Genomic DNA, 116,693 nt, shown 5'->3' with positions numbered 1-116,693 from the left:
TTCACTGGAACAACTGGAAAAGCTCTGGAGAGCCATGTAAACTTAAAATCTTTATTTCCTAGTAAATATCTATCATTAAACAGTGAGAGATAATACTAAAAGACAGATTCACTCATAGCATCATAGCTTCATTCCACTTGATTCGTCAACCATGTGTGTTCACAGCCAAACTCCAGATTTACTGCTTTAAGCACTGGTCGTCTCTTTGTATGTGAGGTCTTCAATGAGCTTTATGTGTTAGGCTCTCAATGTATAGTTAAAATGGAGTTGATTTTTCTTTTGTAATTGTTCAGTGGGTGTTTTAAGATCACTCTGGCAGCTTCTTAGTGCTTGCAAAGAGCTGGAATGTTCTGGTTCTGACGCTATACATTTCTTTTTCATGTCTTTGACGATTTTTGAAAAATCATATTTAATTTCCAGACATCATAATGGAAAATGTGCTTATGATGAAGAAAAATAGATATGAGCCTCAAGTACAGAGATGGATTCATAAATAGTGCTAGCAAAAGTCAACATTTTTAATCCAATACTCGAGCTTTATGCAGTACCTCCTCCCTTTACCACACAATCTTCCTTTTTCTTGGACCTGCATTTACCCTGAAAAGAAACCCACCTCTTTGTTTAGAGAGTCGTTTTTAACAGGATGTATGCTGTACTCGTTTGCTCCAAGGCACATGGGACACGGGGCTGGGGGAGGAGGAGGGGGTTCAGTGTAGATCTCAGAAGGTCACCCACAGCCAAGCACACCTGCCCTTACCACTGTGATCTCACTCCAAATGTTGTTTTTATATTTTATCTTTTTGTTTGTATAGATGTACATTTGATGGTATGCCTGTGAATTATAATTATTTGTTATACTGTGACTGGTTTATTTTATAAAAAAAAAAGAAAAAGGGAAAAAAAAAGAACAAATTAATTAAAATGCGAGAAAATTAGTAATAAAGAAAGACAACGAAACAGTGTTTTAAAATGCGTCTTCAATTTGTTGGTTGTGATGTGTGTGTAGAGGGCACCAAGTGGCATTCTATATGTGGCATATATATATATGCATATGCCACAATTATGGCATGCCATTCAGGAAATTAACGAGTCTGAATATATTGAATGAAAGTCTGAATATATTGAATGAAAAGTCTGAATATATATATAAAGAAAGACTCATTATTTATGCAGACTTTTTCTATATACTTCCTTTATATATATTCAGACTTCCTTTATATATATTCAGACTTTAATTTTATATATTCAGACTTTCATTATATATATTCAGACTTACTTTATATATATTTAGACTTTAATTTTATATATTCAGACTTTCATTATATATATTCAGACTTCCTTTATATATATTTAGACTTCCTTTATATATATTCAGACTTTCATTATATATATTCAGACTTCCTTTATATATATTCAGACTTTAATTTTATATATTCAGACTTTCATTATATATATTCAGACTTCCTTTATATATATTTAGACTTCCTTTATATATATTCAGACTTTCGTTATATATATTCAGACTTTCATGATATATATTATTCAGACTTTCATGACAAATATTCAGACTTTATATATTCAGACTTTCATTTTATTATGTTCAGACTTTCATTATATATATTCAGACTTCCTTTATATTATGTTCAGACTTTCATTATATATATATATTCAGATTTTTTTAAATATATATTCAGACTTTCTCTATATATTCAGACTTTCTCTATATATTCAGACATTCATTATATATTTAGACTTCCTTTATATTATGTTCAGACTGTCATTATATATGCATTCCAAATTTCTTTATATATATTTAGACTTTCTCTATATATATGTTCAGACTTTCTCTATATATATTCAGACTTTCATTCAGACTTCCTTTATATTATGTTCAGACTTTCATTATATATGCATTCCAAATTTCTTTATATATATTAAGACTTTCTGGATATATATTCAGACTTTCATAATATATTCAGACTTTCATTATATATATTCAGACTTCCTTTATATTATGTTCAGACTTTCATTATATATATTCAGACTTCCTTTACATATATTTAGACTTCCTTTATATATATATTCAAACTTTCATTATTCAGACTTTCATTCAGAATTACACTGAAATTATTCCAATGTGGCTTTTTCTTACCGCATTTTTTATTAAATGTTCACATAGAGACACAAATAGTTATATTAATAAATAGAACATCAAGTTCAGTGGAGTTGCATTCGATGGAATGATGACTAGGTCAAATCCAAACCCTTCATTTGAAAGGTATATGGACAGTTGCTCTCACATGCTAAATGTACTGTAACTGTCTGTTTACTGCTAAATTCTTAAAACATGTTGGTGGATGAACGTGAACTTAGACCATGACAGCTAATAGTCCACTGGCAACATCATCACGTGAGCCAGAAAGGGTGACGACTAGTTGTTCTCATGTACACATGCCTGTGTGTGCTGCTTTTATGTTCCGATGCACATTTTAGAGAATTTCACTCAGTGGTTCTGACCACACTGTTGACAGCCGGGACAGTTGCTTCACCTCGGTAGCTGACTAATGAAGCATGGAGGGATGTCGCCGCTAATCTGCACAGAAAACCAACATTCACACAAAAACGTCTTATGGCATCCCTCTGGTTCGTTGGCTGTATATTTACATCTGTGTGTTAATCCTCTTCCCTTTCACATCCCCCCTCTTCCCTCCTCGTCACTCTCTTGCTTACTCTCCTTTGCTCCTCCCCTCTCTTCCCTCAAAGCCAGCAGGATGCTATTTGATCCAGACTGCTCGTTACGTGATCTCCTGGAAAACAACACTTTATCGATGTTCATTGGCTTTAAAGGTTCTTCTTTGCTCGCATGCAGGGATCATGAGAGGATGCCAATGCCACGCTGAACCAACATGGTTTGACCATTCCTTTCCTTTTCCCTCCTGTGAGCGTATCGGTGCGTCTCCCTGACCTCCCCTCTTACCACCTGACAGAACCCCTCACCCTCCCCTCTGTCCCAATTAATGCTGTCACCCTCACAACAATGTCACCATGCATTAACTGGCTGCAGCCTTTCCTCGCTTTGATCTCCTCCACTTTGCTCGCACGAGGCCACAACTGTCCGTCCCACTGCTCATGTCCAGACCACCACACTGTGGACTGCACTGGCAAAGGTCTAACACGAGTCCCAGACTCCATTCCTCTGAATGTCCGTCGTATCCTGCTCTCCAACAACTGGATTCCTTGGATCCCATCAGACTTCCTGGTCCTCTACAGTGATCTAGTCTATCTGGATCTGAGAAATAACTCCCTCACCAAAATGGACCCAGGAACCCTGAGTACATCCTCCAGATTAGTCTTCTTGGACCTAGGGAACAACAACCTGACAGAAATTCCTTCAGGAACATTTGGGGAATCCAGAAGTTTGATCAAACTGCGACTGGGGAACAACCCCTATCTCACTGTGGTGGGTAAGGATGCTTTTATGGGCTTGACTTCCTTGAGGGAGCTGGATCTGGAGAGAAATGGCTTCACAGAGCTGGATGTCAGAGTCCTCGAACCCCTACCTTCTCTTCAGAGGCTTCGACTCGAGGGAAACCCCTGGCTCTGCAACTGCCACTTTGCCAAGCTTTTTGTGTGGCTAACAGAGAACAGCCACAAGCTGCCGACAGGTAACATACAATGCTTTAAGTGTGAACTTGCAGTTGTTTGAGCCATGCCAGAACAGAAGAAAGCCAGTCATTTACCATAAGTACATTCAACATTTGATTGATCAGTGGATTTTCCAGAGAGTAAATGCAATGAGTTGTCAAAGTAAAGTAAATGAATGAAGATAACTTGTCTTGTTGGTAACAGTGGTGTGATCTGACGGACAGCAGGGTTCTTGTATTCAGATTTCATCAAAACTATCTTTGTTGACAAATGTTAGCTAAGTGCTTTTAAACATCTTGAATGATCTTAGGAAACTAAACCCCTACTTTGACCGAGGGCTCTTCTATGTGGAGTTTGCATGTTCTTCCCTATGTGCATGGGTTATTTCAGGTACTATTGGTTCCTCCCACACTCCAAAAACATGCCGTTTGGTGATTAGGCTAATTGGACAGGTGTGAATATGACCTGTCCTGTGTATACCCTATATCAGCTGGGATTGGCTTATTGGCTCGCCCCGTGACCCACATGTGGACAATGGAGTGGTAGAAAATAATAACGTCAGTAAATTAACATTTTTCATACCACCAATTTTTTTTAGCAAGAATGCTAACATTATGTAACCACATTAACCTTTTTTATGGTATGTTGTTATATTATGTATCACAGTCTACAAGCCACCACACTCACTTAAATAATACAGATACATAGAGTTCAGTGCATTTGACTTTAAAAACAGTGTGTTTGTTCACTATGTTGTCTATTAACATTATTCCTCCATTTTGATGTCTGCATTTCGACTCCTCACAACAAAATCTTTCTACACAGTGTGTGAGTCTATAATGCGCCTGTTTAGAGTATGTAAACATATCATATCAGATAGAATGTGTCTGTCTCTGTGTTGTTATGTTATCTTCCTGTAGATGTGTGTGTGTAACCCTCTGTGGTTGTATCGTGTGCAGAAAAGGCATCTATGCATTTGTGTGCACCGGAATAAAAACAGTTGCACATAATATACACCTATTTCTGCATGTACACACAATAACATGTGTTTATGTGTGTTTTAATAAACATGGAAATGTACGTGTGTGTATGTGTGTCTGTCTGTCTGTCTCCTACATGTCTGTGTGAGCATGAGTCTGGTACCACGTGACTGCAATCTCACCAAGCAATGAGGTCACTGAGTCCCTTTTTGTGTGGAAAACCCCTTCTGGTCTTACAGTGACTCAAACACACAATTGCACATGGACACATTTGACAGTGATGTCTAGTGACTCCTGGGTACAGCAGTCCTGCAGAGGAGTCAGGATAAAATGGAGGTGACTCTCTCTACACAGTGGACTCAGTGTCACTCAGTGGGGAATATCACGGTCCACAATTGTAAACTGTCTTCTCAGTTTTGTTTCAAACAAAACATATTCTCTGAACCACAATTACATTACTTATTTACATGTCTGAAGACATTTGCATATCAACCTGATAGTGTTTTACCATAAATGTGGAAATAAGGGATATCAGTGGCTTGAGTAGCTTTATTCTCAAAGTCCAAAATATCAAGTATTCTCAAAGTATTCATTCTAGAATGACTGACGGCACTGTGAAACAGAGTGTATCATCTGCAAAGGAAAGAATGAAAATGATAATGACTGCAAAAAAAGAAAGAAAATTGAATAGCTGTTAAATAAGGATTAAAGGTGGAGTAGGCACAATTATGCCTCACATGACGTAACCTTGTTATCTGTCGCATAACAGAAATCCCTGCTATGACCTTTCACAATTGTGCATAATTGTGTAATTACTGTAAATAAGCAAACAATGGCAGAGTTAAAGGGTGAATTCCAATTCCTTGCTTAACCCTCAATCTCAAAAATGTGCATTCCCGCTAGTTCAAGTGCTGTCCCGATTCTCAGAAAAATTAAGTTGAGGGGCAAGTTTAAGGGCTGTATCACCCTCAATATTGAGATTTTCCGAGACCACCCTTGGGAGCAAGGGCTACCCAGAATGCATTGCATGTTTTCACATAACAAAGATGGCGCTGAATGCAGACTAAGCCATGGATGTATAATATGAACTGGATAGAGCTCCGCCCCCTCTGCCTTGAAGACAATTTTTGCATGGTGGCCACTGTGGGTACTGCAACAAAAAATCCCATGGAGCCCAAAAAGCAATTTTCCTATTGACTGCAATAGTAAAAGAGACGCGTGTAAAAGTGTCCACAGGACACCTCGAGACATGGACACAGGCTTTTATAAATCTTTATATTATGTATTTTTAGTTCATGGAGTTTCATGTTTGAAAAACATTCCTAAAGGCCATAAAAAGCCCAGACAAATCTTATTTCTCAGAGTGACGTCACAGCTGTGTACGAGCACAGCCAAGCGCGGTCATGTGGCGTCTCGGGAACAGCGCTGCTGTCAGTGAACCGTACGACAAAAAAATGAAAACTTTATGAAAAATGTGAATAAATGAAGACAATGAGGGGGTTTCGTTTACATTTTTAAAATATTATGACAAAGCAGGTTTTAGTTGTTTATTCGGCGCTCATTAACATTTATTTTCAAACGTATTATCGATGTATTAACGAGCTGCTTTGTGGGTTCATTGAGGAGAGGAGACTGACATGCTGCACTTTATCACTGTGTTCAGTCCTGGACATCGTGACACTGATGACGGTGTGGACTACGGAACTGTGACCGTGTGATGCACTGAGATCTGCTGTCACTTCACCACTGATTCCCGGGGAGGCTGATTGTCTTATCGTCACCATCGGTTCATAAAGTTACTGTTAAATGTGATGAACACGCAAATTATAGTTGAATATAAACGTGTTGATTGAAAGAATCGGGAGTTATAAAACTACTTTAACACGTTGTTATTGTTCGTAATAATAATTATACAATTATATAAGGGAAATCAGACAAAAACAACATGATTCCTGTAACACATATAAAGTAATAGTCACGGTCCTAACCCAAATAAACCATTTTTATTGATCGTTTTAATCTTTAACTACGTCATTGTACTTTTCAGCTTCACTATATTCACTTTGATATCGTTGGTTTTGCATTTATTTACAAATCCATGGTTAAAAGCCGAATTTAATGTGACGGCGGTATTCATGAAATCCACTAGCACACGTCAGTAGCATACTCCCATCATGCCTTTCGCTGTTCATGTACGCGCCGAGCAAGTCGATAACGTGGACAGCTCGTTCACATAGCCGAGATCGTTTGGACACACGATCGTTTGCTATCGTTTACTTTTCAATAAGCCGTGGTGTGCGGTAACTGTCAGCTGAATATGTCCGTGGTTGTGGTATTTGTATGAGTATCATCTTATAACTAACTGACAACCTAATAACTTAATATATATGTGTTTTTCTTTTTTGGAGTTGACAGACTGGACGCAGCTTTCGCGTTATTCTGCCCCCCATAGTTTGAAGACGTATCTGCACCCTCAACACTTGGTTTTGAGGGCCAGTTAAGATTAAGGGTTGAGCTTGAGGGTTAAGGTTGAGGGTTAAGGTTGAGGGTTAAGATAGGAATTGGAATTGGCCAAAAATCTGCATCCTGTTTATAGTTTGTACAAGCCCAGAGTAAGTGAATGGTCATGGGATTCATTTAGGTTAAGGGCCCTGGTATAGTTCCGCACATGGACCCTATGCGCATCGTGCACATGACGCGAAGTGCATCATTAACACGCAACACACAGCCCAGATTTTGGAACCGCGCGCAGAGAGTGAAAAACATTTTTGACCACAGAAAAAGTAGTCACCAAGGATAACCATTCAAGCCTCGACCGGGCAAACCTCGAACTGACTGACACCCCGAATTCCCTGCCCGACAGACCTTTCAGCCGTGAGCCGGGTCTGTGCAATACAATGTGCAATGTGAAGCTCGGCATGTGTGCGGAAGTATTCCACGGGCTTAAGCAGTTTTCCTCTGATACAGAGCCAAAATACTTGCATGGCTGCTGATCATATGGATACAGAAACAAGTGTTTACAGGATCAATTCTGCGCCAGACACTCACAGGTCAACAATAGACCTCCTTGGCTGAACAGCCAATTGTTACTGGTCCCCCACCCTGCATTGTTGTATTTGCTCTGATCTCCAACTTAGCGTAATAAATGCCGTGTTTCATTCATTGTTTTCATGCTTCCCAGGTATGGAAGGGATCGAGTGCTCTCTGCCTCTGCATGGACGCCACATTCCCCTGAGTTTACTCTCTGAAGACAGTTTCAGGCAGTGCCATGGTAACCTCACCCTCATGGACTACCTCATTGTCATTTTCTCTGGCATATGCGTGTCAGTGGCAGCCATCGTAGCCAGTTTCTTCCTCGCTTCCACAGTCCACTGTTTCCAGCGACTCAGTAAAGGCAGCAATGGAGACGAGGAGGACGGGAACCAATGACGGGGAAAGGGAACATGGGAGTTTTCGCACTGAGCTTCTATTCCAAATCCAGGTAAAGTGTGAGCGGAAGGGAGGATTAGTGGTAGGGACAAAGCTGTTTCTAGGGTCTCTGGGGGCCCAAGGCAAAGAGGGACATTGGGGGTCCTCTTTGAACCCCTCTTTGAACTGTCACAAACTATTGACCTAAGAGATATGCCATCTGACACGGACTCTCACAGGTCAACAATACCTGTGAGAGTCACGTTGTTCTCTGTAAGTCCACACACCACCTAGTGACATTGTTGTGGGGCTGTTATCAGTTATCTGTAGGAGGGGCTCCCTCTCAACTCTGGGAATGAGGCAATTGCCTAGTTAGCTTAACCTGCTAAGATAAAAAAGACTGAACCAAAGGAAAAATGGTGAACAAAGAAAGCTTGTAAATTGTCGTCTGTGATCATTCACAAGGAATTATGACTGTTTTGGGAAACATGAGCATTGGTTTGTCCATCTTTGAATGTATCAATTTTGCTTATCAGTACCAATCAACCAATCAATCATGTCAGTCTTAGGCCAATTCCAATTCCTATCTTAACCCTCAAGCTCAACCCTTAATCTTATCTGGTCCTCAAAACCAAGTGTTTAGGGTTATTTTGTCTTAGAAATGGGACACCCCTTAAATGCAGCTATGTCTTCAGACTGTGGGGGGCAGAATAACACAAAAGCTGCGTCCAGTCTGTCAACTCCAAAAAAGAAGAAGAAAAACGCATTTACGTCACGATTATTTATTACAATCCATTTGTCAGTCAAGTTATTAGGTTGTCAGTTAGTTATAAGATGATACTCATACAAATACCACAACCACGAACATATTCAGCTGACAGTTACCGCACACCACGGCTTATTGAAAAGTAAATGATAGCAAACGATCGCTTGTCCGCACCGGCCGGCTATTGACAAAAGATCGTAAAATAAAAATAAATGTTACGCAACAATGACATAAGTAGTCCATAAAATGGGCCTAAACTAAGATAATACAATGGTTTTCATAATTTTTATATCTCTATTAACAAAAAAAAAATCTAATTTGTAGCGTACTCGTTTCACCACTTTCGGCGCCATCTTTGTTATGTCAAAACACGCAATGCATTCTGGGTAGCCCTTGCTCCAAGGGTGGTCTCGGAAAATCTCAATATTGAGGGCAATACAGCCCTTAAACTTGCCCCTCAACTTAATTTTTCTGAGAATCGGGACAGCACTTGCACTAGCGGGAGCACACATTTTTGAGATTGAGGGTTAAGCAAGGAGTTGGAATTCACCCTTAGTATTGTGGCTAACCATGCTCATCTCAATACATCCTCTAGTCAGTGCGTCATATCTAAAACGTGCTTTTACGTCAGTGAGTTCAGTGAACTTCAGTGGCCATATTTGAATCCAGTAGAACAGGATGTAGAACAGGAACTTGGCAGCATAAATGTGAAGCTGACAGTGACAATGACATGAACATCTGAGGTTCTTTGACAGCAAGGTACAAGGAATTCCTAATAAAGTCCTTTGTGAGTGTATTTTTTCATAGCACATTTGTATGGTATTCATGGAAAAAAAAAGTTTTTTATTCTTCATTAAACTTATTTATTTGTACGGACTTCTGGTGGTTTTCTGAATGTATATTGGATTTTAATATGATGACATGCAGTGTTTTTTTTTAATTCTGCACATTTCCTTTCAAAATTACATTATGTACATTTGCCTGATGATTGGCATTAAAGAGAACTGATTTGTGTCATAATTAACTTAAACTGCCTTACCTCCTGAAGGCTATGGGAACAAAAACCTAATGAAAACAGACTGAAGAGCCAAGGTCCTCTCTGTAAAGCCCCAGACACTCCCTATCTGATGATGTTGTTACCTGAGTGCCAACTGGATTTTGTAATCTCTAATTTGAAAGGGCTTCATGTGTCATGATTATTGAGGATGAATGCCATCTACCAGGACATTTCATTAGATGAAGTAAAAGGCATAGTTGACAGTGGATTGCAATAAACATGTAATAAAGAGATTTTGCTGAAATGTGAAATGCTTAATCCTTTTTGTTGTCTGATAAAACTGATGATTGTCTCTATTTGCAGCTGGCTCTCTCTGTCGAGGCAGTCTACTTTGTCAAGGTTTTGGTTTACAGCATTCTTTTTTTTTTCATGTGCAAGTATTAGCATTAGCACATAGAAATCTACAATAACATAAGAATATATCCATCACTTGTTTGAATCGTTTTGTAAAACCACTCCCCACACCAAAGCACAAAGAGAAAACCAGTGACTTTACATCATGGCACACACAAGTTGTTTATCAACCAATGTCGCCATCATAAAGTTCAATGTGTTATTTTGTGAGTTAAGCTATTAAAAAAAAAAAAAAAAAAAAATACAGTTTGAATTAAACTAACTCCCAAATTCCAGCAAGCTAAAATCACTGGTTTTCTTTATGGACTTTGGTTAGGTAGAGAGAGCAGATTAACAAAGTCCATTAATTCAGTGTAACATTCTCATCAGTGGAATTTGTTGATATTGCTGTATGGTTATACGCAGGGTGTGGTTTGTCAAAAAAACAGAGAAGGGGGGGGGGTGTTATAACAAAAAACAATTTTGGTCTTATGTTATGTTGTCAATGCGTCTTCCCGTCGCACTCACTAAAGTCAATGCATTGCAATTATAGTATATTACATTATAGAGATAGGGATAGGAAAACCAGAGGGGGGAAATTCCCCCCATCCTCCCTACAAATCACACCCTGTTGTATGTTCATTCCAATAGAATCCCTTTAGGTGCTGGTGGCTATGTGTGTAAAGGGATGATGCGATGATGACGGTTCAAAACGTAGAAGCCCGACAGTGGATCTGTGAGGTGGAACAGATGGCCCCATGCCACTGTGGACCCGGTCTGGATTATGCAGGGAGAAAGCACAAGAGCCAGCCAATGGGCTTGGGTGTTTATTAGTCAGCAGTAGTGTAATGAAGGATTTACATCTGCCAGGACTGATGTTGATGTGTGTGGGGGGCTGGAGTGAGATTGTCATGTTTGTGTGCTCTGTGTTTGCAGCATGGGACAACAGACAAAACACAGCAAAAGCAGAAAGGTAGATGAAACGTTTCTGAAGAGAAATCAGATTTAGGATTGCAAAAGTGAATGTGAAGTCTATTTGCAGAGAGAAATTATGTTGACCCCCACCTCTGCCACCCTCTGGTCATCACATGACGAACAGAGAACTTGAAAAAATAACGCACTTAAACTTGGTGGAGGCATGCAAAAATCCGGATTTTCTCTATGGCCTTATATACAGTATATATATACACACACTGTATGTACATATATATGTGTATACATGTCAAAAACAGAACAGAATAAACAGCACTGGTATTATAAAGTAATATGTCCACATTTCGAGCACAGAATAAAATGTGCTGTACACAAGATCATAGGCAGATCAAAGGCAGTGTAATACTGACTCTGAATGCTTTGTAATAATAAATATTTTTGATTTGTTTGATTGTAAAATTATTATTATTATTAGAAGAAGAAGAAGAATGCAAAAGACAACTGCCACAATATCAAAGGAAATGTTCCTAAGCAGTAAGACAGAAGGAAGAGGCAAAATATAAAGAAGGCAGTGATGCAACGTCACTGATGCTATCTGCCATAAAACACCAATAACTGCTAAAAACAAAAGCGGGTGAAAAAGATATAACAAAGAGAGTAGTAGTTTTTAACTGCTACTAACACCATGGATTTCTCGGAGTTACCTAGTGATGCGGAAAGAATAATTCAGTGTGTGGATGACCTGAAGAAAAAGCTCCTCCCTGTGGAGGCTCAGCGAATCTCACGCATATGGGAAAACTGCATCAGTCAAATTGAGATTGTGGCAACTCTGCCTGCCAACCTGCACAGTGCTTCAAGTGAAATGGACGAAGAGCTGATGAAAAAACTTAAAAAGCATCAGCTATCATGTCAGCGACTGGAGAGAGACACACAAGAAGGTCTCGAGCAGGAGTCAGAGGGAGCAGCAACAAAGGGAGCAAGGTCCCGTCTTGAGAAAGACATCCAGAGTTCTGTCCGGGATGTGCTCAGGTTTCTCCGCTCACATCCAGATACCATTTTTGATTTGAGGGAAGTACAAAGTACGGAAGTAGGAGAGAGTGAGAACAAACTAATTCGAGAGCTTAAGGGGTTTCACAGCCATATGCTCAACAAATTACTCACCAGTCCATTTGAGGAGTCACAGTCCACCCTCCAAAATCTGGTAACTACACCTTTGCAGCAAGTCCTCCATGATGTGGAGCACATGTCATCACTGGAAGCAGATACAGCCAAAGCCATCAATCACATAGATATAAAGATTTCTCAGAAAAACGCTGAGATTGAAAATCTGCGGCAACAATTTTCAATGTTATCAGTCACAGATGAGATGTATCAGCATAATCATCATACATCAGAGAAAAAGGCAAATATGCAAAAGCAAATTGATCATCTCAAGATTCAGCTCAACATTTCAAAGCAGGAGAACACAGAGGCATTGGTGATACTCCACAAGGAAAATGAGAATGTGGAGAAAATACTTGACTTGCGCCAAACATTTGACAATGATGTAGAAGAAAAAGAGGCTACCATTCAGCTGGAGAAAAATCATCATAAAAGGGAGACGCTTGAGTTGGGGATGCAAGACACTTTGCAGCAGCAATTGGTGTCACAGCTGAAAGACAAGAAGGATCGGCTACAAAGCAATTCATTGGAGAAACAGGCAAGTATACAGCAGAGAATTGATCAACTGGATATTCAGCTCGACAAGTTAAAACAGGAGAACGCAGAGGGAGAGATGCAACTGAAAAAGAAAAATGAAGAAGTGGAGAAAATAAAAAGAGGCCTGCGCCAAACTTTTGACAAAGACCATGAAGAAAAACAGGGTACCTTGGAGATGGAAGAACTTGATAATGAAAAAGAGCTGACCAAGTTGAAGAAGCTAGAAAATGCCTTTTCTGTCATAGAAGGGGAGTACAACCAGATCCAGGAGAGGCTGGCAGAGGAGCAAAGGCAGAGGGATTTGCTGAAGATAAGGATCAGAGCTGTTGTGATTGCCCAAGCTTGGTGGAGAGGCTACAAGGCTCGCAAGGCATTAAAGAACAAGGAAGAAACTGATGTGGGCGACGCAAAGGGCAAAAAGAAAGGTGGGAAGAAGGGGGGCAAAAAAGGCAAATCCAAAAAGAAAAAATAAACCAGTGTTTCTTTCATCATCCTGGTTCTACACCCACACACACACATACATACACACGCATCAACGATGTGAGCGGAAATATGTCAGTGGCTCTGAGCACAAAGGGACTGTTTTTGTTGTTGTTGGGGGCGGAGCCATGATCGGATAGCGATCGGATTTGATATGGACACCGGAGACACATGAGTAAATGCATGTGGTGAAGTTCTATTCGATTGCTTTCTGATCACAGAAAACACGTTCTTATACCAGGTGTAAAGGGGGCCATAGAGTCTACATGAACAGTATGACATTTTGAATGCTTTGATTTTGAAAAGCCTGTGGAGCAAATACCTTTGTACCTCATAATAAGTGTTCCTGTTGTTAATTTATGTATTTTTATCGTTTATTGAAATAAAGATGTATTCGTGATATACATTTTCTTGGGGTCTAAGCATATGATCACCCCACAAAATGTTTTTAATTTACCTGGTACATCAATTCTCCTGACCTTATTTTCTAAGAAATGCTGCACCTGCAGGGGTAATAAAAATCCTCCACTTTGATTGACAGTCTGTCTCTCTTATAAATGTTTTGTCATCTTACGACTGTCCTCTTACCACATCAAGAGTTAAATATACATTGAGTAAAATGAGGTTGAATTATTTTCATTTGACAGAAATGGAAGCTAGAATATCTCTCGATTAATTGCATAACTATCCAATGTTTCGCTTGACAGGCTTGAAACTTGGCAGGTAACTTATTAAGGGCACTGGTGTGTGCAGTGACGACTTTGGTGAAGTTTGGACAAGACACATGAGAGATATTGGTAGAAATGTAACAGATATATTGCCAAATTAGTCAAGTGAATAATTACTTCTCATTTGTTTGCCTGACAATAGATAATCTACTGTATGTTTTTTCTCTTGCTTTTCTATTGGCTGAAATATTATGGCCGAAGAGGAGACCTGTGTACCTGTGCTCAATCGCTCTTCCTTTACTAGTACCCGAATGTCTGTCACAGTAAATTGAAATTGAATTTTGAGAACTGTATTTGAATTGTGAGAATAAAATATATAGATTTTTTCCAATGCAATGATTCAACTTAAACAATACACATTTGAATTATGGTGGCACATAGTTCAGCCCATACTTTTCATTCAAACTGTGAAGAGTGCTCTGTAAAGTTTATTATTATTAAATCCCTGCCAAATCAAATATGCAGATAAATATGCATTATAGCAACACCTACAGAGGGAGATATTATTATCATTATCATCAATCAATCATTATTCATTGAAGCACTTTTCATGCATAAAAAAATGCAACACAAAGTGCTGTTTCTTTTTACAAGTATCTTCTTGATCGATGAGCCATGTATTGTTTGTACATTTTGTTCATTGAATTTGATACATGATCTGCAGCTCGTGTTGCGTTTACTGTCTCTTCCTTTTATCGGATGCAGATTTAGATTGACATGCTAAACTTGAAAGTGCTCATGATATAACAGCTGTTACCTAATAATAAATACACCTGTGGAACGAATTCTGCAATTATACTTTGTAAAACATCCACATTCGTGGGCTGTTTCAAATCACTGACCTAAGTCAAGTAACTAACTTTAGTTTGGTTGTTCGAGGTCATTTGGAGTTGGAACGCAAAGTCGCCGTCTTCTCCGGTTCTACTCAAACGCAACATAAGAGGAATGGTTTGTTTTGGTCACATGACAGGAAGTATGTGTTGGAAGTTCACAGCTACAAGGAAGTGTGGTCATTTGCAATGCAGCGTACACATAACTCTGTAGTTTGGAGATACAACGATCGCTCTTTCATTCTTGGAGGAATAAACTGAGCTCGCTGTACAAACAGACCGTCAGTGTTGCGTTTGAGCGCGATGCCGTCGGCTTCGTGTTGACATGCTCCCTTGTTATGCTAGTTGTAGCTAAGTGTCAAGCTAACTGGGACCACAACCTTGTCCTGTCCACAGTCACCACGACCATGTGAGTGTGTTACGTTGTTTACTGATGGTGACGCTTTCCAATGGCCTCGTCGTCGTTTTAACTTTTTCCTCGCTCAACTAACGATTGTTGTTTAATGTGTTGACAACCCATGACACGCGGATCATGTAAGGCTGTCTGTCCCTGGAGCGTGTGTCCTGTGTTGCTGAGTGACTGTGGACTGTGACGGAACACGAGGATTTTGTAAAAGTGCCATTAGCCTGGCCGAGAATGGACTTAGCAGACCTGGGTCCATAAGTAGACGACGTGCTACATCTGTCGTTTGAGTCGGTGAGTATGTTTCACTAATGTGAACGCGGGGTTTATGGCAGCCTCCCAACTGTCGTAAAGTTACTGTCACAAAGTTACTGTCACTCTGCCAGTGACGGGGATAAGTGTCACGGCAGCCTCTGGTAAGCCGTGGACTGCGATAAGACTTGTTATTTCTAATTCTGCAGCTAACTTTAATGTAGGCTGTCAGTGAAGTTGCAGTGTGCTGCAGGCTGTGAATTTATCCACATTAAACGGACTGATTGGGAAAGTAAGGGAACCTGTTGGACGCGTTTTAGTTTCGTTTCTCAAGTGTTCGCGATAGCATTGTTGTGTATGAGTTTGTTCCCCCGTCGGAATGTGTTACCATTGAGGCGAAAACAACACAACCGAGGAGGGCTCACGGTAACCAACGGGAACCAATGCGGGACACGTACTGTATGTTGACTGGGAAACAGAAATACCCTGACACACCTGTGCTCGGTAATGTTGTCTCTTGTCCTGTGTGCCGCATATATCGACATATTGTCACTTCGGAAAGAGTCTGTAAAGCCAAAGTTCAGTTGAAATGTTGTCAGTCATATTATGTACTGACACATATTATTAGACAGTGCTTTCTGTGCTGTGCGCCCCCCCCCCCATTAGGTCCGTAGTGCTGGAAACCATACTGAGACCGGGGAGCTCACTCTCAGTGGAAATACAAAAAAAAATGGAGTCTAGTGGAATATGCCATCTTAAGTCTACAATGTCGTTTGAATAAGACATTAGGTATTTTAGTAGACATTTCTAAAAACCTTTCGTGTAGCCTCCTGTGCTGTATTTCTGTCAGGTTTAACACATTTATTGTGGAAATCCAGGTAAGATACTGCTGTGTTACACAACAGGATGTGTGTTGTTTGTATTAATTTCACTTACTGACGTGGTGATTGACACTACATTAATTGACATATTTGCAACACACACACAGCATACGATAACTTACTAATGTACCATAAATCAGAAGACACCACAGGACTTTTCTCTTCTCTCTTATGCAGTCATGTGACAGATATATTGCCAAATGTGAAAGAGAAAGTAATGGCAACAGATCCTGCCCTCACCTTCCTTTGATCTGTAATAAAGACAGAACAGTGTTTGGCAAATGGTGTCTCTCTTCTATAAGAGGGCAGGATGAATTTGGCCTGAAGAAGACACACTTCTGATTCACTTATAACTGCTTTGTACAACACAGGTTGATAAAATGCCTTTCTTTTGTTTCTCAGACATTGAGCACCTGAGGGCAGTTTCTCATCATCATAGTCTCTTGTCCTCACCCTGAGCTGTCAGGATGTTGGAGGGCCTCGTTGCCTGGGTGCTGAACACGTACCTGGGCAAATATGTCAGCAACCTGAACACAGATCAGCTCTCCATCGCCCTTCTGAAAGGTATACAGCAAGCAATGCTTCTATATTTCTGCCAATGTTAAACTAGCGACATTTAAGATCCAGTGTATAAAATAGATTTTTGCAGCATTACAATACGCCTTTTAAATGTACTTCATATACTCCATGCCTTGCTTGACAGAGGTTGCCATGAGTCTATGGTAGCCCAAAATGGACAAATCGGCCAGAGAATTTCCAGAATAAATTGGCAAACAAATGCACCTTTTTGTATTATAAACTTGAGGTCAAGTTTAAGAACACCAATTCAGACTCAAACACGCATTTAATAAACTGTTTTAATAACGTGTAATCAATCATGAGAGTGAAGCTCTTTGCTGTGATTTCTCAGGTGCAGTGGAGCTGGAGAACCTCCCTCTGAGGAAAGATGCCCTCAGGGAGTTTGATCTGCCATTTGAGGTCAAAGCAGGTGAGACAAGCTGACTATGTTATCATGGAGGACAATAGTCCAATATTAAACCAGCAATATGAGTATGTAAACTCCATGTAAAATATTTTTAATTCACAGACTACACAATAATATAATTAACATGTGATATAATCTAATTTCGATCAAATTTTGTGGATATTATATTATATGTCGCATTATAATATAGTTGTTGTTTTTTTACTGAAAATGAATGCACAGGCATATTCCCTTTGATAGGTTTGGTTCTTTTTCTCTATTCCTGTTGCATTTTGAGTATTATGTTGTTTTATATTGTCTTGTTGTATTTTCATTATGTATTTTAATGTCTTTTATGTTGTTGTTATAATGTTTGTATGGTGACCTTGAGTGTCTTCAAAGGTTCCTATTAATAACATTCATATCATTCCTATATATAAGTGAGTATTTTTTTATTCATTCAGCTTCTTGTAGCACTGACTGGATGATTAATGATTATTATTATTATTGTTATTATTATTTATAAGATATATTTTTTTAAATGAACACTACGTTTTCCATTTGTAGAAACTTCACTGAACTCTAATACAGAATTAACACATAAAGTCCGCATTATATCCAAAGGTTTGTTCTTAAGCCGTCAGCTTTAGGCTGTCTTTGTTACTTTCACCCACGCATCATCTCATCTCTCACCAGGCTTCATTGGAAAGATTACTCTCCAGATCCCCTTCTACCGTCCTCACAGTGACCCATGGGTCATCTCCATGTCCCAGCTCAGCCTCATCATTGGTCCTGCCCAGCTGCAGGAGTATGATGCAGAGAAGGAGAGAGAGGAGGAGAATACACGCAAAAAATATCTCCTCAAGGCTCTCGAAGATAAATTCAAAGTAGGTGGATCAGCACAAAAGATGGGACAGAAAATGTGACTTTGAATTGGTATGTATGTTTAGGCTTTGAGTTATACTGAACCTTGCATGCTCACAGGGACAGTAGACAGTAGAGAGGGGAGAGAAACGCTATAGATATGTTCTTGATGTTATTTCCCTGAGCTTTTATTCTCTGGTATTTTTAATGATTTGAAAACTCGGATGAAGAGCATTGGTATTTGATAGTATTAGATAATTGGATTTGGGACAACCGATGATTTTATCTGAATCAAATAATTGACCTGAATATTTCTGGCTTGGCCTCTGTGTCCTGATCTGTGTTTGTTTCGTCTCCTTCACTGTTCTCTTCCTAGCCTCTTTATCTTGAACATATTTTTTTTTGACAGTTTCATTGTCAACAGTGTACATGACATATACATATGTTTGTCTTCTCCAGAGTGAGTGTGAACAAAGAGGGGAGTCTTACTGGTACTCTGTCACTGCCTCGGTGGTCACCAGGATTGTGGAAAACATCGAGGTAACATATGACATCAGAAATAATTAAAACAAAAAAATGGAGACACCTTATTTAGAAAAATAATTAGAAAAATGGCTATTAAGCATTTACAACTTAAAAGTGTGTGAGATGTAGCAAGCAGCGCATTGCAGCTGAATATCTCGTACACCTCATTCTACCCTTCCAAACATATAGGATAAGGGTTGCCTTCAGTTGAGCGAGGAGTGTGAGTGAATGGAGAGAGAGAGAGAGAGAGAGAGTGAGAGTGAGAGCAAAGAAAACAGTGGAAACACCTATTGACTGTAAGAGGATCGAGGGAGGTGTTAAATCCAGTGTCGTTTCCCCTTATAACAGTGATTTAGTAGGTTTTACTTACTGTAAGTATGTACAGTATATACACGGCACTTTGTCACATCATAGGCATAATTGTAACCTCCAACAGCACACCAGGTAGATATTTTAGTACTAAACCTTTTTTTCTGGTGTACGTGTAGCTGAAGATCCAAGATGTGCATCTTAGATTTGAAGACGACTTCTCCAACCCAGAGAAACCCTTTTCCTTTGGGGTTTGCATCAAAAATGTTTCCGCTCAGAACCCCTCCAAGGAGTCGGTGAGTGTTCACTCGTGATGTGCAATTTCCTTAAGACCTCTGAGGGCCACAGCTCTGAGCAACACACAACACTATACGAGACAATAATTCACATATATATTATTGTTTTCATGTGAACGTGGTGATACAAAAAATCATTGCAGATTAATAATCAGTCCACTTCATGTTATTTCTGAATCTTTCATCACATGCATGTGGTTAATACAGTTGGTATGTATTTATACATAATGACTTGAAATATTCAGCTTATATTGCAAAAATATTCATTTGTGGTCTTTGCACTGAAGGTTAAATGGAACGTTTTTGTATTTGCAGACCCAGAAACTCCTCCGACAAAAGCAGCTAGAGATTGAAGACTTTAGTGTGTACTGGGACACAGAGAGTGAAATGCTGGGAAAACTGCCTGCAAACCAGATCCAGGTTAGTCATGTGATCACCCTCAACATTTAGGAGCCACGTCTTGCCAACCATGACATGGTTCTTCCTGAAAAGAGGAGGTGTCTTGTGGCTATATTGTTTGTGGTTTAGAGTTGCCAGTAGTGCTACTGAAGCTTCAACAGAGCATGGTGACATAGATAAGCAAGGATAACTGGCAACTCCTCTAATGTGGAGGACTTCTCACCATCACCATCGCTTGTATAATGTTTAACCTAACCATAATTTAAATATTAGCCCTGAACTCAACCAGCTCCTCCAGAAATGAGGTTCTGCCTCATTAGGACAAGGTTTGAGACCACCAGGAGAGTGGGATAATAAACTAACACAATGTTACAATGGGAAAAGCATTTTAGAGATGGAAATATTGTCTGGAGAGGTCATCTGTCAGGTCATACGTGACAGATGACATATTATGTCTTTGTTTTCATCTGGTGGGAGGGGCTTAGGACAGAGAGCTTCAATCTAAAAACGCTACAGCCATAATTGACTTTATGCACGGAGTGAGTGTCACTTACAAGCCTCTTTTGCTTCCAGGAATCTTTTACTTTTTAAGATGATTAAAATTTTTCAATATAGGTCAAAAACTTTCACATTGTCTTTTAGTTGTCATTTTAGAAGAGAGATTCAACATGGCCGAAAAGGAAGTTTTTTAACTCCTGCAGACACCGACTGTACAACATCTGTCCGTCGTTGGCTGACCGTTTACCAGAAATAATCAAGCTAGCTTATTGTAAACCAGGAAGAGACATGCGCACATGCTCTTCTTCTTTTTCTTGTTCTTCGGTGATGTACCCACGGTAGCAGAGGTCAATTTAGAGACTACTTATAACATGTCTGTAACACATGATGATAGGATAGAGAATAGAGAGAATAGATCCCATGATTGGATGAGAGGGTTCTGATTCGTTTTTTGTCACAGGATGCGATGACCCAGTGTATGCAGAGTCGGGAGCATCAATACATCTTTGAGCCTGTTCGCTCTTCAGTGCTGCTTAGAAGAAACACCACGAAGGAGCCGCTGAGGTCCCGACACACTCCTCGAGTTGAAGGCCAGATTCAGCTGGAGCCCATGTTGCTGCGCCTGTCGCAGGTTTGTGTAAACACCTGATTCACTTATCCAAGAATGTATACTTAAAAAATTGGAGAAAATACAAACGACAACAGAGTGTGGAAACCAAATGGGATCTCGATTACTATTGACTTTAATTTCATTTCCTTGAAGTGCTTGATCTGGCTAATGCCTACTTGTTAGCTCCTGTAATGTAATATTCAGACAAAGCTGTGACCTTTTGCATGGCTGTTTTCCATTAGGTGCAGTACCAGCAGATCATGGCCTTCCTTAAAGAGCTAGACCGTAGAGAGAGAGAGCTGCGTTATCGACAGTGGAGACCCAAAGTCCCCATTTCAGGAAAGTAAGTTTACACCTTCTTTTTTCTTACTGCCTTAGTTTTGATACATGTCTGCAGCTGTAAAAGCATTAAACATTGCATTTCACGTCACATGCTGTTTGTAAATGAACCTTTGAATTAGAGCCCTTAACACTGATTGTCATTGCAGCTGCCGACAGTGGTGGACGTTTGCCATCCAGGCAAACCTGAGTGAGATCAAGGAACAGCGAAGGCGGGGCAGCTGGGAATTTGTCCTGCAGCGGGCACGAGACGCTCAGACCTACACCAGCCTCTACTTCAGACGACTCAAAGCAGTACCACTGAGTCCTCAGGAGGAGGTAAGACACTGGAACACACACAAGATATAGCCACAAACTCTTAATGTATTGTTCATATCTTTACATAATATTGTGTCATCCAAATATTTAGCATTAACAACAAAAACTAAACTAAAGATACCGATTCTATATTGCTGTCCTGTTCACCTAATTTTTCTAATATAACTCTATTTCTGAGATAGGATGAGTTTTTATAGCAAACAGTCCAAACACATCTTAATGTTCATTAAAGTAGTGATGCTCAAATGAAGCAATGAAGCAGTATTGAACCACTTTGCCAATTGTATTGAAAACATAGCATGACATCTTGTGGTGAAATGGTAGACAACAAACACTGTTCAGCTGATTCAGTAGACATATCTGGGATTGGGGGAGGGTGTGCTTTAGGAAACAAAAAGTCGTTTTAAAAAGTTAAAAACCTTGCAGCCCTACTGGTTACCTAAATGTTTCACGAATCATACATGATAACAAAGAAATTATTAAAACATGATTTATAATAGTGTTGCTGGGCACTATACGGCGTTAACGCATGACGCGTTTCCATGGCAACTGAAAAAGACACACGTGACGTCATGTTTACGTAACTCCCGATTGTTTTAATGAGTCTCTAAAGTAACGCTAAACTTTAAAAACAGAGACGCACATACGCAGTACACAGGTACGCTGGTTACTTGTAGCGCTGCTCTTATCCTTTAAGAAACAGACCGCTCCAGTTCGACTGTAGGTGCGCTAAACGACACTCTGGTGCCGCGGCACGAAAAACTAATATTAACAATCTTTTAATCCCGATGTATGATTCACGTTAGGCTCATTTTCAGGCCGAAAAAACGGAATTCCGTTTATAAACGGAAAAATCACACCCCTGATAAACGCTATCCAAGCTCCAAACTGACCACAACTCTCCTTCAAAAACCCACATTTTGAATGGAGCCTGAGGGGTCTATATAGCTGTAAAACCTCACGGCAAAATCTGAACCACTTCCCGAAGCAATCACGTGGTACAGCCGGGCAGCGAAGCTTCGGACGTCATCATTTTTGGCTCCTCCCCTAAATGAAGCAAGCCTCGATACGCGATACGCGGAAACGCCCCCTTCATTACTCGACACACGTTTCGAAGCCTCGACGCATCTGTGACATCAAGACATTAAAGGTTAAAATTCGGTGCCATTAACTTTCCCTACACAAAAAGATAACAAGGTCTGAGAAATTCATACTCTGGCTCCTTTCTCATCTCTGAGCAAATGACGAGAAAATGACTTGTCAGCATACCAAGGTGCAATATATATATATAATGAAAATTAAAAGCAAGAATCACCATTTTTCTGACTCATCTAGAGTGAGCTGGATCGAGTGGAGGAGGAGCAGACGATAGAGGAGCTGCAAAGTCTCCGAGAAATTGTCCACGACTGGTTTCGAAAGCAAGAAGATATTGCAGAGGTAAGCTTGTAACACACACATCAGTGGTCTTTGAGGACTCTCTGTTACATTAGGAGAAAATCTTGTTAACTGCAATACTCTGTATTTTGTCTGTTCTTACAATCAAACATTGGTTATGTAATGAATATGTCTTTGTCATATCCTCATCATTCATTTTCCGTTCTTTGTCTCCTCTTGCAGAGTGTGCGAGAGCCCAGCAGTGAGCCACCGCCCTGTTCACCCAGCACATCTATCCCTAAGAGTGGGAGCTCGGGGATGATTCAGTACCTGCAGTCCTGGTTCCCAGGCTGGGGAGGCTGGTATGGAGATTCTCAGGACCCAGACAGACCTGAAGAGCTCCTACCAAGTCCGTCTTCCTGGGACATTTTAGGTGAGATGCTCAGAGCTGTCTTTGGGTTTGGCAGAACCAAAAGAGCTACTGCATAAATCAAATTTCATATGCTGGTAGACCAGGTCATTTCATGAAGTCCCAATATATAATATTTTGTAATCTCTACCAAGGAGGTTATGTTTTCATCGGCATGGATTTATCTGTAAGTTTGTCCTATTGTTAGCAGTTTTTTTATGGCTCAATCTGATGGATTTTTTTATGGGTAAGTGTTCACCCAAGTATGTTCCCATGTTCTCATATCTCTGATAAAGGGCAACACAAATATGAGTATATATATGTGTGTACGAAGGATCATACTCAACCATCAGACTAAATTTCATCTGGATCTGATCCAGATTACAGATTTGGCAGCATTTACCAGTGACATCTTAACAGATCAGGATGAGTTTTGTCATGCTTATGTAAGGTGTTAATAGCTATAAGCAGGTCAGATATATTTACAGAGAGGTGCCGGTGTGTAAAATGCAGGTGACAAAGTGTTTAATCCTTGGTTTTTTTTCTAGGATCTTGTGTACAGTCATGTTAGTAGCATTATTATTTTTCAACTGGCTGCTAACTTCGTCATAATTCATTTCTGCAGCAGAGACTGAAGACTTGTTCGATCCACTGGAGGACTCTCACACACTTAACACATTCACCAGGCGAGATCACCTGTTTGCACGGCTAGAGTTTTTACTGGAGAAGGGCAGTGTCACGCTGTTCCACCAGGACAAGAGGAAGGACATGCTGCACGAATCTGGAGTCATCCAGTTGGAATTCTCAGGTACACAGGCAATATTTGGAGAGATGGAAATATGATACAGGATTATTTACATGTACCGGTAATTTTTGTTTTTTAATTTTAATTTTAATTTTTTTTTTTAAATGTGTTTTTTTTTTCTAGGTTTCAGCTAATTACTGTACTTGCAGCTGATTTCGCTGTGCATGTTTCCACAGGTGTGAAGGTGATTGTAGAGTCTCTCCCTCGCTCTGAGTCGTCCCTGCTCTCTGTTAAGCTGGGTGGTTTGTTTCTGAGAGATTTGACGACGCAGGACACCATCTTCCCTGTTCTTGTGTCTCCAAAACCGGTAAGTGATGGACAGATGAGGGCATTGAGTTGATTGTGTGATAAAAGTTTTTAAAAAGTGAATCGTAGCTCATCAAGTACATTATAGTTGTGTTTTATGCTATGTTGTAACATTTTAATACCCTTCACTTTTAGGACAAAGTTGTTGTTAACATGAATCAGCCATCTGGGCAGTCTAGCAATACCTCTGGTAAGATTTATATTTTTCTGTTAAGAGTTGCCTTTATAGTGTCTTCTCAGTTTAAACTACTAAATTGAAGAAATTGTTTACAATCGATAAGTGTCTTCCATTTGTTTTATGTCATAATTTTTCCATAAGCCTAATCAAAGCATAATAATAATATTACTGCCCTAATGATGAAAAAAAGCAATTTATTAGCATTAAGCATAGAGTAATAATTCCTGTTTGCTTGGATGGACCTGGCAACTTGGGTGTTTTTTTGAGTACATTCTCCAAGTTATTGGTTATTTTGTCTTAAAAACAACGTTACAACAGAAGTGACATGGCTTCACAACTCACTGCTCCTATAGAAAGGTCATGCACTTTGAGATGTATCTTATATTTAACAACTGTTGGTGCTAAAACTCATGTGCTCTGAAACCATAGCAGTAGAAGAAAAGCCAGATGATGTCATTGAAAGAGCGGCAGTCCAACACACAATGGTGGAAAACTAAGTTACTAGATTATATCATATCTGCTTCATATGAAGAGCAATTACAAAATAGTTGCAGCTACAGCTAATAGTTGTGATCAGATGATTGTTGTTGTAATAATAATGATAATAATAATAATGATGATGTCTCTTAATAAATATGTGTGTTTGTGGTGCAGAGTGCTTGTCATCTCCAGTGTTTGAGATGATTTATGAACAAAACCCTGCAAGGTGCAAGTTTGAGAGAAGACTGGAAGTAAGCACAAGTCCTTTGAACATCATCTACAACCCACAAGCCATCAAAAAAGTTGCTGAGTTTTTCTATAAAGGAAAAGTACACACCTCGGGTAAGTGCTGAAACGTTCTATGTACATATATACAGTGGGGCAAACAAGTATTTAGTCAGCCACCGATTGTGCAAGTTCTCCCACTTAAAATGATGACAGAGGTCTGTAATTTTCATCATAGGTACTCTTCAAGTGAGAGACAGAATGTGAAAAAAAAATCCTGAAAATCACATTATAGGATTTTTAAAGAATTTATTTGTAAATTATGGTGGAAAATAAGTATTTGATCAATAACAAAAGTTCAACTCAATACTACGCAATATCTCATCCCGTGGGGTCAAAATGATCATGAGAATGGTGAGCAAAAATCCCAGAACTACACGGGGGACCTGGTGAATGACCTGCAGAGAGCTGGGACCAAAGTAACAAAGGTTACCATCAGTAACACACTATGCCGACAGGGAATCAAATCCTGCAGTGCCAGACGTGTCCTCCTGCTTAAGCCAGTACATGTCCAGGCCAGTCTGAAGTTTGCCAGATAGCATATGGATGATCCACAAGAGGATTGGGAGAATGTCATGTGGTCAGATGAAACCAACACTTCAAGTTTTTGGTACAAACTCAACTCGTCGTGTTTGAAAGAAGGACAATGATGAGTTGCATCCCAAGAACACCATACCTACTGTGAAGCATGGGGGTGGAAACATCATGCTTTGGGGCTATTTTTCTGTAAAGGGGACGGGACGACTGATCCATGTTAAGGAAAGAATGAATGGGGCCATGTATCGTAAGATTTTGAGCCTAAATCTTACAATGTGATTTCCAGGATTTTTTTCACACTCTGTCTCACACAGTTGAAGCGTACTTATGATGAAAATTACAGACCTCTGTCATCATTTTAAGTTGGAGAACTTGCAAAATTTGTGGTTGACTAAATACTTTTTTGCCCCACTGTACATATATGGTTGCACATCATAGTGTGATGGTAAAATAACACAATCCACATTTATATTGGTCTCCTTTTAAGCCTTGCTTGCATTCATTTAATTTTCTTATCACTGAGGTGGAAAAATTGCGATTTATAGGACAAAAAGTATTTTTCCATATCCAAGGGACAAGCGTTCTTAGTGGTTGCTTGCTACTGCAGTGACAGTTACTCAATAACAATACACCTTGAACTACAGGAGACACAAAATGTGTCGGTTTCCTCTTCAAATAAGTGACAATATGAAATAACACAATAGTGAAAAGTTCAAACTATTAAGAAAAGTAAAAGACCTCAAAGCAACATCGCAAATGAAGAAAATGCATCAAGCAAGCTACAAAACAAATTAAATACAGTCCATGATTCGCAGGTTTTGGCTATCAGTCAGAGCTCGAGCTCAGAGTGGCAGAGGCTGCACGGAGACAATACAACAAGCTGAAGATGCAGACAAAGGCAGAGATTCGCCAGACCATTGACCAGCTACTTGTGGGAGAGTTTATTGTAAGTCGCTTAATGGTAATGTGAAATATTTTCATCATTCAAGTTTACTCATTTCTTAATACAATTGCTTTATTTGTGTTGTAGGAAAACAGCAAACGTTGGACAGTGAAAATGGACATCTGTGCACCCCAGGTGATTTTCCCTGATGACTTCTTATCAGGGGATCCAATGTTAGTCGTTGTGGATTTGGGCAGGATTCTCCTCACAAACTCTCTAGGTAAAACAATCATAAAACAGTAATTTTCTCCTAAACATAAAACAACATTTCTAAATACTAAATAGATTATTTTTTCAGTGAAGTTTCTATCTAAGATTAATCAAGTTTCTATCTAAGATCAAATATACTTCTGCTAATTTTCTTTGTAGATGATCACAAGGCCAGTTCTAAAGCTGCTCAATTTGAACTGGAAGACATGAGTGATGATGAGTACCAGACGCCTCTTGCCACACCACCAGAGTCTCCTCCACCTGAACTTGATATACCTTTGACAGCACTTAAAAGTCCTGAACTCCCCAGCTTCAGATCTCCTGAAAGTGTGCAGGCTTACAGCAGAAAGCTTTATGAAAAATTCAGTTTGTCATTTAAGGACCTCCAGATTATGGTCGGCCGCTATAAGGACAGCTGGAAGCACCTTCAAGAGAGTGAGGTAGGCCCCACTCATGTGGTCGAGAAGTTCAATGTCCTGTTGCAGCTTGAGCAGAGACTGCGATATACATCAGACCCCCAGCTCCCTGGGGCTGTCCTGTCAGGAACACTACCAGACCTCAAAGTTCATATCAACCTTGAGAAGATGACTGCCCTCAGGAGTTGTTTGGCCAGGCTAAGCAGCCCAGCTGTGAGTGAAGAGAGCAAAGGTCAAGATGGAGGCCCAAGTTTAAGGTCTCCTGAGTCCCTCTCTACTCTCCGTCATGACAAGATCTTCCAGCGGGAGGACAGTTCCTGGAAGCTGCAGGGTTCAGCAAAGAACCTGACCCAGAGTGTGACAACGTTAGAGCAGCACACACGGGAAGTCCTGGTAGAATCCCGTCTCCTGTTGGCTGAATTCAACATTAACTACATGCAGCTTGGTGTAGAGAGTGATGGCCGTTACATATCTGTTCTGAAGGTATTTGGCACAAATGCCCATTTTGTCAAGCGGCCTTATGATGCGGAAGTCTCCCTGACTGTCCATGGGCTTCTGCTTGTGGACACATTGCAAACTTATGGTTCAGACTTTGACCTCCTTGTGGCGTCTCATAAGCATCTCAGTTTTGACATACCCACAGGCAGCCTCCGAGAAAGCCAACCTTCAACCCCTGTTTCATCCCCTGATGGCAGATCCCCTGAACATCAGGGCCACCACGCTGAGTCTTCTTCTGCCATGCCCTCAGACGGAACCTCCCCTTTCAGTTCCTTTTTCAAGGACCAGGAGGCCCTAATCAAACTTGAGTACCAGTTTGTGAGCTCAGATTGTCCCTCCATGAATCTGGACAGCTCCCTTCAGGTGACAAGCATTCAGGTCAATAATCTGGACATAATTCTCAACCCAGAGACGATGGTGGAGCTGCTCAAGTTTCTCCAGAAGTCTTTTCCCAAAGAGGAAAGCTCCTGGACATCATCAACCCTACAAAATTCAATGCAGTCCTACAATGCGGAAGAGGAGGTGACCTTTCAGGCCACATATGACCAGAACAAAGAGTTGACTGTAGAGATCCAACGTCTTAATCTGCTCCTTCTTCGGACTGTTTCCACTGGCAGTGTCCTTGTTGCTGAGAAGAAAGGGCTTAAGATTGCTACTGCAAGCATTGCTGGTACCAAGGTCAATGTGTCTATGGGCAGTAGGTTGGACATTAATGGTTCTCTTGGGTCCCTGCAGTTGGTGGACTTGTCTCAGGAAGGTGGCCGAAGCCAGTTTGTGGTCAGCATTGGCAATGTTGAGGACAGTTCCTCTAGTCGTGGCGGACTAACATTCCCTGGTGATACAGGAGATTCACCTCCAGGTGCTTTATATTTTCACTTCATGGAGAAAACCCAAGGGGAATGTTCCTTACAGCTTCAAATGGCATCCTTGCACTATAACCACAGTGCAAAGTTCTTGAAGGAGCTAAGCCTTTCTGCTAATGAAGTCGAAGACAATTTCCGCTCAATGTTGAAGAGTGCTGCCACCAAAGTGTCAACAGTTCTTGCCACCAAGACAGCTGAGTACAGTGGTATGGTTTCACTTTTTGAGACTCCCTCACGGAGAAGTCGAACTCAGAGTCAAAGTTGGGCTTATCCATTTGAGGATGAGGAAGATTTTCCCACAGAGGAACCTGGATCCGCCTTGGACAACTTCCTGGTGAAGCTCAACCTTGATATCAGCATTGACTCACCAGTTGTGTCCATTCCTCGTAAGCCTGGACACCCTGAGCTGTTAGTTGGTCATCTGGGACGCATAACAATCCAGAATTTCATTACTGGGCAAGACTCTGATGGTGAGAAGTTACAGGTTTTTGTCAACGATATTCGCCTGTATTCACTCAATATGAGTCATTTGGTTTTGAAACGGCCAAACAGAGGGGATAATGCTGGCACCATGTCACCATCCCACAATGGAAGCATCAGTCAAGATGAACCACAGTTTACACGTCATGACTTCTTTGAATCTCTCAGCCGGGGGAAAGGTGAGAATACAGTTTCATTTTGAATGTCAGAGTTTATGTACATTTTATATGAAGCTTGTAACACAAGTGACTATCATTTATTTTCTTTATCAGCCTTCCATATATTGAAGGACACCAGTATACAGTTCACAGTGGAGAAAGTTCCTGTTGATGAAGATGCCTACTTTACCTTCCCCACCACAGAGGAACCATGCAGGAGCACAGGGTTGCTAATAATTGAGGGCAAATTTGTCAATCCTGTTCAGGTATGTACTTAGGTATGTAAATGCTGTATATTATTATGTCATTCATTTTATTAATGTTTTACCCTTTTGTCATAGGTGTTCCTGTGCAAGTCTGTGTATGAACAAGTTCTTCAGACCCTGGACAATTTGTCCCTGATTGAGGAGCAACGTGTCACACCCAGCCAACCACCCACACCCCCACCCCCAACTCCTTCCTCCACCAGACCTCACCGTTTTCCTGACCCACAGGGAGGGCTATTTGCAAGGGACCCTCCCCATGTCAGTTTCTCTCACTCGTCACTTTCCTCTCCTTTGCCTCTACAGTCTTGCAAACCTGGTCTTCACTTGCCCACGTTCACTCAGCTAAAAGTAACCTTACATGTGTCAGAATTGCAGGTTCAGCTCAGTGCTGATCTGAGCCAGGGTTCGCAGGACTTGGTCAGTCTGCGCTTCCAAGATTTGGAAGGAGACTTTACCAAAGATCACCCTCAGTTACTGTCAGTACAGTTGGTACTGCGCTCACTGCTAATGGAAGACCTCCTGGAACAGAACCCAGAGTCAAAGTACAAACATTTGATGGTGTCTCGTGGTGCACCAAAGCCCTCCACCTTCAGTCCAAAGGAATACCTTTCCCAGAGTTGTCCATCATCGTCGAATGCCCTCTTCCCAGACATGCCTCGTTCGCTGCCTGCCCACATGGAAGAGGCGCAGAATGTCTTTCAGCTTTACCAGAGGCATCCCTGCACCCCGTCAGCCACCAGTCACAAATCCAAAAGAGACCCAGACTGTCCAAGCACTCCACCTCCGTCCCCTACACACCACACCCCCCACTCTCAGCCACCCCCTAATTTTGATGACTCATTGGTTCATATCAATGTGCTGCTGGTGGACCAGAACCACCCTGAGTTCAAAACGCGCTATGGCAGTGTAGGACGCAGTGTGGATGTTGACTTCAACTGCCTGGATGTTTTGATCACACTACAGACCTGGGTGGTGATCCTGGACTTCTTTGGTATTGGCTCCACAGCCAATAACCATGCAGTGAAGGTCTACCCCATGTCTCCTCATCCTCTGTATGAGCCAGACATCAGTGAAGAGGAGACAACAGAGGCCGTCAATACTAAAGTGGACCTAAAGGTAGGTCACTTTACAATTTGGAATGGTTGAATCTGAATCACTTTGTAATGTGAGTGCTGGACCTAAACCTGGATAAATGGGAGGTGTCAGAAAGGGCATCCTGTTTAAAATCCATGCCAAATGGTGACCTGTAGGGAGGAAGGGGAAAAAAAAGTAATAAAACAATTAATTATTAAAAATAAGGCTGGTGCTGTTGTTAGCCAGGCTGCAGAGGAACCCTTACATAGACTACACAAACAGTAGTGTCAGGTTAAGATTATGGTTAATGTGACTGCATTAAGCTCTGTGGGATAACCTTACCCATCTCTGCATGGATAACATTGACCCATGCTCGGAACCTTCCAAGAACAAGTAGCAGTGGGCAGCCACTGGGCAGCCACTGAGCAGTGCCCCAGGACCAAATTCAGATTGTCCAGATCAGCACTGACGGAAGCATTACCGCGATGCTTGTTTTCATGAATTCTCTCTACCTGCTGTCAGTCCAGTGTCTTCATGACTAATTCTTCATGTGTTCTTTTTTTAGGTGCATTCTTTGTCTCTTGTATTGAACAAGAAACTCAATGAGCTTGCTAGAGCGAGTGTGTCCAAGTTATCTGCTCATCTGGACTTGTTGGGTGTGTATGGGGAAAAAATCATCTCCACAACACATTGTTTTCTTCTAGGGTAATTTGTGAAAGTAAGTTTGTGTTAATTTTTGCAACTACTCTATGTTCTTTATTGTAGATGGTGACCTGGCATTACAAGGAAGTTTAGGAAGTTTGTCTCTGAGTGACTTGACCCCACATGGTGATCTTTATCGAGAGCGTTTCACTACACAAGGAGGAGAGGCCCTCAACTTCAACATTCACAAGTACATTTTACTACACCATATTAAAGGACTTGAAGGAACAGTTTTTTCATTTTCTTTTTGTTGTCACATAGCTGTCGGCTTAGTCTCCCTTGTGTTCTGATTCATTCAGGTATGGCCAACCTGATCCCTACCTGGAGCGGGAATGTGATATCAAGGTGTCTTTGCAGATGGCCTCAGTGCAGTATGTCCACACCCAGCGCTTCCAGGCTGAAGTGGTGGCTTTCATTCAACATTTCACACAGCTACAGGATGTCCTGGGCAGGCAGAGAGCTGCAATGGAGGGCCAGGCTGTGAGTAGTCACTGCTGGATCTTTTTATCGTCACATAAGAGTAACTTGACTCCAGTTTCCCCCCAAGGTAATTTCATCAGCTTGTCTGTCTAAACAGGTCCGTGATCATCCTCAGCGGGCATCCAGGGTTTTGCTGGATATTGAGGCTGGTGCCCCAGTTCTTGTCATCCCAGAGAGCTCGCGGTCAACAAGGGTCATTGTAGCCAACCTTGGCCAGCTAAGGGTGCAGAACTGCTTCCTGCCTGCAGGAGCTCATGGAACCTTTTCCCTCAAAGACAAGGTAGAGAAACTCACCATGGCACATGCCTTTTTCCCTTCACTGGTGAGTCACGCTCCCGGTTTATGTGTGCATGCAGCGCTTGGTTTTGTGTAAATGTACTGACATCAAAGGAACAACCAAATATATACTGAATTGTGTTAGCTATATTGTGCTTCGTGAGATGAAAACGTTTAAAGCTGAAAAACTACTTGGAAAAGACAGCACGAACCAGTCTTGGTAGTGGATTGCAACAGGAAACTGGTCAAGAGAGGAAGGAAATTATATGCATTAAAGTTTCTTTTAGCATCATGCAAGATATACATTTTACACATTTTTGCATTTAAAAAAAAAAAAAAAAAAAAAAAATGTATATGAATTTATTTTGCTTATAGCATTTTTGTCTACACACTTGAGGAACAAAACATTCTCATCAAAGACATTCCCAAGGGAAAAGTGTATTATAAAAAAATTAAAAAATCCTGTGCGTGTAGCCGAAAAAAAAAAGTTGGTCATAACCCAACTAACAGTGACATAACTTCCCATAACTGGAGTTTTCCTTCCTTCAGATGATTAATGCATCTCAGAAGGACAACCTGAGTTAAATGTTTTATTCATCATCATTCATCAGTCATTAATATGCATCTTGTATTTTTTGTGAAGAATTTTATACTGCATGCACATTCATACAAGGATCCATCCATTTATAAGGTACACTAGCATGGTTTTACGTGATGTGGAAAAGGTTGTTGGTTTGACCTCTAATTTCATTCTACACCATGTTTTAAAGAATATATCCAATACGTCAATATACAGCTGATGTATGACGGTGTACTCTATGTCAACGATTACCATGACACTTAAGATGTGTTGCAGATATCACCTGCACTTTAAAATACTTTTTCTAGCACTTTGGATCTCTGATTCTCACAGATTGATAAACTGCGATACGTGACTTTAGTTGTCATGACATTTTATCAATCCCTGGTTTGCAGTTGGTGAATTTATCATCAGAGCATTTTGTGTTGCATGTGTTGTTTGAAGGAATACACCAACTTCCCTAGCTCCTGATCGTATATATTTTCTTATGTGTACTGATGCTTTAATTGTTTTGGATTTAAATCAATTTAGGACATAAACTAATATTAAGCAGATGGCCAAAAAATCTAATGATGCTAAGGCACATAACTTAAGGCACACTGACATAGTGTGGCGAAGCTTTAAGGGACATTTACAATTTTATGCTACATTTTAACAACCCGTCCTAAATATTTAAAAGGGAATATGATGAAAATGTGTGTACGCTGATGCAATTACCTTAAAATGTATACCAGGGGATCATCTACATAAAATGAAAGTTTGTGAATGTGTAAGAATTTCTCAATTATTAATGATTAATATTGGTTGTAAATAACATTTGAGTTATGGAGCAGCCTTGCTTCATTCCCCTTAATAAAGGGGGAAAGATCAGAATCACATTACAACTTTTTTTTAAATTCCTGAAGCTTGACGTTAGTCCTTACCAACTGAGAAACTTCACGCACTGTGACGTTGACACCACATGGCCTTCAACAATCCACCTTCTGTCATGTACTGTATACAGATCAGTGAACTCACTGGAAAATGTTGGTGTATTGCTGTGTATTCTTTTGATACACTTAAATCTTGAAACTGACGCATTTTGTTGAATTGTATTTGCCTTTGTTGACAATTTCCCTGAATAATCAAAAGTGCAACATACTGTCAGTTCATTACATTTAGTTTTTTTTTCTTATACGATAATGTCAGGGAAATTCAGGGAGCTTTATCAAAGAGTAGAACATTCAAAAGAAAAGCCTGTTCTCAACCTATCATTGCCCCAGTCCCCACTTTGAATTAATTAATTCATTCTGGTAATAGGGATTGGAAAATTTAAACTGAATTGTTAAGATTTGGTAAACCATCTCAAAACCTATTGGTATATTTAATAAAAAAAAAAAAAAAAAGGTAATCTGCTTGATTGCATATGTCTTGGATTGTAACACTACATGGACGCAGTATGTGTAACTGAATGTTTCTTTCTGCTTAAAGGAGCGTGTGCGGAGTGCAGCAGCAAACAGTAGTTCGCAGGAGAAAAGTAGAAGCTTCTCCTCCTCCTCCACAGGTTTCTCACTTGGCAGGCCCCAGGCCCCAGCCAAAGTGAGGCTCCCTGAAGAGAATGGCTTTGAGAACATAGGTTTGTGCTGCTACAAACACTCGAACAAAGACATACAGCACACTTTATAAGCATTATAAGACATCAGTAATGACATTTACTTTAAAAACCTTAACGATGTTTCCAGCCACAACTGTTGTCTACTAAAATCACTCCAGATATTTTCAGGAATTTCTCCTGCCAGCACCCTAGTCAATCTTCTGCATTCAGCACAGTAAGAGTGTACACACAATTGATTCACAGCAAGACCATGAACGTTTGAAATGATTAAATAAACTCAATAAAAATTGCTGTACAAATTCTCTTCCATCAATAGCCAGAACCTTGTTTCGATCTTTTTTTCTCCACTGTGTGCTCCATTTATAAAAAAAAACAAAAAAAAAAAAACAACCTGCTGTTTTCTTCTCTCATTAGAGGACCACGTGTGCCTTTTGGACTGCATTGCACTAGACTTACAGGAGATGGATGTCTTCGCAGCCGAGCGTCTGCCCTGTCAGCCTCAGGACTGCGCTAGTAAACCTCCTGACATCTCTGACCTCATCTTTCCTTCGTACTCTGTCCGTCGCACCGGAGAGAACCTGCTGAAAGACCGCTGCCGCCTCAAGCTGAAATTGGAACGTAACCTGGACAAGTATGTCCTCCTTTTTTAAATGATTCTATTGAAAGTAAACGTTATTATCATAATCAGGCAGATTTATTCCCAATAAGACAAATTGCTCTCTCATCATCCTCCTCTTCCTCACATTTGCTTCAGACACTGGTATTGTGAAATTAGATTAAGATGGAGCAAGAGATACGGTGGTCCTAATTATTATTTTTAATTTTTACATTTTTTTTTTTTTTTGTAATTTGCACTCAGATCAGAACTCCTTAGCTCCACTCTCATTCTCCAAAATCATTCTATTTAACTTAATTCCTAGAAACAAAGCTTTACCAGAATGTAGTTTCCCTTCACACATTACTGTTGGGAAAAGTGGGTTCCATTCTACTAAAAACAACAGAGAAGAAGACTCGCTAGAATTATAGAATATAGAATATAGTATGTGCTACTGCAGCACCAGACTCAGCCCTCATGCTTGTGTGCAGGGAGATGAGCCACGCAGTACCGGACATGTCCATCCACGGCAGCCTGTCATCAGTCCACTGCTGTCTGGACCTGGAGCACTACCAGCTGATCAGAGGACTGCTGGAGAACAATTTGGGTGAACCAGTGGAAGAATTCCTCCGACCCTACAATCTGCTGGACCCCAGCATCTATGTAAGAACTCTGTAAACATATTGCCTTTGTGCTGACATCCTCATGACACACACCACTACTAAATATGAGTATCTGTGAGACCTCTAGTGGAGAATACCTGCATACGGTTTTTACCTTTTTGTTTTCAAAATCCAAAACTGTGACAGAATATATCAGCTGTTATGTATTTTTTTTGCTAAAAACCAAATTGCAGAAATGGCTAAATTTTCACATTATTTTTTATATTGTGTCCATATTTTTCTTTTCTTTTATTTTAGAAAAATTATAATAATAATTAAAAAAAAAGAATTACATATACATCTCTATTCATATCTCTATTCAGACTGTGTTAGGTGGTGATGTCTACACTACCTTGTCCTTCCTTGTGGACATGATGGATGTCAGCTTGGAGCTCTTTGACAGGCCAAAACCTACAGAACACAAATGCTCATTGGCAAGGTGAGCCTCCATGTACTGCACCTCTGCATTTCTTTAAACAATCCTTCAACCTATACTCCATATGCATATGTGGGTTAGCCGTTAGGCAGAGTAGCATTCCTCACAGCTCACTGTTAGTTAATCTTAAACCTTTTATCGTCTATTTATTTCTTTAACCACTATTTTGCGTCATAGAGTGTGAAGTGACAGAAAAGTGTCAAAAGTCTTTTAGTATTGGTTTTGTATTTCTCCTTTAATTCTTTGTTCTCCTTGCAAAGGTTTGACTTCATGAAATCCAAGTTACTCTTTGAGAGTTTCTCCAATGGATCCAAGTCTGTCAACTTGGTATCTCACTCCCTGCTGGCATATGACACTCGCTACACCGGACTGAATAAAAGAACTGCTAGAGCTGATGGGGCAAAGCACAACGTCTACGACTGCATCCTTCAGCCTTCAAAAACAGGCACTAACCGGGCGTCACTGCAGCTGGAACTCCATTACAGGTATCATTGGAATCTTATCATGTGAAGATGCAGTGAAATGATGTGTTAAAATGTCACATAGTTAAAGAGCTAGTTCACCTCCTTTCAGGTCCACACGTGACGCGTCCTGCTTCACTGTGGTCCTAAACAACCTGAGGGTCTTTCTCATCTTCGACTGGCTCCAGCTGGTGCGAGACTTCCTGCGGATGCCAGTCGAGAAAGCAACGGGTGGTGCTGAAGGTCGTCAGCGGTGGCCCAGTAACACCAGTACTGACTCAGGCCCATCTGCCACCTGCACCACTGGGGCTGTCATGCCAAAGACTGTCAAGAGTGGTGTTGTCACCAAGAGGTCCACAGTGCAGGTCACCCAGGACCACTGTCTGGAGGTCAAGATCAACGTCACAGGTAAGGAAAGATAATTGGTCTCTGAAGAGATAACTGTAACCCCTGAATAACTGTTCCTTACCACAATAAATGATGCATTTTGGATCAATAAGAACGTCGAAATCCCACTCCGGTAATTATTAACCTATTGAATTCTAGTTTGACATTTGTGTGGAGGTACAGCACAGATGGAGGCCCAGATATCTGTTGCTACTGCTAATTCTGCTTGTTGTTTACGTTATTATGTCCTTAAATGTACAATTGAGTTATATCATGACTTTAGCAAACGCAGGGCAGGGAAGTTATGGCAGGGGTGTCAAACTCTTACTAAAAAGTGCACAGTATATTACAGTGCAGTATATATTATATACAGTATATATTAATTAATGTTATGCCTCAGTAGAGCAAGGTTTCATGTTCAGATCTTTTTCTGCTGCTGACAAACTCTTTCCAATTGTACTTTGAGAATTACTGAATTAATTACTTAATAACTACTGATGACATTTCTCTGGGCTGTTGGCAAACCACACTCAACTTTGTGTGAACCTCTAAATCAGAATTTGAAATGTAAATAACCTTCCCTGTGTATATAAAATGTTGCATTGTCCTTTCGGTCTCCAGGCACAGAGTTCGTGGTTGTGGAAGACTCGTCCTGTCCAGACACAAATGCCATCATTCTGAAAGGCACCACTGTCCTCACCTACAAGCCTCGTCTGTTGGACAGACCCTTCTCTGGCAGCCTCGCAGGAATAGAGGTGATGTCTCCCGCTGCCATAGAAACAGACCACAGTTGAACATTACTGATGAATCCACAAAGTCACTGTTCATATTTACCAGATTCTACAGATTCCAAAAACTCCAGTCTCAGTCAATCTACTACTTGTTTACATAAAGAATTACAATATATACTAAAACTACTCCTTTTATAGCTATTATTCTCGCTACTTACAGACATGCACTGACTCTAAATATCCATGAGATTGTCCAGAGGGGTTGTAAGTGAAAGAGCTTATCTGGATAATTCACAGCAAGATTGTCATACCTCCGGTGTGTCCAAGGTTCCAGGCTCAAACCTTTCACCTGGATGTTCTGGACATCCTCCTGCTGTTGTGAACATGTCTGACCTAATGTCTCACTGTGTTTTTCATGCAAGAATGGAAATCTCTGGACCCAAGACTCCAGACATGTTCTGCAGTTCATGTCTGAAAACAGTGTATTATTGCTCGACGGGAAACTCTTAAGTGGTCCGCATCGTTAATTGATGCCTTTTCAATCCCAGGTGTTCTCCTGTCGGCTTGGCAGTGAACAGGAGACGGCGCTGTCCATCATTGACCCGGTCAACATCCAGGTGGAGCTGTGTGGGAGTCCCACATACCAGAGTAGCTCAGGTCTACTGGATGCTTTCAATGTGGAGGACATCCCGCCACTGCTGGAGGTAAGGAGTTAGCAATCAGCCAAAATATTCAGGGCAGTAAGGGCAGCTGTGGCTCAGGATACAAAAATGACTTTATTGTATGAATGTACATGTAAATGCAGTGTCAAGTACTTTTAGGTGTTCAACCAGACTGAGTGAGTGAATAAATTCAAACACTTGACCATTTGTCACTGATGATGACGATGTAATATTTTTACATGATGCCTGATGATGTGACATGTGCTTATTCTCTGTCAGATTCAGTTTCCTGCTCTTGACATCCGCCTGTCCTACAATGACATTCAGCTCTTCTTGGCCATCGCCAAATCCATCCCAACTGCCAGCACACCTGTCCCACCGAATTCTGACGAGACATCAAATACAGCCCTCAGCAGTGACTCTGCTGCCACAGCAAAAGACAGCTTCAAGCTAAAGACTGAGGCTCTCATAGGTTTGTCAACTGGATGAGTATTATTTTTTCATTTTAATGAAAACATTTTGTTGGTTTGTCCAGTTTTTGTTCCTCATGTTCGGCCTCACAGTAGCCTTGTATTTCCCATTAAATATCAGCTTTGGTGAACAGTTTCTACCAAAGATTGAATTAATTCTTGAGGACAGATGCAGGTATCCAAATGAAAGTACTTATCAGAACGAGAATAAAGTAGCAAATCCACAGGTTAGTAGTTAGTAGTACGTTTAGTAATGAATTATTATTTCAAGATAAGCTCATTTTTAATACCAGCAGGGATTTTATTTACTTCTTTTCACTTCAGTCAACAGAAATTGAATTTGTCCATGGTTCTCCAGTCTATAGCGTACACTGTATTTGTATGTATGGTAATGCACTCTGTCTTTGACAGTCACGGTACGCCTTGAATTGTTCTCATATGTGTAATTTATTGAGCTGCTCAGCCACAGTGATGATTTCTAAAGTTGCTCATTTTGTTTCTCCACAGAGGGCCAACTCACACGCTTACAAGACCTGGGCTTCAGGAAAGAGGACTGCAAAAGAGCTTTGATCCTCTGTAAAGGTGAGTGAGGCCTTTAACACCCTACAGAGTCTAAATTACGATGAAATAATGGAAAGTTATTTAAAAACTGCATAATGCACTCCTCAGGCCAGCTAGATCAGGCAGCCACTTGGCTCCTGGAGAACGCTGAGAACATGGCGGGTCGTCCCAGAGCCCGGTCAGACTCTGGCTCCAGCAGCCACTCTGCTCCTCTGTCTGGGGTGGAGGTGAAGGCTGAGAGTGTCTGCATCTGTTTCATCGATGACTGTCTGGACTGTGACATACCACTGGCTGAGTTCACCTTTTCTAGTACGTCTTTCTTATCTAACATTCGTTATGACCGTATGATGAAAGCCGTTTTTATTGCGATGACAGACCAGCATTTCAATGTTAGTGTTTGTAGTCGTCATTTGTCTCTGTAAACATGGAGTAGTCTACTGGCTATAATAATTTAAATAAGCAAAATTTACTATGTATTGCCTCTCCTGTCACTAGTTCCCCTCCTCTGAATGTAAATATACAAATGTAATTTCCGTAGGAGAAACCAGATTATTTGACTTCAGAAATCAGACATGCATAATAAATAACTAATTGGATGTTTGTACACTCGGGTACATTAGTGCAGTAGTTTTTGAGCCTGTGATTCGTCAGCTTTCTTCTTCTTCTTCTTCTTCTTATTATTATTATAGGGCTTTATGTGCTGCAGCGCATCGGGTCCACACAGGAAGGCAAAGCCAGCTTCATTTTATCTGGAGACTACTACAACAGGGAGTTGTCAGGTAATACAATTTACCTTTGTGAAGATATTTTGTGTATTTCTGTTTTTTACAGTAGTATGCCCTTGTACAGATAATCATTCACAACAAGTGGGAGGTAAACATTCAGTACATACAACACCACTTGTACGTATTTAAGTAGTTATTACTTGAATAAAATGCCATCACCTCATTTTCATTCATTAAAAACATCTACAGGAGAAGGGTAGAAGCAGTTACACACCTGATTGTTTTTTTGTTTTTTTACATTGTGTTGTTGGGAGAAATTATTTACAAAATTACAGGTACCTATAACGAATCTTCATAAAATGAATATTGTTTGATGTTGCAGAGCAGCACAATATGTTGCTTTATTCATAGATAAAATTCACGATAAGGGAATATTTAAAGGTCACATAAATGAAGTCATACAAAAATAAATGTATTTTTTGTGCTTTGCCTCATGTTGTAAACATTATCTCTCAAACTGTGATGCAACAGTATCGGCATAAATGACGATTTGCGGGATTAAGGATTGCAGATTAATTGTGCCTCCTGGTGCCTTTGTATGGCTGTGTGGATTTAATGACGATAGGGAGAAGCTTTACATGATGTGGAATGAGATTTCTGTATTGTCAGAATTTAATTAGCCCATGTTGTAAATAATTGCAGAATGATCTCATCAAACACCCTGTAAAGCAAATGTGATTCAAATGAACTTCACCTCTCCACGTGATGTTGAACAGGAAGTTTGATACTGTTGTGTTTGGGTTTGTATTCTATATAAACAATGATGAACAGTGCCTTTCGTTCAACCCCAACATCTTAAAGCAGGAATTTTACATGATTTGAAGCCTAATTTTAAAACACGTAGCAACTTTTTTAACCATTCAAAGATGACATGGTGGTTAGTAACACATTTCCTGTGGGGTGACACATTATAGGGTCTGTAATGAAGCTTATTCTACCTTAAGTTCCAGCTCGTTCTTCTTGAAAATAATTTAATATGGTTAAATGAATAATGGACTCTGTGTATGTGTCAGGCTGGGAGCCCTTCATCGAGCCCTGGCCCTGCTCACTGGCCTGGCAGCAGCAGGCCGCCGGCCGCCTCCACCCTCCACGACTCAAGATGGCGATTCGAGCCAAGCAGAGACTGGACATCAATATCACATCCGTTCTGTTGGGTGAGTCGTGGCTGGAACAAGCTCTTGTGTGATATTGATATCTTAGCTCTTAAGACAGTTTGCTAAGATCATGTCTAAGTCATTAGCGCCTCAACTGTCAAATCTAGAAATCTCTCTTTATTGATCTCAGACATCCTGACCTTTTCAGTCACTTCTTTTGGGAATATTTGAACATATTTTGATTAGACTACATTTGACTTTGTTGATCCCAAACCTTGAAAATTCTTATGTGTTTTCATGAATTTTAATCCATTGCTTTTTCAGTTATAAACAGTTCAACTGATGATTATTTTCAAAATATAATATCATTGTTATATACAATCAATCTGACGATTATATTCTTGATTGTTTGATTCATAATTCAGAAACTTCAGTTGTCCACAAACCAAAATTATTACATTTTGATTTCTTTGTTACATCGAGCAAAGAAAAAAACATTTGGAAATTTATTCAGTGAGTGATTAATTATCGATTCATCGTTGCAGCCTTTGTGTTTTTAATGGAAGTTTGCAAACACTTTTTTTGGTGCAGTGCTTCCTCATTTGTGTACTAATACGTATCAGTAAAAATGTAGTTTGTAAAACAAAACAAAAATATAATTGAACGGCTATTCAAAACTAAACTAAAACAATGACCAATTCCTGCTTATGATCAAAATCACTCTGTATGACTTAAATGTACAGCTGTATTAAATAGGTCCAACAATAAATAAATAAATAAATAAATTAACATGTCTTTATCATCCATCCAGAACAATACAACACCACCAAGAGCTCCTGGATCGCTGACTACTGTCGTGAAGAGGAACAGAGCCCTCAGTCTTCACCCATGATGCCCTGGATGGGATCCTCGGTCGACCCACCCAGCCTCGGACAGAGTGAGTTTAAGCTACCCACTGAACCACAAGTATACGTGTGTGAGTGTGCGTTAATGTGTAGGAGATCTTATTATGCTGCGCTGCAATATTTATTTCATATATTATCCGCTAGTGTTTCAATTGTTTAAAATGCCAGCACTGTTGTTATTGTTATTCGAGAGTTGCATTTTCACCAGGAATCAATGAGACCAGAGAGAGAATTAAAAAAAACAACAAGATTAATTTGTTGTTAGATTTTCATGGGATTCGTTGATCAGTTGATCTATAAGAAGTTATTTTAGGACTACAGCAGTAAGGTTATCCTGTCTGTTTGCATTAATCCTGGGTGAAACTTGTTTGATGGGCTACTCTGTCCTGAGTTGTAGAAGTTTTGTAATGCTTTGGTTGATTTTAATAAAATCGTGTTTGCTAATGATGACAACCAAATCAACTAAATCAACAAACCGCAAAACCCACAAAACTCATCAACCAAGATCTTCTGCTCCTCTTACTCAGTAGGAAGTAACTGGACTTGTTATGCTGAGCAAAAATCAATAGTGAGATCATTTGGAGTGAAGCATGATTTGCACTGTTCCGAAAGCTAGTGTGATGATTTGTCAACATGGGGAAGTGAATGAGGATGATGAACGTCTAACCCTGTTGTGTGTGTTCCCTCTGCATGTGTCTCTATTGTGTTCCCTCTGTCTCTCTGACATCAGGTGCTCCTCTTGCTCACCTTAGAACTAGGAGCACAGCCAGCTTGACGTGCCTCGAGCAGCACGGTCACTCCAGAGGTACAGTTCGGAGTTTAGTCGCTCAGTAACGCAGCTCTGATTCAGTCATCATTAAGTGACAATGCAATGAGAGGCAAGATAGACTTTTAGTGAATTAGTATATCTGTGATTATGTAACTGATGCCACTCAGCCTCAGGAACACACATGGCTGAAGTGGAAAGTTACACTGAAGAAGCTCGAACATTATAGATCTTTAAAAAAAAAAGACTAGATTTCTCTCATCTCTTTATCTGGAACATAATGTCACACCAGACAGTTCTATGTATTATAAAGTGAAGAAGCGTCCTGTAGTTAGAATATGAAAATGCTCAGCAATATTCCTTTTGAGCCTCTGACTACAATTAAATCTGCTACACAACTTAATGAAGACTGACCATATCCTGATAAATATTGCCGGTTTCAGTAGCAACAACCATAATAATGTCACCACACTAAAGTGTGTCTCGTCTTTCCTTTGTCTTCCTTTGAATTTTTTTGCCTGCGCAGCATGGACTTTGTTATTTATTTGTTCTCACTGCATGTAGCTCTTGTGAATGCTGATGGACAAAAACGCTTGACATGATACCACAGAACTCCATGGTTTCAGTGCTGTTGCACAGCGTTTGTTTTTGTCTCGATAAATGGTTGACCTAGAGCAGTGGTTACCAAGGACGGGGACCCCAGACCCACAGATTGGTCATGGGAGATTTCGTTTGGGTCCCCTGTGCAAATTTGCAGCATTTTCCCCGACCTTTAACTTACCAATTATGTGTATATGTTTTAAATAACATGCATGACATGAATCTCTGGATGGAAATTGTAAGAGAAGAACTTGTTATTCGACCTTCTTGAAATTAACAACTTGCATTCCTAAGCACAAACCTAACTCAGCTTTGACCAGCTGAAACTTGCAATCACAAGGGCCTCTGTGTAAACCTGGTACCCATAATTTGTCGACAGAGTGTTCCTCATTATATTTTTGTTGAACCCAACTTCACTGGGGCAAAGGACCGATAACTACGCAGTCCTCCCCAGGGTCGACTCTAGTGGTCCTTTTCCACTATGGTCCCAGCTCGCCTCGGCACAGTTTAGGTTGAGTTTAGTTTGGTCCACTACAAAAATGTACGTAACACAGTCACTGGACTGTGTTGTGGAAATTTCTCTGCTGCTGGTGAAGAATAAAATAGAGAACTTCTGCTGGCCGAACAAGGTTTTATTTTTCGTTGCAAGGAAAAGGTCAATCTTCACAGGAGTGATCCTTGTTGGAGAAAGACCCCGAACAGTGAGGACTCTACATTTATACCTGAGCAACTTGCCTTTTGCATTCCTCCAATAGACAAGAAGTGTGCCTTTCCTGGCCATAGCTAGGCAGCACCCTTTTCACATTCCTCCAATAGACAAAGACAAAGACTCTACCTTTTCAGACGGTGCTTTCAAAGCTCTTTGTCCACTGTAGACATTCGGGAGCTGACTCCCTGCGGGTGTTGCAGGAAGCTGCAAGTTCAGGCTAGACACAATACACAATATACAATACACTATACACAAAGGACCTGGTATTTTGTGTTGGGCAGGTATGGGTGATGGGCAAATGTAGCTCTGAGACAGAGAAATTGAATTTACCATTGCAATTAAGCTGCAGGGTTTGTGATGCTGTTGGAATTGTTGGAGATTAACCCACCTTTTTTAAGATTGTTGAGTCTTTTTAACTGATCTACAGTCCGGCATTGTACCAAGCCTTGGAACCAGAGCAGGTACTAAAAAGTACCTGGTACCAGGTACTATGCTCGTGGAAACGCAATTTTGCCGTGCCGGTAAAGCCAGTAGAAACACGCCATAGGTATCAGCAGAAGAAGGCGCCACGTTTCTTGACCTGGAGCTTCGCCTCCTCTTCTCCAAACCAAAGATATACCTTAACTCTGAGATTCACTGGCAGAATGATGAGGATGCCAAACTGTTAACATCTCGTTGTTGTTCATGTTTGGTATTGTCTCAGTTCTCCTCAGATCTGAGCTGTCTTCAATATAGCTTTCCAACTTAACTCATCACTGACTCCAGAAACTCCATCCTTGGTCGTCTCACCTCATAATGAAAATCTCAGCAACAGAAATTATATTTTGATTTTGGCCGTCGTTGTTGGCCATTTTTAAAAAGTGGGTCCCAACATTTTGGAAACACTGGCCTAGAGTAAGAAATGGTGGACACTATGGTAAACTGTGTCCAGTCTGTAAAAAGCTGACATGTTTGTTTATTTATACCATTTTGCACATTTGTTTATAATTTGAGTTTTGCTGATTCATTTTTGCTGATATGAAAAAAATAATTTTATTTGTGTGATATTTTGTGGAAACAGTTGCAGCATAGAGTTCTACAATAGTCTGTATAAAAGAAAACATTGTAGAACGCAACGGTGTGTGCTCATTGTGTTCATTAACGTTTTTGTGAACAAAGTTTGGGTGCTTTTAATTCATAGCTCATGCCACAATATATGTGTATGTATGTCTGTTTACTATGCACTGCCTGAGTGATCACTTTATTAGGAACACCTAATTATTCATACATTATCTGTTCAGCCAGTCATATGGCAGCTATGAGGAGTTTTTTTCTGGAGTGTGGGTCAGGCTGCACCCTAAACAGTATTTAAACAGTCTTTAAAAATATATATTTTTATATTCTGAGTTTATTGCGTCGCCTTTTTTCGTTGACTTATGTTTCCAATCTCAGAGCCCTTGCTGAGATAAATAACTCTGAATCATGTTTCTGATCTGGTTTTCATTTCTGTCTGCAGCAGATATGAAGCTGTCCAAGCGGAGGCAGCCGTTCGTTCCGTATGCTCTGCGCAACCACACAGGATGTACCATGTGGTTTGCTACTCTGACTACAACCCCCACAAGGTAACTGTAACCACTGTAATAAGTAATTACAGTAGATATTACGGACAGACACCTAGGCTCTCAAGTAAACTATTCAGCTGTATTCACTCTGGTATTAACATAGCAGTTATAAATAAGTAAAAGAAAGAGATTAAGAGAGGTATACTACATCACATTATTAATGAGGTATAATACAGATACAGGCTATCCCTCCAGTGTTTTTGTAATCTGAATAGGGAAACAAAAGAAGCTCTTCCTTGGGCCAGTTGAAGCTTCTATGATTTTCAGATTCATCCAGATGAGGCATAAAACTGTACATCACATTTCTCACAATTATACAGCTCCAAGGTGTGAATGCACTCAAGTCCATCCTGAACTTATATTCAGATCCGATAACAAAAATCACATTGGGAGATCAACTGGGACGTGTGGGACCTCACACTTACATATGTCAACACAAATGAGTCCTCACAAGGCAATAAAAACTCCTCAGCTGACGTCCTCTGACTTTCTACAGTTTCACAATGATCTGAAGTACTGTCAAATTCTCAGGACCAATACGTTTATTAATTTGTAACTGTTAAACTCATAATTTCCTTTTCTTAATTCTACTACTTAATTTGTGCTGCAGCTGCATCCATAGTGCATTTATTCAGGCTCATCTGTCTCACCCCTCTCGCTCACACTCACTCTCTTTAATTTCAGTGTAAAATCAGATCTTACATTAATGTCTTCAGTTTGAGGCAGTGGTCAGCAACTGGTAGCCTGTGGGCATAAACTGGCCTGCCAGCATTAATATCTCGCCCAGTAGATTAATTCAAAAATCAGATTTCAGATTCTAATAATATGTGGCAAAGTCAAGTTGGTTTAAACCAACACATTCCTCAAATTTGAATATTGAATAGTTTAGATTAGAAGAAATACATTCTGATGAAGATATGAGGATTTGTCCTAGGCCAAATTTACTGACTCCTGGGTTAAGATGTTCACTTGTTCTCTACAGGGTGGCGTTGTCTCACAGCAGTAGTGCAGACTCCATCTCAGAAGTCCACGGTCCAGGAACTGATGACACTCACAATGTGAGTCAGTGGAGGGAGGTGCAGCCTGGAGAGGAGATTCCCTTTGAGTTTGAAGCCAGAGAGAAACTCCGCCACCGGTACAGCTCCTGATTTTTACCCTTAAACTTTTGAATTTATTTTACTTTAAAATGTAATAAGTAATTTTCTGTAAAGGGTACCAGCTCATGTGGTCTAATGGTGGTGATCTATTATGACCCAGGCGACTTTGTGCCATTTTAATTTAAGTGGTATATTGTCTTTGGTGAAAAATTAAGATAAAATAAATCATATTAGATCGTGCAATAACAGTTCATCAAAGCATTCAACTAATTATCGTAAATGCTGTTTAAATATCAACTAAATTGAATTTCCTGCATAGATGATTTCTTGTTCAGTGATAACCAGATATCAACGCAGTGACAAAGAACCTTACCAGTGAAGCAAATGTGCACTGGAATTATCATTGTCCAAGTTTCTGAGTCATGTGGTTCAGAGCAAATGTTAACTACAACACAGTGTTTGGGCTGTTGAAGTTTACAATTAAATTATAGTATTGTGTAAGAGGTGGGTGATATTTTAATTAACAGTCTTGTTTCATGTTTTACTAATTCATGACTGATCTCTAACTGTCGCTGCTCTTCAGACACACCCATGAGCTGAAGCTTCACCAGCTGCTGGTTCGGGTGTGTGGATGGGAACAAGTCAAGCCAGTGTCTGTGGACAAAGTGGGTGTTTTTTTCCGCTATGCAGCTCCAGATAGAAACAACTCTTCCAATACCGTAAGTTTATAAACTCCAAACCAGAAATCATGGTGATTTAAAATTAATTGTTCATTATTATTATATTTTGTATATTTTATATTAAATTATTTTTTTGAGCAATGTGTTTATTCAGTTTTTCATTTTTTGACAGAAAAATAAAATAATAATCATGAAATACCCTGGCCATAATAATAGAAACCAAATAAATAAAAAGTTAAAACGTATATATGTACATACATATAATTATATAAATATATACCTTATCTATATACATATACATGCATACCGACACAAAGAAAATACACATTCTGTTTTAAATTCAAATAAGAGGGGTTGGTATATTACAATGCATTTCATATTCCTAATCATCAGTGTTTACTACATGAACTCTAATGCAGATGAATTGTTTATTTGAAGTAGCACAGAGTTTGATGCCAAGCATGTGTTCTTTTCCTTCACTTTTCAACAGGTTGGCAGTCCTCTTAGCAGAACCAACATCATCCACCCGCATGTTTATGTAAGTATGGCGAGTCTTGTTTTTGAATCAATTAGAAGTTATTAAAAGTAAGCATGCAAAACAGTCTTATAAGTATATACATGTAAACGTTCTGGTAACTCGCTCTTGTGTTAATGTGTGAATCACTTTGGTCTCAATCTCAGTTTTCAGCTCTGCCTCCAGTCAGAGTCGTCTTCTCCATCACAATGGAGGGCAGTGCCAGGAAGGTCATCACTGTACGTTCTGCCCTCATGGTGAAGAACCGTCTGGATGTTCCAATGGAGGTCCGACTGGACAGTCCCTCTGCTCCTGACAGTAAGATACTGCTCAAAGTTTGTTTTCATGTGATTTATCTGGGATGCTTTCCCAATGTCAGAACACTGCATCAACAAAAAATTTAGGTTCAAGTTGCTTTATATTGTTAACTTGGACTTAAAACCTGTTGTAAGTTACAAAAAATAGAATTTAATCATGTAATAAAAATGTGATTAATTGTGATTCACTATTGAACCTTTGAGGAATAAATAAATCACCTTTTTTATGCAATATAGTTATTTTACATGTATAATATTTTAATAAATGTTGTTTGATTATATTATTGTATTAGTAATAATAACAATAATATCCTGTAAATGATTGAATGAACCGCTCCAGTGTGAGAAAATATCTTATCCAGCTTATTGCATATTGTTTCATTTTAATGAAGCCTTTGTCCCTGTGTATGTAGAACCAGTGGTGTTGCCTCCCATCCTGCCTGCTCAGGCCCTGGCAGTCCCCCTCCACCTGACATCCTGGCGGCTACAGGCTCGGCCCAAAGGTTTGGGCCTCTTCTTCTGCAAAGTTCCCATCCACTGGACCAGTGTGGAACGGCATGGAGAAATCACCAGCAGTAAGAGGGAGTGTCAATCGGCAGACTTCAGTGACAACCTCAAGCATAACTTCAGGTAAAACAAGCTCAGAGAAATGTTTGTGGTTGTTGTCTTGCTGTCAGGTGATTCAACTCCTTTCATTCTTCTGTATCTTACAGGTTTTGTGTGGTCATCAAAAAGGAGAACTACCCCGAGCAGCAGCCTGCAAAGACAGTCTCTGGCAGTACAAGGCAGATCTATCGACAACCAGGACACACCATCTACCTGCTGCCCACCATGGTGCTCGCCAACCTGCTGCCGTGTGACCTCAACTTCTACATTAAGGGAACACCCATTAAAGGATCACTGAAACCAGGAAAAGAGGCTATACTTCATGCAGCCGACACCTCACAGAACATGGAGCTAGGTCAGGAGACTAGGTTACTCTTTGGAGCTCATCTTCTAAACATCTTGTATTATTCTCACCCTTATTGTTAATGATGTGTTCCTCAGGAGTCCTGCTGGAGAACTTCCCTGTGTGCAAAGAGCTGCTGATTCCTCCCGGGACTCAGAACTATGTTGTCCGCATGCGGCTGTACGACACAAACAGACGCCTGCTGTGCCTAACCATTCGCATCATTCTGCGGGCACAGGGGGCGCTGAAGATCCTTATCTCTGCCCCCTATTGGCTCATCAACAAGACTGGTAATATTGTCTTTATCTTTAGAGCTAATGGCCCTGTTTGAACCTGGTATTAACATCGGTCCTGAGAGATCTGATGGCATGTGGACAGCTCTAAGTACAGCTGCTCATTACTGTAAAAAATACTATGAGGCAGGTTCTAATGCACCCTAAGGATAGATTATATTCATGGATGTTCAAAAATCCGTCAGCATGCGTCCTTCAGCGACCTTTGATGTGTTTTTTTGTAATCAGATCTGACAAATTCAGGACAGTTTGGGGCCTGTATACACTGTCCACATTTGATCAGATAATTTATGTTTATGCTAAATCTGAATGGAGTCTTTAAAGTGCTTCATGTACTCTGTTATCATTCCTAAAGCTGTTTGTCTCCTATAGGTCTGCCATTAATATTCCGGCAGGACAATGGCAAAGCTGACGCTGCAGGTCAGTTTGAGGAGCATGAATTGGCCCGAAGCCTCAGCCCATTACTCTTCTGCTACACAGACAAGGAGCAGCCTGCTATGTAAGTGTGAGATCAGATCACATCAGATCAGGCTACACAATTTGTGAGTTAGTAATCTGTCTACACAGGACGTCCCTCTCAGATCATTTTACTAATGTTTCCTTTGATCCAGGTGTACTATGAGGATCGGGAAAGGAATCCATTCAGAAGGAGTTCCGGGCTGGTGCCAGGGCTTCTCCCTGGATGGAGGGAGTGGAGTCAGGGCAGTGAAGGTTATACAGCATGGGAACAGGCCTGGACTCATCTACAACATAGGCAAGTTTGTCCAATCAGTACAAAGGACACAGCATGAACTCGAGGATTGTCTGATTAATGGATGTTGGTTACACAGCATCCGCTGTAATCTCAATCCTCAGACAGCAGGGTTTAAATTAAAATCAATCTAATTGTGTCTGATCAATGCAGGAATCAGTGTGCGTAAGGGGAAAGGACGCTACAGGGACACTCACATAGTGACCTTTGCCCCGCGCTACCTGCTGGACAACCGATCTACACACAAACTGGCCTTCGCTCAGAAAGAGTTTGCAAAAGGAAAGGTGAGGACTTTACGTGTATTGTGGAGCTCAAGCTTTGTTCCATGTTTTTGGTCGATAAATGTTGTTGAATAAATGAGTGATGAAGTGATATATCTGTCCAAGGGTACGGCCAACCCCGAGGGATACATATCCACCCTGCCAGGCTCCAGTGTTGTCTTCCATTGGCCACGTAACGACTATGACCAGCTTTTGTGTGTGCGCCGCATGGATACACCCAACTGTACATGGTCTGGGGGCTTTGAGGTCAACAAACCAAAGTCCTTCCATGTCAACATGAGGTGAGCTACTGTACATCGATTACACTTAAGTTTTGGATGATAGTTGACGTGGAATCACCATCATGATGTCATGCCACAAAATCAAAATCTTTCAAAAGCATGTGATATATCGGATTTCTGGATTGTCTCAGATTTTACACTTTTATGTACGTAATACTATAATGTGATTTTTTTAACCAGTGTCAGACTGATACTAAGTGTTGTATCGGCTCATCCCTAATCTCTTTCATTAGGAGAATATACTGTTTATGTATAATGTCTGTTTTATTGTGACATAGGTTATGCATAGCAAATAGATATTTTCACAAGTTAGTCTATTATGTATTGTTCACACTTTTTTTTTTCGGGCTTTAGGCTACAAATATTATCTAAATCATGAATGTGTCCTCTATGTTGTTCTATTGACCCTGTGAGTCAAGTCATTTAAATACACTGAAGGTTGACTCTCTTGGTTTTGAACAGGGACACACTCGGGAAGTGTTTCTTCCTGCGGGCAGAGATCACCCTCAAGGGAGCCACCTATCAGGTCTCCTTTACTGACACTGACCAGCTGCCTCCACCCTTCCGCATCGACAATGTCTCCGAGGTGAGCCGCAATGAAAATCTGAATCATTTGGATTTCCTGATTCATCTCACTCTGGGACATGCAGTATGTACTTCTGATGTAGTGCGTACATGATCAGCACTTTCAGATGGCATCTTATCAAAGATGTTCGCTATCTTTCACTCTGTGATGCTCACAGATGTGAAGAATGAAACTCGGCAGCTTGGTAACACTTTATTTTGATAATCCGTTGCTGACTCTCTATTAGTAATCAACAGGTATTGAGTATTATTATAACAACATAATCATCTTAACATTATCATCAATCATCTAATAATCTTATTCAATTGTTAAGTGACATCCAATCAACTAATTGCCAGTTGAATATAAATACTATGTATTGCAGTGTTATTAACCACCATTTAACTACTTGTGTCACTCTCTACTTCTGATTAGTCTGTCTTGAACTAGTGATGGGAACAGAAGTTCATTTGACTGTACTGAATCACTAGAATCAGTTCATTAAAATAATTTGTTCAAAAGATTCGTTCCCCGAATCGTTAAGTGCTTAGAAGGAGCCCTGTCACGTCACTCACATCCTTCCTGAGTGCAATTTTTTTTTAAATTATTATTATTATTATTATTATTATTAATAATAATAAACAAATTCGAACGACTCAGTTCATGAAGTGATCCCAGTCAGTTTATTCACTCAAAAGATCAGTTCTTTCGAACGAATCGTTCGCGACCGAGACAACAGTATCTTGAACAGGATCATATCAACATATGATCACATTTATGACAAATTCTTTGTTGATTATCATTCTAAACATGAAATTATAGATTAGTTGACAATAAGTTACAAATCTGTTGTCAGGCAACTATCCTGTAGTTCACATAACTACTGTTACTAAGGAAACACTTGCATCTGTAGAGTCAGCAATGGATGATCAAAATTAAGTGATACCGATAGCTTACGTGCAACGGTCTACTGTCACCTGCACACATTTGTCAAATTACTGTGTAAAGCAACCATGGGTATTTAATTGCATATTTAAATTAACATTTACTGCCACATCTCTCTGTCAGAGTCAGTCAAATAGACAATGTATAGACATGCATGCTTGGACCCTCCAGGTGCCGATCCAGTTCTGGCAGCACGGTGTGGCTGATATGCGACTGCACACTGAAGTGAAGGCCGGCTCAGAGCTGGACTACGCCTGTGATGAGCCCACACTGCCTCCCTACCTCACTCTGACTGTGAAGGGCGCCGGATCCTCGGAGGTCACCGCTGACATGAACTACTTCAGAGAATACAACAAACTCTACTATGAGAACTTCATCTACATCGCCGCCACACACACTTTCACACAGTATGTCATGACTTTCCCATTTTATGTTATGTTTGTATAATATTTTGTCTCACGAGGGTAAGCATTGTTGTTCTTTTTTTGCAGGAATACTGAGAAAAGACCTGTGGGGAATAAGCGTCCAGTGAGCCGCGCTGAACTCGTACTCGATGTGGACACAAATACACTTAGGGTCATCCTGAAAAAGAAGGTAACGTTTTTATCTATTAAAAGTGTCAAACAATTGCCAGTGGGGTGATAAAAGTTAAAATACAATTGAATGTATGTTTAGAGAGTAAAAAGTATCACTGAATGGATCTGGTTTTCTCAACTCCACACTCACTCACAGACTTTTTTATATTATATCATTTATATGATTTTGTAATAGTCATAAAGACATATCCGGCCATTGATCAGGCAAAATAAGACATATATAAATATGTCCTCAACATCTTGGGTATCATTTTTGGTAACATGTATGTTGACTTTTGTTTAGGAGCCAGGGAAGCGCTCCCAGCTGTGGAGGATGACTGGGTCTGGCATGCTGTGCCACGAAGGCTCGTCTCCACCACAGAGCAAACCGGCCCAGCCACGACCACTGGACTCCTCTTTGGTGCTTGACATCGCCGGACTCGCAGCTGTCAGTGACAACAGGTTTGTACTGTGTGTGACGGTGTCGTATCTAGAGCTGGTATCGCTGCTGATTTCCTGAATTGATTCCGATCCAAATAATCTGAATTTTTTGAAAATAATCTCCTTTACTACATGACGGAACACAATTTGGAAAGAACGTGTGAAAATTGGATGTAAAAATGGAGCCTCTGTCTCTCCCAGTTTTGAGCCTTTGATGCTGAGGAGGCCCGACTCCCGCCGCAGCACCACCCAGACATGGTACTTCAGCTCCAGCATGTTGACCTGTGGCCTCCCACGCCTGGTCGTACAGGTAAGAACACCTACCTACATATACAATCTCTTCAGAAAGCATTGCAAATCCTTTAAGTGTTGTACATTTTATTGATGATTATTAAAATGTAATCATATCAATAATTACTGTACTCTACATTTAATTATCCATGATAACAATGTTAAAACACATTATGCAGAAATCTGCTTTGGCTCCTGTTTTCCTAAAGTACAGTCGATAATAACTAGATCTTGACTACAGTAAATGTAGAACAACTAGGGTTTTGATGCAAGCCACTAAAACATAGCTCGAACAACATTTTAAGAACCCTCTGCTCTAATGATACCAAACAAAAATTAGTTTCCAGTGAGCAAAATGTTGAAGGGCCTTAGATTTTCTCCACTGTACTTTTCTTTAGTTTCTATAACATACTGTGTCTTGTACTGTTCAGGTAAGGGGTGGTGTTTCAGGCCTGTATGATGGAGCACAGGTGGTTCTGGGACCAGATTCTGGGCTCATGGACCCTGGTCCCGAACAGCAGTTCATCAACCAGAAGATGAGACCTGGTTCTGGAGTGCTGTCGGTTCAGGTGCTGCCAGACGGACCCACCCGTGTCTTGCAGGTGAGAATAAGACCATTAAATCCCAGAAGGAAAAGTGTCTTTCAACAAAGATTGAAAACTCAAAAGTTAAACCCAACATTATCTTGATAACTGCAAACCCTGTTTTATGATACAGACCCATGTACTTCCATTGAACACGCAGTTTGATTGCTTTTTCTTGATATAATGCACTGGAAGTCATTTAACAGAGCCTCTTGTAATAGTAGCATCTGTTAAAATCTGATTATCTACTTCTCATTCACGATGATAGTGCACCTGATGTTTTCCACGTGTCTGTTGTTTGTAGATCAGTGACTGCACCCAGAGGAGAGTGATCCGCAGCTCGCCCAGCACAGAACAGGACCGGAGCAAAGAGGACGTGGAGAAGAAAGAGCCTGAACAGGAGCTGGAGGTAGCTGCAACTTTGACTTTCATAAAAGCATAATACGTTTATTTTCATAATAATTTTAAACAATGGGTCAAAAAGTAGGGGCTCATGTAGTGTGTACAGGTCTAATAATAATAATTTTCCTTTGTATTCATTTGCAGGTGTTGGTGAACTTGGAAGAAGGTCTGGGTGTATCTCTGGTCAGCAAGGTTACCGAGGAGCTGGTTTTCACCACACTGTCTGGTATAGACGTCCACTTCACACACACTGCTGCCAATGAGGTGTTGGAGCTCAGCATTCAAAACATCCAGGTGAGCTCACTCCAGCTAAGGAAACGTTCATGTATTCGAGTATATTGTACATTTTTACAGTACTATGCAAAAGTCTTAGCACAGCATCAGCTTTCCTAATAAAGCAATTCAAAATGTGTGGCATTCAAATAAACATAATCCCTTTTGGAAATGACATGTCAATGTCACTGACGGTGCATATTGTAGTTCATACAAATACTAAATTCTCCTACTTTCATTCATAGCTCTCCCTAACCGAGCTCTTACATTCCTCCCTAGCCTCATCTAATCTTCACACCTACTCTTACTCTCATATCTTCTTCCTCCATCCTACCTCATGCTACCTACAGAGATTTTAGGCAAGGCGAGGCAAGTTTATCTGTACAGCACTATTCATACACAGGGCAACTCAAAGTTTTTTTACAAGGGCATAGAAATACATTAAATCATAGAATAAAAGCAAGACATTAAAATTACATTAACATTCAAAATGAATTGATAACTAAGATGATTATGTACAGGGTTTCCCTCAGAAAACCTGCTAAGCCCGGTGGTAGTGGCTCTCGGGCAGCCCACCGGCGGCCCACTCTGTTTTGTAAAAAAAATGACACTCTTGAAATTAAAATAAATAATATAAATTGTTTTCACTTAAGTTAAATCCTAATTAAGTAATCGGCCAGTGAATCTTAAAACCAGCCATGCAATGCTGGTCACATTTATAAGTAAAATATATCAACATAAATAAAAAAGTGGTAGTGCCCCCTCATCTGGTGCATACAGATGGCACTTTTTTCCGCGCACTGCCCCTGCGCTGTTCTCTTCCCCCTCTCTGTAAGAATTTAAGAAAAAACGGCAGTATATAACAATATCTTCAGGCCTGATTTAAATGACCTGGAAGTTTGTCCCACAGGTGAGGAGCAGAATAAATGAATGGGAAACGCACAGTAAACCTGTTCTGTATGAACCTAGGGCTCTGGATGCTTCATATGGAACTAATAAGTCTAGGATGCATTTTGGTCCAAGAACATTCAGTGCTTTATAAACCAAGAGTAAGCTTTTTAAATCCATCCTGTGACTCACAGGAAGCCAGTGTAGTGATCTGAGGACTGGTGTGATGTGGTCCAGTTTCCTGGTATTAGTCAGGACTCTTGCAGCAGCATTCTGGACTAGTTGCAGCTACCTGATTGATGTTTTGTGAAGACCTGTAAGGGCACTATTACAATTATCTAGTCTGCTAAAAATGAAAGCATGAACACGTTTTTTTGTGTCTTGTTTAGACCGAAAAACCCTTGATCCTTGCAATATTATTGAGGTAGTAATAGCCAGACTTAGTGATAGCTTTTAGGTGGTTTTTAAAATTCAGATCTGAGTTTAAGCCATATAGCTCCTCATCTCTGTAGCTCTCTCCAGTTAGCCATACATTATTCTGACTCTCTCCCATCCTCAAATCTCACCTCAAACAGTTGATGTTTCATTGTTTTCACTGTTGCTGTATTTGTCACTTGCTTGAAATGTACCCATTTCTAAAATGTATCACTATTCTTCAAATACACTTAGTTGTGATCCAGAAGCTTCTGCCTCTGATGCACATTCAATAAGTCTCACTTCTAGCCTCAACAGTATTTGGTCTGTCATGCTCTGGTTTCAGGTGGACAACCAGCTACTTGGTACCACCCAGCCTGTCATGTTGTGTGTCACTCCCAGCTCTGGCGACAGCAGTGTCAATGACATTGGCCCAGCACTGCAGATCAACTCTGTCAAGGTTCCAAGCAAACTCATGCTCACCGATCTCTTCAAGGTGAGAGAGTCACATGCCCCGAATCACTGCTGTTTTTTTTTTATGACAGATCCTTACAGCAATCTTCTTTGTTGATTTGTTGTTGTGGGTGAGCAGTTACATGAATCATGTGTCTAATGATCCCTGGTGTGTTAACAGCACCTGATGGTGACAGCCCGGCGCTTCACTGTAATCATTGAGGAAAAACTACTGCTCAAACTGCTCAGCTTCTTTGGATGTGGACAGACACAAGCTGGTGCGTCTTTACTGTTCATACCTGAGTGATGCTCTGACTGAATGCACTAGTATAACATAAAATATATATTTTTTCACGCAGAGCTGGAGAAGTTAGATGACCTGCACGAGAAGCCCAATGAAGATGCAGGACCTTCCAAACGTTACTACTTTGAGAACCTGAAGATCAGTCTGCCTCAGGTCAAACTGAGCGTCTTCACCTCTCACAAACTGCCTCCTGATCTCAAGGTACTGCATCATGACTGTTCTTTGTCTTTGAAACTACTTTTCCTCTCTTAGTTCGACGCTGTATAAGCATGAGTGAATCAGTACTGAGATTTAAGAAGGATTCACAAAACTCTCTGCTTATGGAAAATAGTGTCCAAGTCTATGTTTGTGTCATCATGTTCTCTCTTTTACACCTTAAACAACTAAGAGAAATTACATACTGTGAATTCACCTCCCTCTAAAGACCAAGCACTATGTATGCCCAGCTTTAAACCTGCTCATCTCTCACATAACGGGCTGAAAATGAAAAACACAAATAAACCTAAATAAAAGAACATGCACTACATTTGGGTTAAGTTCGGATCGACTTACCTGTGGATTAAATAAAGTTGTGCCACAGCTTCCTGTCACCACACAATTGAGTCTCTTAAATCTTGTTCTGCTGCTTTAATTCACACATTTCCTGATGTTTTACCAACATTGTTTGCTCTAGGCTCTGAAAGGCACCCTGGGTTTCCCACTGGTTCGATTCGAAGACGCCGTCATCAACATGTACCCGTTCACCAGAGTGCATCCCTACGAGACCCAGGAGATCATCATGAATGACATCCTCAAGCACTTCAGAGAGGTAAGAGCGACACACGCTCTCAACTAAGTTCCCATGTGTAGCTCTACTTTTCTTTCATTGAAACTCTTAATGTCTGTTCTGCTCCAAAACTTTTTTCTTTATTATGGGTTATTGTAAAAGTTCAGATAGGCTGCCTTTATTGAGCAGACCTGGCTGAGTTGATTGTACACTTATTGAAAATTACAGTACAGTTATTTTATATTCAGTTTTTGACACATTAACGTAATTTTCCTCACTTTTACACACTGGACCTTTAAGAAACGTCAAAGTTATTAATTATATTTAGTGTATTTGTATGAGGTAATGACACATAGTCAGTGGGAAAAACAAAATCACTTTATAGTCTATCATATGATATGTTAATAATTATGTTTGCCACCTTTTCTTGCTATTAGGCAGCTTTTTCTGAAAGGAAAGCAAAGTTTGTGTCAAACTAAATTATGTCCCAGTTCTTACTCATGCAGTTGTGAGGATTGGTGTACACACTATGTATGTATTTATATATCTCATTTTAATAAATGTATATTTATCTGCAAGCATACATATATACATAATATACATAAATTATGTGTGGGTTTTGGTTTGCTTGTTTTTCCTCTCTTCTTTCCAGACACAAACTGATTACACTCATATCTGTGAACATGTGTGGTCAAGTGTAGAGCTGGTTACATTTTAATGAAAACCTACTATGTGGTGTTTCACCTTGAAGGAGCTGATGAGCCAGGCAGCTCAGATCCTGGGTTCTGTGGACTTCTTGGGAAATCCCATGGGTCTCCTCAATGATGTGACTGAAGGTGTGTCTGAGCTCATCAAGTACGGCAACGTGGGCGGTCTCATACGCAATGTGACGCATGGAGTGTCCAATTCAGCTGCCAAGGTACAGCTCTACTTATGACTCGTGCAAGAACTGTTTTGGTCATCATATTCAGCTGGTGTTTCAATAAGCCTTTCAAAAAGCCTTTTGGTTTGATGTATTGCTTGTTGCGAAGCCATTGAGTGTTAACACGGTGGTGTTGTATGTCAGTTTGCAGGGACTTTATCAGACGGGCTGGGGAAGACCATGGACAACCGGCACCAGAGTGAGCGAGAGTACATCAGATACCATGGAGCCACCAGTGGAGAGCACCTTGTCGCAGGAATCCACGGACTAGCTCATGGTACAGCTTTGAATGAGTTTTCAGCTGCTATCAGCGATGCTAACGTTTAGCTAATTTCCTGTATGTTGCTGCTATTAACAGTCGCCTCTCTTTAGTGCAGCATCACATAGTTGGACAAACCGCTATCATGCAGTCCAGCAAGTTCTCCCCAGACTGGAGACAAGGAGCTTTACTTTTACCAGTGCTACACTATGTTCATGTACATAACCATGCACATATTGAACTGTCCCAACTAACTGTTTCATTTATATTTATATTAGGACTGAAGTAGACATTGTGTTACCTCAGCTTTGTTTCACTCCTTTTGATTTGAAATCATCAAATATATAGTCAAGTCAAGTTCTCAAACTAACTTTTTTTGCTTTGAGGGTAACTAAACCCCCTCTTCTGAGGCTAACCAAACCCAATGTCCGATTTCGAAAAATGACAACGGAGAGTGAGAGCAGTACAGTGAAAGGGAGGAGCCTGGGACAACAAACTTTGCAGTTATTAGACAAGAGGGTGATGAAAGAAGATGAAGTGATGAAGAAAACCAGTGGTAAAACTTGAATGCAGTAGCTGGTGTTTGACCAAAGGCAGTAGATATGCCGACAATATGTATAATTTCAATACTTAATACATTAAACTGTGAGGATTTGCTCCTGGATCAGCCAAATACCATCACTAGACACACTTATACAATGGATTTGTCCTGAAAAAAAGTGGTTCAGGTGTTAAGTTACACTTACACCGGTCAGAATGTAGTAATTAAAATAGTTGAATTATTGATATTAACTATTGCACTTCAGCAATTAATTAAGAACAAAAGTATTGTTTTGACAACCCTGGTTCAAATATAGAGTATGTATAGGCAGATCGGTCATATTAAGCCAGATCAGATTAAAATGCAATAAATGCATAGTACAGTACATTACACACAGCTAAAGTACAGTAAACATTCTGTACATGAAATAATCCTCAGCGTGGAGGATTCAGCGTGATCTGCTGGATTCCAGCAATAATTAATACATGCTGTGCTGTGTCAAAGGATATTAATCCAAATCTCCCACAGTTCACACTGTGTTCATCGCCGCGCTTTATAATCTCACATCTGATTCTGAAAAGCTGATCTCCTCACTTATAATTTCAGTTTTCTGTCCACCTGTTAAGTTTGTGTATCTTCTTAAATAAATCCTCTCTATTTCCCAGGTATCATCGGTGGAATGACTAGCATCATCACTTCTACGGTGGAGGGGGTGAAGACGGAGGGTGGAGTCAGCGGCTTCTTCTCTGGCTTAGGTAAAGGTCTGGTTGGAACTGTAACCAAACCAGTGGCCGGAGCGCTGGACTTTGCATCAGAGACGGCTCAGACAGTGCGGGACATGGCTAGTCTCAGTAACCACAGGTGGGTTGAGTCTATTGTCATCATTCTATGTTTTTCAGGTCTCTACACTGGTTCATATCATCGTGGATGATTATAAGATGCAGCTTGTTTCTGCTCCAAAGTAGCTAAAAATCAGTGAATGCAGGTTTTTGTAACTTATGAAGAGTGAACATATTTTTTTCCTTTACTGTTCACTTTATGTTATGTTATATGTTGTGACTCTTCACCAATGATGTGTAGGCAGAGGCTGTAGCTTTATGTTTGTCTTTTTGTTCTATCTGTCCATTTGTATTATTTCTTGTGGACATGAAATCTCAAGCACAGCCTCAAAATTTCCTCATTCAACCTCAAAATTGTTTTTTTAAAGGCTGTGGAGAGTGGATCTGAGACACGTCTCATGCCCACAACAACAGAGTAATCTGGGATTGGAAAAAACAAACAAAATACAATCGACAAAAAGTCGACGGAAGTCACTTCCTTCAAAGAAATTAAAGCCCTACATTGCTCTTCACCGTGTTTCTGTCAATTTTTGAGAGTGAAAGATCGGAAAAAATAAAATAAATTATAAAAAAAAAAACTGGTCAACACAGCAGCATCATAATGATTTGAAATGTATTCACCATTTCACCAAGTGGGAAAAAAATGGGTGAAACTGTCCTTTAACTGCAATACAGCATCAAAGACAAAGAAATTGTTGACCATACTGTAGTTCCTGATAACTTACTGCAGATAATGCAGATGCATGTAACTAGGACAGTGCTACTACACCCGGAGTACCAAAGGGAGGACCCTACTATATGCTCTATTATGTTTTTTTGTCTACCAACTCTGGAGATGTTATGCCTACTACTATTCAGAAATGTTCTATTAAATCTATTTTAGAAAGTAGGATTTTCTCCACAAATCAATGCTCAGTCTGCTCTGAACTGTCCCCTGTACGTGTTGTGTTGTTGCCGTGTTGGTCAGGCTCAGTGTGCAGCGCGTCAGGAAGCCTCGCTGCTGTAAAGGACCTCAGGGTCTGCTGCCTCGGTACTCTTCCATACAAGCTGATGGTCAGGAGCAGCTCTTCCGCCTCACTGACAACATCCACTCAGAGTTGTGAGTCATCTTGAACTGATTGTGACTAACAAACGCGCTGATTACTTACACGTCCATCACTGTCATACTGATACTGTCCATTTCCCCACAAAAGCTTCATCGCTGTGGAGGCCATCGACAGCTACTGTGTCCTTATCTCCTCCAAAGTGGTCTACTTCCTGAAGCCAGGGGACTTTGTCGACAGAGAGGCCATCTTCTTGGAGGTCAAATATGATGACCTGTACCACTGTCTCGTCTCTAAGGACCACGGGAAGGTCTATGTGCAGCTCACCAAGAAGGCTGAGAGCACCAGCAGTGGTGTGGCCATTCCTGGCCCTTCCCACCAGAAACCTATGGTGAGACATTTTTATTTAGACCCTCTCATTGACCCCTTTCGTCAAGGAAAAACTGATAAAACTGACTCGCCTAAGAAAAATCAACCTGCTTTAGTATTTAGTATTTCTCATTTAGACAGCTTTTTTCAGCTAAAAAATTGTTCCGCTCACTCTCCTACACCCGACTCCATAAAGAAATCAAGCATTTTTAGCTCCTGGGTATACGGGAGCTACTGGACTATGGCTGCCCAGTTTGGTAAATTTGTGTCACTTAAGTAATTCGAAATGAAGATTTTCAGCCATTTAACTTAAACAATAAAACATTTGAACTTACCGGTGATTTTCTCGATGGGCTTTGGTGCAGGAAATTAGCAGTTTACGTTAAGTTTCCAGAAAAAAACAGTTCCATTTCCAGACCTAATACTCTGTCTAACAAGACTTTCTTAAGATAGCATAGACTTAAGGGCTTTAGATTTGCCTGAAGCCCAATTAATATAACACATCACGCAGTTGTAGAAGTATAGTGTGGATTTTACTTGTGTCCCAGCTGGAAGGTGTGAGAGCAAGTGATGTCAAAGGCACTGAACTCTTGTGTTAAAGGGTTAATTTTCCAATAAAAATATATATTAAATGACAAGTAGTTCAGTGTGGCTCAGTCTCAGACTGTTGACTTCAGTGTCTCATTTCTGGTCTTGGTTTTTCAAACTTGTTTGACATCTACTGTACATCTGTCCATCTGCTCCCGATAATCATGTGACAATCCCTTCCACAGGTCCACGTGAAGAGCGAGAGTCTCGCCATCAAAATATCTCAAGAAGTCAACTATGCCAAGAGTCTGTACTACGAGCAGCAGCTCATGCTGCCTGCCACCGAGAACGAGGACTATTTACTGCTCGAGTCCTGATCACCTGATCACCTTTTTTCTGAAATGTTGGGGGAGGTAACCATTTTTATTTATTTTGTAGAGAAAATAATGTTTTTAAAGTGTTTGACAATATGCAATTAAGAGACTAGATGCTTGTTCTGGTCACGTGACTTGATGTACATACGTGTACATGCAGGAAAACTCATGCAAAAGCAGTGGTAGTTTGACCGTGTAATGTATAGCAAACAACTCCAAGGTGTTTCTCTGCTGACGTACTGAGCAGGTGTGCACATCCTTAAATGTTCTGTATGTTTGTGAATAGACAGAAATGTAAATAGAGTCACACGGAAACACTATAAAGCAGTGTACATAGTGTATTAATTAAGAAGTATATGGAATAATGACAGACGCTAAAATGTGAAATGTAACAAAACTGCCTTTACTACTCTATTTTGTGTATGAGAGTAAATGTGGGAGGGTGGGTGGGGGTGGGTTCTCGAATTGCACTGACACAAGCAGGGGTTGGGACCTGCAGCTCACTGCCTCACATGATCTGGAGCTGTCCATCACTGTCTCTCTCTGCCTTTTTACAGTCACACACACCTCGTGCTCTGAGAGTCTCTACTTTTATTTAGCAGCCCCCTTTTTTTAAAAGAAAATGTGTTTGTAGCCAGACTTCACTCTTAAAGCTTTTGGTTTGGGTTTTTGGTGTCGGATGAGATTTTTCGGTTTGAAATGTGTGCTTCAAAGAAATGAGGAGGAGGAGTGGACATGAGGACGACCCTCAGTCTGTGATTCTGTAAAATAACACACATGGACACTTGCTTTAAATTAAACCAACACAACTGCAGCAACACACTGTGTGGGCCGTGTTATTCCCAAACATAACTAAAACAGATGTATAGAAATTTATGTTAGTGTAAATAGGATTCGATTTTTGATATCATTTTTTAAAAGTCCAGCTTTTGTTCAATATTCAACGCCACATGGCGCCATCAAATATCAATCTCTGTATTCTATGATGTTTTGGATATGAACTATTGTTCTTTTAATTGGCCTTTTAATCAAACAATCAAAAATGTAAGAATTATCAAAAATGGTGTGGTTGTTTGAAATAAATAAGAAGTAAAACATATATTCCAATAGGATTATAATGGCAAATTTCTTTAAATTAAATGACTGTTTTATTTTTGTAAAAGCCATTGGTAGTGAAGAAGAAACATTGAAAAGTGGTTCATTTATATTTCATTTAATAGCCTGGTTTTAGGCTTTTTGAATATTCCTTCCATGCAACATGCCAACAAGAAATAATGTTGAAGTAATAATTATTGCATTTATTTCATTTCAATACAGTTGTAAGCAAAATGTTATTATCTGGAAATCCATGCTGAACTTAAACAGTAAAAATAATTTGGAGCTTTCCAGTCACACATTTTTAGATTCCCAAATTAGAGCGGCATCATTACAATACTGATCAACAGCTTCGCGGTTCAGCAGTAAAGGAAACCCAAAAAGCTGGTCCTGCTTCAGTTTTATAGGTCCCCCAAGTTAAAACAATTAAAAAGGAATATTATAAGTATGCTGTCTTTGGGAGTTTGTGATAAAGGAAAGACAAAATAAAGGCCTAAACAATCACTTTGACCATGGCCTCTGATTTGGACCTAACTTTGGTCCTGATGAGGACTTGTGTAACCAGTAAACACAGTGTAGGGACGCGTACAAAAACTTTGTTCTTGTCTCGTGTTCAAGTCCTACCGCACCTTAAATATTCCTGTTGCTGCTAACAGCAGGATGGAGGTACTGTAAGTGGGATGGGCCAGTTATTGAAGAGCCGGTGCCACAGGTAGATGTCGGTGGTGCTGAGTGGAGGAGCAGCAGCAGCAGCAGAGTCTTGAGTCACGTCAGCTCACTGACGGAGCACAGCAGCAGCAGCATGGGCGTTAACGTTAGGGAGCTCTGACTAATCCCCACATCAGTAGCTGCACAAATAACAAACGGATTACAAATTATACTATAACATGACATGTAAAAGTTAATAAAGTTAACAGCAGCATAGACCTACCAATATTTTGTTTCTTCAATCTTGGGTTCTCTGCAAAAACACACAAAATGAATACAGCTTCTACTGCGTGCACACTGGACGAGTGATAAATGTTGAGGTCAAATGCTTCCAGAAAAACAAACCCACCAAACAGAATGAGGCGGGTGTGAGTGTCGGTGGAGCCTAGAGGATTCTGGGCCATGCAGCGGAACATGGAGCCATTGAGATCAGCAGGGACTCTGTCCAGGACAAGCTGTCTGCCATGATGCTCCTCTCGACCGTCCAGCAGACGTCCACCGACCATCGTCCAGGTGAACATAGGCTCGGGGAAGACCTCGCTCTGCAGGGAAAACCATAATGAAGAGTCTTACAAGGTAGATTGTAACTCTACAATATTCTACACTGAAATTGAAATCACAATCTTCCAGTTGAAAGACTACTCGCTCTACCGTCGCCCACCAAAAAAACTAGTTTCAAGTATTTCAATGTTTTCAAAGATTAATATTTTTATGTTTGCTTACATATTATGTTCATATCTGCACCAATAATAACAATGTTTCACTTAGTTTTTTATATATCCCAAATTCAATGTGAACTGAAAAAATACTTCAATTCATAGGGCAGAGGTTTATTCTTGTGCAGAAATAACTGACTACATACAGCAACAGAAGACAATAGTGCCAAGCTTGCCAAGCTAAAACATAACCAAAAACTGTAAATGATTCACAAATAATGCCGTTTTTAATGCAATGCCTATCATTTACATAAAGGAATCAAACAGAAACATGTCCAACAGCAGAGTAATGCTAGTTATAAAGAAGCACAGCACACACAGAGTATACAGTATATTACACAATCACTGTGTATTTGACTTCTGATATTATAGGGAAAGTAAAGAGGACATAAGGGAAATCGATCAGAGTAAAATTGCTGTTCATTATCTTGAAAAAGGCCTTTTTTTGTGTGCAGCAGCTTCACGATACCATGTGACGAAATATACTTTCCAAAGAAAGAACGAGTAAAGTAGAAGGATAAGTAGAGTAAATCATATGCTCGAAATTGTAATGTGCCTGTTCAAAGAGTCTGTCTGTGAGAAACTCACTGCAGAAGGTCCCAGCTGGACGTCCTGGACAGTGATGTACACTGTGTCTCCCACCTTGGCCCTACTGGGACTCATGGATAGTTTTGGTCCTCGTGGAGCAGCTGGTTGGGAAAATACACAAGCGCATTGGACAGTTGTTATCTCCTGTTCATATACAGTAGACGACACTCCTCTATATGAATAACAGGAAAGTCATCGTGGTACATGGTTGTCCACATTTCAAGGTTCTATCCACCTACTTCGCAGAGATTCTCAACACGTTCAACACCTCCTCATGTAACTATAAACCAGCTGAAGGCCCAGTCTGACTTAGTGACTGTTTACTGTTCCCACTTCATGTTGATTTAATGAATCAGGGGTTTATTTGCCCCCTTTGATTCTTTGCAACCTTGAATTTTTAGCTGCAGCCAGTTCTTCGATGGGTATTTTTAATGAGCCAGACATTTGTGTTGTGTCTGCCTGCTAAATTGTGAATAATTATGGCAGACTAAGACTGCTCTCTGGGAGAATATAGAAAAAAGACAAGCTCCCCATCGCTCTTTTAGAATGGATTATATATGCCCAGACCCTCTTGAGACCTTTAAATTGTCTTCAAAAATCTACTTTTTCTGCTTGGCATTCAGTTCAGGTTGAGCTAGACTCCGGTTTCCCAAAACTGTCTTTTATGTCTGTTTTATTGATGTGATTATGTACTGCACTTTGATCAACCTCGGTCGTGTAATGGTGCTTCTCTATTATACAGTTGTACCCGGCACTACTGTACCTGGTGTGATATCGGACGCGTCGTTTTCCATTACTGTAGTACCTCCTCAATGTGGGCGGGGTCATCATAGGTCATAGCACGGCTGCATGAAACTGTCATGCAATTTTATGGCGACACGCGAAACACACTGAACTAGTAGTGAGTAAAGCAGTTGTGTTCAGTGCAACTGAATCATTAGAATCAGTTGATAAATATTTATTTATTGAATCGTTCACTACTTCCTGCATGACCGGATGCACAGAATCCGTTTGACACAGTCACTGAACTGAAATATGGCTGAGCGGGTTGTGATTTCAGCTCGCGATCACCGGCTTTCAGCAGTGCTGTCGCTAAATATGCCAGACTCTCTTTTTAACTGGTTTAACTCGGTTTGATTCCTGTGTCATACGTCACGCTCAAGACTTAGACACTAGGTCCCAGGTACTATCACTAATGGAGAAGCAAAAAAGCAGAATAGCAGAATGACTCACCCAGTGTGACCTCAGCCTGCATGGGCATGGACAATGCAGGGTGGCTGACCTCGCAGCTGAACAGCGCATCATTGTCCAGCTGAGGGTTGAGTCTCCAGGTCAGCATGGCTCTCACCTCCATGGTGCCGTCGCCTGCTGGCTGCTGCCGGTGCTGAAAGTAGTAGAGTGGGTCACTGCTCTGGACCCAGCGGGGAAACTCTCGGCTCACCACCGTTTCAGGGATCATTTCAGTGGTTGGCTCGGGGTCGGACTCTGACCCCTGCTCCTGAGCCTGTTCAGAGCCAACATCAGGGCCATCTTGGCCCAGTTGAGCCAGTTTCCCCTCTTCTTTCAGCAGGGACATGGACTTTTGGAGTTTTGTGTCATCAAGGTCTTGACTGGTGGGGACCTCAGAAATCCAGTTTCCCATCTTTCGTTGACCCTGTTTCTTTTCTTTCCCTGGGCTCTTGTTTTGGACTTTCTCCACTGAGGAGAAATTCTGGGAAGATGGCAGCACATCTATAAGCTCACCATCCCTTTTAAAGTGCACCTGAAAATTACAAAGGTAGATAAGCTCAACAAAAAAAACAGTGGAAGAACTCTTACAGATGTTTTCTTCATGCAGTTTCACGTTTGTGGGTCCTTTGATGTTGCTAGAGGTGGTGCTGGGAAGATATCACATAGTTGTGAATCATTATTGACTTTATAGCAAGGATTGCTAACTTAGCTAAACCAACTTCATGACGTGTAGTTGGGTTTTTGGACATGTGGAACCAGTCTTCTCTTGCATGGCTAACACTAGACCTTGATTGAGACGCAGTCTGGAAAGGTTACATTTTCCACTGTACCACTTCCAGATGTACATCAAAATGCCAATAGACCCACAACCAATCCAGATGACATATGCAGAGCGATGGAAAATGTGTCAACAAAATGTGCTAGTTTTCTAGGGGGCGACAGCCGTCTGGTAATGACGTCTTACGACTCTTGCCTTCGGTGGCTACCATTTCAGATGCATTACAAAAAGCTGCTAGACATCGCTTCTCTATCATCAGCACCAAGGGAAGAAAACATTTTTTTGTGATTGGTTCCCTTTTTTCAGAGACTCTGTGGTTGGGTACCAAAAAGCCAAAACGGCATCCTCACTTGACCTTGCAGAATTGGCTGGGTTCACCCAGGCTAAGTCTTCTCTAGATTTGTATCACATGCATGCATACCGTACATGTATTTGCATATATTCCTGTAATCCCATCATATTATGTTATTCCACACATTGGTGTAGTAGCTAGCACTCTTGCCTCACAGCAAGAAGGTCACTCATTTGAATCCTGGTGCGACTGAGGCCCATTTTGTGTGGAGCTTTTACGTTAGGGAGTGTGTGGGTTTTCTCCGGGTACTCCGGTTTTCTGTCACAGTCTTAAAAACATGGAGAGGTTTATTGAACACTCCAAAGTGCCTGTAGGTGTGAATATGAAAGTGAATGGTTCTTTGTATATGTTTGCCTTGTAATGGACTGGTGACGTGTCCAGGGTGTACCCCGCCTTTCACCCTATGTCTGCTGGGATTGGCTCCAGTGACCCGTGACCCTGGTGCGGAGGATAAAGCCGTAGACGAGTGACGAATGGGAGGATTTTTTAAGCTTCCCTTCCCTCTCCCAAAGAAGCAATGAGCAAGATTTTGATAGCAGAGACATAGAGTTGTTGAGGACAGACAAAGAATAAAATGCTTGATCTCACCATGGGAGCTGGCTTTGCTCCAGTAACTACACAAACCAGAGTGAAGTTCTGGGCTTCATAGCGGCTGAAAGGAGCTTGAGCGTTGGCTGCTACCAGAGAGATTGAGTTGGGAGGTACTGCAGAAAGAACAAAAACAGCAGAGACTCCTAAAAATAACATTCCCAGACAAGTAAACTACATTCTCAATTATATTCTGACATTGATTGTGTCTAAAAATAGTCAGAGGAAACCATTAGGCATATTTTATTGGATCCAAGACCATCCTGGAGAGCACACATCCAGAACATGGAAAGCACCAGATTTGATGGAGTCTTTCCCAAGGCTCTCATGAATGAGTGGGATGTATTCCAGGAAAGAGCCAAGCTCTCCGATTTCAGGGTTTGTACACATTTAAGGACATAATTAAGTTGATGCCAAAATAATTTGATAATGAAAAAAAATGTACACGACCAGTCAAAAGTTTGACACATCCTCATTCAAATAAATGGAAAGCAAAACTTTTGACTGGTGGTGTATATGTAAAAATGTGTTTAATTCATTTCAATTTCTTATTTGGTTTATTGTTTCAGTCCAAAACTATTGAAAAGACAATGCTGTGGCTGATCTCTACCTCTACCAGGGAGCCCTACCCTCAGCTCAGCCTGCTGCTGCAATTGCCCTCACTGCACCTGTCCAGACAGCAGATGTAGAGGCTGTTCTCTGGTGAGAGCAAAGACGAAAAATTATGCATTTTATAGGGACAATATAAGACATATACATTTTTTTATATATTTTTTCTAGGTGAAGACCCCACTGAGGAACATACTTGGTGGGGTCCACCTTGATGTGTGCTGCAGGGTTGCAGTGGATGGACCACCACCATACACACTTGATGGGAAGGATCTGGTTAGGTGTTTTTATAGTAAGTAAAAAAAAACTGCGAGTGATATGCAAGGACAAACATTCTACCATCTGTTCTAGGTTGATTTCCAAAATAAATAATAACACACTAACGCAATTCTAAAGGTTGGCATATTTTATTGGTTTCTAATGGCTACTTATATTTTCTTAATGGTTCGGTTTGTTTTTCTAATGGGATTCTATTATCTCCTACATAAATATACAGGACTTTAACTGGTCCCTACTAATGATTCCTACAGGAGTCTTAATGGTTCCCACAGGCATTTCTATACCAGTCTAATGGTCACTATAGAGTGGTCTAGTGGTCAATACAGGGTATAGTGGTCTCTACTGGTTTCTTATGTGATGGAGGAACACAGTTGTTATAGCCTTTGGAGATCACATCTGTGTGATTTCTAGTGGGTTCTCACAGTATGTTTGTAGATTGCAGTGTTCAATGATTTCATTTAATACATTCCAAGATCAACTTCGACCCTTTGGGATTAAAAGGACACAGCCCGATGGAGGTTCTAACTATGGTAAGGGAAATATACTAGCACACACAGCCCTGCTGTTATATGTACAAAAATAGAAAAGGAAGAAGAAATACCCCCCCCCCCTCTCTAAAAAGAAAAATCATCTTTCAAAATTTCCCAGACGTTTACTTAATTTTCTGGATCTTTTACAGTAAAGGGATTGAAAGCAATTCTACAGATCGTTCAATATATAAAGGTTAATGTGTGTTTTTTTATTTATTTTTTTTTTTTATTTTCATATTCTAATTGTGCAAAGCATCAAAGTTAAACATCACATTTTGATATTGGCGCTGATTAACAGTGTTTACTTTACTGTTATATAAATTCAGTATTACATTTTCATTGTCTTTGTAATAAAATCCTGCGTTGCCTTTATTGTGACATGTTCTGCTACTACACGGTGTTAGAGTGTTCTAGATGTTCTTCTAGCATGTGATTGGTCACTTTCTATCTGAGCGCAGGTAGTTTATAAATACCCCCTGTTTACACCCGCGTCCTTCAGTCTTCTGTTTGACATTTGAGCAGATATTAGCAGCGAATTTCATCTCTACCAGCGCCTATATACTGATCGAAAGATCTTCTTCATTGTGTGGATGACGACAGCACATCTAATAATCATTACAGTCTGTCAAATCAGTGGTTGACCAAGACAGAGGCAGGTTTGAAAAAAATGTATTCCCACAGATGAGAAGCCTGGGTGAGTTTGCAGTGCTGGATCCAAGACCATCCTGGAGAGCACACATCCAGAACATGGAAAGCACCAGATTTGATGGAGTCTTTCCCAAGGCTCTCATGAATGAGTGGGATGTATTCCAGGAAAGAGCCAAGCTCTCCGATTTCAGGGTTTGTACACATTTAAGGACATAATTAAGTTGATGCCAAAATAATTTGATAATGAAAAAAAATGTACACGACCAGTCAAAAGTTTGACACATCCTCATTCAAATAAATGGAAAGCAAAACTTTTGACTGGTGGTGTATATGTAAAAATGTGTTTAATTCATTTCAATTTCTTATTTGGTTTATTGTTTCAGTCCAAAACTATTGAAAAGACAATGCTGTGGCTGATCTCTACCTCTACCAGGGAGCCCTACCCTCAGCTCAGCCTGCTGCTGCAATTGCCCTCACTGCACCTGTCCAGACAGCAGATGTAGAGGCTGTTCTCTGGTGAGAGCAAAGACGAAAAATTATGCATTTTATAGGGACAATATAAGACATATACATTTTTTTATATATTTTTTCTAGGTGAAGACCCCACTGAGGAACATACTTGGTGGGGTCCACCTTGATGTGTGCTGCAGGGTTGCAGTGGATGGACCACCACCATACACACTTGATGGGAAGGATCTGGTTAGGTGTTTTTATAGTAAGTAAAAAAAAACTGCGAGTGATATGCAAGGACAAACATTCTACCATCTGTTCTAGGTTGATTTCCAAAATAAATAATAACACACTAACGCAATTCTAAAGGTTGGCCTGCACACTTTGCACACCATGGACGTCACCCAGGTTCTCCAGCCTTTGCCACCTTGGTCTAAAAACAAATTCCAAATGGTTTCTTCTAATGGTTCCTATTGGTTTCTTCTAATGGGGTTCCAATTCCCATTAGACCATTAGGAACCATTAGGTTTCTGATAGTTCCTAATGTTTTTTTTTTTAAAGGGTATTGTACTGGGTTTTTCAGCAGGAGAATCAGAACATATGTCTGCACGGCAGTCTCCATGGTTCTTAACTTGATTCTAATTGTGTTCAGCTTTGACTGTTCTGTCTTTAGAGTATGAGAAGTGACCAAGCAACAGCGTAGGATTATTAGTGCGGCTTAGAAAGAAGGACCAGCAGGCTACAACAGCAGAAAAGGTGTACAGACTTTTATATATATATATATATATATATATATATAAAAGTTAATCGAAAAAAGTGTACACTGTGATACCTTGAATTATAAACTTTCAAATCCTATTCCAACCCTAGAATACATACCAATGACAGCGAGGGTGATGCTGCCAGAGGCTAAAAATACTTTGTCTCTGGAAGTTTTGTCATAGATCCCGACATGACACTCATACAGTCCATCATCCTCCATTTGGACCTCGGGTACCCTGTCCATATAAAAGCAGTAGAGTAGATGTGTCAACTGTTAATGTTGAACAGTATCAGCTGCGATCGACTCCAGCCAAACATTGACCCACAAGGAATTCAGTGATAAATGGTTGTAATGTAAGTAGAGGCTTGTCTTACCGCACAGTTGACTGGTAGACCAGGTCTTCCTCTCTGCGGCTGTCCTCCATGTGGGAGTGGCTAGTGTTGTAAATGGCATCGTAAGTGAAAATCTTCTGCTTGGCACTGCCTCCTTCCATCACCTGGTGAGATTTAACGTATTTTAGTGTCCCGTCTTACAAGCCAACTTTTTGGCACTGTCACGTATTGCAAGCATGGTAATGGCAACACCGTGGGGTTTAAAAAAGCAAATGTGATGATGCAATGTTACTGTACTAATGCCAATTTTAACCATTGTCAAATGAGTTCACACTACGGCATTAATGGCTTCTCATCATCACATTGACACAGCAGAGGAACACAGCTGTACAATGAGCAACTTTTATTAATGTTCTCTGTAACATTACCAGTCAGTTTAGTGAAGTGCACTTTCAAAAATAATCAACATGCCTTCTCAGAGACATTTTACAAAACAATACTTTGAATTTTCAGATTTTAAGATCTCAACTACGTCTGCACCCGGAATTGTGTTTCCCCCCATCTGCTCGTCTGAAAACCCCCACCAAAGCTCAGCGTCCCCACCGTACCCACTCCCAGGGCCAATGGACTTGGCGCCATCGGCTACAACCCCCCGGGTACACTGTCCACCGCACTCGCCAGCTGCCACACTCGGAACCTCTAACTACAGTAAGTCTGATCAGCTCCACAAGATTCTGCATTTCTCAGTCCATAGGAGATTAGATCTCTTTAGATCGACAGCAACATTGTTCGTAAATAAGGAAGGCTGCAAACTGTTCGAATATGCCGGAAAACACAAAATGCCAAAGAAATTATTTCAGAAGTGAATTATCCTGTTTGGCGGGATATATGCTGATTGTCCCCACCCACAAACACAGTTCTGATAGCTGTGCATGACAGCCTTTTTTTCCCCAGATGAAGTATGCAGCATACAAATAATGTTACATTAATTCTCTTTATGGAGAACAAACGTAACAAAAATCAAAACCAAAGTTACACACTGCAGCTTTAGGTTCCAACACACAAATGTGTTTTTTAAGTGTCCCTGCGTGCTCACCTGAAACCACACAATCTCTCGGAGTTTGCCATCGGTCTGGAAGTTGCACTTGAGAGTGACTGTGTCTCCAATGACGACGGGAGGAAGAGGCTCAGTGGAAACGGTTAAATAACCTGCCAAACAGACAAGAATAGGACACTATTCTGAATTAGTTTTATAGTCATTGGTCTCTGTACTGAACTGTTGTGAATGAATTACTAAATTTGATCTACTTTAGCCTTACAGTTTGATACATGGATAGTAATGCCACTGGATTAATAACTTTAAAATATGTAAGTCAAACCTTTTTTTTTTTTTTTTAAAGCTCCCATAGACTGCAAGTTCCAATTAACCCTTGAATTGCTGTAAAATGTGTTAAAATTTAAATTTTTGCACCATAGTGAATTCAAGCCATTCTTTTTACACACCAGTAGTGAACACACACAAGTGGACAGCACTTATCTGCGTGGGGGAGCAATGGGGATTGGTTGCTTTGCTCAGAGGGTAATCGAGCCCTTGACCCATCCTGGGATTTGAACCAGCAACCCTCCAGTTACAAACCTAATTCCTTTCCTCTGGGCAATGGGCTGCTTAATGCATGATAGATTTTAAAGGTGACATAGACCGGAAGCTCCAATTAACGCTGCTTTTAGGTGTGTATCTGCGTCATTACCTTGTTTATGAAGCCCTAAAGTTTCATAACAAACAGTTCAGCCGCTGCTGAGAATGCAGATCTGAAATGTGCTTGCTAGTGAGGTCACAAGCAGGTCTCATCACTCTAGTGATGGGATCGGCAGTTCATATGAGTGTACTGAATCACTAGAATCCGTTCATTAAAATGATTCGTTCAAAAGATCCGTTCACTGAATCGTTCAGTGCTTAGCAGGAGCCCAGTGCCCTGCTACGTGACTCACGTCCTCCCTGAGTGCAGTACGTTCGCGCCGCGGGTCAGTGAGTGAGTGACAGCGCGAACTAGATTCACGTCCTCAGCCACAGCTCTCCAGTTCTCTGTGTGTCAGTTCGTTCACGATGCGAACGAGATTCACGTCCAGTTCAGTGTGTGTCAGTACGTGCGCGGGTCAGTGAGTGAGTGACAGCGCTAACGAGATTCATGTCCTCAGCCACAGTTCTCTCTGTGTCTCAGTTGTTTCGCGAATCATGACTGAGTCAGTGACTGACAGCGCGAACGACTCACAGCAGCACGGCAGACACAGTTCTTCTTACGAGTCACTCCCTCCCCGCTCTGACGGCTCTGGCGAACGACTTCACAGAACGCGGCAGTTCCACTCCCAGGCCACCATGCTCGCTGCTGAGCTCAACTGAACTAAGAAAGGAACGAATCAGTTCATGAAGTGATCCCAGTCAGTTCGTTCACTCAACAGATTTGTTCTTTCGAACCAATCATTCATGACCGACACAACACTACACCACTCCTCTGAACAGCAGCTCCTACTCCTGCTCCGCAGCTCCAGAGCAGGAGTAGTACTCTGTTTAGAACGCTACTTAGGAGGGTTAGCTTTTTGTTGCTGCTGGAGAAACCAGCACTAGACACTTCATAAGCTGCTTAACATCTTCTTAAGGACTCGGCACCAAACTCATTCTGAAACAGCGCGGCTCACGAGAGCATCTGAGGAGTGATATAAATCGGCTCGTTTGCAGCAACTAAGAGGTTTTTGACCATATAAACAAGTTAATGTTTGTAAGTAGACCTCCATAACTAACATATAAGTGAGATAGAACCATTCTATGTCACCTTCAAGCCATGGTGTTTAAATGACCTTTTATTTTCTTTTATCTGACCTAATATAGCAGGTAATGTACAGTATATGTATAGCAGTATTGTGACATTTTATCTCTAAGTATCCAGTGACAAAACTGCTGCAGACCCTGGTGGTGATGATGATGTCATCCATTTATTAATATTTTCCAGGAAAATGAGGATCTGAACAGCTGTGCCTTGCAGCAAAGGGAGAAAAACATTTTTTTATACAAGTCTCAGAGCAAAAGGGGGGGGGGGGGGGGTGTAATGCTGTAAACATCCAGAACTTTACAGGAACAGATTGAACCTCGAAACAGCCACGCAAAATGTATACTGTCCAGTTAAACTGGGTAAACCACAGTTATATGAGAGCAAAGCATTTGCTGCGTGGACTTTTCCTTGAAATGCTCCAGAAACATTTTTAATATGGACTTTATGACTAAAAGCTGACCCTGACCCTCACACACAAGCAGCTCACAGCTTTCTGCTCACTTATTCTAATCCCCATATGCAACAGTATTTACACCAGGCTGAGATTTACGTGTTGATGTGCTGTGAGTGACCACTGGGATTCATTCAGCGGGTTAAAGCAAATTTGCAAAGACTTCAAGTGTACACACATGTGTGACGAGTGACCCACAGTGAACAAAACGCACATATGGACAAGGACATGCAGAACATAAACATTCATAAATACAACTTGTTACTGAGCAACATCAAACAATTACTGTGATGAATTCACACAGGGTCATGTGGAGTTTAGACATGTCACAATATAAAATGTTATATTTGATGTGATTTTGTGAGTCTTTATGTAAAAAAACACATTTTCTGACACAAAGTGCTGCATAATATTTGATTGTCTGTTACTTTTATGGTAACCCCTACTATAACAGTAAAAAAAAAAAATAGTAATAGTTTGGTGATCATTTTTATCATAATGAAGTAATATTATGCTTAATAACATGTTCAACAGCTCAGTAATAGGAATGGAAGATGTGTGTGGAGCCTAAATTTAATATGTAAAATGGTTATTATTAAAACATTTTAATGTGAAGGTATTACTTGATGATAATAGTATATTGTTATTACTACACTGGAAATTGCGATAGAAATAAGATGACGTTTTGATAATATTTTATTATGTGACCTATTTTTGTTTGTTACCAAAACTGGGATATAGTTACATGCTCTTTGGGAATTTCACATGTAAATAATGATGTGACACAAGCACGTGGTTTTCAGATTATGGCCTTATTATGGTCAAACTGTGCCAGATTTTTACACAGTATCGTATAATCTCACATGCTGTATGATGTCGATGTGATGATGTGGTCTTTTCGCACTGAGACATTTTTATTTATATATCCATGTGCGTGTCCTGTCACTTTAAAGGGACAGAGACAAACACATGCCCTGCAGCAGGTGTAGCAGGTGCAGCAGGTGTGTGTGTGGGGGGGTATTTGTGTATTTATAATGTCCAGGAGCGGAATGAGTGAGACACTGCGGTGCCCTCTGTTATCACGGTCAGCCTGACCTCCTCTACACTGGCCTGTGGTGCAGGGGCGTCAGGCCGTCCACAGATTATTTTCCCCCATGTTTTTTCCACTCTTAATCCTCGCTCCAGCTTTTTCGTTCACAGAGCAAAACCCATTTGCCAATCTCTGTTCTCTCTCCACACATAGAGATTAACACATATCAGAATAACCATGAAGTCCACTTGATTCATTATGGACAACAGGCAGCAATCACTGAAGTGAAGTGAAGCATATTTTGGAGTGAGATTAAGAGAAACAGCCTTGTGTATGTATTTCATTTAGGTTTGGCTGCTCCTCGTCCGACTTATTTTGACAGAAACAGAAAGGACAATTCAACAGCTTAGCCTTTTAGAGAGGGCTATATATAGTCAGTTACATAATCAGTTCATCGCTCTATAATCAATTCTGGATTAATCACTTAAACCAGAGGTTTCAAACTCGTGGCTCATGACGCCCATCACTTAATGTCAAGTTATAATGAAAGCATGGTAAAACAAAACATTAGCAATTAAGATAATAGTGTAATATTATTTAATATGAAGTAAATACTTTATGATTGTGTTTAATTCTAGTGGCTAATGTTATGACATGTTGTGCAAGTGTACACAATTAAGTGTTCGTGATGCAAAACACATCTTTGAATATCAAATGTGCTCATCATACACACAGTCCATAACGCTTGTGTTACAATCCTGTGTTTTAATTACAGTTGCCTGCGTGTTATGATATAATTAATGATTTATTTATTTATTTCACTTAATTTATTTAATTCCATTTTATGTCTGTCTCTTTTCAATATTCACCGATGTATTTTGTGTCATAAATGTGTGAATTTGTCGTTCTGTGCATAAACAATCACTTTTACTTTGAAATTCATCATTCATTTGAAAATCATCATGAATATCTTTATTTTAACAATCCCCCCCCCCCCAAATTTCTTCTCAAAACTGACCCCCTCTTGCTCTTTGACCCCCAGGTCATGTGACTTTCACACCCCTGACATAAAATGAAACTGAGGGAGACGTGATGTCATGACAAATATCATTATTGAACAACTCTTTCACATCTTTTTGTCATAAAAGTCTGGTCAATGTCCGTGAAGAGCATGTTTCCCCTTGAATACTTGCACTGCAGCAGACTCTACTTAACTCTCAGTGGAAAGGCTTGCGGGCGGCGTCTGCTGCCTCAGATCTGTGTTTTGTAGCGTTCATAATCTAAACTCTAGACAGGAGCTTCTAAGATCATAGACGGAACATCTGTGATTTCAGCTTTGGGATTAACATCCGTGCACTTTGTGGTGCAGGGGACGAGCATTTAATCATTTTAAAGAACAGATTACCTTGAGCAATACGAGTTAAAAGTCAGACAATGTTTTTTTTTTTCTCCTCCCCAAGGTGAAACGACGTTAGGTAACTTGCTGTTCTCTGCTGTTGTGATGCCAGGCATTTAATACAACTCTAAGGGTTCTAAGGGTTCTAAGGAGGTCAGTGGTTTATGTGCTCACATTGAATGCTCAGAATATTTATTTCTGTCACCTTTCAGTTTCCTGGCAGCTGCTGGTGCCCAGTGAATTTAATGTGGGTTAAATAATCAAAACTTATGGATAAGCTATGAGCAATAACTTAAAAAAAAAAAAAAAAAAAAAAAAAATCCTTCACTGGAGACAGACACTCACCACACTACAGCAAACCTTGTGCAGTTGTAGCGTCTGGATATAAAGGCTTTAAGCTGTTGTCTTTGTGTCGTTCGTAATCCAGCCCTTGCAATAAACCATTATATTCAGCTTGATTTGAAGAGACTTAAACTGTCTTCAGTTGCATCATTTATCACAGTGTCTGTTTTCACCATTCTTCCACACCTCTACAACACCATATCAATCAAACTACATATCGTTTGCTATGATTTATGACCATACTTTAGCACATACGTTGGATTTCATTGAAGTTGGTTCAAAAAAATGACTTGAAAGAAATTAGAAAACAAATGTCTCAGTTTCTATCAGTGGATAGAATAGACTTAGTTGTTGTGACATGACTTTAGTATTGAAGCTCAAACGCATTTGACAACTCCTCTTAACTGAAGTTCAACATAAAGTCCAGTTTGAGGTTAAAGGTCATCCCCGATTTAGGTTATCACACTGGCAAAAATGAAAATTTTCTTTTTCCTGAAGACCACATCTTTTAAGAAAAATTAGTGAAGTCAGGAAAAAAAAAACATTAGTTTTTCTTGACTCAAGAAACAACAGAGCAATCTACGAAACTCAAATCAGATTCATGCATTTCATATAGAGCAGTGATCCATAAAGAAGTCTTATGTGTGTATTTAATCAATTGACCAAACATCTCTTGAAATTGATTTGTTTAACAATTCAAAACAATATGGGTGTGAATGAGTCATTACGTTGTTCATAAATTTGCTCTGGATATCAATGACAATAGATTGCCATGTTTAAAAAGTGTGTCCCCATGTAGAAAGTTTGGAAACAATGATGTAGATATAATGACATAGTCTCGTTAGTGTCATAATCATCACCTATCAAATAAACATAGAATCTTAACAGAAGCATACAGTATCACTGCTCAACAAAAACTAAAACCTGTCACTGTTCCTTAGCTGTTTCCACGCTGAACACCCCCCCCCCCCTCCCCGTCCTGCTCTGCACTTCATTCACACAGTGTGGGTCATCATGGATGGACATCGTGAACACTCACCAGCTGCTGGACTCAGAGTATGAGCAGATAGGAGGAGGCAGCAGAGGCTGAGAAGAGCTGTCATCTTGATGGAATCTGCTGCTCACATCTTCATCACAGCAGAGGACGACAGCAGCGTTTCCCTGACCATCCTTCACACGCTGACACTGCCTCGCTCTGCTGCTCAGGTTAAAGGATTACAGCAGGGATCTCGCTCTCTCTCTCTCGCTCTCTCTCTCGCTCTCTCTCTCCCTCTCTCCCCCGTGTCTGTGCAGCCAACTGACTTTTATCTGTCTTTTCAGGCCACTGCTGCTGGGGGTGGGGATTGAGATGTTGAAAATATTTTTTTTCTGCATAACTGATGCAACTTGGGAAAAACCATCAAGAGGTCAACAGCTGTTTACATTAAGAACACATGTTTAGATGATGATGAGGTCATCATCAGGTCTGATGAGCCTGAGCCATCTGTGGTATTAAGATCTTTGGCTGCAAGTCTGGCTTTTTTTTTTTTTAATCTTTAACCTTCTTCCTTGGTCCATTTTAGAACTGGTTTATACAACTTAACTCTATTGTTTATTTCAGCCCATAAAAAAAAACTAAGTTAAACACCACCAGACAGCACAATATTATAATACTAAAGTAATATAGTATTCATTATTATAGTTCTAGAGAGTGAATAGTGTAAAACAGTCATCTGTCCACTAATAAATTTTTTAGCACTACATACAGTATTCATTATATGAAAAAGAAGAGAATCGGGTCCCTGGAGTGGTCATTAATCCTTGAAAAAGAACGATATTATTTAAGTCACGTAACAAATGAATGATTTTGTTTTAGAGTATTTACTTTTACTGAATGTTCCTTTTAAAATAATCAACATAGAGCATTTTATTTGTTTTATTTTTTGCTCTTTTGCCACAGCAGATAAAACATGTTTATGGTGGATGCCCTTCCTGAAGCAGCTCTCCAATTTAGCCCCCCTCCCCCATGTCTGGGTCAATTCAGAGTGCCAGATTAACAAAGGGTATACCAGTCCTTGACCTAACAGACACTTAAACCTTCGGTTACAAGACAAGTTCCTTGATGTTTATTTAAAATAACTTTTTATTATGTTACAGTCACACCTAGTTAGGGAAGCCTATAGAATTTATACAAGAGTCAATGACTTGACAGTGCCCAGGCTTTTCAATCTCCCCCTGGTGGCTGCAGTTATCACTCTCCGTCTGTGGGACTTCTTTTCTGTTCAATTTCAATTAACTTCTCCACATGTGTGATTGAGATGAGTCAAACATTGTTATTAGTTGCATAACGCTATAAAAAAACAAGGTGAAACAACAGTCTTGTTGTTCAAGAGGACAAATCAGACACACCTCACTTATGTAAGATGGCAACTCCTGGGAACCCCAACTTCCCTTCATTCTAAGCCATGTTTCATCAACTGGATCAGTTCAGTTTGGTACAGTACAGTGAGTATTTTTTTGTGTTTACATTAGGAATAGTAGCAAAAATAACGCTATGTACCTCACTGACACAGACATCAGGCACAGCACGCACCCAAGTAAAAGTTCTCAGCCTGACCCAGGGCTTGACCATTTCAAACCATACCAAACTGAAGCATACCATGATGGAAACACAGCATTAGTACAGTGGAAGATGGTCTTTATATACAGTCTATAGTCAGAAGTTATACTTCTCAGCTTATATATATATATATTTTAGGCAAAATGTACAGAAATTGCCATAAAAAAGACGATTGCTACGCAGATGACACCCAACTGTATCTGTGAAGAGTTTGCACCAGTAAAAGAGGTAAACAGGCTTGGTATATATTGGTTTAGAGTTTGGCTGGATGCAGTAGACTGGTACACAATCTATTTACTTTGTGAAAAGTCAATAGCATTCAATTTCATGGTGTAGTATCACCAAAGGCTGTAGGGCATCGTTCTTCCTGCTGGGTCCTTGGCTCCTGACATCTTATATCACTGGCTGAAAGTTAAAGGGAGTTGCCAAACCAGCAGTGTGTTTTCATTAGAGTCTGAGCAAGTGTCTTCAGAGGCCGTCACTCCTATCCTGCGGTATCCTCTGCCACCAGAGAAGATGGCTGTTGAGGTGCCTCTGCTCTGCCTGACCTCCCCCTCCCCTCCCTGCTCCACAGGCTGACCTCTCACCCACACACCGGGGTCCGCGATCACTTCATAGATGGAGCTGTCCTCCAGGCTGTGCTCGAGTGACTCTGGGGGTGTTCTCGAGATCTCCTGTTCAGACTGAGCTGACAGCAGCTTACCGGGGAGCTGGCAGGTGGAGTAGAGGCTGTACTGCAGCAAGAGTTGCTTTGGTTTCTGTTCCCGCTGCAGATGATCTTCTGAGTCCAGGAGGTAACTGCTGCCCTTCAGGCTATGCCCCACTCCATCACCTTTCATATGATCTTCAACCCGTATTTCTTCTCCATCTCCGTTCACACCCACCTCACTGCTGTTGAGGGTGGAGTCTTGTCTGAGCAAGTCAGAGATCAGCGTGCTGGATGCCGACACCAGAAAGTCAACCGGACCACAGTGCGCATTCACAGACGTTGTGCCTTTTCCTGGAGGATAGAATCATGAGTGTCACACTGTAGAATCTTATTTTCATAGTAATATCGGTAAAGTTAAAGGGTAACGTGCAGTTAACCTGTCGTGGTACTTTACCATTAATCTTAGGGATTCCCTCCAGGGTGGATACAGGGAAGGTGATGATGATGCCTTGACTGGTGCCCACCCACAGCAGGCCCTTACAGATCAGTAAGCTGGAGACACAAACTTGACCTGAGACACAGAGAGACAACCAGTCTTTACAGCTGACACAGGCTGTCACCTTAATTAAATAAAGTGATTGAGTGTGGCATCAAATTACTCAATAGTCAGGCAGGCGGTATTCCTATTAGTAAAAATCTACCAGTTCACAACAAATGAATTAATTCCTGTCCATTTAATGCCTTCAACGCCAGCATTTGTAGTTGGCTTGTTCATTCATCCATTTCCCATCCATTACCACCTTATTCTCCACATGAGTGTCGCTGGACAGTTTGCCAGTCCATCATAGGGACACATAGAGACAAACAACCATTCACTCTCACATGGTCAATTTAGAGTGTCCAATTTACCTATTCCCCATATTGCATGTTTTTGGACTGTGGGAGGAAGCCGAAGAACCCGGAGAAAACTCTATGCAGAAAGGCCCTTGTTCCGATCCGGTCTCGAACCCGGGTTTTCTTGCTCCACTACACCAATAGTATGTCTGAGTCTGAATTGTTTTTATGCTTAATACACTGTCCATGAAGACAAACCCTGGACAAATTTCCCACAGGGGCAATAAAGTAAATTATGTAAAGATAAAATCAGACTAGAATCAACGTTGACTATCTATAAGCATCTGACTGTGTGTTAATATCTTGTTTGGACATACCTGGTGGTAGATGGGCGGTGCGTGTGGAGATGTTGACTTCTTGCAGTGGCTCTAAAGTCTCTATGTGGAACAGGTGAATGGATGAGCTTTGGGTGAAGGCCATCCAAACTCCTCCACCTAAACGAGCCATGTGGCTAACACTGCAGCTTGGGTCAGAGTGGGCTTCAAAACTCTGTGGAACAGTGAGAGGCAGAGCTGCCGTTGGCGAGAGTTCTGTCGCGTTATACTGGTGTCATAATTATGGGCAAGGCCAATTTCACATTTCAGCACATTTCAGTTGCGTCATATGACCTAATTTTATGGAAGAATGTAAATCAAAATGAACCAATCATGATCAATTCAATCTCAATAGTTAATTGTCAGATATTCGGATCCATTTTTCTCTTGCCAATCAGGCAAAACTCCAATTTAAAGGAGTTTCTTCTAGGGATGCACGATGTTGGACTTTTTGCTGACATATCGAAGTGCTTGGGCCGAAAAAAACAATGTAGGTATCAATATATACATGTTTTTCCCTGCACCCAAACACAGATGTCATTTAGCGTTTTTAGTTAAATTAACATTATATTTTGCATGTTGCAGAAGATGTAGATATACATTTTCATTGTACAAAATAAATAAATATATCAAAAAACAGATGTCAAGGAAGTAGTAGCCTATTCAGCCTACTGTTTTAGTAATTTGTCATATCTGTGGTCTTGGTGTCTTCTTCCTGTTTCAACTTTCTCTTCAATTCTTTTGTTTCTACAAACTTTATTTTTATGAGTTTCTAATCCCTGAATCATTTGCATACGCCTACCTGTTTGTGCAGAGAGGAAGCTTCGATGGCAGTGACTCGATTTGCACAACTGGCCCATACAGTGTGTTCAACTGACAGTAGACAGCAGACTGGCTCAGAGCCCAGAGGCACCAGGCTGCACGAGTCCAGGTCCCAAAGTCTCTCTATGAGGAACAACAGTTCACGTTTTAGCACCAGGGCAGGACTCTTTGAATAAAAAGTCATGAGGAGACGACTCAAGTATCAGTTTTGACCATAGTCTCAGGTGTTTTACCTCCAGGCTTTCTCTGGTACACAGCTATTTTGCCATTGTGGAGTCCAGCAAAGAGCTTGGACAGTAGATGTTTAAGGCAGAGGACTGGAGAGCTGTCAGGGTTCGCCAAGGTCAGCTGGCACTGAACTGCAGTGTCCAGGCAGCTGTACACTTTGATGCTGCAACAATAAGGAGACATAGGACCCTGAAAAGGACACTTTGAATGAAGTTGATCACTTTCTTGTCGTATAAGAGGTCAACAAAAATACATTTGTCAGATTTAAATAGCCATACAATGGGGCAGAACATGGCCTAGTGGAAATGGAATTTGGCTTGTAACTGGAAGGTTACCATTCAAATCCCGACTGTTAATCAGTTGGGAATCAGTTTCAGTCAGACATCCTCCTGATGCCAGTCCCAGGCTCGGATAAATGGGAGGGTTGTGAATGGTATCAACAATGTCTGGCGATATCAAATATTTGGTGAAAAAAGCAGATTATCTGCTGTGGCGACCCCTACTGTAGAGAGGGAGAATTTACATTTCATACTAGTTCATATTATTCATCATGTATCTGCTGTGGTGGTGTCACTGCATTTGTTGATTCCCTCACATTCACACAGAAACATCATCTCCTGTTATTGAATGGGGATCATTGATTATTTGGCTTTCAGAAAAAGGGAATCGTGTGTGTTCAATAGAGCTGTAATTTAAATGTGGCCACAACATTCTGAAGTTTGGCAAAACAAATGTTGTTTTTAAAGGCAAAGTTGTCAAGTTATTTTTTTTTTGTAAAAATGACTGACCTGCCGTCCTGCAGGCCAGCACAAATAATGTTTCCTATCTTGGCAGAACTCTGGGACCTCTCAGCCTCCTCCTCTGTGTTGAGAACTGGCTCCCTCACATACTCCAGACACAAGACTGAGGTCCTCAGTGGGATGGTTTTGACCAGACGAGGGGTGACTCTGTTCAGAGAGAAGATCTCCACGTTGCCATGGTTGGATCCTCCACCAGCTACCTGAACACCAAGGAAAAAACAGGAGGTGATCACGGGCTCATCTCACTGGACACAAAGGCGACAATACGGAGGATAATATGGTTAGTATGTTTGAGTATGTTCAATAAAAATCTCTCACCCAGAGATAACCCTGTGGTAAAGTTGTGGTGGCTGTGCAGAAACCAAGCAGGCTGGACTGAAATGGACTATGAAGAGCTGCATTCAGCTTCACAAGCAGAAAACAAATGTTAGTATGATGGGAACAGGAGTTCATCTTCACACATTCACACGATTATTTTCCAAATAAATATTAAATGGGTAGTACATGGACATGAGGATAGGAATTTAACTTGTACCCGGACGTTTCCCCAAATCCTGGCAAGACACCAAAGCACCCAGGTCTAATTCACTATCACTAATTAGTGTGTGGGCAAAAAAATTCAAATTCTAACTAATTCTGAAAAAAACTAATACATTGATTTTACCATAGAAGCCCATGCAAAGTGCACATATTCTGCCTTCTGAAGAAATATTTAAAATATACTGTATGTGTAAGCAGAGCAGCTCTCACCTTCCTTGTGCGTGTTTTGGAGGAGACACCAGGAAGTTTGCATGTCAGCAGTGGGAAAGTAAATGGAGCTTTTGTCTTCCCATCTTCTTCAGCACACTCCCACCCTGGATTGTTCTCCTGTCCTGAACACGTGCACACAGAGATTTTAGATTTATTCACGTTATGAAACGTGTTCTCTGTGTTCAGTAAAATGTGTATTACATTTGCTGCAGAGCTGAACTTACTCTGTGCTATTTTGGCGAGGTGAAGTCGGTTCACCCAGAAGATCTTACTTAGAGGGCTGGGAGTGTTGAAGACCACCATGGTGCTCACTGGATGACCAGACCTAGAAAAAACTAAAATGAATGCTGCTGTTCCTGTGTTGAGCCTCTTATATTAACCTCCAGACTCTCACCTGTCAGGTTTGCCAGGCACAGAAAGACGCAGGTGAGACTTGTTGGCGTTCTGGATCTCCTCCTCCTTCAGGCGGATAAGTCTATGCAGAGCCAGACACCAGTCCTGTGATACAGTGGTGTTCAGATTCTACCAGGGGCACAAGAAGAGGAAAAAAAAACAAGCAGCCAGTAAGATACTTCCTTCTTTTCTTTAACATCTTCTGGGAAAGACAGAAAACAAATTAAAGTTTACTTTACTAACCAGTTTAATAGTAAATAATGCATCTGATAGTTTAATTACATACTGAAATCCATTATTATAAATATAAATAATTCTTGCTTCACAGGTATAAAAATATGGTAGAATATAAGTACCAATATGATATTACATATTGTCAGGTCCATAAATATTGGGACATCGACACAATTCTCATCTCTTTGGCTCTATTCACCACTACAATGGATTTGAAATTAAACCAACAAGATGTGCTTTAATTGCACCCTTTCAGTTTAAATGTGAGGGTATTTATATCTCAGCTTTTTTTGTGTGTGTGCAAATATAGATAATATATATATTTGCACACACACCAATTCATAAATGTGAATTTTACTTCTGTATTTAACACCCCCTTGATACACACCAGTAGTGAACACACAAACCAGGAGCACGAGCAGTTTTATTTTAGCTTGTTACTGATTACTACTTAAAGCTTAAAAAAAAGCTATGGTTTTGTAAGACAAAGACAATTATTTTATTATTTTTACTTTTTACTTTTCATAAATGAAGCAGTGTTATTACCTGGTAGGTTCCACTAAGGGTCCCCACCAGCAGAGAGACTTCCTCCACCACAGCTAGATCATGGTGCAGCTCCTCCAGCTCTTGGTAGAGTCTGGGAGGACCGGGGAACATATTATCTGAAACACAACAGTGCCACATCTCACTTTTCCCTCCAAACATAATCCACCCAACAACACTAATGTTCAGGTTAATGTATCGATGCACTGACAGAATGAGACAGATTGAACTAAATAAAGACTTGTTTTTGTTTTGACTTATCTGGATTAAATCGTTTTTCATGCACAACGAGAATTAATAGGGCATTCACAACAGATAACCTCAGAATGACATCATCTGACTTCCCTCACAGCTACAAACACAAAGGCGCACGTGTGAGCTGTGTACGTACCGTTGGTGCTGGATATGGAGCTATGGCGTCTCGCTGGGACGTCCCTGTCCCTGTCATGCAGACTGTCGTGTCCCACTTCCACTACCTGTGTCTCCATCAGAGGGACACACCACTTCACTGAGTACTTAGGACCGACAGGGACCAAGCTGTTGATGTCAGGGGGACCTCTGCTGGACAAACATAGAGTTGGTAGGGTGGGATTTGGTGATATTGTATTGATATATTATTGAGATTGTAAGATTTTACGATTAGGTATTTTTCATTCTATTCACATTCCATCCATCTACTTACGGGTAAATACTAACATGAGAGAATTTGGATATCGCTCATCGTCGTCACTACTATCTGACAGCAGATGCCTCACAGAGAAATAATTACAATCATCACAATATAGTGTTTAGTGTTGAAAGTGGAGAAGAAAAAAAAAAACTCACTTCAGGTTGATGTTGGCACAGATCAGGGTGTCACTGATCAGAAAGAGTTTTCGCTCCTTTGATTTGAGGACTTGGCCTTTATCGCCATAAACAGTTTCCATCAGCAGTTCACAGTGAATCAACTGCCTGTGCTCTGAGTTCAGCAGCTGCAAACACAGTAGTACAAGTATTGTAATTCAGCTTCAGACTTAGACAACTTCTTTGATCCCGTCATCATTTAGCAGCTTCTAACAGTCCATGAAGACACACAGAAATGACATAAACACTCTTACTGGCAGTATGCATCTGATGTTATGAGGTTACCTTTCCTCATTTATTCTCTTATAGCACCAAAATAGTTCCATTAACCAAATGTACTGGACAGGTTTATGGAGATGAACACAAGAATCAAGCTGAACAATGCCGAAGTGCAGATCAGTAAAAAAAAAGACTTAATAATCCTAAAAACGTGGGTGTCTGGTTTATTTAGGGACAGCACTGCTGATCGCCACCGGCATCACAAACACCCTGCAGCTGTATTTCAGTCCAGTGACTGTGTCAGACTGTGTCTCTGGTCATGGAATAAGTGCTGAACAAATATTTTAATTAACTGATTCTAATGATTCAATTACACTGAAAAAAAAACTGCTTTACAAGTCACTAGTCACTTGTTGTGTCGCGTGTAAAATGAAATCACCGCAGTTTTGTGCAGTCGTGCAGTGATGACTCTGCCCACGTTGAGTCGGTACTATTTTTGTGTTGGAAAACCAACCAACTCAGTTATCAGTCAAAAATTATAGATATTATCGTGCATCTCTAATGATGAATGACTTGTGTAATGACCTTGGTGAAGTTGCGTCCCCCGACACTGAGAGACAACTGCTGGATCTCAGCCTCCTGATCAGCCAGGCGCTTCTGGTCATTGAGCTTCTCGGCCAGAGTCTCCAGCTCAGTGAGCGCAAGCTGCAGGGGCAAGCGGTCGACGTGGGAAATGGGCGTGTTCTTCAGCATGTCCTGAAGGTGACAGAGAGTAAAGTCATTTACAGAGACTTTAAAGGATGGTAGCGTCATTGTGGCGCATCAGTGACATACAGTATATACTGTACCTGCAGGAGCAGGATGAACTGAGGGAAGCGCTGGATGGGTTTCACCATGAGGCCATACAACGTGATTCTGTCTGAACTGGATGCCTGCTTCTTCTGAAAGAAAATAGATTTTTTTTCAGCCATAACATGTTTTTGTCCATATTGCCTCGCTCTACCTACGACTGATCTTTTAATGAATATTTTGCAGGAGGAAATTTGAAATATGGAGACTTTCACTTCTACTTCCTTTCTCATCAGATACTGTATTTTCACTACTTAAAATACAGTAAAAGTAAATTGATTTATAAACTGAACATCAAATATTTCCTTTATTGATGTCCATAAACACTCAGAATTGCTACAAAAACCAGCAATTTCATCACTTCTACCGTGTGGCTTGACATAATAAGAAATAAGAAACCCAATGTATCTTATACAACCAGGGAAAGATATTCAATGATTAAAACCTTCAATCAAATAATAATAATAAAAAATAAAACGTTACACATCACGGAGAGATCTTCAACCACAGCTCTTACCCCTTTACTCACATAAGATTATCGAATGATGAGCTGACATTTAATCATTTTCAAACTTTTAAATGTGCATGTCATGAAGACAGTTGAGGAGGCCAGGAACAATAATACATTTTAATTTTTTATGCCAATAATGTTTTTAACACTTTATAGTAGGAAATCATCATTGAGCAAAGGTAATAATAACATTTTCTAAAAAAAGGACAACATTTCTACTTTAAAATTGACTTAGGAAATAGAATCCAGTGAATCTTTTTGTCACATATTTGTTTTAAATGATATTAAAGAATAAAGAAAGGAATTGCTTGATGCTAAATAATTGCTTGATGTGAAGATAGTGGCAGAGGCCCAGAGGAAGAATACATGTGTCAGGTGTTAGTTGATAATGGACACGTTTTTTTCTGAGCCGGATTGGCCACGCTGGCTTTTCATAATGTGATTATATCACTGCTGGCATAAAAAAAATGTAAGCACCTTAAGAAAGTCCAGGAAAGCAGGTTTAGACATGCAGGCTCTCTTGATCAGTGCCATGGCGTTGGTGAAGTTGTTGATGTAGTCACTGTACACATTCAGCACCATGGACTTTGAAAACTGTGGGAGAAAAGAGTGTTGCGTCAGATTTTGGTTGGTAAATGCAATCATTTGTTGCAAGTGAAAACTTTATTGTTTGGCCTTCTTTACATTAGCAATACATTAAAGACTGGTTACATTACTTACATATTCCTAGATGCAAACCTAAAAACCTTATCATTATTGCTATTATGTCTGCTGAGGGAAAGGACTGATAGCACAGTGGAATGCAGTTCTCTCCAGATTTGTCTCTAGGTATCGACAGGAAGTGCCGGACATCTTGATCTGTAACATTTCCTCTAAGCTGGGGACTGATATACTGTACCTTAACTCTAGGTTTCACTGGCAGAATGAGAGAGTTGAGATGCCTAACTCTTAACTCTGAGCTCAATAACAGTCAGCAGTTATACTGTGCGCTTTTAATTTCACATCTTACACACACGCTGATTTATCACTTCTATTGTAGGAGATTTCATATGAAAATAACTCACAAATTGGGCAGTGAATCTACCTTTCATAATGATAATTTCTTCAGAGAATTTAGCGAAGGAAAAACACCTCAACTGAAGATATAAAGAATAATAATATGTAGTGTAATGATGGAAAAAAAAGTTAATATAAGACATAGGCTTGTCAGAGGAAATAAATGCAACAAATCAAGTGCAGTAATGATAAACAGAAGTGAAATTAACTTGCACTAGAAAAAAGCTAGGCCCACTTCTAAATGGAGACTATAGGGACTATCTAAGGATATCCTTCATGACCTGAAGGCAACATGGTAATATCCACCAATACTTGATTGCCACAGCACTGAGATGCATTTATATTTACACGATAATCCAAAACATCATGTTACTGCAGTGGAATAATCCTAATTCATTGCAGACAGTCAATCGAGACCACAGACTGTAAAAAATTAATGTGGTATTCCAGTTGCAAAACAAACCGTTGCAAAGCCTTGATATTTGCAAATTTGACTGGCGCCACGTCAGTTTTTGAGACTATAAGATCACAAACATCACCTGCACCTGGGCGCCTATGGTGTCCATTCATAATGCTGTGCTTTATGGTCTTTTGTCCTCTAAATGGGAGCAGATTTGCAAAATTGATGTCCTGTTCTATTGAAGTAGAGAAGAAAAACTATGGATTGAGACCATGAACTCCTCAGGAAAATGTTTACTGAATATATATCTTATATAAGTCTATAAGAATATAAGTCTTCAGTCGTCACTTTTCCAATCAAGATAGAAAATGTACGTCTAGTTTCATGTATATGGGTCAAGAACCGGATTAAAAACTGACCGAGGCAACAAACAGGTCTCCAATCTTCTCGCTGCGATCCCACTCAGCCATCCGGGACGACAGGGCGATCTGGAAAATGGAGTGACACTGGTGGATCTCCTGCACACGGAAAAAGATCTGACGCACCTTCTTGATGCTTAGGACACAGTTTTTTGGCTCCAGTAGAGGTTTATGATACTCCTGCAACACACAGACAGGTCACTTTAATATGCTGAAGCTAAGTGCTTGGCATGACGGGCATTATTTACACAATCGATTTATTTGTTGGTGATTTTCTTGACGTTTTGTGTCTTGTCTTTTTATTTATTAATCTCTTATTGGTTATTTAGTTATTTGGTCCATAAAATCACAATATGGTGAAAAATGTTGATCAGTGATTCCCAAACCAGATCATAATTGCATTTTAAAAGCTAGAATAAAAAAAATAAATAAAAAAAACTCAGGCAATTATTTCAGTCAGTGCTTAATTTTGTGAATTATTTATAGATTAAAGGTTGCAGCCCTACTCCAGATCAAACTATCCATTTGGATACTTGACTATAAATTCATTCACACCACAGAATAGCTTCCTCATCACTGACGTGGACATCGATAATCATTCATTCTGACCAATATTATGTGTTAATTGCCGCATGTTGAGGAGGGGAGCAGATCAGCATTTTCATTATGCCTGTTATACCTGTGTAATACCATGTGATCTTGTTTCTGAAGGCTGTTGTGTAATTGCAAGATTACCCATGTAAGAGCACTGTATTTAATCAATTTACTGATTTTACGGTCATTTCATTTGACAATATTTGTCCTTTTGATATATGTTGATATATTGAATTAGACAGATACACAGACAATTAAATGTCTACACTTTTGTTCTTTATACTTCGTTTTTCGTTCCACGTAAAGTGAGGATGTCATTTGACAAGAAAACTGGAAAATAATGACTGGAGGGGAAACTTATATGAAGCCTCAAGTCTTATTTCCCCAGCCAGCAAGTTGATGACGGTTATATTCGGGCTGACAATAATAACGGGTCCCACGTGGGTTTGGCCATGTTTCCATGGTGGTCCCACCTGTGTTTGTCCACTTTTGATACATCTCGGCAATCCCCTTATGGTCATGTTTTCTGTTTCTTTCTGGCATGTTTCCTGTATTATTGTGAAACTTACCTCCTCTCGTTTCAGCTCGCTTCACTTCCTGTCCCTGTGTGTTTTCCCTCCAGTCTTGATTGTCCCGCCCCTCATTCAGTTCACCTGTGTCTTGTTGTCTCCCTCCACCTCATGTGTTTAAGCTGTTCCCTTTCAGTCAATTGTCCTATGTTTTTCTCCATGTCAAAATTCCAGCGTTCTTGCAAGTCATCGTGATCTGTTTTCCTTTTTTTTCTATACTGACTTCCACCTTTGTCTTGCCCTTTTTGGATTTGTTTGCCTGAACTGATTGATCTTTGTGTGCCAAACCAGCCTTTTGAGGTAAGTAAAGTGTGATTTTGGTTTGAACTCTGTACTGTTTTTGGAGTCATTCTTTTGAGTCATTCTTTTGTGGAGTACCAGACTTAACAAGCCCATGCCCACACTGTACCCTTTCCAGGCTACTTGGGTATGAAGTGGGCATGAGCTTGAAGGACCAATATGGTTTCAGTAACATGAGCCCCCAGATGGTAAGCCCATGTGGGCAAACATGGATGGGGCCACCACAGACAAACATGCTTGGGACCCTATCAACCAGATTATAACCTTTATGGGGCCCACATTGACATGCTGGCAAATGGTCAAATCTCACCCTACGAATATCAGATGAGAACAGAATTGAGTCTTCAGATGAACAGTAGACACAGACCTGATCTCCCCTCAAAGAAGCTCAACATCTCATCTCATCTCTTCTCATCTTTTTACCAAAGAAACAAATCCACTCCTGTCAACGCGACGGTCCCATTACCTAAGAAGAGATGTGACTCACCTGAAGAATTCTCTTGAGAGAGTTCAGATAGTTGCTCTCACTTTGTACGATGGAGCTGAGGATGAGACGTCTGACGACCTGGAGGAGGCAGAGGAAAACTAACAATGAAGGCGTCTGAAAGTCTTCATGGGAAATCAGTATCTGACCACAGACGTACACCTCAATCCATATGGTAAGTGTAGTACCATATTTCTTCTGTATTTCTGTGTGTGGTGTGTTTTAAATCTTTTAAAACGTTTGGATTAGCCGTTTAACAGCATTCTATGAAGCAAAATGGTGAGACAATAGTGTAAGTTCAATGTTCAGCAAACTTCGATTGTTATATTGTCTGTTCAATTTTCATTCACTTATTTGTAACAGCCATGGCTAAGAGGAAAAGAATTGGGCTCATAACCGTGAGGTTGTCGGCGGTCAAATTCAATATCACTAATTAGTGTGTGTGTGCAAAATTGACTAAATACGAACAAACTTTAGAAAAACAGCTAAATCTGTTTCAGCTCAATGTAAATGAGTAGTTCAAATAAACAAAATCCTTGGACATCAACATGACACCTTATTATACAGATTAAAATAAAACTGATATCTGTATTGGATAAGGGATAACATAACATGAGCAGTTCCTCTACAATGTCCGGGGGCCTGTTTCAGAAAGCAGGTTCAACAAACTCCGAGTTAAAACCTTAACTCCAGGCTGACCAACTCTGAGCTGTCAAACTCTGAGTTTATGGTTTCAGAACATGTCATAACACTTAGTTCAATCAACTCTGAGTCAAAGTAACCCTGAGTGAAACCCGTGCATGAAGATATAAAAGCCCTCATCGATGGAACACAGATTACATAATTCACTATGGCAAAAAGTGATAAGAAGACTCGATCCTCCCCCCAGTGGAGTTGGAGATATAAATGAATGCATATGTAGAAAGTGGGCATATAGTATATATACGTATATATATTAAAAGCAATACTGGAGCAAAAGTGGGGTAGAAAATTGCTGACCGAGTCAGTATTAATTGGAGAAAAAAAAATGTATGTTTTGTCTTGGTTATTCCACTTATTCAACAATTATATTCCGTTTATAACGGGGGTAATACCTCAAAGCAAATGAAAAACATTTATATTCTGCTAAATTAAATGTAAGCACGAGTCAATGTCTTGACCTTATTCTGTACTTGGATCAAGATATACTAAGTATTAGTACTTTGTGGCAGAAAGAAGTAAAAAGTACACTTAAGTACAAGTATAAGCTTTAGTAATAAAGCGTAAGTCTTAGTATAATATATTTAGTCATAGACTTTTGTTTATACTTTTCAGGATAAGCCAAGTATACTTATTAAACTATACTATTTTACTATTATACCTGCTTTCTGAAACGGGCCCCCAGGTCCATTCATTGTGTAGACACACACACACAAACACACACAAACACACACCTGCTGACTGCTCAGTCCCTCTGGCGTAGGGCAGAGTTGAGCCGGAGGGTGTTTAATCTCACACACGGCTACATCCACATAACCTGCATCGTCCGTTCCTTCACCTATGGATAAAAAAAAAAAAAAAAAAACTTTGTTATAGCCATGTTCATTTTCATTTTATTCCAGTGTGTTTTAGAATATTAAAATTATATCTAATCAGGAAATCGGACTCAGGCTGTGAGATAATGAGGAAAAAAATCTTATGATATAGTTTCTTTAAAAAAAAAAAAAAAAATTGGTATCGACATAATCACTATAAATAGTTCTGCTGTGTGATATGCTCATAAATAATATAATAATAATCAATAATTTTGGGCTATGAAGCTGCACACAGGTTGTTTCTCAAAGGAGAATGACAATACACTGTTGCATCTACTGTTTATGATCTGTATTATATTATCTTAAAATACCTCTCATTTCAGATAATACCTGGTTTATTTATTGGGCTTTTTAATGAAATTATTATTATTATTTTCTTTTTTAAATCAAGGATATTTACGTGTGTTACAAATAGTCAAATTTCGCTATAACACTTACATTTTTCAAATATAATTTTGTTGATTCCATGAATGTTTAATCAATATAATATAGCATAATATTTCATCTATAATAGTAATTTAGTAATAGTAATAGTAATAGTATAATAGTGTATTTTACAAATGTATTGAATATATTTGCGACAGCCTTTAAAACCCAGAAAAGTCATCACAGATACTTTGTCATGATATGATCTAAAACCATATTTTGTCTCACGTCATGCCCTTCTATAGTAGGGCATGACGTGAGACAAAATACGGTTGAATTCTGGAACATATATATTATATATGTTCCAGAATTCATTTAGAGGTGGTTTGTTGAAGCCTTATTGAAACCAGTTTTAACTGTTAATACATAATAATATACATGGCCATCTGTGGTCCAGAATCATAAATATGGGAATGAGTAGAATCAAGCGGGATATAAATGAAAAAACAAAACAAAAAAGCTGCTCTTCTTACACAAAATGCAAAAGCTTTGGCCAAATTTATGAACATCCATCTATCCATTTTCTACAGCTTTATCCTCCACAGGGGGTGCTGTGCCAATGTCAGCTGACATAGGGTGATAGGTGGAGTCACACCCTGGACAGTTTGCCAGTGCATCACATGGACAATATATCGACAAATAACCATTCACTCATAACATACGGTCAATTTAGGGTGAGAAAACACAAGAACACACGGGGAGAACATGCAAACTCCATGCAGAAAGGCCCTCGTTCCATACTCTGTACAGTATTTCTGTATTTCTCTATTTTGTTTTTGCTTTGACAACCACTCAAAGCACTTGAGTGTTTCCTATTCACCCATGCATAAACACATTTTTACTCCACATTTCACAGTGTATGTTATTCATTTTTATTCTATCACATGTCATTAAAACACTGACTGTGCAGCGTTTGGAATAGGGCTCAATGTGTTCCCAGGGAATCACAGATGAAACAAATGTCCTCCTGTTCTCTCTCTTAAAACCACAGACACCATTCTCTAAATGTCTGTCATGTGTGAGTAAGAACAATACTTAACTTCTGTGGCGAAAGAGACCGATTTCCACACACTCAACAAACGAAGGTTAACATGTTTTTTTTTCTAGTTCCACTTTCTGTACCTGTGGAGTCTTTCCTCTGCAGGAACGACACTTTGCGAATCATGGCCAGTTTTGTCTTTTCTAGACCATCCTTTGTGCCGCTCCTTGCTGCTTTCACAATCTGCTGCACCTGGAAAACACAGTACAGTCATACAACCACGGTCCGATGATTCCATTCTTGCACATTACTCCAATTAAAGCTGTGCTGTGTAACTTTTGCATGTAAACAAATGTCCATGGCAGACTTCACCCCATTCATACAAAACAAACTTGTGGCAGCCTCTGTTGGTCATATTAGCAAGTGCAAGTGCGGAATTACAAACAGACAGACAGACAGAGCCACTAAATACAAGACTTCACACCACCATCTCTGTGTTTCTCAGTATAGCAGCTTTTGGATCCTGTGTCACCCGGTGACATTCCTGCACACAGGAAGTTATTTTTTTAATATCAGCATGTGGAGTATGACTGTTGGGTTAAGAAGCGCCCCAAAAAAAGTTTTAGAAATTAATTCTCGTGCTCAAAACATGCAGTCGTTCAGCAGTTTGATGGGTTAAACAACTTCTTATCCCCCACTCGCCCCTGCCCTGCTGTTGTATACACACAAACGCTCCCTCAGGCATGTCTGACAGTTAACAATTTTATATAAAGGAAACAGTATAAAAAACCATCAAAGGTTATGATGATTATGGGACATTTTGCCAGATCTGTACCTTGTTGTCACAGCTCTGTCTGATGTCAGAAACATGATGTGGACTTAAATGCACCGCCAGCTCCTTCCTGGTGACAGCACAGCGCTGCTTCAGCTTCAGCTTCAACGTCAGCACATCTGCAGGAAGCTGTCAGATCAACAACCCACACAGCAACATTAGTAACACAATATCGGCCAAAATATCAACTCCACGTAGCTGATCTGGTAAAAGCTGCCTGGATTAGACTCTGGATTAGAGTCTGCCCAAATCATGTGCATTTAAACATGAAACTGCATTAATAAACATGTTAAATCAAACCTGGTTACAGTTAAAAGTAAGGATGTGAATCTCTGGGTGGCTCACGATTCATTTCAATTGCGATTCTTAGGGTCACGATTCGATTCATAATCGATTCTCGATTCGATTCATACAATTCTCTATTGAAATTATTCTCGATTAAAAAATTGATAAAATGCATAGTGTGTTAAGGCAAATTATGGCATCAAAACAATACAGTTTGTATAAGATGTGATAATGTGATCACACAAAGGCAAACATTTATTCATTCTAAACAAATAAAAACTTACTTACTGTACAAAAAATAACTTAAGCTTAGGCTAGCTGCCTTTTTTCTCCCAGAATTTACAAAAATAATCTGTACACAAATAACACAAACTGGCTTTTTGTGTGGTTTTTCAAAATATAAACTTTCAAAAATACATTTTTGAAATTTATGAATCGATTCAAAATCGTGGGTGATTAGAATTGCGACACCTATGTGAATCGATTCCAAGCCCCCCCCCCACCCCTAGTTAAAATGTTTAATAATGACAAATACATATTGCAGAAACCTAAAAACATTTACTTATTGCATGTATTCAACAACCAATGGTTCCACTCTGCTTAAAAACGTTGAATCTCCCCTTTAAAATCAAGCCTTATCGTTGAAGTTGGTCTATTATTTCACATACCACTCATTTATCTCAATGTATTAAGTCCAATGCTAGTATTTACCTTAAAAATAATCAAAAATGATTTAAAGTTAAGTCCAAAAAGAGTCAAAACATAGATAGAAAAACACCTACCTCATATTTAAAGCTGAATCATTTCCCCTCAAAATCCTCATGAAGAACATGGAAATCTTCCGTATTTTATATTCCCGTTGCTTTGTAATGACTCTTTAACAACTACATCTCCATCTAACAGACTCGTTTCCAAAAAATGTTGATACATGAGCTGTTGGTTGGGGAAGTCCAACCGCAGGAACACAGAAACATGTTTGAAGCAGAAGACAGAAGTGCTGACTGAGCGAGAGACGACCAAAAATAATCCACTTCCTCTTTTTCATCAAATCGGGTTTCATTCACCTTGTATGTCACCTATAAACGCACTATGGTTTTCCCCCCAACAACAGTTTTAGGTCAATATTCACATACGAGGATTTTTATTTTCCACACATGTACTTTCTGTTCTTCTTTTCCCCCCCACTTATTATATTGATGAACTTATATTCAACAACATTATTAAAAAGTTCCTCAACAGCCCTGTTGCTCATAATTGCACTAAGAAGCAATTTTTTTTGGTTTTCAGTTTTGATTTTAAAGAATTTACGTCACTTTCGGTTTTTTTTTTTTTACAAATACAGAAGAAAATTAGGAACTGCAACTAAATCAGGAAAAGACTGACTCGAAAAACAAAACCGTTACATCATCCAACGTCTTCTAAATCAGTTCTCCTGTTGGGCTGCGACTAATGATTATTTTTATTATTGACGGATCTGTCAGATATTTCTTCAATTAATCTATAACTTGTCAGAAAATGTGTTTCCAAAATCTCAAAATGACTCATTGCAATGCTGCCTATTTATCCATAAACTAAAGATATGGTGACGCTGGAAGAACAGACAGTAACTATTACCGCCATCTAAACGGTTATTATTGCTATTTTAAAGCAAATGTCTGACCTTGTTGCTGCTCGTGTGAGCTGGATGAACGCTCTCGCTGTCAGACACGTCATCATAGCTGTCAAACTCGCTGGAGCTCCACTTGCTGGATCTGTGGTCATCGGGTCTCTGGACGTCCTCGTAAATGTCATCGACAACTGCACACGACAGCCGAGAGACAACGAAAACACAACCATGGTTAAATTATGGATTTAAAATATGTGTTTTCTTAGTTTTCTAGTATTAAATACATGCAAAAATAAATAGTTTTACATGATCCAGTAAGAAATGAAGTTCTGCTGAGCAATGGTGTGGGACTAACAATCGTTTTCCCAGGAAAAAATACCATACGCTCCTGTTATAGAACATCTTAAAGGTCCCAGTGTGAATGAAGAATGAGTGTCATCTAATGGCGAGATTATAGAGTGCATCAAATTCAGCTCACCCCTCACTTTCCAAAGTGCATCAGGGAAAAATGATGGGGTACACACTTTACAGATCAGACAAAACGAAAAACATATAACATACATTATATGTTTTGTTTAAAGGAGACATATTATGCAAAATCAATTTTTTAATAATTTGAATACTTTTATTTGGTAATCTGGAGGTCCATGCAAAGTGTGAAAAAAGATGACTCACTCGTGTTTTTGTGGTCTGCCTCAGTGCTTCTCAATTATTTCTCAAATATAATTTGTCTGTAAAATTAAAGTACACCTCTGCATAACATTGTATGCTTATTAGCATTAAAGAAAACAAAAATATAGATCAACTTACAACAAAGGATGACTTTATTAACATTGTTTTTTAGTCTGTAACAGAAAAGATTTAAATAAGTGCATCAATTTGTGGATGTGGATGTGCAATTACACTTTATTCTAGTACGGCAAAAACGGCACGTTGCCCTGCATCGCACCACCGCAGTGTTCTATTCTTGGCAGCACAGAGTTCTACACAAACTTCCAGCCTCAGGGGATTGGTTATCCGAATTAGTTTGTTTAGTTTTTTTTTTTTTTTTTACAGTGTGCATGTTAAGGAAACAGGTGGAGCAGTATAACAAGATGGGTTTGTACAATCCTTGTATGTAGTAACAGAAGTAGGTGGGGGTCAATATGGATTCCTTTAATTGTGCATATTGCTGAAAGTCTTTGATTACCTTTTTTTCTGGATATTTGTTGTGTGATGATCAAAAGTGAATTTTGTATCAATTGTGAATCCAAGGTATCTGAAATGGTCTACTGTCTCTGCTGTTTGGTAACTTCTGCAGACACCGACTGTAGAGCATCTCTGCACATTTTTTTTTTAACAATTTTCTCCTCTACTTTTTTTGCCACAAGAAACGACAGTTTGTGTGGCATTTCTCCATTTCTGACTGACAGACAGACAGACTGTTATATCATTGCGTATGTGCTGCAGCTCAGGCAAGATGGAAGAACAGAAAGCATTTTGTGGAAGTATTTGCAGACTATCACAGTAACAAGAGTCTGTCAACCCTGAGGAACTCGAGCACCTGCAGCACTGAGGCTAGAGGAGGAGGAGGAAAGGTCAATGCTCTGTACTTATATAGTGCATTTATAGTCTTGATGACCACTGAAGGCTACTTCACGGCAGTTGCCATTCACTATTCATGTTCTTGAGATGTTATGTCCACGAGAATGGGACAGTCAGTCAGACTGCACAAAGGCATTAAAAAAAATAAAAAATAAAAATAAAAATAAAAATAAAGCCTTACATTTTACAGAATGCTGTAGGTTCTCTGCAGGAACATCATCATAGAGGACCTCTGGGTCCGTGGGTGCATGATCAGAGCAGCACGTCACTGTTCTCTGGATGTCAGTCTGTGGCCTGACTGAAGAGGGTGCTCTATCAACCTCAGCAGATTCCTTCAGTTTTGTAGAACCACTGACTGCACTGCTGGACTCCAGGTCACACTCTGGCATTAGAGGTTTCCCTAAAGCAAAGGAAAACACTGGCATTATCACCCATTTAGTTTCTCAAAAATCACGGTGTACTTAAAGAAAAAAAAAAGTTAATTTTTTCCATGATTTCTGTTCCCATTTTAAAGTCATTGGGTTAATTTTTAACTTAGCAAACAAAAACAGTTGTCATGTGTGATATTTCAAGGATGAATGACTGTCTGCCTGAGCCTGATCAGTTACTACTTTTTTATTTATTAAAGTATTTTTGTTTAGACTGTCTGTGTCGATGTTTGAGCTTTATTGTTAACCTTTTAGCAATTTTGTAAAACTAAAGAACTTTAGAACTCAGTGACACTTTTTTTTTTAAACACGCTGCTTGGGTTTTTAACTACATTTAATCAGGTTGTATTTATTATCTATTGTGTTCTTAACTATTATTATTGTAATATTTACTTCTGCTGGACCTGAATGATAATTTGGGACCGCACATTTGAGACCTCTGCTTTACAGCACAGACATTGACCAATCGCAGGAGAGTTCAGAGAGGCAGAGAGATTCTATTGGCTGTTGTACTCTAAAGAACTCAAAAATGTGTAAAGACACCACAACCCCTCTACTGCAGCTTTAAATACATTTCACTGTAAGCAAGCAAATGTAGTTTTTACAGTAAAACTGCAATTCTATTCCAACTCTACAGGCTACAGTCCACCAACAGCTACAGACGTGTACCTTCATGTAATCGCAGTGTGAGCTCTGAAACCACACTGAACCACTCTTTGGACCGATGTGATGTCTGGCCTGTCCAAGTGAAAGCAGCGTAGACACATGATGTGAAGATGAATGTCATCAGTTCACTGTCGGGGCTGAACACGAGGTGAGATGAGAAACTGCTGTTTGCATTATCAGTGTCCTACCTTCATATAAACGGCTGGCTTTCCAGAAACTCTCCGACTCTGCAGTCTCTCCCATATCCGATGAGGCAGGACATCTAGAATTTAAAGAATACTGTAATGTGTACACACAAAAATAACAAAATAAATAACAAAAAAATATATTGGGAAATGTGTTTAGAAATCAAACAACAGGGGAAAAAAATTCTAATACTATAACTAAGAGCAGATGTAGCAGATATTTCCTGACTCAGCAAAAAGCTCCCACTGTTGGAAGATTTGTAGAAAACATATTTTATTTTCTATTCATGTGAATTGTTAAATAAGTTTTGTATAGAGATTAATAAATATCTTAAGGAGGACAACACAATTCAAGAAGTACAAATTACAGATGAAATTCAGCCACAAAGTATAAGTAATTTAGAAGACCAGTTATTATTTTACCGTATATTTTATTGTATTTCATTTTAGGTTTTGTTTCTTTTGAAGAACAGTAAATGCTATTGTGTGACATTTAAAAAATCTGATGTATAAATGACAATCAGCTGATTCAGAGTGAAACTGGCCCTTCTTTTCCTCAACAGACACTATATATATCAATATATATACATATATATATATATATATAATATATATAATATATAATATATATATATATATTTTTTTTTTTTTTTTTTATTATAACTTACCCCTCTGGTGACTCTCTGACTTCCATATCTGGGAAAAAAATAATAGCCAAAAAATAACTAGTAAATATAATTAAAACATGAAAATAAACACATGACTGCAATAGAGAAAGCCCTCATTTTACCATAAATCTTATCTTAATCCTGCCTTAAAAGCCACTTAAGTTATTAAAATATGACAATTTTAATATCTGTATAGTTGCAGACCTAAGATACAACAATTAAATGAACCGCAAAGGAAACAGCAGCACAGTACAGTCACTGCTGCTGGTTAGAAGAAGAGATTAACCTCTAAACATATGGCATTTAATCACCCAAACCTCCACCTGTCACGGACTCACTGTACACAACACCAATGCCATCCTGTGTCAGAGCTCCACTGCTCAAAGGGAAATCAAACCTCCTGTCAATTTACTGCGAAAGTATATGAAGCTCATCAGAGGAAAACAAAACAAAATTTAAATCTACAATATCATAAATAAAACTGGAGAAATAAGAGAGGAATTGACATAACAAATGAAAGAAATGATGCTCTGATGGCACGTGATAACACTCATTACACAGTGATCACAGTGCTTAACCACTACTTATTTAATTATGTTTTTATCACAATCATATTTTATTTATTAGTGCTCTTATTTATATTAAGTTAAACGTGTAGTTGTTTGTTTTGTACTGAATTACTGATTAATGCATCCTTTAAGCACTATTGAGTTGTTTTTTAAATGACAGATAAATAAGGAAGGAAGAAGAAATTACTGTACATAAGTTAACCTTTTTAGTCACTAACTTAGAAAATGAAATAGTATCGCTATTACTTCAAAGCGTACGCTGATCAGTGACAGCAACAAAACTGCTGACTCATTTTAAGTTCTCTCTATGAGAGAATTAATGTTAGATAAGTTTAAAATGACATCACAGATGCAAACAATAGATTCCTCCTCTGCCACAACACTGCTGTAGTTGATCAAAGTACAATATTTACTGTATACACACTGCACATAATGTATGAGGCGATAATATATCAGAAGTTGATGATAAAAGAAAAGTCTTTACCTTGTTGAGGATGTTAATGTTGAGCTCTCTGTGTTTTCCCCAGAACTGCAGGTGAGATGCTTTTGCTAAACTGAGAGGCATCTTGAGTTCACTGTGCCAACAACAGTCCTGGCTCTGCTGCCTTAACAGGATTTGAGTCAAAGTTGTCTCAGAAACAGATGGTCTGCAGATGCACATGTCTGCAGGGAACTAGGTTAGTCAAGTCCTGAGAACTGCACGGGATTACGGGAGTCAGGATTCACACACTTCTAATGTCAAGCACCTTTTGAGGCCTTTGGCTATGAAAAATAGATGGGGAAAAATGTTAAGTGAGTCTAACTCCAATGCCATATTAATATTTGATTGACAGGGCTGCAAAACTAAATTAAAAGTCGAAATTATGAGATAAAAAGTCATATTTATTAGATAGAAAGTCAAAATCATGAGATTAAAATAAATCGAAATCATGAGATAAAACGATTGTGTCTAACATCCGATGTAACTAAAGTTACCTGTTACCTCATTGAAGATTGCACATTGTGAGCGTGGTTAGGCCAGCGAGGCGATGGATGAAGGGGTCATTACAAACATTGCCGTTGAGGTGCATGTGCACTTTTTATCTCGTATTTTTGACTTCTTATGTTATTATAACTTTATCTCATAATTTCAACTTCTTTGCTCATTATTATGACTTTTTATTTCATAATTTCAACTTTTATTCTCATAATTTCGATTTCTTATCTCATAATTATTACTTTTCATATCACAATTTCGACTTTTTTCTCATAATTTCTGACTTTTGATATAATAATTATGATTTTTTTTCTCATAATTAGGACTTTTATCTCATAATTATGATTTTTATCTCATAATTAGGACTTTTATCTCATAATTTAGTAGAATTTTTATCTCATAATCTGCATAAATGTATTTTAAAACATATAAAGCACACTCATTTGCAGATACGTGGGTTAAAACACATCAATTGTACTTAAACAAGATGTCAGTCTTGACTATCAACAGTAGAGATCAAAAAAAAGAAGGTGTATGTGTGAAATATTGAAACTATTTGATGGAGTGGGGAGTTGTAATAAAGACCATGTGTTTGTGTAACCAGTGTTGATCCACGTGGTCAACAATTTTCATACCCATCTTTTGTGTTCCGCTAAGAGGTGACATGAGAATGTGTAACATTCCTTTACAGCAAAACCAGACATGTTTTTTTTTCCAACACTGCTACTCAATCAAGGATCTTTAAAGAGTTCTCCAAGGGAACGATACAAGAACAAATATGTTATTGGGGGCCAGAACCATGTCACTAACATCCAGAGGTTTCTGAAGACTGTTGTGTCAAAAAATTGTCATAAGGTGTCTGATGAGGGGAAAAAGTTGGAGAATCAAAGTTAATTGTGGAAGTGTTGTTTATTTCTTCGTGAAGAGAGAGGGTCAAGATGGACAACAGCTCAGAGGCAAGTCAAAAATGGCTTTACATAGTTTTATAGCTGGCTCCTGCGTCATGAGCTTATCTGTGTTACAGGAAAACACGGCATTGGGTCCCAGGAACAAGCAGCTTGATAAATCACTCAGTTAACTGCAAAAAAAGAGAGTTCGCACATATTATGTCAAAGATGATGAATGCTGAAGGCATTGAGATCAAAGTTTAATACCGCAATTATGTTTTTACGACTAGTGGTCCTTATGGAATTGTATTTGTGTCCATATTTTCAAACATCACTTTTTAAGGAGCAAAAAAAAATTATTTAATATTTTATTGTTTGAAAATACACTTGTTCTTTGCGCTCACTGGTTTTTTGTTTGCGTGCGGGCCTTAGGAAGCTGCCTGCTGATTGGCTGAATTTTTAAACGATAGTTTAATGGACCAGAAGTTGTCACAGGCTTGGAGTCCCTGTATGTCTGGAAGTCATTCTCCAAGTTTTATCTGACAAAATAATTGTAAATATCTAACATTTGTCACATTATAAATGTAAGATACAAAAAATTATTTTGTCAGATGTCGACGGGGAACGAGTGACATCATTGTTGAAACGTTGTTTATTTCTTTGCAAAGAGAGAGTCAGAGTGAGCAGCACCTCAGAGGCAGGTCATGGTGGCTCTGAGGCACAAAGAAAATGACAGTTTGTGCAACTTGTCACGTCAGTCGTCAGTGTGGTCTCGCTCCTGTGTCAGTGTGAGCAGCGCTGGCGTACACTCACACTGTGTTATTCAACTGCGCTGACATGCCCTGTTATTTAGGGCTTGATGTGCGGGTGTTGCAGTGCCAGGTGGTGTGTGCACTGAAGGGGAAGTTGGTCTTTTCTGCAGGTTTTGAGTCTGAGTTCCCTGATAAGCACAAAGTCACCAGGGTGAATGTCATGCAGGGGAGTGGATGCTGGTTTTGGCGAAGGTGTTTTTCACCTGCTGGGAAACTTGAGATAACACAGACGACAGGGTTCTTTGCAATAAATCCATATCAGGTCAGAGGTCAGTGGAGGGCAGAGTCATTGAGTTGGAGCCACCCCCCATGTTCCTGCAGAAGAACATATATCATGCAACTGTCTTTGCCGTCTATTGTCCAAGTGTAAATGTTCTGGTCGAATCAGGTAATCTCAGGGAGCGGGTTTGGAGTACTAGCTAGTTTCATGTCAGTGAATGTTTTTGGCTTCTGGTCAATTTGTTGTGTACGCTCAGTTTGTCAGCTGTTGTGAGATCTCTCACAGGTTTAGTGTGGTTTAGGGGTTCATTGGATGACAGTGTTTTGCTTTTTGCAGATAACAAATTACATAAAAAGGTCAAAAAGTTTTACAAAATTGCAGCTTTGAGAGACTGGCGTTGTGGCGAGGTGTTTAAGGAGGGTGAAGGGTGGTGCCAGGGCTGAGGGTGAGGGAGTCGAGGCTCCTCTTCAGACTGCTGCTAATGGTGGGACTGAGTTCAAAGTTAAAGGCAAACCAAAACTGACTGTCTTTGTGAACGGGAACACTGAAGAATGCATTAGAAAGATCAAGGTGTAAGATTTTGTGTATAGAAGAGAGAGTCAAGATGAATAACAGCAGATCAACATGGCTCTGAGACACAGAGATCGTTGCATAGTTTATAGCCTGTGGTCACATCATTGTGTGTGTGTGTGTGTGTGTGTGTGATGATATGTGAGATTTGATGGGTTTTACTGCCCTCTGGTGTTGACTCCAGGGATAGACCAAATCAACACATTAAATCTCTACCTTGGAAATGAATGTTTCATGTTAGAGGAGCGGTAACATTTTCTCTTGTGGTTTTCCAATTGCTCCTGTAGAATACATCTATCTCACCATTAAACACGAGCATGCACGCACGCGCGCACACGCAAATGATTGCTTCTTCAGTGACCGTACGATAAGCACACTTTGCAGCTTATACAAACCCACTGTTCCTGTAATTCATGCTCTTATCATACATTTCTTATAACTGGTACATATACATTTTTGATGAAGACACCTATTGGCTTTGCGTAAACACATGTGGGAAAGATCCCTGTGTTGACGTAATAATGTGTCCATCTCTGTTCCTACACCCACTATTGTTGCTACACATACTTCAGCTAAATCAGAAGTTCGCCTTTTTGATTCACTCTCCTCTACATGGTTGATTGATGGATTTGATAAGTGACAGTTTGTTGTGAGTTTGTTGCAGTTTTGGGGAACTAGTGATGCAGGTGTGAGTCAGTTTGATGGAATGAGTGCATATGTACCGATTCTATGAAATGAGGGACAAGAGCTTAGTACACTACCAGTCAAAAGTCTTGGCTCACTTAAAAATAACCTTATTTTTGAAGGAAAAGCAATTTTTCTACAATGAATATAACATTAAATGAATCAGAAATACACTCTATACGTTGTTAATGTGGTAAACGACTATTCTAGCTGCAAACGTCTGCTTTTTAATGGAATATGTACATAGGTGTATAGAGGCCCATTTCCAGCAACCATCTCTCCAGTGTTCTAATGGTACATTGTGTTTGCTAATCACGTTAAAAGGCTATTGGATGATTACAAAGCCCTTGAAAACCCTTGTGCAATGGTGTTAGCACAGCTGAAAACAGTTTTGCTGGTTCTTTGACGAAATCAAAGTTTGAAGGAAAATTATTATCTTGAATAAAAATCATTAAAGCCACAAAATCAGTTTTAGAGTTATGATCCTTTTCATTGACATTGTTGTTGGACTATTTTCAGACAGACAGATGGTTAAAGTAAGGTTAAAGGTTAAATTGGTAAATAAGAAAAAAGTACATTGATTTATGACAAACTATGACATGAGTCATGAACACCACCACCACTCTCACTATCAGTAAGAAGGTTTTACATAACAATATTCAAGATGAAATCAACATTTGAACACAAAACCCTCAACTCATGACAAAATGACGTTGATTCCAGAAAGACTGCATGAAAGAAATGCTCCAAAAGAGGGCACTCATTGGCAAGAAAAAGGTCCTGTTCTCTGTGCATTTTTACTGCAAGACACTGCAAGACTGTACATACGTTTGTAGTGTGTTGTGGAAATTTTTGTGTGTCCACAGGTTAGAGAAGAGAGGAAGAGGTCGAGAGCTCAACAAGTTGTCTTTGTGAATTTTATCAAGCAGAGTGGAACAAGGTTTTACATAGTGCAAAGCGGTCTGTAAAAGAGTTCTCCTGAAGAGCAGAATGTTACTAGATCTTATATAATAGTATATATAGTAAATGTGTAGCCTGCACAGGAAACCCCCGCGTGCAGCTCCCCGCTCCGCATCTCGAGTGCCTAAATAAGAGTTTGTTGCATTTAGGAGGAGAAGTGCAGACAGGTTTCAGTCCGTCCACACATTTCTTTTCTTGGGGAAAAACTTGTATATGTGCCAGTTATAAGAAATGTATGACAAGAGCATGGATTACAAGAACAGTGGCTTTCTTATAAGCTGCCACGTGAGCTTTCTGTGCATGCACTGAAGAAGCACTCATGATTTCTTTAAGCTGTATTTATTGTGTGATTGACATGAGTCCATTCATTTTCAGGAAGTAGTTTTGAGAGCTGTGTGATGGTTGATTCAATAAATCACAATATGTTCAGATTCAGAATTTGTATATGACACTTGTATTCCTGTGTTTATGTATACACACACACACACACACACACACACACACACACACACACACACACACACACACACACACACACACACACACACAGACACACACACACACACACACACACACACACACACACACACACACACACACACACACACACACACTCTCTCTCACACTGGTTGAAATGCAGTTGCCGTTAAAATTAAATCAAGGTTCTTTCTTCTTAAAACAGCAGATGATGAGTTGATGAGTTGACACACACACACACACATATATACATATACATATACATATACATATACATATACATATACATATACATATACATATACAACCCTAACAAAGACCAAGACTAAGACCTCCAGGGACCAAGGCCATGTCAGGACAAAGACCACTGCACCATGTACAGTTATATCAATATATCTATTACAAATGTGACGTCCCTGAATATCAGTCAAACTCTATTTTCATTATTATAGTAAACTTTGATTGGCTACGACAGTGGCAGTGAACTGGAACTGCAAACTTTACTGGAAGTTAAAGCTCCAGTGTGTAATTTCGCTTGCACTTCTAACCCAACTGGTAAGTTTTTCAGCAGATTACTTTCTAAAGCTGCTGGATGTTGAAACAGACCTGAGCTTAGTGACAGAAACGCTGCTGTCAGGAAGACATGTCTTCTCCTGCTGCAGCTTTGTGACCCACACACACAGAGGCTATGTGTACAAGTCAATAAACTTGTTTGTGTTTGCTTCTTGCTGTTCTCAGCCAAGTAGGCAGGCAGCGACATCAGACTTTTCCTCACTCTTCAGGTGTGCCTGCAGAGCTTTGTGATCGCACAACTCTCGATGCCCTCTTCCCTCTCTAGAGGTCGTTTACAATATCCACTGCGTCAGGAGAGCCTGGAGCATCCTCGGAGACGCTTCTCACCCTGATCACCTTCTGTTTGATCGCTTACCCTCAGGGAGGCGCTATAGCACCATCAGAGCCAAAACAAACAGGCTGAAAAACTGTTGTTCTTTTCTTTTTTCTTTTTTTGTATCTCAAAACTGCTAATTAAAATGTGCAGTTCAATGCTTGACTTGAGTGATAGCAGCTCTGGGATTATGCATGTCATTATTTTTTTTTACAGTTATTTTATCGTTTATAATTAATTGTGTCTTTTGTTCATTATTTCTTCTTTTCTTCTTGTATTTTAATAGCACCATTGCTGAGAGCTCTAACTCAATTTAAGTGTACTACAACGACAATAAAAATGTTCTGATATTTCACGTTTACTGTCGTCTTGCTTTATTATTATTAATAAAAGGCATCACTTTGCGTGCAGCGTGGGAATGTTGCCACGCACACACAAAAGCAAAAACAGTGCTTTACTGAGTAACACAGAGAAAGTCATGTGTCGCCACGTGCGCGTCGAACGATAGCCGGGAGAAATGGCCGAGCCCATTGTTGCAGCGTATATGTTTCGTATGTTACACATAAAACCATAGGATTTCATGTTTTTTTTTTTTCAGGTTTTGCTCTTATGTGGAGGAAACAGAAGTTTCCCTGCATTAACCAACAGTAAGTTTTCTTTCTTCTTCCGTAATTCTTCATGCAGCGCCGCCTCAGGCATGGAGGGGAATACGTTACTCGTTTGGTTCTTTTTCACGAAAGTGCGAAAGTGTGAAAGCAAACTCGGACCGGCTGTATGTTGCAACCCCTGAATCGTACCACGAGTGAAGCGGACTGTTAGGTGGGAAAATGACCATGATCTGTGTCGTGTGAACTAATTTGATGCTGATTTGGATTCATTAATTAATTCAAACCAATATTAGCAGGTATTACACAACAAAAGATTGTAACTCCTTGAAGGTAGAAGTTGGAAATAATGTCTGCTATAAGAGAGCAGTGTTAATGAGTTTTATATGAATATAAATGTTGTTGAAGATGAAGTTCATTTTCTGCTCCACTGCCCTGTGTAGAGCGAAACATTTTGTTTGAAAAAGTCCAGGTGATGAAGAACCATGATTTATTTTTGTGATCTGATTCTGACATGGGGCCACACAGTGGAGCGGTGGCTAACATTGTTGCCTTATAGCATGACGGTCACTGGTTCAATGGTTCTTTCCATGTAGAATTTGCATCTTCTTCCCGAGCATGTACACATGGGAAGATCGCAGGTTAACTGGCCACTCTAAATTTGACTGTAGGTGTCAATGGTTGTTGGCCTGTCCAGGGTTATACCCACCTTTCACCCTATGTCAGCTGGGATTGGCTCCAGCTCCTCCATGACCCTTGTGAGGATAAAGTGTTAGTCAATGAGTGATATAAAGAGAACACTGACTTCTTCTCTTGTTGATGTGTTGGTTTACTTTCCATGTGGAATTGTGGATGTACTGTAAGACGCTATGTGGTCATCTTTGTATGATGTTGGTGTCTCATGAGCCTGTGTGGACTGGGCACTTCACTTAAATAAACCCATCAATAAGTCATTCATTGTGGTCTTGGTCTGGTCTTGAGAATTGCAACACTACATCCCACATCAGAGAAGGAGTGGATGCTTTTTTTTATCTACTCTGACAGATCTAAAAAAAAAACAGCTCTGACTTTTCCACATTTGTGGAAACTCAGGTCCACAATAGAAACAACACCTATCCTTATCACCACGATCAGACCGTTAACACTGGCTACAGCGGCCGCCCCCGAGCTTCCTGCTCTGTTCCGCCAGTTTCCGAAGACAGACATTATAATGAGGTGTGAAAAACAGACTCAGGTCCATTTAGGTTGGTTTATCCAAGCCCGACCGCTGCCATCAGGACAGCACAGTGTGACGGCGTAAACCCGCAGTGACGTCTCCCTCTTGATGCCTGTCAAATGCATTTAGAGAAAGTAGTTAATGGGTTGAATCAGTCATACTTCCTGCATGACTCACCCGCTCTCTCAACCATCTATTTTTACTTGACAGCAATTTAGACGCAATGGATGAAATTAGTCTCCATCATCCATGTGCTATACAGGTCAAAGGGAGACTGGAGACGACTGAACCTTTAATCCTAATTTGATAAGCGTTTTGGGGATAACGTTGGTTCAAGTTCACAAAAATTAAAGGATGATCCATGCAGTTTAAATTGACATTATGATTAATTCATTAATAAGTGGTCTTTATTTTGTCTTAATGGAACAGTGTGAAGGATTTAGCAATATTTAACAAGTATTGGTGAAGTTGCATGTTGCATTGTTGTTTTCTTATTAAAACAACAATTCATACATTCAAGTGATGGTACACACAATAAACAAACAAAAACAAACCTCCATGGTACAAAACCTTTTCTGCCAAATGGAAATAATTTAGCTAAATCTTACACGCTGGACCTTTAATGACCTCTCAAACGTGCTTTACACTCGTACAGTCTCATCACACACATACATAATTAGTCTTGAGTATAGCTGTGCAATTCAGGGTTCTGTGTCTTGACAGGTTGTCTCACAGACTAGATAAACTGGGGATCAAACCACTGACCTTTTTGTTTATAAGATGACTGCTTAACATCTAGAGAGTAAAACTCAGGTCTTTCCTGACCTTTAACTGGAAGCCTTACCTGACCTGAAATGTCAGGTCGAATATCATTACAGTCTCCTACAGACTCCTGAATTTGATGACTTTAGACTTGACTTGACAAAATGTAAAGAGACTTGCTCCTCGACTTGGACTTTAAAGGAGACATATGATCAGGGCTGCCAACTTGTGAGAAAAACTTCGAGTGAGACATGGCGGGGCAAATGTATGGCTGGCCCAGTCGAGGTTACCGCCACTCAACAAATATATTTATTTACAGTAATATTGTATGCATCCCAAGCTTATTTATGCTTTATACTGTACAATATGCTGTATAATGCTTAATACTCATAACATATTATACAATGATATGGTAAATGTACATCCTGGGAGCTGGTGGATTCGATTCTTAAAGTATGACGTTTTTTTCAAATTTTGGATGACTAACCTATGACTTTTTTTGTCACAATTTAGGAAGACTTAATAACCTATAACGTTTTTGTCAAATTTTGGGCAACATACAAAAGTATGACTTTATTCTCAAATTTTGGCCGACAAACTAACCTATGACTTTTTTGTCAAATTTAGGGCAACATACAAAAGTATGACTTTGTTGTCAAATTTTGGACGACATACTAACCGATTACTTTTTTTTGTGAAATTATGGACATCATACTAAAGTATTACTTTATTTCCACATTTTGGACGACAAACTAACTAGGAAGACATCCTACCCTATGACTTTGTCAAATTTTTGGACAACTTACTAAAGTATGACTTTTTTTGTCAAATTTTGAACGACATACTAAACTATGTCTTTTTTAATACATTTTTGGACGACATACTAAAATATGACTTTTTTAATACATTTTTGGACGTCATACTAAAGTATGACTTTTTTGTAAAATTTTAGACGACATACTGAAGTATGACTTTTTTGTAAAATTTTAGATGACATACTGAAGTATGACTTTTTTTTGTCAAATTTTGGACTACATACTGAAGTATGGATTTTTTTTTGTCAAATTTTGGACAACATACTAACCTATTACTTTTTTGTCAAATTTTGGACAACATACAAAAGAATGAGTTATTTGTAAATTCTTGGACAACATACTAACCTATGACATTTTGTCAAATTTAGGAAGACATGCTAATCAATGACTTTTTGTCAAATTTTTGACAACATACTAACCTATGACTTTTTCGTCAAATTTTGGACGACATACTAAATTATGCATTTTTTGTCAAATTTTGGACTACATGCTAACCTATGACTTTTTGTAAATTTTTGGACAATATACTATCCTATTACTTTTTTTGTCAAATTTTGAACAACATACTAAAGTATGACTTATTTGTCAAATTATTGGACGACTTACTAACCTATGACTTTTTTGTCAATTTCTGGACAACATTAAAGTATGGCTTTTTTGTCAAATTTAGGACGACATACTTAGCTATGACTTTTTTGTAAAATTTTGGATGACAAACTAACCTATGGCATTTTGTCAAATTTAGGAAGACATACAAACCTATGACTTTTTTGTCAAATTTTTGAGGACATACTAACCTATGACTTTTTGTCAATTTTTGGACAATATACTATCCTATTACTTTTTTTTGTCAAATTTTGAACAACATACTAAAGTATGACTTATTTGTCAAATTATTGGACGACTTACTAACCTATGACTTTTTTGTCAATTTTTGGACGACATACTAAAGTATGACTTTTTTGTCAAATTTTGGACGACATACTAAAGTATGACTTTTTTGTCATATTTTGGACGACATACTAACCTATGACTTTTTGTCATTTTTTGGACGATATACTATCCTATGACTTTTTTGTCAAATTTTGGACGACATACTAACCTATGACTTTTTTTGTCAATTTTTGGACGCCATATTAAAGTATGACTTTTTTGTCAAACTTTGGCTGACATACTAACCTATGAGTTTTTTGTCAAATTTCAGACGGTATATTAAGCTATGACTTTTTTGTCAATTTTGTACGACATACTTAAGTATGACTTTTTTGCCAAATTTTGGACAACATACTAACCTATGAGTTTTTCTCACATTTTGGATGACGTACTAACCTGTGACTTTTTCGTGAAATTTTTGACGACATATTAAAGTATGACTATTTTGTCAAATTTAGGAAGACATACTACCCTATGACTTTTTGTGAAATTTTGGACGACAAACTAACCTATAACTTTCTTGTCAATTTTTGGATGACATACTAAAGTATGAGTTATTTGTCAATTTATGGACGACAAACAAACCTATGACTTTTTCATCAAATTTTGGACGACATACTAACCTATGAATTTTGTCTATTTTTGGACGACATACTAACCTGTGACATTTTTCAAATTCAGGAAGACATACTAACCTATTACTTTTTTGTCAAATTTTGGCCGACATACTAAAGTATGACTTTTTCGTCAAATTTTAGACGACATACTAACCTATGAATTTTGTCAATTTTTGGACGACATACTAACCTATGACATTTTTCAAATATAGGAAGACATACTAACCTATTACTTTTTCGTCAAATTTTGGACAACATACTAACGCATGACTTTCTTGTCAAATTTGGGCCTTTTTGCCTTCAATGTTAGTATAGTGGAGAGAGACAGGAAAGACAAACAGGAAAGCCGCTTCGTGTGGGATTTGAACCAGGGTCACCTGCACGAGAGCTAGAGCATATGGGGCAGGTGCTCTACCAACTGACCCACGCTGCCCCAGGAAGACACACTTAATTGTGAATTTTTTGTCAAATTTTTGGACGACATACTAAAGTATGACTTTTTTGTAAAATTCTGGACGACAAACTAACCTATGGCATTTTGTGAAATATAGCAAGACATACTACCCCATGACTTTTTTGTCAAATTTTGGACGACATACTAAAGTATGACTTTTTTGTCAAATTTTGGACGACATACTAAAGTATGACTTTTTTTGTCAAATTTTGGACGACATACTAAAGTATGACTTTTTTTGTCAAGTTTTGGACGACATACTTAAGTATGACTTTTTTGTAAAATTTCAGACGGTATATTAAGCTATGACTTTTTTGTCAATTTTGTACGACATACTTAAGTATGACTTTTTTGCCAAATTTTGGACAACATACTAACCTATGAGTTTTTCTCACATTTTGGATGACGTACTAACCTGTGACTTTTTCGTGAAATTTTTGACGACATATTAAAGTATGACTTTTTGTGAAATTTTGGACGACAAACTAACCTATAACTTTTTCATCAAATTTTGGACGACAAACTAACCTATGACTTTTTCATCAAATTTTGGACGACATACTAACCTATGACATTTTTCAAATTCAGGAAGACATACTAACCTATTACTTTTTTGTCAAATTTTGGACAACATACTAAAGTATGACTTTCTTGTCAAATTTGGGCCTTTTTGCCTTCAATGTTAGTATAGTGGAGAGAGACAGGAAAGACAAACAGGAAAGCCGCTTCGTGTGGGATTTGAACCAGGGTCACCTGCACGAGAGCTAGAGCATATGGGGCAGGTGCTCTACCAACTGACCCACGCTGCCCCAGGAAGACACACTTAATTGTGAATTTTTTGTCAAATTTTTGGACGACATACTAAAGTATGACTTTTTTGTAAAATTTTGGACGACATACTAACCTATGACTTTTTTGTCAAATTCTGGACGACAAACTAACCTATGGCATTTTGTGAACTATAGGAAGACATACTACCCCATGACTTTTTTGTCAAATTTTGGACGACATACTAAAGTATGACTTTTTTGTCAAATTTTGGACGACATACTAAAGTATGACTTTTTCGTCAAATATTGGACGACATACTTAAGTATGACTTTTTTGTCTAATTTTGGACAACATACTAACCTATGAGTTTTTCTCACATTTTGGATGACGTACTAACCTGTGACTTTTTCGTGAAATTTTTGACGACATATTAAAGTATGACTATTTTCTCAAATTTAGGAAGACATACTACCCTATGACTTTTTGTGAAATTTTGGACGACAAACTAACCTATAACTTTCTTGTCAATTTTTGGATGACATACTAAAGTATGAGTTATTTGTCAATTTATGGACGACAAACTAACCTATGACTTTTTTGTACATTTTTTGAAGACATACTAACCTATGACTTTTTCATCAAATTTTGGACGACATACTAACCTATGAATTTTGTCAATTTTTGGACGACATACTAACCTATGAAATTTTTCAAATTCAGGAAGACATACTAACCTATAACTTTTAGTCAAATTTTGGACAACATACTAAAGTATGAATTTTGTCAATTTTTGGACGACATACTACCCCATGACTTTTTTGTCAAATTTTGGACGACATACTAAAGTATGACTTTTTTGTCAAATTTTGGACGACATACTAAAGTATGATTTTTTTTGTCAAATTTTGGACGACATACTAAAGTATGACTTTTTTTGTCAAATTTTGGACGACATACTAAAGTATGACTTTGTTGTCAAATTTCAGACTGTATATTAAGTTATGACTTTTTTGTCAATTTTGGTGTGGGATTTGAACCAGGGTCACCTGCACGAGAGCTAGAGCATATGGGGCAGTTGCTCTACCAACTGAGCCACGCTGCCCCAGGAAGACACACTTAAGTGTGACTTTTTTGCCAAATTTTGGACGACATACTTACCTATGAATTTTGGCAATTTTTGGACGACATACTAACCTATGACTTTTTTGTCAAATTCTGGACGACATACTTAAGTATGACTTTTTTGTCAAATTTTGGACGACATACTAAAAT

General features: G+C 39.6%; 5 protein-coding genes across 7 annotated transcripts; 3 read left to right on the top strand and 2 right to left on the bottom strand.

The window, feature by feature from the left end:
- Nucleotides 1–3,037: 3,037 nt before the first annotated feature.
- Nucleotides 3,038–8,054, top strand: lrrc38a (leucine rich repeat containing 38a; the record flags this gene model as incomplete). The annotated part of the gene is made up of 2 exons (XM_083895040.1): nt 3,038–3,665; nt 7,807–8,054. The coding sequence occupies 2 exons, from the start codon at nt 3,038–3,040 to the stop codon at nt 8,052–8,054; spliced, it is 876 nt and encodes a 291-aa protein (XP_083751166.1).
- Nucleotides 8,055–11,807: 3,753 nt separating this feature from the next.
- LOC310931810 (dynein regulatory complex protein 10-like) lies at nt 11,808–13,292 on the top strand (the record flags this gene model as incomplete). The annotated part of the gene is made up of 1 exon (XM_083895039.1): nt 11,808–13,292. One exon carries the CDS (start codon nt 11,808–11,810, stop codon nt 13,290–13,292), a length of 1,485 nt encoding a protein of 494 aa, XP_083751165.1.
- Nucleotides 13,293–15,138: 1,846 nt separating this feature from the next.
- On the top strand, nt 15,139–63,190 carry vps13d (vacuolar protein sorting 13 homolog D). Of its 3 annotated transcripts, none has more exons than XM_083895146.1 (70): nt 15,139–15,267; nt 15,398–15,555; nt 16,797–16,958; nt 17,305–17,382; nt 18,055–18,245; nt 18,682–18,762; nt 19,236–19,352; nt 19,668–19,772; nt 20,710–20,880; nt 21,102–21,202; nt 21,348–21,516; nt 22,852–22,953; nt 23,134–23,323; nt 23,925–24,107; nt 24,281–24,411; nt 24,546–24,600; nt 25,243–25,410; nt 26,706–26,836; nt 26,921–27,053; nt 27,203–29,479; nt 29,573–29,724; nt 29,800–30,840; nt 31,364–31,454; nt 31,564–31,690; nt 31,800–31,980; nt 32,078–32,260; nt 34,307–34,451; nt 34,845–35,061; nt 35,517–35,688; nt 36,011–36,126; nt 36,384–36,608; nt 36,697–36,992; nt 37,593–37,726; nt 38,251–38,406; nt 38,644–38,836; nt 39,342–39,416; nt 39,504–39,704; nt 40,085–40,174; nt 41,194–41,334; nt 42,086–42,211; nt 45,750–45,855; nt 46,838–46,990; nt 47,536–47,671; nt 48,123–48,170; nt 48,314–48,464; nt 48,877–49,093; nt 49,177–49,424; nt 49,511–49,702; nt 50,078–50,204; nt 50,317–50,459; nt 50,610–50,740; nt 50,843–51,018; nt 51,481–51,604; nt 52,700–52,935; nt 53,020–53,122; nt 53,408–53,565; nt 53,746–53,854; nt 54,267–54,437; nt 54,724–54,828; nt 54,966–55,115; nt 56,743–56,892; nt 57,031–57,127; nt 57,209–57,354; nt 57,827–57,961; nt 58,671–58,838; nt 58,986–59,118; nt 60,307–60,502; nt 61,448–61,579; nt 61,674–61,914; nt 62,666–63,190. In XM_083895146.1, the coding sequence occupies exons 3-70, from the start codon at nt 16,862–16,864 to the stop codon at nt 62,795–62,797; spliced, it is 13,056 nt and encodes a 4,351-aa protein (XP_083751272.1). In that variant the 5' UTR covers nt 15,139–15,267; nt 15,398–15,555; nt 16,797–16,861; the 3' UTR covers nt 62,798–63,190. The 3 variants fall into 3 exon arrangements, with proteins under 3 accessions (XP_083751272.1, XP_083751271.1, XP_083751270.1); XM_083895145.1 differs by having other exon boundaries at nt 32,078–32,302; nt 45,753–45,855; XM_083895144.1 differs by having other exon boundaries at nt 32,078–32,302.
- A 1,464-nt stretch (nt 63,191–64,654) lies between these two features.
- On the bottom strand, nt 64,655–79,607 carry LOC310931809 (immunoglobulin superfamily member 21-like; the record flags this gene model as incomplete). Its single annotated transcript, XM_083895038.1, has 10 exons — nt 64,655–64,737; nt 64,821–64,850; nt 64,947–65,139; nt 65,902–66,002; nt 67,135–67,663; nt 68,850–68,965; nt 72,245–72,363; nt 72,503–72,624; nt 73,557–73,669; nt 79,544–79,607. 10 exons carry the CDS (start codon nt 79,605–79,607, stop codon nt 64,655–64,657), a joined length of 1,470 nt encoding a protein of 489 aa, XP_083751164.1.
- A 1,894-nt stretch (nt 79,608–81,501) lies between these two features.
- LOC310931808 (rho guanine nucleotide exchange factor 10-like protein) lies at nt 81,502–101,597 on the bottom strand (the record flags this gene model as incomplete). The annotated part of the gene is made up of 25 exons (XM_083895037.1): nt 81,502–82,103; nt 82,207–82,323; nt 82,964–83,135; nt 83,763–83,905; nt 84,016–84,173; nt 84,799–85,010; nt 85,129–85,215; nt 85,561–85,682; nt 85,785–85,885; nt 85,955–86,082; nt 86,734–86,849; nt 87,122–87,288; nt 87,556–87,701; nt 88,378–88,548; nt 88,641–88,733; nt 89,630–89,746; nt 91,028–91,207; nt 92,978–93,055; nt 94,408–94,511; nt 96,097–96,205; nt 96,789–96,914; nt 98,731–98,867; nt 100,442–100,660; nt 101,358–101,426; nt 101,543–101,597. 25 exons carry the CDS (start codon nt 101,595–101,597, stop codon nt 81,502–81,504), a joined length of 3,729 nt encoding a protein of 1,242 aa, XP_083751163.1.
- Between the last annotated feature and the right edge of the window lie 15,096 nt (nt 101,598–116,693).

Source organism: Microchirus variegatus, assembly GCF_963457635.1.
Source record: "Microchirus variegatus genome assembly, chromosome: 9".
In the NCBI taxonomy this organism is placed as follows: Eukaryota; Metazoa; Chordata; class Actinopteri; order Pleuronectiformes; family Soleidae; genus Microchirus; species Microchirus variegatus.
Note: the sequence above shows the minus strand (reverse complement) of the source record. Positions and strands in the feature narration are given on the sequence as shown.

Bases quoted from the DNA above. Each gene is read 5' to 3' on its own strand.
- vps13d (XM_083895144.1), top strand. From the start codon at position 16,862: ATGTTGGAGGGCCTCGTTGCCTGGGTGCTGAACACGTACCTGGGCAAA. The intron at 21,517-22,851 runs GTAAGACACTGG...TGACTCATCTAG, and splicing joins CACTGAGTCCTCAGGAGGAG to AGTGAGCTGGATCGAGTGGA. The intron at 45,856-46,837 runs GTAACTGTAACC...TGTTCTCTACAG, and splicing joins CTGACTACAACCCCCACAAG to GGTGGCGTTGTCTCACAGCA.